At 35.0% G+C, this 144,179-nt stretch overlaps 8 protein-coding genes, 1 long non-coding RNA gene and 2 other non-coding genes across 21 annotated transcripts in view; 5 read left to right on the top strand and 6 right to left on the bottom strand.

The window, feature by feature from the left end:
- The window catches only part of LOC132635890 (K(+) efflux antiporter 6-like), a 12,178-nt gene extending 5,479 nt beyond the window's left edge, over positions 1-6,699 (top strand). For 3 of the 5 annotated variants that reach the window (XM_060352481.1, XM_060352483.1, XM_060352484.1), the window contains 9 exons: positions 357-445; positions 1,650-1,746; positions 2,135-2,188; positions 2,785-2,880; positions 3,127-3,315; positions 3,402-3,479; positions 3,674-3,718; positions 4,867-4,956; positions 5,072-5,625. In XM_060352481.1, the coding sequence (XP_060208464.1) occupies positions 357-445; positions 1,650-1,746; positions 2,135-2,188; positions 2,785-2,880; positions 3,127-3,315; positions 3,402-3,479; positions 3,674-3,718; positions 4,867-4,956; positions 5,072-5,158 (825 nt within the window). In that variant the 3' untranslated portion in view covers positions 5,159-5,625. Of the gene's footprint in view, positions 1-356; positions 446-1,649; positions 1,747-2,134; positions 2,189-2,784; positions 2,881-3,126; positions 3,316-3,401; positions 3,480-3,673; positions 3,719-4,866; positions 4,957-5,071; positions 5,626-6,343 lie in introns of those variants that run through there. The other 2 variants (XR_009580815.1, XR_009580814.1) reach the window with 2 other exon arrangements.
- A 2,216-nt stretch (positions 6,700-8,915) lies between these two features.
- On the bottom strand, positions 8,916-12,647 carry LOC132635891 (transcription factor KUA1-like). Its single transcript, XM_060352485.1, has 3 exons — positions 12,161-12,647; positions 9,907-10,103; positions 8,916-9,494 (listed from the first exon to the last, which is right to left on the bottom strand). The coding sequence occupies exons 1-3, from the start codon at positions 12,471-12,473 to the stop codon at positions 9,135-9,137; spliced, it is 870 nt and encodes a 289-aa protein (XP_060208468.1). The 5' UTR covers positions 12,474-12,647; the 3' UTR covers positions 8,916-9,134.
- Positions 12,648-29,631: 16,984 nt separating this feature from the next.
- Positions 29,632-31,949, bottom strand: LOC132638386 (uncharacterized). The gene is made up of 2 exons (XM_060355289.1): positions 30,203-31,949; positions 29,632-30,088 (listed from the first exon to the last, which is right to left on the bottom strand). Exons 1-2 carry the CDS (start codon positions 30,410-30,412, stop codon positions 29,717-29,719), a joined length of 582 nt encoding a protein of 193 aa, XP_060211272.1. The 5' UTR covers positions 30,413-31,949; the 3' UTR covers positions 29,632-29,716.
- Positions 31,950-45,806: 13,857 nt separating this feature from the next.
- On the bottom strand, positions 45,807-45,940 carry LOC132639027 (small nucleolar RNA snoR74). The gene has a single exon (XR_009582074.1). It is a non-coding gene; the product is annotated as a small nucleolar RNA snoR74 (small nucleolar RNA).
- Positions 45,941-45,970: 30 nt separating this feature from the next.
- On the bottom strand, positions 45,971-46,072 carry LOC132638996 (small nucleolar RNA R24). Its single transcript, XR_009582046.1, has one exon. It is a non-coding gene; the product is annotated as a small nucleolar RNA R24 (small nucleolar RNA).
- Positions 46,073-58,943: 12,871 nt separating this feature from the next.
- LOC132635888 (ferrochelatase-2, chloroplastic) lies at positions 58,944-66,168 on the top strand. 2 transcript variants are annotated; one of them, XM_060352479.1, is made up of 10 exons: positions 58,944-59,008; positions 59,316-59,395; positions 60,145-60,463; positions 60,578-60,721; positions 60,833-60,934; positions 63,198-63,301; positions 63,426-63,552; positions 63,695-63,847; positions 64,538-64,638; positions 65,547-66,168. In XM_060352479.1, exons 2-10 carry the CDS (start codon positions 59,319-59,321, stop codon positions 65,857-65,859), a joined length of 1,440 nt encoding a protein of 479 aa, XP_060208462.1. In that variant the 5' UTR covers positions 58,944-59,008; positions 59,316-59,318; the 3' UTR covers positions 65,860-66,168. The 2 variants fall into 2 exon arrangements, with proteins under 2 accessions (XP_060208462.1, XP_060208461.1); XM_060352478.1 differs by lacking the exon at positions 58,944-59,008 and adding an exon at positions 59,038-59,236.
- A 1,199-nt stretch (positions 66,169-67,367) lies between these two features.
- Positions 67,368-74,545, bottom strand: LOC132635889 (uncharacterized). The gene is made up of 3 exons (XM_060352480.1): positions 74,388-74,545; positions 72,885-73,072; positions 67,368-67,862 (listed from the first exon to the last, which is right to left on the bottom strand). Exons 2-3 carry the CDS (start codon positions 73,064-73,066, stop codon positions 67,676-67,678), a joined length of 369 nt encoding a protein of 122 aa, XP_060208463.1. The 5' UTR covers positions 73,067-73,072; positions 74,388-74,545; the 3' UTR covers positions 67,368-67,675.
- A 3,561-nt stretch (positions 74,546-78,106) lies between these two features.
- LOC132638385 (uncharacterized) lies at positions 78,107-80,206 on the top strand. Its single transcript, XR_009581706.1, has 3 exons — positions 78,107-78,290; positions 79,112-79,168; positions 79,917-80,206. It is a non-coding gene; the product is annotated as an uncharacterized LOC132638385 (long non-coding RNA).
- A 3,893-nt stretch (positions 80,207-84,099) lies between these two features.
- Positions 84,100-85,176, top strand: LOC132637418 (protein NDL2-like). The gene is made up of 5 exons (XM_060354508.1): positions 84,100-84,296; positions 84,573-84,633; positions 84,727-84,813; positions 84,938-85,015; positions 85,102-85,176. The coding sequence occupies exons 1-5, from the start codon at positions 84,100-84,102 to the stop codon at positions 85,174-85,176; spliced, it is 498 nt and encodes a 165-aa protein (XP_060210491.1).
- A 5,060-nt stretch (positions 85,177-90,236) lies between these two features.
- LOC132635886 (uncharacterized) lies at positions 90,237-94,692 on the top strand. Of its 3 annotated transcripts, none has more exons than XM_060352476.1 (6): positions 91,028-91,163; positions 92,066-92,163; positions 92,939-92,991; positions 93,234-93,400; positions 93,485-93,636; positions 94,072-94,692. In XM_060352476.1, the coding sequence occupies exons 2-6, from the start codon at positions 92,157-92,159 to the stop codon at positions 94,428-94,430; spliced, it is 738 nt and encodes a 245-aa protein (XP_060208459.1). In that variant the 5' UTR covers positions 91,028-91,163; positions 92,066-92,156; the 3' UTR covers positions 94,431-94,692. The 3 variants fall into 3 exon arrangements, with proteins under 3 accessions (XP_060208458.1, XP_060208459.1, XP_060208460.1); XM_060352477.1 differs by having other exon boundaries at positions 91,055-91,163; positions 92,051-92,163; XM_060352475.1 differs by lacking the exon at positions 92,066-92,163 and having other exon boundaries at positions 90,237-91,163.
- A 6,725-nt stretch (positions 94,693-101,417) lies between these two features.
- On the bottom strand, positions 101,418-105,130 carry LOC132635885 (uncharacterized). 4 transcript variants are annotated; one of them, XR_009580813.1, is made up of 3 exons: positions 104,798-105,130; positions 103,136-103,210; positions 101,418-102,077 (listed from the first exon to the last, which is right to left on the bottom strand). XR_009580813.1 is itself a non-coding variant. In XM_060352474.1 (2 exons), the coding sequence occupies exon 2, from the start codon at positions 102,069-102,071 to the stop codon at positions 101,652-101,654; it is 420 nt and encodes a 139-aa protein (XP_060208457.1). In that variant the 5' UTR covers positions 102,072-102,077; positions 104,798-105,107; the 3' UTR covers positions 101,418-101,651. The 4 variants fall into 4 exon arrangements, 2 of the variants coding, with proteins under 2 accessions (XP_060208457.1, XP_060208456.1); XR_009580812.1 differs by having other exon boundaries at positions 104,917-105,129; XM_060352474.1 differs by lacking the exon at positions 103,136-103,210 and having other exon boundaries at positions 104,798-105,107.
- Positions 105,131-144,179: the final 39,049 nt, after the last annotated feature.

The following is a 144,179-nucleotide window of genomic DNA, read 5'->3' as shown; positions in this document are numbered from 1 at the left end:
TTCTTTACCATTTGCATGAGTAACCAGTGTCATGGTTTGAGACCTATTTTGGGTTTTTATTGCACTTGATTGATATTTACTATTTGAAGTTCTAGTCGAATATTGTTGAAAAGAAGTCTAAATGGCACGTGGCCAATTCAAGGTCACAAAAAGAAAATATAGTCTCACCACTATTTCATCATCACAAGAATAACACTCACTAAACATCAAACTAGGGGAGCCCGGTGAAGCTATTAATTATTCACCCATAAGATATCACCACATTAGAATAGATCAGAGTTAACTTCATAGATTTCCTTCCCTCAAATGAACAGGAACGTTGTGTCTAAATTCCAGGTACTTTCTCATTCTTTCAGGATTGTGCTGTAGGTCTCCTGTTTGCTTTGCTTCCAATCTTGGGAGGCACGTCCAATGTTCTGCAAGGGTTAATATCCATGACAAAGTCGTAAGTTTGCTTATTTGACTTGGACCACTTCCTATTCCCTCTCTGTACATGCTTTGGTGCAGGTCAGGTATATTTGTAGAAGCTAGTTGATTTCCGTTTGCTTTCCTTCTCTTTAGAATCTTCTTAGTGGAAGGAAAAGAGTGTTCTCAGACATAATTTAGACTCTGTCTCTTGAGAACTATAGATAGACTTTATTGTAACGATAAAAAAGATACTCCCTCCGTCCTAATTTATGTGAGGGTGTTTGACCTGGTACAGAGTTTAAGAATGAAGGAACACTTTAATAATTTAAATTGTGCACAGAGCAATTAAAATGAGAACAAGGCTTTTGTATTTCTGTGTATTTGGTGCTAAATTCTGTAGCTTTGGCATCCTTAATATTTTGTCATGCACTTTTGCTAAGAGGCAATGCTTTTACACTGTTGTTAGTTGTGAAATGAGGAACAACGTCTAAATGCTTAGCATGGTTTTGCAAGGATGACATACTTATTGATCGGTCTCATGTAAAGAGGACTGTTTTTGGTACCCTTGTGAAGGAGAAACTTACTTTGAATGGAATGAGCTTTGAAAAATTTATCTATGCAACTAAATTTTGTAATTCTTTTTGGAGTGATTGCATTTCAGTAGAATTGTCAGTTCCAACGTGCCTCAGTTCTTTATGGTATTGTAGTAGACACCAACATAACTCCATTTGTATCCTATGATGGTGGTTGATTCTATTACGTAGTTAGCATAGACTGTACTTACTGCCTAGTGGTGTATTATATAATATATATTCCCTTTGTTTCAATTTATGTGAACCTAGTTCCTTTTTAGTCCGTGCCAAAATGAATGACCTCTTTCCTAATTTGGAAACAAATTCACTTTATGAAATGATTTACAGCTACACAAATATTCGAGACTTATTTTGAACCACAAGTTTCAAAAGTCTTCACTATTTTTTAAACGTTGTGCCCAGTCAAATGGGTTCACATAAATTGAAACGGAGGGAGTACTATAGTTATACCAATACTGGTGTACCACTGTATTGTTTGTCCTCCATTATTAAACTTGTGGGAAATGTGGAAAGTGGGATTGTGGGAAGTAGGCACTAAGCTAGTACTTCTGGAATTTCGGTTCTTTAAATTGTTTGAAACTCTTCCTTGACGTTATTTGCACCAATCCTACTTATTTGTTGCATTATACTGATTCATCTATCAGCCAGGTTGGTCATGTTGCTCTTATTTTTGGCTTTTTTGTCAATATTATCACGGAAGTGTGTGCCATGGTTCCTGAAGCTGATGATAAGCTTATCGTCACAGGTATGAACTTCCTGACTTAAAAAAGTCCCTTTGTTAGGCAATAGCACTTTCTTAGATCTATTGGGAGAGGAAGAATTAGAGAGAATATTGAATTCTCACAAAATACGCCAAACACCTATTTATAGGTGTGGTTAGACTGTAGAACGTACAGAATCAGTTAAGAACCTACTCTACAAAGTACAGCGCACATTTATTGCATGCTTGACTCATTTATATGGTCGCACATTTATTGTACTGCTTGGCCCATTATTTAGGTTGGACTGAAACTGCTCCATGAACATTGTTTGTCAGTTTTCATGAGATCTTCATGACTACTTGTGGGCATGGTGGTTACTGGTGGTACTTATGATTTTTCTGAGAATTCTAATTATGTCCTTGGTTTTTGCAGACCAATGAACTGTATCAATTGGCTTCAGTGGCATTTTGCCTCCTTGTAGCTTGGGTTGGTTATTCTTCTATCACTCTGCTCTTTTGAACTTGTGTAATAAAATATGCATTTGGATTGTCTTTTCTCTGGTTTCTGGTTATGCATTAATTCTTGCTGACCCAACATCTCTCTACATCCCTGATAGAAAGATTCAGGACTAGGACTTCTGGAATTGGAGTAAATATTTGTTATGGCCTCCTCAACATGTCTGCAATGTTAGATGTGCTTGTTTTTATCATTTTTGAATTGAAACCTTGTTAGAAAGCTCTTCACAAAGATATGTTCATATGGCCAACATATTTCTAGTTCAGAATTTTCTAGCTCTTCACAAATAGCTCCTCAATTGTGCTGCAGTTAAGAAGAGCTCTGAACAGCTTGTTCATGCTTGGTCTGCTAATTTTCCAAAATCAATTTGCTTTTTTATTCCAAATTCTTTGTCATGTTTACTAATCTGTGCTTTAATAACGTGTTCACTATATAGTGCATATTATTTTAATTCTTGAATTTTTTAGTGGTTCATGTTGAATTTGGTTATTTTGGTGCACACGAAGAACCAATTTTTTTACATTTTTCTTATCAATAATTTTTTTCTATTGTTTGTACAATTTCAGTGTAGTGATAAGCTAGGTCTAAGCTTAGAGTTGGGTTCATTTGCTGCTGGAGTGATGATTTCAACAACTGATCTTGCCCAACATACTCTTGAACAAGTAAGACTTCATTATGATATTTGTTTTGCCATTACAAACATAGGGACAAGAAGCAATCATGGTATCGATGGGCATTAGGAAATAAGATCGTGAAGCCTATCTGATATTTGAATAAAAGTTTCTTTTTGGTCCACTTCAAAAAGACCAACTCATTGTCTTGTCGTATAATCTAGTGCAGAGATAGGACTTATTCTCTTTCTGCCTTTCTCTTCTGGGTGCATCTGGTTAAGGTTTATATTGATGCAGGTTGAACCCATACGTAACTTCTTTGCGGCTCTTTTTCTTGCCAGTATTGGGATGCTCATCCATGTACATTTCCTCTGGAACCATGTTGATATCCTACTCGCATCAGTGATATTAGTGGTCATTGTTAAAACTGCTGTGACTTCTGCAGTTGTTAAAGCCTTTGGCTACAACAACAAAACCTCACTGCTAGTATGACTCCACTGCTCTATTTAGTTTTAACTTTTGTTGTATAAGTAACTGACTTTTGTTAACAAAGGTAGATTGACATTTTGTAGGTCGGAATGTCTTTAGCACAAATAGGAGAATTCGCTTTTGTTTTGCTCAGTCGTGCTTCTAATGTTCATCTGGTTGAGGTAATTGATACTACTGTTCTCTATGCGACAGGATTTTCTGATTGCTATCCAACTTTAGAAAGAGCCTGATAGGATAGAAACAGAACTCACACATTATCCTTTCTGCCTGCCATGACTTTCAAAATAAATATCTTCCCCAGCACTTCTATGGAATTCATTTGTTTGATGGATGAATGTATGATTACAACTTTCAGGGTAAATTGTACCTGCTGCTTCTAGGAACAACAGCTCTCAGTCTGGTATGAGCTATTGGCTTTCTTTTTTATCTCCTTATGGTCTCAGTACTGGAAGATGCTGCAAATCTTATTCATGTTAGAGTTATATAGTTATCTTTGACTATTAGGACCCATAATACATTTCTCTTTTCTTTCTCTTATTTACTTCGACGTTCGGATATTGAGTTACTTGTTATTGGTGAAGGCTTCCCCAGTTATGGATCGAGTTACGGGACGATGTAAGACAGAATCAGAGTTAACGTAGAGAGAATTAGGAGAAGATGATTTCTTTTTCCGAACTATGATGCTGGTTTGTTAAGAGAGAACCTGCAATCTGTTGAGTTTAAGTACTCAAAAACTGGATAATTTTCTGCATACCTTCCATTGAATTCAAGTACATTTAAATACAAGTATTAACCACCTACCTAATAATAAGGAAATAAATTCCTACTAAAACTGAAAAGAGAATCTGGAGGAATAACCTCTTTACTGTAATGACTGCTACAAAGAAATAGGAGCATAAATAATAGAAAAATTAAAAAAATCTACTTCCTAATTTGTTTAAACTTTCCATGCGTAAATCGTTGGTACACTAAAGGGGTGCTAACAGCTTATTCTCAGTCTCTCAGTACCAATTACAGAGAGATAATGCTTCTACAATCGAGGATACCTGGGGGAAACTTGCACATTGCAAGGATACTCATGTCCTTTTCTAGCATTTTACATTAACTTAGGAGCCATTTGGCCAACATTTTCGAAAAAAGGTTTTAAAAGAAGTTTGTGTAAGTTGACAATGTGTTTGAGTAGTTTTAATTTTTTTTTAAAAGATTTTTTAGTGGATAGATTTGTGTGAAAATCCAGCTCCTAGCACTTCTTTAAATTCAATTTTTTTTTTCTACTTTTTGCAAAAAAATCTTTTGGAAGTTTTTAAAAACATTGCAATCCAAAAAAATTCACTTTTTGCAAGAAATTTGAACAAACACACGCCTTCCCATAATAGTTTTCGTGTGCGAGTGGAAGCATGTGCGGGCAAGATATAGAGAAATCAAAATAGAAGTACTATCTTAAATAAAAGCGTCTCCATGCTTGCATATGAAGAATAAATCATTTTCTATTCACAGTCAGTCCTTAGTTCTGTTTTTCTAGCTGAATTATGACAAATGTTTTGGCAGGTGACTACGCCATTGCTTTTCAAGCTTATCCCTGCTGTAGTTCACCTTGGAGTGTTGCTTAGGTGGTTCTCACCTGATAGTCCAAGTGAGGTAATTACAACCTTGGTGCTCATACCACGAGGATGAAGATTCACCATTAGCACTAGTTTAGGCTCATGAGTATGTCGTTTTCACTAAATGTTCTCTTGGACTTATTTGTTTGCAGTTTGGATTCAAAAGTGACAACTTCCGTTCTGATAGTGGTAAACAAAGGATTGCACTGATATCCAAGGATCTGATTCATGAAGGTTAATTTGTGAGGAAGGTCTAGATGACCTATTTTACTTGGAAAAGTGTTTCCCAGTTCACAGCCTGAATGGTGCTACAGAGGTTGTGGACTCTGGCTAATTCTTGCCTCTTCCTAATGCGAGGGACTTGATATGTTTTTCTTGTTATTTATCTTGACCAAACTAGAGAAAGGCAAAGCTATACGTGCCTCTAAAGCTGGGAGAGACCTGGATACAGAGGTATTCTAACTGCAACACAACTAACAAGTCGGAGCATCATGTTCACCTAAGGTAATAGATAGTTTTCCAAGTTATTTGATTCTTTCTTATTTGTTCCTTCTCAATGTAAAATAATTTTGGTTTATGATGTAATTGTAACTGCTATGTGAATTCTCACTCCTATTTCATTTATGCTCCACATGTAGTTTCCAGAATGTGACAGTTCATGTTTTTATGTACGACGTCAATTGTATAAAAAAAGTCTTACCTTAAATTTTTTGTTTTGTTAAAATGATGATGTCGTTCTTTACTTCTTTAACATCTTTACCTTGGAAAATTTTCCCTTTCGGGTAGAATAATGTGGTATTGTTTTATTGATGATCACGCCCCATCTTATTGTCATAGTTAGCTCACGAAGGAAAAATCAGAAACTTGTGAGGTTTGCTTGCTTGCCAGTTTATATCATCTTAATCTTCCATTTGCGTTAAATGGTAGTTTGACCGGTTGGTAAATAACTTGGGGAAGTATTGATCAAAATTGTCCAATACTCAAGTTTGTGTGATAAGTGCAGGTCACGCTACTTGCAATCTTGCATTTTCAACACTACAGTCAAGTGCATTTACCTCCTGGTTATCCTACTTCTATCCTTTAGCTTACAGGGTTTTAATGGCGATATATAGAGTAGATCTGTATTCTGCACTGTCGAATGTATATGGAGATGAGACAGTCGGTCTTTAAATCTAGTGGCTGCACTTGCAACCAAAATTTCAGAAAAAAAGTTGTTGAAAGATACTGTCTCACTCACATTTGGTTAGATGCACGTATTACGCAGAGGTCGAGGTCCTTGCTTCATTTATTCCTGTTTTCCCCCTTTTGATAGGTAAATGTTTATCTAATATATTTGAGGCTAAAATGAAGATTTCTCGTTGTTATTTGAACTTCTGTGACTACTTAAATTGTGGTTCTGTCAACTTCACATTGTTTTCTTTCAGACATGTTTTTCCATGTAATTCAGAATCATCAGAACGATGTCACTAAACAAGTAGCCAATCTGTTTTCTAATAGAAGAAGGTGCATCCCCGGTTTAGAGGGGGCTCACCTCTACCGAATGACACTCAGGCAAAGCTGGAATTACTTCCCTGCAATTGGATCATTGTGCTGACCTGTGCACACGCAGTAATTGTGAGTCTAAAAGTCCCAGTAAGATCATCGACTTTCTCTTTTAGCCTACCTCCGGAGAAAGTCTTTAGAAGGCGCTAATGTATACATACACTATGACTATACATGATTTACAAGTAAAACAAACTGATTATGAATATAGGTAATGGAAGTAGACATAATATTATTACATGCTGATGAACTGCTAAAGTTGTGATTCCATGAGTCATCGCTCAAGCTCAAACCCAAATCTGGGGCCATGAATGCGCTCACAGTGAGTCAACCGCTGGCTGACTACACTTGAGAACATACATCGTGCCTACGCTGCGTGTTTTTGCCAACAGTGTGAGAATGCGTCACACAATCAAACAAATATCACAAAGATTAGGTAAACTGTTGAAAGTATCATAGAAGTACCGATACATATGTTAGGGCCCTCACGGTCAGATAAAGCTTCAAAATTAGTTAGACCAAGCTCATGCTCGCGCCCCCCCCCCCCCCCCCCCCCCCAAAACATGAATAAGATAGGTTAAATGCAAACACATATACGTACATTGTGCTTTTAAGAAAAAACGAGCAAATTAAGAGTTAAAAGTTTTACTTGTTTCGAAAATGAAACACTTTTCTTTACTTGGATGAAGTCCACTGAAACGATCTCGGTTGATCTCAAGTCTCAACCAATTTAGAATCACAAATGACAGGGTCCAAATTAGTGTAGGGGAAATAATTTTATAATTGTAGGAGACTTCGAGGTCAAAATCAACTATTGGTTAGCTTAAAATCACCTCTTGCGTCGACGGGTCAAAATACGAAATAAATTACGTGCAGGCATTACCCACTAGCTAAGGCATTCAATTCTGTAACTAATATATGATTTTGATATTAATTGTTATGTTAAAAGTCCAATTTTCTCCTTCTGGGTTTATGTAAAAATCGCGGTTCAATGAAAATTATCGGAAGTCCAACGTAAGAAATCAACCTCAAATATGGGGTTGAAACTCCACCTTTTTGCGATTCAAGATCAAAAGCTGTTGCGCAAAAATCCTTAATTCTTTGTTTAGAACCTGCTAAAATTTCATAGCAGCTTTTGTACTACTACAGTCCATCTTCCATGATCTCGATCACTGCCTACGCAACCTCAATGCAACTGATGTTCAGGCCTTTGGGATCGTGACCGCGACCTTCTCTTCATGGTTCGTGCAAGAGGCTTGACCTGATTTGATCAGGCTATTGTCCCTCATGGTCGCGATCCCTTTTCCTGCGGTTGCAATGACCAAACGTGCTAGACCTTCGCAGTCACAACTCCCTTTCCTTCTATCGCAAAGAAGGAAACTAGGACCAGCAAATATCTGCAACTATCCTAGTTGCTTTAAATGTGCTGAAACACCCCCGATCCCTTGAGTCCCAAAACAAACATACCCACAAATCTAAAAACATAAAATGAACCTATAGGAAGTCTTAAAATCATGCAACGATATGCAAATACTCAAAAAGGGATTTTTTTAATTTTGTTCTCAATGTTTGCTTGAGCTGATTTGCATAATTTGAGTTTCATAAGTTTCATATACGCTGCTTTCAAACCTTATAACAAGTGAGTCAAGGTTTATTTCAGTCTTAAACTAGGTATTTACTTGGAAAAGGATTTGAACATCTCCAAAAGTTGCTCTTACTGGAAAAAAATTTGAGCCGACTTCAAAGTTGTGTGAGCTGACTAAATGTTATATAAAACATCTAAAAATTAAGTGAAACAGACAATTCATCCCCTGATAGAAAATTGCCAATGAAATCGCATTCAATTGCATTTTTAATATTAGCGGGACTTCCAATCCACTCCTCCAACAGAGACACTAGACTACAGGACTCTAATTTGACCACAATCAATCAGTATATTATTCTGAAGTTATATTGCTTCATAAAGTACGTGCCAACATGGAGTTTTCAGTTCAAATGCTTGGACGATTTCAAGGATTGCACACACACTTAGTTGCACTAAAATCAAATGCGAGATTCTCGATGTGTTTTGTTACACATCCCAAGTTTAATTTTAGGAAGAAGTTGCTCAAGTCCTAAGATGTAAATTTTTCATTTTGATGTAAGGAACATTATCACTATGTAAGAGCCTTACTAATAATGGCGGACAAACATGCCTAGAGAAGAAAATACTCGAACAATGGTTAGAAATTTGTCACAAGTTTAATCTACTAAAAAAATGTCGACATCTAATTAAAATACTGTAGTTAGTGATATTATACTTAGTAGGATATGATATGACATGAGAAGTAGTAAAACAGCCTTTGACAAATCATTAGAATTTGTTTGCTCGCAACTTGTGGAACTTAATTCATATATTTTATCATTTATGGAACATTTAAAATCTTAAAAGAATTGAAAAATGTATCTGTGGTAAGCTTGTGGGGGATTTTACCCGGGGGGGGGGGGGGGGGCAAGGGTGATGCTGGTAGGGCATACATTTATGAGGTTACATATCAGCCATATCAGATTGTAATATTTTTATAGACATCTCTATTCTCTACTAATTAATTAATTTCCTAATTAATACGTTATACGCACTAATATGTTGTTTCATTTGGTTTACATGAAATATGAGCAGCACTTATATTTTACTCAAACGACAGTAATTGTACTTCCAGCAAGAAGTCCACCTGGTTTTCTTCTTTGAATATTGAGTGGCCTTGGAGCAGCAAGTGTGAGCTCTAAGTCTGGCTTTGGTGGATCTTGAATTGAAATAGGATCACTTGTAAAAGTACTTGAATTAATAAATGAAAGATCAACTAATGTAGCTGGCATATTGGAATATTGTTGACTGCTGGACTTTGAATCTTTGTTTGATGAAGTAGTACTGAAATTTATCATGGAAATATTTGTTTCATCATCTGGTGTCTTCTCACATGAAATGGATGTGGCTCCATTTGTCTTGACAACCCTTTTATCAAACAGTAAGATAGTTGATTTATCCATCCCAACCTGATCAATATTAGGTTATTATAAATGAGTGAAAAAGAAGCAACTAGCTGAATTTTAAAAAACAAGCAAAAAGTGAAAGAATTTAGGAAATTATAGATTGGAAAATTAGAGCTTTTAAATTTATAAAATCTGAAAATGAAACTGTTGAAAGGTGTAGGCCGTAGGGTATTCAAACTTAGAGTTTTCTTTAGCCACCAAGTATATATTGATTTGAAATCTATTGGCCCGACTAATCCGATTTCGTATCGGATAAGACGGGTAAGGGTACTGAAGCACTTCCTATCAAGAAATTCTTGTTTGAAAATTTGAATCCAAAAACTCTGATTAAAGATGAAGAAATTTTAATCATCCCACCAGACGTTTTGATAATCATTTTTGCACAGTTTTACCAATAAATTTTGAGGGATGTTACCTTGTCAAAGAGACTACGTCTACGCCTCTTTCTATTGAGGGAATTTTGGCGAAGAAAATACTTTTGGGCATGACTTGCGACTTGGGTTGGTGTCCTTGTGGTGACAAAGTTCCTAGAAATGCCCCTCCAGTCTCCTTTACCAAGTTTTTCCAATCCAACTAGAAATATCCCGTGTTCTTCCTCTGTCCATGGAACTCCTATGGAAATTTCCACAAAATCTCTTATTTGAAAAATGTTGAATATATATAAACTAGTAAAAGTAAACGAACCGAATAAAGTTAGAATAATTCAACCATAGTTTTGATAGTAAGAATGAATGGAACTTGATATTGTTTAAAGAAAATTCAGGTAGTATACATGGACAATACAAAAAATATTTACACAATCAATTTACTTATAAATTATTACAACTAAGTTCTATGATAAGCATTATTTTGGTGATCTAATAAACTTGGTACTTCTAAGTTGTAAGTTGTAACTAATATTCTATTATAAATTAAATTATAGTGATAATATAAAAAAAATAATTCATATTATCAATATATATAACTTAAATCCTAATTTCAAAGATTAAACTCTTGACTTTACTCATGAGTATAGTCCTATAACATTGGAGATAATTGCGCACATAACATTCGTTTTTTATGTTCTCTTTGAGGAGCCGCAACTCCCACTGAGGTCGTTTGGCAATTTAAAAAACAAATAGCAATTAATTTATCACGTGTGATTTGATGGTAATTCCTTTGTGTTGATTTTAATATAATTTACACATAATAACAACGACATGCCCTCATAAGTGAGGTTCAGGGGAGGTGGATGTATGTAAATCTTATCTTTACCTTTGATGGGGCAAAAAAGCTTGTTTTTAATAAACCACTACAAGAGAGTACAGAAATGACAATAACGATTTTGGCAACAAAAATAATATGGTTGGCAAAATTCAATATTTGACAACAACTTAATTTTACTGTTGGCATAGATGATGAATCTTTTAAAAATATTTTCTTTTGTTGCCAAATAATTTAATTTTGTTGTCATAGTATTGACTGTTATTGCAAAAAGTACTTTTGGCAACAACAAAAAAGTTGTTGCACGTCGTTGCAATAACAGCCGATGGGAAAAGTTTATACAACAACAAAAAAAATGTTGTTGTGAAAAGTAATTTTTGCAACAATAGTATATCTATGACAATAAAAATATTTTTGTTGGCAAATGTCTTCTTTCTTGTAATGAACCCTCCGCTCAAGCAAAACGTTATTTAAAGCAGGTTTGAATATTATCATTCTACCATTAGTGGTATACTAGTTCTGTTGATATAAACTTCAACTAGAGAAGCCAGAATGTCACATAACCAAGTTTCAACTCTAACTAACGACAATATGAATCGGAATACAAAATTAAAATACAAAATTAACTTCTTTTCTTCTCTTTAATCGGAAGAAAGATTAAGAAATTGCTATTTTCAGATCTATACTTCCAGATTGCAATTTCTTTGACATTTTACTGATAAATTTTCTTATAATAAAACAGAAATTCTAGCAATTATATCAAATTTATTGGACCTAACGAAAAAAAGATCAAGTAATTATAGAAAAGAAATTTCTCACAAAAATTTAACCCATATTTTCCTCCAAAAAGAAGATAAGGGAAAAAGAAAGAACGGAAAAAGAGTCCTTACAAAACAAATCTTTTCTAGATTTTCATAGGACACGTTATACAACAACATACCAGTGAAATCCCACAACGAGAGGTTTTGAGAGGCTAGAGTATACGCAAACCTTACATTTACCTTGAGAAATAGAGAGACTATTTCTGGTAGACCCTCGGCACAAAAACAGGCAATTCAAAGTATAAAAAGTCATGACAAGATACTATAAAAAAACATGAAAAAGCTAACTGAAAAAAAAGAGTCTTAACTACCGCAAAATATTACTATAATCGAAGTATAAGAAACAACAAATAGTAACAGAAATTGAAGGACAAAAAACTACAAGAATAATATTACGATTACTAGTATAAACAGATAAGTAGGACAACACTCAACTACATTCTAACCTAATTAGTGTCCTCCTGCGTGTACATCGAGAGAGAGACCCAAATCATAAAAGCTTTTTTGAAATTAAGTTGAAACTGATATTTTGTAAAAGATCGAATCTTGCAAAAGATATCAAAGCAAGCAGCATCTAACATAACTTACACTTTGAAATAAAGAGAAATCGAAAAAAAAAATCACGATAGTAATTAGAATACTAACCCTTTTTCTTATATGAAGTTCTTCCAACCAATACATCAGAAAGATAGACATTTGACACTTTGTAATCCTGCTTTTCTTCAGTAAACATGTCACAATAATTAGATGCCATAATTCCATCTGTTGACGATGAAATTTTAGATGAATTCGGAAGGCAACCAACACTAAAACTCTTTTTCATGGAAGGAGGAGGTATTTCAAGCTTCACTCCAAAAAGTTTCATACCAATACTTTTTTCATCATTTTTTGTTTTATGAGTTTTACAGGTTCTTGAATTGTGACCTGTTATGCCACAGTGTGAGCATTTCCTCCCCATTAACAAATATGAAAGCTCAAAAGGAGAGAGGACAGAGCTAATTAATTTGTATATGAAAATATTTGGTGCACATGGGGGCTAAAGTTTGAATCATAAATAGAGTATTTAAACGAACTATTCTTAATTTATTGGATATTTTCCGCCATGGTTTTGATTAATGAATTGTTGACCCTCTTTTTTATTGTTGGTCTCTCTATGGTCAAGGATAAAAGTTTGTTTATCTATAGACTATAGTATTAGTACTATACATAATGGGCATCTACCATAGTTACTACTATTAGTTAGTACAACTTTTACTAGGGTTATTTTATGAGACATAGGTACTATACGAAATAGCAAAGAGGTTTTGCGCTACCGCTTTTTAATGAAGTTTGAAATAAAATTCGGGTTTAAAAAAGTAAATATCGGGAAGGGATGATTTTCAAGTTTCAAGTTTTACGCCTTAATAGAATTAGTAAGATAAGGTCTAGCCCCCTATACTTTTCCTTTGCATTTCGCTATTATTATTATATAAATAAAAAAACTAGTCCTAGCCCCTAGGCACCCCCGCCTAGTGAATTTGCAAAAAAAAAAAAAAAAAAGATCATGAGCACCATGTACTTAAAGTGTTTAATTTAGATGTACCAACTGGGTAAAGGTTATCTATGTAATTTGGTCAAGTATAAAGTAATTACAAGTAAATATTAATGATAAACATTAGTAATTGATAACTTGATAAAATTAATACTCCCTCCGTTCATATTTACTTGTCTATTTTGACTTGGCACACCCATTAAAAAGTAATAAATACAATGATAATTTTACTATATTACTCCTAATTATTATAAGTCATCTTGGAAGTAATAATTACTCTTACTTAATAATAAGGGTAAAATAGATATAAAATGATAAATTATCTCTAAGTTTTTCAAACTGGACAAGTAAAAGTGGATGGAGGGAATAACAGACATGCTATAATTGGGGGCGGATCCACCCTTTAGGGTGGGAGTGGCATGGTACTCCCTAGATTGATAAATTTTTTATATACCTATGTTGCAATTTGCTTAAACTAGGTTAAATATTTGATCCTGCCACTCCCCAGTCCCAAATTAGACAAATGTGTCATGGCTGGTAGACACAAGTTTAAATCTATCTTGAACATTCTCGGACTCCCATTTTTCTTTGTGCTTTCTAGTTCCTTTGTACCAGTAATTCCCTTTTCGGCTCTCCCAATTTTCTTCTTTTTATAATTTATATTGTCTTTCCTCTATTCTATTATTTTATCTGTGATCTCTAGCGAGAACACACAAATAGAAACTTCAAAATCTCTTAAATTAAGCATTTCTCTTAATCTCAAATCTGAGAGTATTTAAATCAAAAAACTTGGGTCTCAATGGGAATTTTGGATTGAGATCAAAATTCAATTTTTTTTTTTATAATTTCTTTTGTTTATTACTCCCTCCGTCCATGTTTACTTGCCTATATTTTACTTGGGACACTCTTAATAAGCAATAAATAAAATAAGAAATGAATTGGAGTACTTAATAATAAGGGTAAACAGGTATAAAATGGTAAATTATGTCTTGGTTTTTCAAACTATACTATATACAACTTACAAGTAAAAGTGGACATATATTTTTAGTAGAGCGGACAAATAAAAATAGACAGAGCCACAGAGGGAGTGTATTATAAAAATTTGTGCTATTCTATAATTGTTAAATTCAATTTAAATCACTTTACTACTTAAATTGTGATGGAAATTTCATAAGCATTGCTTAGAAAAAACATGAAATTTATAATTTATTTTTGAGAACTTGTAGTTTATCTAATTCTACATTTACTTATGGGGTGTAATTACCTATTGAAGAGTTTTTCTATTATTTATCTTATTTTGATTAGTGTAATTCCCTTATTGAAGATGTTATTTTACTTGTGCAAGTTCATTTTTTAATATATATAAAAGATGCAAGTCCCCTGGTGAAAATGTTGATTTTGCCTTGTTGTTATTGGGTGTTAATGGGTGTGATTCCTTGTTTAAGATGCTAATTATGTTCGTTTCTTGATTTTTGAGATGTAATTTTCATATTTGTAAATAAAAAAAGGCCTATTAAGTTGACCCGAATAAACTAAAAAGAGATGGACCCGACCCAAATACACGTTCTTAACAAGATGAACATTGAAGAAAATTGTGGCACCCGCCACATTTAAATCCTGGATCCGCTTCTGGCTATAATAGATTATATTGTCGGTTTCAGTATATAAAATTCAAATTCTTAAAGAAAAGAAAAAAGATTTTTGTTGCGGGGAGGGGTGAGGGGGGTTGGGGGTGGGGGGTTGAGGGGTGGCGCATGAACTTTCAAGCGTAGGATATACTTAAAGAGATACAAGGTATCAAAACCATATCTTTTCTTGAATAAAGCTTGGAAGGCTTCTAGAGAGGGTTCAACAAACTACATTGATTAACGTTTGAGCACGTTTAGGTCATGCATGGATTAAGAAAGGTGGTTGGGAAGAGAGATAACTTAGAGATGAAAGGAGCAAGTGTCTGACATTTGGACAATTCAGTGGAGCATGGAATATCTTAGTTTCATATGGAAAAACTATACTTGTGTTTCAATCTATATGCCACTCTTCTTTTTTTTTTAGTATATTCCAAGAAAATGTTTAGTCTATTCCAAGAAAATGACGTCTTTCAATGTTTGATAGCAGTTTGACTTTAAAATTCTCATTTTTTATAAACATACAAATATTTATAATTTATTTTAGATCACAAATTTCAGAAATTTTTCTTTCATTTTTAAATTTACATAAATTGAGACGGGGAATACTATTTTCCATTTCGTTGTTATTTTCAATGGAAAAGGTCCTAAAATGCCCTTGAACTATCGGATTTGGTACAAAAAGCCCTCCGTTTACTATCGGGCTAAAAATGCCCTCGCCGTCAACCTTTTGGCTCGTAAATTCCCTTATCTAACTGTCCCCTTAAAATAAAATACTAATAAATAATTTTCTATGACGTGGCCTAATCTGATTGGCTCAAATTTAAACCCTTCCCAAATTTAAAAAAAATCCACCCATGACCCGTATTTTGACCCGATCCGTCTGAAAAAATCTCTACCACCACCATGTCGAAGATCCAATCCATCTTCTTTTAACATAACATCGGTTCTTCTACTAACTTGAAGCTTCAAGCTTCATTAGTGGCTTTCACGGAGTTTTCAACTTTTTTACTCAGGTTCTAAGCTCCAATTATATGATTATTCATGCTGCCAATTTAAAAAAATATTATCACCCAACTGATTTTAACACCCAAATTCACAAATCTTGAAATTCCGAGGCAAGCTTCGAAAAACTCCTTCAATGGCTACTTTAGTTCACTTCTTCAATGGAGTTTTTTTTCTTCCAAGTATGCTCAATCACACTTGAGCTTAAGAACCAAATTCCAACGACCAGGTTTAAATCTCGAAATCATATTTTCAAATTGAGCTCTATGGTCATCAATGGACGTCTGAATTTTATGGAGATTTCATGAGTTTAAACAAGGAGTATTTTTGTTTAATGTATGTTATTTCTTATTTAAATTTGCTTAAATTATTGACATTTGATGGAGAATACAAAGGGTAGAGATTTTACTGCTAATAACACGGATGGATTTGCGATGCATCAGCGGAGTGAAGTTTTAAAGTAAATCGGTACTGTTGTTCTAGTCTAATTTTTTGGTTATGAGTTTCATCGTTCTGCTTTTTACGGATATGGGTTTCTTTGTACTTTTTTTTTTTTTTTTTGGTTCTTGGAATTTTCCGTTTGATGAGATTAATTCAATAAATTGGTGATGAAGATGATAAACAGTATGAGGAAGATGAAGAACAAGGAAGATTATTGACAATTCATTTTAGTTTAATGAGGCATTTAGGTGGGGCGGGTATGGGTTTTAGGTGGATCCGGGCTTTGGGTTGGGATTTTAATTAATTAGGTTTATTTTAAATTAGCCTATAGAATCCTGCCACGTAATAAATTAATTTTTTAATTATATTTTTAAATAGGACCGTTAGAAATAAGGGCATATGAGTCAAAAGGTTGAGGATGAGGATATTTTTAACCCGATAAATATACAGATACATTTTGGTTCCAAATTCGATAGTTCGGACATTTTAGGTCCTTTTCAGTATTTTCAATTGAAAGTTACAAGATCTCAACCCTCTGCTTCGTAAATGGTCCCACTGACTCATTAGCACCACTAAAATGGATTAAGAACTTGAGATACTTGGCCTCTCAAAAATATTTAAAGGATGTGCTAGTAAATGTTTGTCTAAACAAATTCTATATTATAAAAATAAATGGGAAATGCTGCTGTGGATGGTAAATTTTCTAATGTTGATGAGATGTTGATCAACCAGCGTAATTTAGTTGGAGGCTTGGAAAAAAGTGACTTTGGTTGTTATTACGCACCCTTCCAATCAATAATCTTTGTGAAGTGTAGCGTCACCACTTACCACCTTTCATTATCAAACTTGATTATTTTAGTACCACCTTATAATATTAGAAATAAAAATCCAGTATGAATAGTCAAAATCTGAATCTTTTAGTAATACGATATTCATATATTTCTTCCGATGAACATTATCATTTTCTTTTAATATATCTTTTTGGTAGGTAGATCTGTCCATTCTATTATATGATTATCATTAATTAAGCATAAAACTCTCAGTTAATGTACATATATGGAACTCTTTGGATAGCAAGACCAATTAATTAAGAGCATGGCACAAAACAACAAAATATAACAAATTTAGTAGGACAACTTAAGTACATTGAAATGATTATTACCGCCATACGAGAATATTGCTCACCTAATTTCTTTGCCGTACTTAATTTTTTCCCCTGGAAAATATAAAAAAAGAAAAAAACAAAGCGAATAAACTTATATGTATGCACCCATTGATAATTGTCACGAAGTCGTTATGGCACCGACACTCCAACCTGGTAGGCTTAACAATTCCAGTTTTAACCAATTTTCATTAATAAGTCATAACATGTCTTGAATATCATAAGTGCAAAAGTAATACATAAACCCCCAAAATCTGACGATATGAGATCATGAAGAAATACAATTATCATTATAAATACATTGTCTACGACAGCAGGGGATTTGCCTTCTGGGCCGAGCTCGTCGCACGGGGCTTGCCTAGTGCGGGTTATCTCTCATGTGTTGTTTGCGAGCTATTGCACAAGAGCTGGGTTTACCCTATGCACACCCAAAGAGTAGCGGCTGCGGGTTCCCATGTCATCAAAAAAAAAAAAGTACATTGTCTGAAGAGAAAAGACGGGAAGATAAAGGTAGAGAAGGAATCTAGTGATGTGCATCAGTCAAGCTGCTCATCTTGATTCTTCGAGTACAAATCTCTAAACATGGCCTCAGACTCTGCTAGTGCCAAAATATCTGCATCTGCAAATAAATAAATAAATAAATAAATGTAGTATGAGTATAATTATCAATCGATACTCAGCAAGTATCATTGACCAAACCCAACAAGGTAGTTGCAGGGGTTGACCTTTAATTAGAAATACTTGCTTTCAACCTGTACAATTTATATAGTCTCAACAGTTAAAGGATAATCAATAGTACAAGTACTCTACCAAGCCAGCTTAGTAGTTAAGCACATATACAACAAGTAATATACACAAATAGCAGTCAATGGATCAACGATGCAATACTGACTCTATCAACACAATTTAACACAACCTGCCTGCATACTGACTCAGCCGGGGGAACCAGGAATACTGACGTATGTGGGACAACCACGTTGCTCACACGTAATCATACACCTCATGGATAATCTCCACGTACAATATATATGATCTCCACGTACATATCAACACTTAGCACAAGAGATATCAATGTGCCTAACATATACCCAACACAGATGATCACAAGCATATAATAATAAAATCAAAATCACATATGCAAGTGTATGGCATATCAATAAAGCATGATTATCAGCTAAACACGTAATCTACATAAGCATAACTCAAAATATGATTGACATAGAAATATCAGCCATGATATCCTTTCTAGCATGAAATTGTACTCAGTTAATCAATCAATTAGTCATCAATTAAATAAGGCATAATAGATAATTAACCCTAACATGTCACCCGATGGTTGCATAAGAACTTGTCACCTCACCTATACGCCCTTTAATCTGAGATCACTTCATTTATCATCTAATTAGGGAAACTCCCCATCAAAGTCAAAATCTTAACTTACCTCAAACCGAAGAGAAAGCTAAACACCCCAAATGATCTTGCCTTTTCTTAGAGACTGAATAATCCTAATCTATTCAAAAGTGCACTCTACAGAATTAAACGAGTCTAACGTTACCAATATTGCAATATAAATGGCCGAACTAAAAAGTCAACAAAAAGTCAAATCAAGCCCCGGGGTCAAAATCGTAACTTTGATACCATTTCTCGATGCTCATACAACCACCAGTTCGAATTTGTAATCAATTTCTAAATCTGTCGAAATTGATTCAACTTTTCGATTTCATAATTAATCATCTCGTAAGCCTTAGTAAAAAAACCCCAATACTTTCAAATCAAGTTCGCAAAACAAGGCGTTAAATTAATGGAAAATCATGCATGTTAATAACTCAAAATCAAGTGAAAATCACTGATCCAATAATCCAAGATGAAAATCACTCTTTGGGTCTCCCCAAAACTGATTCTCTAACTCCTAAATGTGTTTTGAACAAATGCACCCCGATCTGAAATTTAAAACACTGTATTTCCTTGACAAATGTGATGGGGCCCCTCGCGATCATAAAGTACAATCCAGGAAGGACCACACGACCGTGACCTCCCTCATGGGACCGCATACTTGGACCAACCAACTCTCCGACCACGGACCTCCAACAGCCTCGTGAAGGCCAAAAATGCTACACCAAAGAAATATCTAGTGCAACTGAAGTGATATTTTTGCATTCGAAACTCACCTGAACCCTGTGGTTACAATCCAAACATACATACAAGTCCAAAATTGTTATACAAACCTATAGGAACCTCCAAATCACGAATTTGAACCTTTTTAGTTTTATATTTGACTTTGGTCAAATCTTAACTTTCCAAGTTTCTAGTTTAGGTTCAAGCGTTCTAAAATGCACCTGATTGAACCCCTCGGGACCCATGCCACCCATACCCTCAAGAGGAGCCAACATTGTGTTATGGGTGGCAAGACCCAGTTGCTTAGGCTCAAATCATGTATTTGTATTAAAAATTCATTTAATATGTGTAGATAATCTATGCAGAATCTAGTAAATAAAAACAATTGTGATTCAGAACCTATAAACTAAAAATCTTGGCTCCGTCTCTACACCTATGTTGGATGGAGCTCCTCTCCATTTCCACTCTCTCCATTTTCCCCAAGTTTCTACTTAGATGAGAGACACATGTCATAGTTAAGAGCTAAAGGTTAGGATTTAATTGTACAAAGCAAAATCTTAATCATGGTTAGAATAATAATTATTTCCTTTATTTACTCTAAAAAAAATTGGCAATCCCACAATTTAAGCTAAAATATTTATTTGATTCATACATATATTTAATTTTTTTCTCACTTTTCCTTCTTTATTACGAGTTCCTTTTTTTTTAACAGGTTTTTTTTTTATTTTTGTACAGGTACTAATCTACAATTTCTATATTCTTTTCCCTAATTCATCTTTACATTCCTATCAAATATAAGAGAAATAGGCATCATTCGTTTAGTGGGAAGTGGGAACAGTAAGATCAAATTAAATCAACATTTAATATTTTAATTTTAAATTAAAAAGAATCTGTATGATGTTAATTTTCTTTATTTTTGATATAACTCATAGTTACAGATAATTTTTAGCAATAAAATTGCTATAAAAATGAATAGAATAAGAATCATAAGTGCTGCCATGTCTTAAACGTCCTACGAAAAAAATGTAATTATAAATGAGTTATTACACAATTTGACCAAATGTAGATATTCATGATACGTGTAATTAAGAAAAAAAGGAACTCGTAATAAAGAAGGAAAAGTGAGAAAAAATTAAATATATATTTATGAATAAGATAATATTTTTGTTAGAATTGTGGGATTGCCAATTTTTTTTAGAATAAATAAAGAAAATAATTATTATTCTAACTATGATTAAGATTTTGTTTGGACGAATTAAATCCTAACCTTTAATTCTTAACTATGACACGTGTCTCTCATCTAAGTAGAAACTTGGGGAAAATGGAGAGAGTGAAATTGGAGAGGAGCCCCATCCACCTGTGTTTGTACCAAATCAAATCATGTTACCATGATTAAGTGATTTATGAAGTGAATACATACATTAGTTAATCATAATTAATAGCCTGTTTGGCCAAGCTTATAAAATCAGCTTATTTTAAAAAGTATTTTTTTTAAAAGAACTTTTCAAAAAAGTACTTTTGGCTAAAAACAGTTTGTGTTTGGCCAATTAATTTAAAAGACATTTTTGAGCAATAATTAGTGTTTGGTCAAGCTTTTAAATAGTGTTTCTATGTGTATTTTTCTCAAAAGTACTTTTCAAAAAAAGTGCTTTTGAGCAAAAGCTATTTTTTTAGCTTCTGAAAAACTGATTTTGCTACTCCATAGAAGCACTTATTTTCTCCCAAAAGCTTGGTCAAACACCTCACTTTTTTTCAAATAAGCACTTATTGAAAAAATAAGTACTTTTAGGGAAAAAATAAGTTTGGCCAAACAGGCTATAAGTGTAATTAATGTATGTTCAACATGTCATGTATCCATTGATTTGGTTTAAAAACGGCAAGCAAATCCTTATCCTATAGGGTATGGGGAGAGGGCGGAGGATTTGTAGAGTTGATACAAATCTATATATATAATAAAGCTAGGCATAGACAAGGCGATGTGACACCTCTCTATGACCATCATTCATATTTATCTTTTTTCTCATTTTTTTAACTTTTTTAATTCATTTTTATGCATAATCTATTAACTAAATAGATTAAACAAATTCTCACAAAATAAATATATCACTTAATTAGCCCACGTAGCAATAACCAATGATGATCTTTGTGACCTTCTCATTTAATTATAATAAACGTGCTATGTTTCAAAAGAAAAAAAACTGAAAAGTCTTTTCTTTAACTTTGTTAACCAATGGAAAAATAAGAACAACCCATTTATCTTCCATTAGTAATCCCAAAAGTCATTAGTCAACCTACTTTTTTTTTTTTGACCTGCTAAATGAATTAAATGGATAAAGAACGTGGATGAATGCGATACTTATTTGATTGAATTCAATATATAATAAATGTGATATTCATTATAATGTAAATGATCCATAATTTAATTGGGAAAAAATGAAATGTCATCGTCTACTATATAAGTCATTCAACAGGATTAAGCCAATCAAACAAATTTCGCTACAAAAAAATATGGCACCACTCCCAAATATTTAGAACTATTCTCTTCTATATAATGCTAATGGTGGTGTGAGGAAGAAGATAGGGAGGAAAGAAAAAAGGAAGAAGGAGTGATAGCACTAATAATATTAGGAATATATTAGCACTGGGTGATATAGTTCAAGTTGTGACAGTCGGATGTTAAACAATACTGAAAAATCTACTGCAGATTCTAGGAAACAGAGATATGAAGGCAAGAAGGAAGAAGGATGCAAAATTCATGCATCATTTACCTACGGAATTAATGGATTGGGTTTGATTTATTTTTTTTCCTTTTCATCCCTTTTCCACCTTCCCTAGAGGAGTGAAGAAGTATAGAGCACTTTATTTGATTGTTGACCAACGGAAAACATAGGAGGAAAAAATGCAGAGTTTACACAATTATTTTTCTAAGTTGTACTTTTAACTTCTTTTCTTCTTTCCATATGAAAAACTAATTTAAGCTCTTTGATAAGAATGACAAATAATTGAACTGAGTGAATAACACAATAGCTATTTAGAGTTGGTATAATGTGAAAAAAAAAAGTTCTGTGGATTACTTCATTTAAATTATATTAGTAATGAAAAAAAAATCATCGGAAATGTTAGTAATTTGTTACTATTCACTGTGTAAGTAGATTTCATGCTTTTTATTTTAGGTGTAAGTATGAATATATTCGTGCTGATGTCTTTTCAGTTCTAAACTTCACAACTCATGTGATGTGGTCGTAAGAAAAGTGATGTGGCATGTCTGATAGAGTAGGAAAATTATGTATCTTTTTTCTCATTTTTTTTTAAATTTTCATCCTAATCTTTCCGTTTATTTTATCTTATAGAGTTCATAACTCACACCTTTATCTCCGTAATTTTTATTCTTAATGATATTCATAACTCTCAATTCCTTTAATTTCATGTCCTTAACCTCCAAGAAATTGATGTATAAATTTGTGATTAATATTGAGAGAAAAGAGCATACTCAGAAAATGACTCAATTTGATTCGGTCTAAAATCACTTATTCTTCGTAAGACACTTTTTTCTCACATGAACTTCAACCTAACAAATGTCAAATCTTACACAAAGTTGCTGATTTTAGTATTTTTTTTATTTTCTGATTATATTGTGAATCTTTTTGGGTAAATGTTGAAGAAGCATATCTGATGGAAGATAAAAAATTATCCAAGATATAAGTCAAACGGAAGCAAGATATATGCTATTTAAACTACATTCCATTTCATTAATCAAGATTGTTCGATTTGAAGCTATAAGTTCATGCACCTATTTAGTTTCTCACATATCGAATGCAATGGAGATTTTATAGTAAAAATAATTACTACATAAATACCAATTCACCATTTAGAGATATGAATATGTTTTGAAGTAGCTAAACTATATATTGGTTACGTCTTAAAAGTTGCTTCCCAGTTCAATATTAAGACTTAGAGGTGCTTATCTACATGTTGCATTTATTTTTATTTAAAAAAAAAAAGGGAATTGTTCTCCTTCATTGCAGAGAAGTAAGAAACATTTTTGTTTGCGCTTACAAAGTTTAAAATACGTAATCAATAAGCAATTATGGGATAATAAAAAAAGTTTGATGCCATAAAAGATCAAAAATAATTTTTTAGTATCTAATAAATATATTATAGCGGAAGAGGAAAATTTGAATAGCTATGTTTAAAGACTTTTGAATTCTTTAAAATAAGGCACATACAAAAATTAATGTTCATAAAAAATAGGATTATTAATTACTTATAGTAAATGATATTTATAATTAATAACGGTAAATAATACTCCGTTATAATAATAAACACCATAACTTTTACGGTGGAATAGGAAAAGTAAGTAGGTGTATTGGAATAACTATAGTGCAAGAGGAAAAGTTAAGTAGGTATATTTAAAGACTTTGTGTTATTTAGAATAAGGTAATGCAAAACATATTGGGCAAATATTAATTATTGCACTATGTATTTGTGGTTGTGTATTTAGAGACTTTTCGAATTATAATCTAAACAGAAATTGATGTCGCAAACAAATTTAAACTATCAAAAGTGGGAGACTTTTATTTAGATATATTCTTCTGGTTGTGGAGCTTTTTCATATATGTGTATGTGTGTGTAGGTTTTTGAGAGTATTAAATTTTATCTTTTATATCTAGACTAAATTTAAAAGTAAACAGTTTCGTGATTTCTTTAATCTCTAACCGCGCGAAGCGTGAATAAGTTGACTAGTTAGATTATATCCAACGTGTGATATTCGAAATACTAATTATTAGTGTGTCTTTTAACCTTAATGCTCGTTGCATTACCAAGTGACATGCAAGCGTGTAAAACATGGGATAAAATAATGGGTTCAGATCTTTTAATTACCCTTTTAAAGCTATCGAAGCAATCCCTGATGTACCAAAACGAATTAATTTAAAGCATAAAGATGTAAATATACGCCTTAACTTTGCGATTTAGAGTAAATATAACCCTCGTTACAAAAGTGGTGTATATATACCCCTGTCGTTACAAAATGGCGCAAATATATCCCTGTCGTTACAAAATGGCGCAAATATAACCTTTTCGCTGACGGGGTTTTTTTAAAAAAAATAATTTAGGTTATTTTTTAATTAAAAAAATGCCACGTGACTTTAAAAAAAAATCTACCCATTTTTTTTAGTAGACATACTTTTCTAAAGCCACATAGTAATTTTTTTTTCTAATGGATCGGGTCTGGTTCATTTGAAAAAATGGGTAGACTTATTTTGTTTAAAGTCACGGAGATATTTTTTTAAACGAACCATACCCGACACACCAGAAAAAAAAATTACCATGGTTTTAGAAAAATATGTCTACTAAAAATAATAGGTAGACTTTTTTTAAAGTTACGTGACATTTTTTTAAATTAAAAATAACCTAAATGATTTTTAAAAAAACTCCCGTCAGTGAAAAGGGTAATTTTGCTCCATTTTGCAACGGCACGGATATATTTGCACTATTTTGTAATGACAGGGGTATATATACACCACTTTTGTAATGAGAAGTATATCAATTCTAAATCGCAAAGTTAAGGGGTATATTTGCACCTTTATCCTAAATTAAATAATGATTAAAACAAATTAAGAGCACATGCCATACTAGAAATTTCACAGTTGGCCAGCACAGTATAATGATGTACTTATTTTTGTGTCACTAAGCGATATGATGAAAATGGCCAGCTTTTCTGTTACGACTGCTTTTGCTTGCTTTCATATTCTTTTTTAAGCTATAAATTTTTAAATTGGTGAAACCCATGTTATGTTAATCATGTTAAAGGGCAAAATACATCAAAACACCCTTAAATTATACCTAAAATGTCGATATCACACCTAAACTATACGAGCGATCTATTACACACCTTAACTCTTAAAAGTGAATTAAATTACCCCTCCACAGACCAAAACCCCCAATTAGTGAATGGTGTGGGCGACACTCGCCCTTGGGTGAAGCCACGTATTAAATGAAATGATTTATTTTATAATCACGTCATTATAATATATTTAACATAATAAACTCATTTTAATACCCAAACCCATTTTTAACACCCATACCCATTTTAACACCCCAAACCCGTTTCAAATCACCCAAACCCACATCAGACGCCCAAATCCTAATTCAAGAAAACCAAAGGACACCACAAACAACAAATCGTTCAATATTGGTCCTAAATCATATATTTTTTTAGTTTACCTGCTCAATATTGTCGGATTTCATAGAGTTTTTTAGTTTTTCTTCATCTTAAACCTATAATCGAAGTGTTGGTGATTTTTTGAACTTGGACGATTCAAAGTTGGCTTTTTTGTTGACGTTTGGAGGACAAACATCGACTGTGTTACTAAAAGGTTAGTCCCTTGTCTCATTTTGTTTCTGTGTTGTGCGATTAGAACTAGGGTTTTTTTGCGTCTTTAATTTTTCTACAAATTTACAGTGTAAATGACTGGGTAAATGCTTGAATATGTAAATGTCGATTTGGTTGTTGTGTATTTCATTGACTATGAGATTGAAGTATTTATACTGTTTTCAGGTCGAAATATGTCTTATGAACTGATTACTTTGCGATTTTACCATGGTGGGAATTTAACGACTGCAAAAATCCGTACGTTGGTGGACAAGTAGCTGAATTTACACGTATGGATTTAGATAGGTTTTGTTACTTTGAATTGCTTGATTGTGTGAAAGAATTAGGATATGACCCTGGTAAATGCACCATTTATGTTAAATTTGTCGATAGTGTGGTATTGGTAGAAATCAAATGTGATAGGGATACAACCCGAGTTGCTGCATGTTTGGGGGATGGGGATATTTTGGAGGCTTTTGTGTGTCACATGGTTGAAGAGCCCCTAGTGGTCCCAGCCTTATTAGAATATGTAACCCATGTGGAGAGGGAAAGTGATGTTTCTTTTGATAAAGTGACTGGTCAAGACATTGGGGGTAGTGGTGTTCCATCTTTTGATGCCTTTGATGCTGGTTTAGAGCCACTCAATGAACCTCCTTTTGAACCAACTCAAAATACTGCCCCTCTCCAACCTAACTGTCCAAGTTCTGTCCCTTGTACTCCTCCAACTGTTGACAATACTGAATCAAATCTTCCTTCTAATACTATTGCTGATGCATCAAATCCTGCCCCTAATATTACCACTGAACCAAATCATGCCCCTAGCACTACTGCTGCTGCATCAAATCCTGCCCCTACTACTACTAATGAATCTATTCCTGCCCCTCATACCACTGCTGAATCAAATTATGCCCCTCATACTACTAATGAATCTTCACAAACTAGGGTTGTCCTTGATTTTTCTGAAACTGGTAGTGATTTAGATTCATACCTAAATGGATTGTTTGATGAAGGAGAAGTATATAGTGAGAGTGATGTAGATGAGGAGCTAACGGGTTTTAGGGAGGAAAAGAGAGCTGGAAAAAGAAAAAGAAGGAAGAAGGGTGAAAGAGCTCCTGTCCCTGAACATGTTAAGTTAGGTTCAGGACCAAAAGGGCCAAATGTGGGGTATGATGAATCTGAAGGTGCTAATAGAAATACCATGGAAGGTAAGTTGGCTGGTGATGAGCCTTATTACCCCTCAGATGAAACTTCCAGTTTTGAGACTGATCCAGATGACATATTTGATGATGATGAGTAGTTGAACAGAGAGTAAAAGCAAAAAGAAGGAAGGTGACAAACAGAGTTGTGTTTGATAAAACCTCCAAGAAAATAGTGTGGCAAACAGGCCTCCAATTTGAAAGTGTTAATGAATTTGGAATTGCAGTTACCAAGTATGCAGTCCATGAGCATGTTGCCATTGAAAAATGTATTAATGAACCTACAAGGGTAAGGGTTAGGTGTGCAGAGGGTTGTCCTTGGAATTTATTTGCTAGTCTTGACTCTAGGACTAACAACTTTGTGGTGAAGAACTATAATCCAATTCACAAGTGTGACCCTACCAATAGCAACAAGCTTTGCAATACCAAATTCTTATCTAGTCACTATAATGAGAGAATAAAGGAACAACCAAACATTAGGATTTTTGAGTTTCAGCAGCTCATTAAGAAGGAGTTGGATCTTTATGTTGGTAGAACTGTGTGTAGAAGAGCAAGAAACAAGGTTTTAGCTGAGTTGATGGGTGACCATGTTTTGGAGTTTGGGAGGATTTTAGATTATAGGGATGAGTTGTTAAGATCAAATCCAGGTAGTACATGTGTAGTTAGGCTTAGTGATGAGACATTTGAAGGTGAAAAAAAAATGTTTAGAGGATTCTACATATGTTTTGATGCAATGAAGAAGTCATACTTAGCTGGTTGTAGGAAGTGCATTGGTTTGGATGGTTGCTTTTTAAAGGGAATCTCAAAAGGTCAATTACTTGTTGTTTGTAAAGATGGAAACAATCAGATGATGCCACTAGCCTGGGCAGTAGTTGAGGTTGAGAAAAACACAATTGGACTTAGTTTATTAGAATTTTAAAGGAAGATCTTCAGCTGGGAGATGGGACAGACATTGTTGTTATAACAGATATGCATAAGGTAAGATTTAAGTGTTGAATTCACTCCATTTCATAACTCTTTACCCTAGTGTTCTTTTACTTTACTAATTGCCTGTTTTTTATTCCTCACAGGGTCTTGAAAGTGCCACAAAAGAGCAGCTGCCCAATGTTGAATATAGAATGTGTGTTAGGCATGTTTTAGCCTATTGGTCCTAAAAATACAGAGGCCTTGAGAGGAAGAATTGCTTCTGGAGGTGTGCAAAGTCAACTTTTGAGTCTCAGCTGAATGAGAACTTAGACTACATGAAACTTTTGGGAGAAGAATGTCTTGATAAGTTGATGCACTACAACCCTGAAAGGTGGAGCAAGGTTTACATGAAATATACCACAAAGTGTGACATTATAGACAACAATATGGCTGAATGTTTCAACTCTTGGATACTGGCTGCAAGGCACAAGACTGTAATAACTATGCTTGAAGAAATAAGAGTCAAAATGATGAAGAGAGTAGGACAGATGAGGGAGTTTTGTGACAGTTGGATTCATGACTTTTCTCCAATGGCATTGAAAGTTCTGACAGAGCATACTGCAAGGTCTATGAAATGCAGTATTGAATGGAATTCTGATACAGGGTATGAGGTTCTTGAAGGTCATTTTAGACATGTTGTGGATCTACCTAGACAAACTTGTTCTTGTAGAGCATGGATGTTGAAAGGCATCCCATGTCCTCATGCAATTGCTGCTCTTCACCACAAGAGGTTGAACCCAATGGATTACATTTCTCAGTGGTTTGGTAGATATGACTGCATTTAAGTTTGTTTTGGGCAGTTGTGACTGCACTTGAATTGGCAGTTGTGACTGCATTTAACGTTAGTTCTAATCTGTTTTGCAATGTCTAATAAGTTTTGAATTTATGTCCAACCTTGTATCTTTATGGCAATTTTGTTAGATTTTATTGTTGGCAGTTTTGTTAGCCTTTATTGTTGGGTTGAATGGCACTAATTTTGTCCAATTTTGGTCAAGTCTTGGTACACTTTTTGAAGTCATTGTAATCTATTTTCCGAATTCATTTCTGGTCAAGTTTTTGACCACTTCCTTTGGCTTCTTTAAGTGAGGTGGTTGGTGATTAATGTTTCACCCAATTCTTATTAAATCATAGTTCTTTCACTACTTCTCATTGCAACCCCTCAAACCAAAAATGACTACCATCCTAACAACATTTGAGAAGAAGTTAACAAAATCATACGTTGACAAGGATGACTTCATATTTCCTTCCCATACTTTCCAATTCCTTCCAAACCATGACCGTGAAGGGATTGTTCTTCACAATGCTCACGCCTACTATATGCAATATAAAGTGGGAGCACATAAGCGTCTTTTCCAAGGATGGAAGGCGTTTGTTGATGACAACGGACTGCAAAGAGGAAATGTTTTGGAATTTCAAGCTTGCGAGGTCAGCGGGCGCATATGCTTCTTCGTTAATAAGAAGGCACCGGAGATCGTAATTATAGAATAGGTCTCTTTATTTCTTTTCATGTTTTATGCCTTCAATTAATGAAAGTTCTTTCAATGTTAAATGAAATTTTGTTACTGTTTTATGCCTTATACTTACTAATTTTGCAAAGCAATTGCACAAGACTAAGAATTGCAAAACAACAACATTACCAATTCATTCCACAAAATGCCAACACTAACAAGATGTTTACAACACTAACAAGTGCAACCCCGCTAACAATATGCCAAAAGCACCAAAACTTACTACTACAAAATAACCCCTAACGACATGCCAAACTACAACAAGAGCTTAGGGAAACTTCATTGAAACACCTCTAAAAAAGATTTTTGAAATAGAAAACTTACTACTACAATACAAATACATAATAACGAAATCAAAAGAACTTTCTCCCTTTTCTTGGACTTAGCCAACTTTCTCTTCCAGTTCTTATCTTTTTCCTTCATCTTCTTAATGTCTTCTCCAAAATTTTCTAGTTGAATTTCTATGTTGTTCATATCAATTTTGCTTTCCACGGAGTTTGTTGACGGAGAAGACTTGTAATCATCTTTTCCAAAAGCCTCCAATGATGCTTTAAGTTCACCAATTCTTTCCACCAATTTAGGAATAACAAATTTGGATCTTGGATCAATGTCAGCATCTTTCCAAAGATAAAAATCACATGATCTAGCACCCTAAAATGTAATAAAATCAATAAAAAAAATCAGTCTTTCAACTCTTCAAAGTTCAATATTTGAAAGGCAAATTCACTTCTTCAAAGTTCAATTTTTGAAATAAATTTCACTTACACCATAATATGGACAACTCCAATATTTTCTACTAGGGTTCCTTGGGGTCCAAGAAGTCAACAATGGCAAAAGAAATCCATGTTTGCATCGCACATCCTTCAACTCATGATCATCCTCTTGCTTACAAAACTTACTTAAGCCTATTTTAGCCATTGTATAACAATCTTTACTAGAAAAGAGAAAACAAAAACAAATTAAGCAGTGCTCCATACGAAATGAAAGATTATATACAAACGCAACAAAAAAAAAGGTGAATCCGAGCGATTTTTACAGCTGCGAAATACAACAATACTTGAGCTTATATAGTAGAACAAGCTAAATAAAGTTGAATTTAGTTACCTTTGATTCAAAAACAACTGGGGTTGAGCTCCGATTTGGGCGTGTTCTTCAGCAATTTAGGGGAGTTAGGGTTCTAAATGTTTAGGACGGGTATGGGTAAATGTGGGTGGGTGAAAATTTGAACTTAACCGTTAGGATTATTAATTAGGATTGTTTAATTGATTTTTCATTTTTTTTAAAATTATAATGGCCCTTTTTACAGCTCCAACGCGCTAAAAAATGTGGACAAATACGTGCCTGAGTTTGGGTCTCTGGAGGGGTAATTTAATTCACTTTTAAGATGTTAAGGTGTGTAATAGGTCGCTCATATAGTTTAGGTGTGATATTGACATTTTGGATATAGTTTAGGGGTGTTTTGATGTATTTTGCCTTAACAAAGCTTAATTTACTCACTGTTTGAAGATATTTAAAGTAAGAAAGACACGTCACCTCTGATATTCTTCCACGTTTGGCATTATCATAGTGGGGTATCTTTATATAAGCCAAACACCATCAAAGTTCCATGTGGGTAAATTGTGGCAGAGAGCATTAATAATGCAAAAAAACCAAAATTGTTATAAACCATTTGTCAAGTTATAATTTGGATGTATTATTAATGATTATACAACTAAGTGTATATTGTACCATTTGACTCCAAGTGATAAATACAACTTGTACTTGCAAGTTGTATCTTAGTTGTGTCTTAGTTGTAACTGTTACGTCCCGTATTTTTTATACATTGGGACAACCCGGATTAACTATGATAATTCAAGGCCAAGACTATTCCGGGATTTGAAGTCGGGACTTTCGACCTTTGATTTTATTTTGAGACATAAGTTGAATATGAAATTGATGGCATGAATACTTAGGAAAAATTGGAATTTAAAAATCTTGCCCAAAAATGGCCTTGTAGCCGTGTGGCCCACAAAAAGGTCCCACACATTGTGTGGCCAATTTTAATTGGTCCAACACATTGTGTGGGCCAAAGGCAATAGAGATATTTTGGGGACTTAAAAGATGACCCTTAAGTCATCTTTTCTCATTTCCACTTCAACACTAGAGAGAGAGAAAAATCAAGACCTTGGAGAGCAATACTCCCTCTAGCTCACGACTTGGACCATGGAAATTCAAGTCCAAATTTTGCCTCTCCAAAAATTAATTCTTTGGTACAAACCCACTAATTAGAGGTCCCTAAGTAACGTGGAAGTGTCGTTGGAGCGAGCAAGCCATCAAATTTGTGGATTTCAAACCCTAGCCTAATGGTGGAGTAAAGAAGAAAGGTAAGAATTTCTCTTGCTTTATGAGTTGTGAATGTTTTGTGCACAATGTGGTATGTTAATATGGATGGAAATCATGAAATATAGCATGTTGGAAGTGGGTTGTGTGATGGGTGTTCTAGCCGTGTGTATGGGTGTGGTTATGTAAATGGGTGTTGTGACAAAATTGATGAATTAAATTCCTTGTAGCATGTTTGATTGTCGTAGAGCGAAGAAATAAATTAGAACCATCTATATGTATATATGTGGGTGTGGCCGTGCATGGTCCCAAATGTTTGGCAAAGAACTCATTAATATCGCTTAGCGTCGAAATGGTTATTGTGATGACTTCTATGTTGGAAATGAGAGTTAATGTCCTGAATTGATATAGTAAGCGTTGCGGACTGATTTGGAGAACTTGGTGCACTTAATGCAATCCTTATAAATAAGAACCATTAACATATGTATATGTGTAGTGTGGACGAATGTGAGTCTTATAATGTGTCGAAGATCGCATTACTATCGCTTAGTATTTTAGTTGTCGTCGCTACGAATTCTAGTTGGAAATAAGTGTTTAAGTGACTCAAGAATGATGTTGAGATTTGTGGGCTGAATTGAGGATCATTGCGCGTTTGATGTAATTCGTATATCTATGAAAAGTATATCGATATATTGTGGATCGTGATACAAAATATGACTTGAAAATGAGGAAAGAAAATAGGGGGCTGCTCTCGGCTAAGGGGACTGTTTTCGGCCACTTGGAGAAAAAAATTATTTGATTGTTGGAAAAATTATGTGAATTGTTTAGAATGTTCTTGAATGTTGTTAGTATGGATTTGGGTGAATAATCGAATGTACGAACGATAATGTGGCTTGAAAGTAAGCCATTGAGTTGAATAATTGGAAATTTGTCGAATGATGAAAAAGAGAGCTATTAATGTTATTTTGCCTTCCGAATTTATTATTGATGTTGCTAGGTTGGTTATTGTGGTTGTTGTTGTTGATTTTGAGCGAGATAAATTCTCGGGATGGCCTATTTACAAGGGAAATGCTGCCGAATTTTCTGTAGAATTTAACGATTAGTTGGAATGAATGGCTTAAGTGCCCTTAGCTAATGTTTGGTATTCATTTGGCGTATTTGTAGACCTTGGGGAGCCCGAGGCGTAGATCGGAAATTACTTTAGATTGGCCATCTTGGAGTGTGTACGAGGTATGTGAAGCAACCTTCTTTCTTTTGGCATGCCTTAGTTTACATAGGCTAAATTAGAGCCTTAAGGAAACTCCAAATCCGAAATCCGAGCATGTTATGATCCGTATATGTTCCTTGGCACTCTTATGTATGACTGATGAACTATGAACCCTTATGTCTTTGAAATAACCGCTTTCCGAATTTTGCATAAAAAGGGTTCCCTTTAAAGAAGTTCGAAATTTTTGGAATGCCATATCTTGCACAAATATGCTCGGATTACTCCAAAATTTTTGTAGAAGTCTATATGACATATGATAGGTATGTTTTCCATAGGCGGGCCCGACTCGGGTAAATAACCACCCGTGGGTCCCGCGACTTTCTTTTATGTAATTCGGAGAACTTTTGAAAGAATTTGATATGACTATTACTTCGATTTGCAAGTATGATCATTTTACTTATGTTTGAGGTTATGATAATGATTTTATGCATATGACTACTCACGACTCTACTCGTGCATTCTGTTATTCATTTCGCCGAGTCCCGGGCCGGTTCTGTTGTCGTGCGCACTTTGTTATACTCCGGAGTTATGCTGTGTTTATGGTTCACCGAGCTACTCGAAAAAGAGGGTCGGGTTCCACTTATATTTGGAGTTATGCGGTGATGTGATATGTGACGGGGATACGGAGATTTGAAACTTTCTGGTGTTATGTTGTGTTATGGCGCCATCGACGGGCGGGCGACCATATTCTTCTGTACCCTATGCATGACTTACATGTTTGAAACTAAACATTTTGATATGATTGGATTTGCACTTATGTTCGGCACTTCTGTTTCGTTTATGTCTCAGGTTTGATTTCTGTATATTCTGCTTTGCATACTCAGTACACATTTCGTACTGACCCCCGTTCTTCGGGGGCTGCGTTTCATGCCCGCAGGTACAGACGCACAGTTTGGTGATTCACCAGTTTAGGACATCCCCTTCTGCTGGTTGGAGTGCTCTTCCCATTTCAGAGCATATATGTTGGTATATATTTGTTCGCTGAGTATGTACATATTGGTTCAGGGGTACGGCGGGGCCCTGTCCCGCCATATGTTTTGATCAGTCTGTTTAGAGGTCTGTAGACGTATTTGTGGGTGTGTGTGCCTACTTCTGTACAGTTGTGTTTATATGATTCTATTCGTTATGGCAGCCTTGTCGGCGTGCATTTGTATATGTGTTCTGGGCCGTTGTGCCATTTGATAGCCTTGTCGGCTTTTGACATATTTGATAGCCTTACCGGCTTTTTGAGATATGTGTATGTTCGGCGATGTATATTCTGCCGCCTCTTCTGATTCTGATATGATGTTTTGTACGCGCAATCGCGCAAGATAATATTCGTTCTCAACTTTGTTTTAAAATGATGAATATGAAATCCGTGTTAAGCTTTGATATGATGATTTAGTTTGTATGTCCATTTGGGTGCCCAAGTAGGGCACCAGTCGCGGCCCACGGGGCTGGGTCGTGACAGTAACAAGTTGTATCCATCAACTTGCACAAGTTGTATATTGTAGATTGAGAGGCAAAATTCTTCTATAAATAAGAAGTTGTGTCTTCTCATTTGTAACACTAAGAAAAGTGATAATAAAATATCTCCCTCCTCTCTACAAAGTTATTTTAGTTTGCTTCTCTTATTTATTTCCAATTATATATAATTTTATAACACGTTATCAGCACGAGACTCCACCACTGAGTTGGATTCCAGTAATTCATAATTGACAAGTTGTTTGGGGTATTCTATTGATCGATACTCTCTCTCGAAAACCTTTGTTGGGAGAAGGTTTGAACTTTGGATTTATAATTTAGTTGCTCACCTTGAAGGTAAGTATTTTTCTATCGCCTAAATTTATTTTTGTACACCTCAAATAAGTCTAGTAGAGATTATTTTTTTGGTAAGTCCTATCTCATATCGCTAATGTTGTTTGGTTACTACGTATATGTTATAAGTGTAGAATTTATTCTACAATAATCTCATAAATTGGATATCTCCCGTTGGGGGATATACTTGAACTCTTGTAGAGTTAACAAGCAATATATGGCCACCAGTAGTTGCAATATTTCATAACTAAGTTTTGTTCTGGCTAAATTATATTTACACCTATAACCACCAGAAGTGGTAATATTTTCATACACTTATTGCGATTACAATTCAAGATAAATTAGAGAAAAATTCTCTACATTATATGTATGCCTCAATTTGCTCCTAAAGTAGCAATATCTCAAAAGAGGTTTTAAGCTATCATATTTTGATATGCTTAAGGCACATTCAAATATGTTTCATTCCTGAAGAATGAGAACTTTTGATAAATATTACAAATGCAGCTCCATTCTCTGAAGTGAATGTGACAATAAGTAGTAAAACTATGAGATCTACTCCTGAAGTAGTAGAACTATGATATCTATTCCCGAAGTAGTAACTATTTTTAAATCTACTCCCGAAAGAGGTAAGCTCTGGAATATACTCCCGAAGTATTAGAACTTTAAAATTTTCTCTTGAAGTACTAAGACCTTGAGATTTACTCTCGAAGTAGTAAACCTTTAAATTTACTCCCGAAGTGGTAAAACATTAAACTTTACTCTTGGCGCAGAAAGAATTGGTAAAATATTTGAGAAATTTTCTAAAGCAATGACTTCTTGTGCTTGAGCAAAATAATGAGCTAAAGATGAACATCGTTTATCAAGCGCAATAATTTAGTTTCATTTCCTGAAGCTAATGAAGATATACTACATCTACCTCCTGTAGAGATAAAATAACAAAGAAAATACATGTGGTATAAAAGTCATCGCAACACATACATATCGTACGTAGAACATCACAAATAATTTTACTAAGTATCATTCTAAGACAAAAGAAATTAGATCAGTATAAAGTTTCTGCTATAACCACATCGATACATTATGGTCAGTTGTTATTGATATCCTCGAAGGATATAACGATTAATGTATCTTTTCCTGAAGGATGTGATTACTATGTGGTTGCCGATTTGATGCAAAATATTCAGATGTTAGTGGCTAATCTCCTTGAAGGAGATATTTGCAATACTGGAGTTTAGAACTTAATGATTACTTTTTGTACTTTATAAATTAAAATTGTCTTTAAATTTTCATTTGATTGTTGTTTTCTTTCATGACACCAGTGGTATCTAACCAAATTTTCTTTCATGATACAAGCCGTATCTAAGAAATATTTCGCAATACAAATATATCTTCCAAGGGCTCCAGAAGCGCTAATTATTTGTTTACAAGAATCATGACATGACCAATAGTGTCCAAATAATATCTGATTATGATATAAATTAAAGTCACCTGAAGAGATTATAAATGATAGCACCATTCATCCTAGATTATAATTGGTACGATCGAAACACAAATTGAAGTAAACCTGAAGTTTATTGACAATAAAAATGATTATCATATTGAGACTACAAATGATTGGAAGATTATATATCTCCAGATAACGGGTAAGAAATATGTATGTGAAATGTTACCTGAGCATAATAATATCATATGCCACAATAAACCAAAAGTTTATTGATATTAAATCTTATGCAATAGTAAATCAAAAGTTTACAAAACAAATAGCACATGTGTAAACATGAAGTTTACTAGTATAAATAATTCTATCAGTTGGCATAAGCAATTTTACCATCCAATTTAAATATGATGTGCATATTGAGTATTACACATATATTGAAGAACTAGAAGATTCTTTAATAATTTGTTTGTGTTGCTTGTTCTTATGATAAGTTGATTATACAGGCTAATTTGGGATTGAATCCCCTAAATTCTTAAACATATCCATCTAATCAATTTTGATGTGTGGTATGTGATTAATGGATCTACCACGATCCACACAGATGGTTCTCCGAATAACGTGGGGATATATGTTAGTTTTTTCTAACAGGAGGGGGAGATATATAAGCAGCTAAGAAATATGTTGTGAATTATCTTCAGTATGATCTTCATTCAAAAGATAATTCAGGTCAAATGTCGAAAGCATTTCCTAACCCAAAGTTAATCTCATATTTCTGCTGCAAATGCTCCTATTGAATGTCCCTGAAGGACAAGTCTACAACATGCATGAAGCATGATAGACAAATCGGTTCCAACTACAATAACCTTGAAAAAGTTGAGGAGCAAATGATCTAAAGGATCATAATAAGAAGGCAATGTACTCTTGAAAAGCCTATGACATAACACTTCATGAAACCCCATGAGAGGTTCAGGTACCTGAAAATAATTAAGTGATGATATCTCAGTAAGTTATGTCGAATTGTGAACCGATATAAATGGTATCTCGTCGACGATATCTCTAATACAATATAGCGCAATGTTGTAAAAATTGTGAGGATCTAAGTTCTACGTCTATTAAAGCATGCTGACGTAGAAATAATTACCAAGTGAAATGATGTATCTTGGTAAGCATAAAGCTTATTAAACCTACAAGCCAGGCATCAGAAGATGTCATGTCATTTATATACTAAATGAAAATTGTCTCAGCCTATATGGCATACTTGACAAAATTTATATGAAAATTTCTAAGGGATTCAAAATGCCTAAAAGCATATACAAGCTCTTGAAAAATTTATTATAATCCTTAAATGGGTTAAATGAATCAAGGCTGATGTTTAATCTTCATAATGAATTATTCATTGACGAAGGGTACAAAGATGACTCTGTATACCCTTGTCTCTTTATAATAATCAAAATATTTCATATTGTTCTGCATGTTGATGACTTGAATATTATTGAGCTTTTGAAGAGTTTCTAAATGCAGTAGATTATTTGCTAAAAGAACTGAGAAAATTGAATTGGTCCTGAAGTATCATATCTTTGTGCAATTAATGCATTTAGATATCTTGCTATAACTATGAACATGATATAGTTTGTACTTCTACATGGAGATATTGAAGTAAAGATCAATTGCATCTTGCAATGAAAGTCCAAACATGAATGTGTTTATCCTAACACATATTGTCAAGCTTGTATACGGGTTATTCATATGATCGACGTAAATGTTTGATTCAAACATGTTATTTATGCCCATGAGATGTTACTGTCATATCATGTTTCATGATGACAAGATAACAACAGTTTATAAAGCAAGTCAGGAATAGTCTTGATGTGGTTCCAACAATATTATATGACAACGATGCAACTCTATCAAGAGGTGGCATGGGTGATCAACCAGTTCGTTCAAATGATGATTTTGACAGATATAAAGGCATTGCCAACCTCAACATACAATAAGTTGATTTTCAAGATCGGAGTACATCATCTTCAAGGATTAAACGAATGCTTTAATCAGGAGGAGTAAAATACGCGCTGCACTCTTTTTCCCTTAATCAAGGTTTTGTCCCATTGGGTTTTCCTGGTAAGGTTTTTAATGAGGCGGCAAGAAATGCGTATTGCCAGATATGTGTACTCTTTTTTCTTCACTAGAATTTTTTCCACTAGCTGTTTTCTAGTAAGGTTTTAACGAGACACATCATTTATTAATAAACATCCAAAGGGGAGTGTTATAAACTACCATTTGTCAAGTTGTAATTTGGATGTATTATTAATGATAATACAACTAAGTGTATATTGTACCACTTGACTTAAAGTGATAAATACAACTTACACTTGAAGTTGTATCTTAGTTGTACCAAGTTGTATCCATCAACTTGCACAAATTGTATATTGTAGACTGAGAGGCAAAATTCTTCTAAAAATAAGAAGCTTTGCCTTGTCATTTCTAACACCAAGAAAAGTGATAATACAATATCTCCCTCCTCTCTACAAAGTTATTTTAGTTTGTTTCTCTTATTTATTTCCAATTATATAAAATTTTATAACAAAAATGATTTTTTTGTTGTTATTGGATAAAAGATGACCTTTTTTCTAATTAAGTGCGTTAAACGGATGGTTTATCCAAATTAAGTACTTAAATTATGAACTTTTTCCGGAAGGCATATGATTGAGAATATTGTTTTACTAATAAACTAGTTTTTCACCACAAAGGGTGTGGTGGGATAGATGAGATTCCTTCATCAATAACAACGGTCATGGGTTTGATCCATGGAATAAAGGAACTCCTGTTAGGGAACATTTCCCTTACTGAGTCAAATACGGTGAGGATCCGGACTAGTCAAGTCATTGACTTTTGAATACCAAATGATTAGACAATGCTAATGCGAAAACAATAAAAAAACAATAAGTAACGGGGTTCGGATCGTTGAGATCCTACATCCACAAAGCACGGTCATCACTTTACAATCAAAGGAGAAAAGAAGTTACTAGATGGAATACCTCAGGAAAATAATAGAACTAGCCAACATGTTATACTACTACATTAAAGGTCTCTCCTAGAAAAATCTAAACCCCAATAACACCCTAAGGCCCGCAAGAGCTTCGGTACTTTCCCTTTAGAGTGGGGTTTGGTTGAAACTTCTTCTCAATTTCACATAAAATATAACTAGTTTTTCTTTCACTAGCATATATTAACAGAATGGACTAGTCTGAGTAGTCAAATGTGAGAAAAATGATAAAAATGGCCCCTTATGTCGGGGGTTAGGTCAAACTAATAATCACTTAGATATACTTCAAACCAATTTTGGCTCTTTAAGTTTTTCAAAAATAAGCATTTTTTATTTCCGTCAAATATTCTACTAACAAACTCTGCATTTTAGATTTGAGGGGTGACCGCAAAAAAAAAAAAAAAATCTAACTAGAAGCCCAAGAAAAGACCTATAAAATCCTAGAAACCGCATTACAAAAAACTACACTAGACACTAAAAATAGCAGAAGTTGCACCTCAAACAGTTGCAACATGCTCTAGAAAATAGACTAAAAGTAGTAGAAACTGTAAAAATCGAACCTGAGTTCTTGCTAAATCCTTTTCTTCACAGTTTTTATCAAATCTAACAATAAATTGTTAAATATTCGATGGGGACCACTACTTATATTTAATAGACTACTTTGAAGTCACCCAAACATAAAAGAGTAAGAAACTATTTTTATTATTCTCTCAAATGTGAGATTTACACCGGCTTGACATTATACTAACACCTAAGGGTGTACATGGATCGAGTTGATTCGGTTCTTTTAAATACCAAACTAAATCAATTGTGTCGGGTTTTAAATTTATACATCAAATCAAATCAATAAAATTTGAGTTTTTCAACTTCTGGTTTTCTCGGGTTATTCGGTTTTCTTGGATTTTTCGGATTTTTTTCGAAATAGCCTTGATACAAAACAAATAACTTTTACTTCAACTATTTTTTTAGTCCTAGTAAGATACAACAATATAATTAAGGTGTTTCTTAAGAAAATAACACAAAATGTGAAAAGAGTGATAACATTATATTAAAATATATTCAATAAAAGCTAATATAATCAGTTAAAATAAATATTGTTAATTAACAAGCCATAAAAGAAAATAACCATAATCTAAAAATACTAAGTGATGCTAAAATAAGTATAAATTACATGACAAAGAAAAATAACTTAAGTTATGTATTTTTACTCTCTAAATCAATTATGCAAAACTAAAGGTTGAATTGGTAGTGGTAAATTGAATTTCTTTTGTTGCATTAAGGTTGAATTGGTCTTGGTTTAGACTTTATTTGAGTTACCAACATCCATAGGATAATTGACATTCAAAATTCTAAATTCAAACTTGAATAAATAAAAAAAAAAAACTACGAAAAAATTTAAGAAATTTACAAATTACATTACAAATAAATATTTTTATGTATAAAATATTTTAAAATTGAATATATGTAATGTCAGGTTAATTTAGTTCGGTTTGACTTTTTTTTAATTAAAACTAAACCAAACCAATTATGGTCGAGTTTTTTTCAACACCAAGCCAAGTCAAACTAAACCTATTGAATCGAACAAAGAAGAAAGATCAGGGGTCAAAGTGTAAATTCTGGAAATCAGGAAGTTAGTTATTAACACTTCCTAAAGTTAGTTAAGGAGGCAGTTAGGTTCACAAATTAGTGAACTGATTATAGGTTAGATTAGAGGGATTAGTTAGTGATTTAATCTTCTATATATATACATCAACATGTATTGTAAAAGATCACTTCATCATATTTATATCAATGAAAGAAGATAAAATCCTCTCTTTAAAACTACCTTCTTCCTTCTATTCTTGTGTTCTTCAATATTGAATATTATTCTTCTCTTCATTCTTCCTAAATCACAAACTTCTTCATGGTATCAAAGCAGTGAGCAATAACTCAGTTATTCGATCAAGAATATTGTGTATATCAAGTTTTTCAAATTTGTTAACTCAATATGACTGGTGCGAAAGGAATTGGTTCAACACCAGAACAAGTAAATGGAATCCCTCAAACTGAAAATGTGAACAACAATGACAGTCAGTAGCTACTGGAACTGGTGGTGTTCTTGATCATAACCATCCCTTGTATCTTCAATCTTCAGATGTAAGTGGTATATCTCTAATCTCACTACAATTGACTGGTGACAATTATTCTCTGTGGAGTAGGTCACTGAGGTTAGCATTGTTAGGTCGAAACAAATTTGTGTTTGTGAATGGATCTTGTAAAAGGGAAAATTATGGAGTGGAACTATGGGATCAATGGGATAGGGTGAATACCATTGTGCAATCTTGGATAATGAACACTGTATCTAGTAGTATTCTTAGTGGTATGGTATATGCTGAAACTGCTTATGAGGTTTGGGAGATGGATCTAAAAGAAAGGTTTGCCAAGATTGGTGGGTCAAGAACCTACAATTTACACAGAGAGATAGCAACCCTTAGTCAAGGAACTTCTACAGTTTCTGAATACTATACAAGACTCAAGAACTTATGGGTAGATTATCAGGCTTTAGTTCCTCCACCAGGGTGCAACTGTGATAAATCTAAAGACGTTGTAGAATATCTGCAGAGGCAAAAGTTATATCAATTCTTGATGGGATTAAATGAAAACAATATGCAAGCAAGAAGTCAGATACTTCTGATGTCACCACTGCCTTCTGTGAACAAAGCATATGCTATGATCTCTGGGGATGAGAACCAAAAATCTGTATCTGCTAAGTCTGCAGGGTTGTTAGGTGCTATGCCAACTAGTTTTGGCCACAATGCTGGGTCTAGTCATGATCCTACAGCAATGTACTCAAGGGCAGGTCCTCAGAAATTCAAAAGAAACTATAATAATCTGTACTGTGAGGTCTGTAAATTGAAAGGGCATACCAAAGAAAACCGCTATAAGGTGGTTAGATATCCACCTGGTTTTAAGTCCAAAAGAAAGGAGCACTCTACTTATAATGTGTATGTTGATGTTGCACATCAAGAGTACGAACCTACAAAATTGGATAAGCAAAATGAAGTGCATCACAAGGCTGCAGGAATGAATGCCAGACAAGGTGCAGAAATGGTGAACCAGATGCAAGTTAGAAGAGCACCTATGTTCTCAAGGTGTCAATATGAACAAATAGTAAAGCTGATGAATCAAAATGTGAATTAACTTCAGTCCTTAGATGCTGCTCATGCTCAATCTTCTGCAAATGCAGTAGGTATTAGTAGTAATAAATCTTTACTAGTTTCTAGCATTTTGAAACAATGGATCATAGACACTGGGGCAACAAATCATATGGTGTCTGATGTGGAGTTAGATAAAGCCTCAGTGATCAAAAGCACTAACAAGAAAGTACATCTACCTAATGGAGAGATGTTGAGTGTCACCCATACTGGTTCAAGCACAATATCAGAAAGAAGTACCTTGAATAATGTGTTTTACTTACCTCAATTTAGGTACAACTTAATGTCACTTGCCAAGTTGACTAGAGAACTAGGTTGTGCAGCCACTTTCTACCCTGATTTCTACTTGTTTCAGGATCTTTACAATGGGAAGGTGAAGGAGATTGGTAAAATCCAAGAGGTCTGTACATATTGCTGAATAAGTCAACTGCTGAACTTGCTGATGGATAGTTGAAGTTGGGACTGACTGCTAGAGAAACTACTACAATTCCTGAAGAAGAAATAAAGTTGTGGCATTTAAGATTTGGACACACATCTAGTAATATTTTGAGAAAATTGATTACTGCACAAGCTGATGTATAACTACTCTAAAAAAAATGTAATGTGTGTCCTTGTGCCAAACAATGTAGACTTCCTTTTCCTACTAGCTGTTTCAGAAGTACATATAGTTTTGATCTCATCCATTTGGATGTGTGGGGTCCTTATAAGGTTCAAACATTTGATGGAAACAAATATTTCTTGACTATAGTGGATGACTTTACCAGAATGACTTGGATTTATTTGCTTAAGATGAAATCAGATGTGTGTTGTGCTGCATTATTTCTTAAAGTTTGTCAAAACTCAATTCAACAATCTCAACAATCTCAGTATTGGCTTATGAAGATGATATGTTAATCACTGGTGATCATGTGGAACAAATAGATGAAACAAAACTGGCACTACAACAAGCCTTCAAAATGAAAGACTTAGGAGAGTTAAAGTACTTTCTAGGAATAGAATTTGCAAGATCAAGTAAAGGAATACTAATGCATCAAAGGAAATATGCATTGGAACTTATATCTGAGCTTGGTCTATCAGAAGCAAAGCCTATAAATACTCCTATTGACTGCAGTACAAAGCTCACAACAAAAGAATATGATGATCATGTACTGGAAACACCAAAAACAGATGATCCAGTGATACAAGACACCAGTTCCTATCAAAGACTAATAGGGAAGATACTCTACCGTACTGTTACTAGACTTGACATATCCTATAGTGTACAAAACCCTTAATCAATTCCTACAACAGCCCAAGAAATCTCATTTTGATACTGCACTCAGGATAGCTAGGTACATCAAGATTCAACCAGGCCAAGGTGTACTAATATCTAGCAACTCACAAGAAACAATATCAGCCTATTGTGATGCAGATTGGGCTGGCATGTCCACAAACTAGAAAATCAGTCACAGGTTATCTAGTTAAATTTGGAGAATCCTTGATCTCATGGAAGTCAAAGAAGCAGTCTACTATCCCAAGAAGCTCTGCCAAGTCTGAATATAGGAGCCTAGCAGAAACAGTAGCAAAACTAACCTGGATACTTGTTTACTTAAAGAGATTGGGATCAAAATCAACCTACCAGTAACAGCATATTCAGACAGCAAATCTGCCATTCAAATAGCAGCAAATCCAGTTTTCAATGAAAGAACAAAACACATTGAGATAGACCTTCATTTCATTAGGGAAAGAATTCAACAAGGACTTGTGAGAACTGAGTACATCAATACAACAAACCAACCAGCAGATATACTTACCAAGGGCTTAAACAGACTACAAAATCAACACTTATGTTCCAAGCTAGGACTCCTCAATATATTCACAGTTCCTAACTTGAGGGGGTGTGCTGAACAGAACAAAGAAGAAAGATCAAGGGTCAAAGTGTAAATTTTGGAAATCAGGAAGTTTGTTGTTAACACTTCCTAAAGTTAGTTAAGGAGGCAGTTAGGTTCACAGATTAGTGAATTGATTATAGGTTAGATTAGAGGGATTAGTTAGTGATTTAATCTTCTATATATATATATATATACACCAACATGTATTGTAAAGGATCCACTTCATCATATTATATTAATGAAAGAAGATAAAATCCTCTAAAACTACCTTCTTCCTTCTATTTTTCTGTTCTTCAATTTTGAATATTATTCTTCTCTTCATTCTTCCTAAATCACAAACTTCTTCAAAATCACTAATCAGATTTTTTTTCTCAATTTGATTTAATTCGATTTATCGATTTGGTGCGATTTGTATGTATGGAAGGAGTACTTAATTGTTTTACAGCTATATGTAATTCCAGTTAAATGTACCAGTTTCGCATTAATTGAAATGTAATCCAGCTCAACTTATTTGAGTTCAGAAACAGGTACACGAATTTATGCCGCTTTCGTTATTTGCATTTCCATATCGCTTTGAATTCCTTCATTATCCTGTTTTACTGTGTCGCTTGCATTATTTCATTACAATATCGTTTTGAATCTTTTAACCTTATCTGACTACCTTTTATATGCTTCTATTGAGCCAAGGGTCTCTCGGAAACAGTCATCCTACCTTGGTCAGAGTAAGGTCTGCGTACGTTCTACCCTCCCCAGACCCCAAGATCCTTTTATATGCTTCTATTGAGCCGAGGGTCTCTCGGAAACAGTCATCCTACCTTGGTCAGAGTAAGATCTGCGTACGTTATACCCTCCCCAGACCCCAAGACGTAGGATTTCACTGAGTTGTTGTTGTTGTAAACAGGTACACGAAACTTAATAATTAAAGAACTATCACTGCTATTGTCCAAGCGAACTCCGATATTATTTTTTTGGTGTTACCTATTATTTACTACTACAACAACAATGGGTATTGTTACAGTAGCTATAAACAAGATTACACAAAAATACTGCTCCATTGTCCTTGGAAGCAGGGGCAGATTTAAAGGGGCTGAGGGTGATAGGGTGAACACCATATGTAAGGGAAATTTGCTATATTTATATACATATATTAATTTTTGAACAACCTGAACAAACGTAAAAGATTAGCTCAAGCGATCCAGGTGTTCAAGATTGCCTCTAGCGTCTTAGGTTTGATTCACATTGACAACATTATTATTTATATTTAGCTTTGTTATTTTTTTTGAACCCCAAAAATAAAAATCATGAATCCGCCAAGTAGGTGACCCTGCAGATATTACCTCACTTGTCCCTGAGGCAAATCTTAAAAAATTACAAGTTGTTAAATATAATGTTGTAACAACACTAACACAACATTGTGATCCTAAAATTATAGTTCAAAGAGTATGTATCATCATTTACTGAACCATTCCATCATAGATAAGTCAAGTGGTTCACCCAATAACAATGCAATTATGATGTCCCTGAATTTAACGAGAGACCCATTCACAATAATGGCAATAGATCCCTGCTTTTTTCATCAGGTTTTTAAAATAACATAACATATGAAAGCTCAGAAGCCAAGCGTAAAACGCAAATTTCATTGAAGATCCAAGCTGATCCAAGCTTTAAATAGATCTTCTTACATGTTAGCTTCTCATCATCGCAAAAACAGAGTAAATGAAAAAATAGAATAATAATTTGTAAAAATGTGGCTACTATTAATTTGAAGGAAAGCTTAGGAAAAAATAACATCCTCCAATCGTGATAAGTAGCAATTGTATAGGCACCGTGCAAAAGGCTGTTTTTCATTGAAACCAAAAAAACACCTGTTGTCTGAAAATGCCTCATACAACAAACCAAATTGAAGACAAATATATAAATAAATATATCCAAAATATTGTATCAAAAGAGTAAAATTAACTCTGATGGATCTTCATTTTGGATAACGATTTATTTAGGCTTCATGCGGCAGTCGGGTTACCATTAAGCAGGCACCTGCTGCAGACTCTTTTTTGAAGCCAAAATTAAGGAACCAAATGACATGAATTAAATCTATAAGAAAACAAAGAAAGAGATGGAGTTGTTACCAACAAGAAAGGAGCCTTGTATTGCTGAGCTGATGATTATTTCAGGGTGGAGTTCCTAATGTATATATAGTGTTGTTTACAGAAACCCTAATACGAAAAAAGTTTTAATTGCAATGAAGGACAAAACTTTTGCAGGTCTTACACATTGCTACAGCTCTTTCATTGGTTCTGCGGTTCCAAGGCCCAACCGTGTCATGTATGAAACAAGAATTTGAACAAATGGCCCTCCCTTCCAGATTTGCTAAAACCCTTTTTTTTTCCACCCGGTATCCGATATACGCGTTTGAGCCGGACTATATCCCGATTTAAGTGGTCGTTTGAATATAAAATTTGTGAAATTTGAAAAGAAAAATTAGTATGTATTTAATTTCAAGTTGAAAATGGTATTTAGAAATTGAAGTTGTGTTTGAACATGAATATAACCTGGAGTTGTTTTTGAATTTTTATAGTGATAATTGTGAAATAGTTTTTTGAAGTTTTTCAAATTTCGAAATTCAACTGGAAAATTGTAACAATTTTATGACCAAACAATTTTCTGAAATAAAATTTCAAAAATTTGTTTTTATGAGCTAACGAAAAATTATCATATCTTCGTTCACATCCATTCTCCTTTTTGTACAAGATGTTACTTGAGAAGTGTTCACCGTTCGGTAACAAATCGACCCAATCTGATTGTATTTGTCTTGGTTTGGTTTGATGTTAAACCTTCAAAGAAAAAAGAATGGTTTGCTTTGGTTAATTTAAAAACGAAGAGAAAACCAATTCAAATGAATAATTATATACATAATTTTTATACTTAAGTTTATAAAATATAATTTTAAATATTTTGTATAGTTTTCATCAAAATTTTGTATTTATTGTCAATTTTCTGCAAGAAAGTGCACGAATACCCTATTTTGGTCGCTCCACTTAAGTTTTTTATTATATAACAAGTCATCACCTTTAGGTTGTGAGCTTAAGATGTGGAGGGTTTGGTTTGACCTCTACGATGTTATATTATAAGTGAATAACTTACAATGACTAGAGGGGAACATGAAACCTTGCCGTCTACAAAAAGGATTGACAAAGCAACCTAAAGGAAGGATTAGCCAACAAATCAGTATCCTTCCATACTATACAAAGCAAATCAACTAACAAAGAAATTAAATATTTCCAATCTACTCCCAATGGCAGGTAGTCGCCACTAATCAAGTTGAATTAGCCCCTTAGCTTCTCTTGGCAAATTCCTTTGAGAGAAAATAATGTCCTTCTTCCACTTGTTGATGCCAACTTAGCAATGTAGTCTGCTACTTTATTAGCTTTTCTAAAGCAGTGTGAAATCTGGACTTCAGTCCTATTGTAAATATGAGCAGTTCTCTAAATAATCTACTAAAGTTTCAGGTTATCAGTGTCCTTTTTTAGCAGCATGTTAGTGATGATTTCAGAGTCTAATTCCAATTGAAAGTTGTTGAAACCACTTTGTATGCACCAACTAACACCATATTCTGCAGCCATTGCCTCTGCGCAGTTGTAACTATCACATTCCATAGGAACATAAAATGTCATAATAACATCACATTTACTATCTCTCAAAAGACCTCCAATGCCTGCTCCATTTGTTTCTTTAACAAAGCTTCCATCAGTGTTCAGTTTTACCTTGCCATTGACAGGTTTAGCCCAACACACAGCAATGTATGTAAGAACTGGACTGAGTCTTTCTATTATATCACAGATACTAAGCCAGTTGCCATCACAAGTAACTGTAGGAAATGCTACACTAATTGCAGCTTTGGTGTTCTAAATGATTTGCAGCTCCATTTATAAATTGAATTTCTTCTGCTCTTCTAATCTGCAAGCACTCCAAGCTTTCCATAATTCCCATAATATCATTATTGGAGCAGTTTGCATCACAAACTTATGCACTTTGTTGCTGGTTTTCTTAGTCCACCATTCTTCAGGTATCCTTTTAAAAGGGATATGATGATGAATCATGTATAATGATGCTCCAAAGGTTTTCCACAAATGAGTTGTTTCCCTTCCTTCAATAAACATATACTGAGAAGCTTCATTTTGTGAGGTGGGACAGCAAATGCAAGTAGTAAAACCCTGTTTACCAAATTTTGCTACATCTTCAAAAGGGAGTTTGTCGTGATAGAGTCTCCATGTGAGAAAGGATGTCTTGGAAGGAATGGCCATATGCCAATATTACTGATGAAAAGATCTTTCTGTCTGTGTTCTCTAACAATATCCTAAGCTGAGGTATTAGTATTGTCCTTTTTCAGTAGCCTTCCAGTAAGCATAATCTCTGCCAACACCATTGCCAGCGTCAATTGAGCTTATAGACAATGCAACACACAAAATCACTCAAGAAAGTTTTTTTTTTTTTAAAAAAAGCAAAGTTTAAGAATTACGTACAACTTTTCATCATTAATGGCAGGGCTTCAATACTACTTCTTCCCTATTGATTTCTACTATCCAAGGCCACCAAAGATTTATACTGATGATGTGACGACAAAGACGGTGGTTGGTGGCAGCGTTCTTGAAAATTCGGCGAGACCGTGGTCCACCGCGACATGTTACAAGACAAGATTCTTAAAGTATCAACTCCATTGTCAATGAATTTGGTTAGGTATCAGCCAGTATTAGTCTCCAAGAATGAAGGAGCTTGGAGGAGGACAGCACATTACTAGAAGAGCTAGCTTTAATGCAACAGTTTTTCATTTACTAATGTATTAATTCTTTATTATACATCATTATTAACTCTTGTATAACTAAAAAAAAAACATTTCCTAGCAAGGTATTGTATAACGTTTGCATATTCCAATTGTAAATGGTCCAGAAATTCTTGACCATGATCTTTTGCCAGTTTCCCGACATATACTCAGCATAAGTATTGGCAAGAGGCCCTCTTCCTGACCAATCATCCCACCAAAAGTTGTAGTTTCCACTATTAATTTTCCATCCAATGAAGTTTTCAGACTTATCTCTGGCCCGGAGGAGCTGTTTCCAAGATTGAGAATTGCCAGATGTCCACCTCATGCTTTCTGATGCGGTATTTAATTCTAAAGAAATCAGTCCATAAAGAATTCATGGTTCTAATCTCCACCATCTCTTGATTGCAAGAGTATTAGCAATATCAAACATACTTCTAATACTAATTCCTGCTTCTTCGTTTGGAAAACATAATTTATGTCAAGCACACTAATGATATTTCTTCTTGCCATTCTCAGAAACCTAGAAAAATTGCTATGTTTCTCAATGAGCTCAAAAGTCCTCTTTGGAGGGTTTATGGCACTGACGATATATGTTGGAAGGGCTTGAATCACACTCTTGATAAGCACTTGTCTATCCCCATAAGACAACATATTTCCTTGCCATCCATTCAATTTCTTGAAGATCTTAGAAACCATACAATCAAAGTAATTGATTCCCTTTTTGCCAACACCCCAAATAGAAAAAAGGAAACTGTTTTTCCATGAAATATGTGCAAGTTCTCAGCGCAATTTAAGTAATACTCGTCTTATGTTTCTTTTTGCACGAGTACCCACTTCGCGCCTAAAGCTTGGCAACTTCAGATATTCGCGTCAGAAAGTGTGGCCTTGTGAAGGGCAAATATCAGACGTTTCCGCCTGATGTTTAGTATGGCTTGTCAAGGCAAAGTTCGGACATTTTTTATTGAGGTGCGTGTAAAAATTGGTTCAAATTTCAGTCATGTATGTTTGACCTTCTGTCGTACATGACTGAAGTACATGTAAAAATAGGCTAGAATTTCAGTCATTGGTGTCTAAATATTTTTTATCAATTTTTTTTTTTTTGTATGTCTTCACCTAAGTCATACATGATTGAAATACATGTAAACATGGGCTGAAATTTCAATCATGTGCACCTAAACAAAACATAACTTATTCATCGAATTTAAACAATCCAACACGCGATTCAACACCCAAATCTACTCTAAATAAGCACAAATTTGAAACATATGTTTCATATATCATAAAGACAAACTCCAATCATCAATTTGTCAAAAACATAACAAATCTAACAAACTCATTTAACACACTTTTTTCAAGTCATGAATATATACATGAACTACATGTAAAAATGGGCTGAAATTTCAGATATGTGCGCTTGAGCAAGAAGAGCAAAACGAAGCAGTGGGTACTCGTGCAAAAAAAAAAAAAAAACACAAAGCGGGTATTACTTAAATAACGCACCCAAAATAGGGTATCCCATGAAATTTTTTACCAATTTTCTGTAGTAGATTAATGAACTTTGACCTTAAGCATATTTCTTAAAAGAAAGGCATTAATCCAAATTCAAGAAACAACAAAATTGTTAACCTCACACAAAAAAACACATCTAGCTTTTGACTCTTTATGATGATCGCACATCTCCTTCAGTCATTGCAGTTCGGGAATGAATTTAAACGGTAAAATTTTAGTTGAAATTTCTCAATTTGTTATTACTTGGTCTTTATCTAATTTATCTTCGTAATTTATTTGTTTATCACTATATCGAACAGTGCTTCATATGGTTGCCAGCAACTTATCGTATTCAGTTAGAACGGAGAGGATATTGATCACAATGTGATGCTTGAGACGTTCTTGGAGAAATGTTCTCTTAAACTACAACAGTAAAAAGCAAGTATATCGCACCACATAAGGTTTTTACCTTGACTAATTATGTATTTTTGACTAATTTATTCACCTGATTAAAGCTTATAGATTTCAAGACAATTTCTTCGTACTCCAAGAAAATTATAGCCATAACAATAAAAAGGATAATAAAGGATTATATGTTAGCAAAGGCAACCAATTATTTGCCAAATCGACAAAAAATATATTTAGTTTGATTTGGTTTTATTTTAATAATTGAATAACCGATTAAATTGATTTGATTTTGATTGTAACCAAACATCGATCCAAAACTGTAAAAACCCACAAATTTTAGGGGAAGTTACACATTCAGCTGGCCTGCCAAAAATAATTACACTCACTAGCCAAATATGAAAAAAATATACACTATTATGTATCAAGAATATATATTTTGTGTATATTATACACTTATATACAAAAAGATATACATTTGCTGGCTATTATTTTGGTAGGCGCTAGTTTGTCAATTTCTCTAAATTTTATGATTAATTTAATGTTACATCTCGTCCTTTGGGAGATATGTTCGTGGTATATTCGTCAACATACGCTCGTAGAATAAGGGTATTCTCGAACTCGCAAGTTATATGTATTGTAACTAGTAATATTCAAGAAGCCAAGGTTATGTTTGATGAGTATTAGGAAGAATAGAAGTTGAACGAATCGAAGAAATACGTTTCAATGAAGTTGGAAAAACTGCCCAATTTTTACGGTCTCATATACGGTCTGTAATTATTTATACAGAACACATAAATAGAGGAGGGCAACCACATAGTTGGAACAGAATGTTAATTTTTGGGGTGCATTTTTACGGTCCAATTTTATGGATCGTATAAATTTTTACGGTCCGTATATTGGACCGTAGAATTTGAGGTGGTGGCCGACCTCCTCAAATATAAATACCACACTTTCACTTATTTCATCATTTTCTCCAACACTTATCTGTTCCTAAGCCATCCATATACACCTCTATAAACCTTTCACCTATTTACTCAAGTTTACACAAGATTTCAATGTAAATTAGCTCGAGAAAGTTCGTGATAGCTTCATAGGCTTCGTATTCTTCCCTACATCAAGTTAAGGAAGTGGAATTTTGAGGATTAAGCTAAATCAAGGTCCATTAAACTCAATCAAGGTAAGTTTCTCCCTCTTTGTGATAGGATTAAGCTTCATCAACATGGTAGTTACGAGAATAACGCGTATTATGCCAAAGTGAGATGAGGGTGATGTATAATTGTATTATTGTTGTTGTAGAGATGAATTGGGTGTTAAACTAAGTCAACTTATGTTGAAGACCGTTATTGGTTGTTGTTATGAACTCGGAAACATATTAGAAGCAGAGGAGATGTTGCCTGAATTCTTACAACTCGATTCATCATTCAATATACCTAGTATATACATGATATACAAGTGTATCTTGGCCTAACAAAAGATGTACTTTCAAATATAAGTCCACACGTTGGCCAACCATCGAGTTAAGGATTACTGCGAAGCCACCTCTCGATATACAAGGTATGTAAGGTTTTCCTCTTTCCTTTTCTCTTGGAACGAATCCAACTAAAACTCGCTGACGGACGTTCCATAATGAATTCACTCTATTCTAATTATCCGTACTTCATATATAATGATCTTAGCCACATTGGTTGACTCTTATCCATGATGATTGGCTTCAATAAATAATATTGTGATATTGGCATGAGTTTTTCTGAATAAAAAGAAAAGAACGTGAAATAAAGATACCAGTCAATAGAGAACCTAAGACCAATTCATTCTTTTTCTAATCAATCAAGAGTTTTTTGCTCCCCGAGTTATTCTCTACCTACCCACCTGTGTCGGTTTCCATAACGATATTCGGAGGCTACCGACCTTACGTCACTCCTACAGACCCAGATGTTACTTCTACGAGTTCTTCATGTATATATATATATATATATACCAGTCAATAGATAACCTAAGACCAAGTCATTCCTTTTCTAATCAATCAAGATTTCTCTCGCGCCCCGAGTTATTCTCTACCTACCCACATGTGTCGGTTTCCATAATGATATTCGGAGGCTACCGACCTTACGTCACTCCGACAGACCCAGATGTATATGTATATATACATATATACATATATATTATTACACTGAGCCGTGCTATAGTCGGTCGGGTACGACACCTATTGTGCAACCACTAATCAGTTGGGTATTACCATCGAGCCTCACATGGCTGGGCACGATTCCGCCGAGCCCTACTATGGCCGGGTACGTTATGATAATGATGATTCTACTTGTATATTTATGCATATTTATGTTTTTCAAAGTTACAACATGCATATCATATGCCCTTCGTGGCAAGTTCAGGTTTCAGGTGGTTCCTCTTCTACTTATACTTGTTTCACTACTTTATATTACTACATTTCTGCCTTACATACTCAGTACTTTATCTGTACTAACGTCCCACTACTTGGGATCGTGCTGTAGGCCCTGATAGTCAGCTTGGAAAACCTTCTCAGTAGGCTCGCGCAGTTCAGCGGATAGTCAGTAAGCCCCACTTGTTTCGGACTTGCTCAGTTTTGGGTATGCTATTATTTACATATTGTTTATTTATCTTTTGGGTATGGCGGGGCCCTGTCCCGGCCGTTATGCACTCCTAGAGGCTCATAAATATATATATATATATATATATATAAACAAGGCTGCCACCAAGGTCTACATATGACAACGCGACCGCCAAGGCCACAACAACAGTACCAGTACCAAACTAAAGCTGACAAGGCCCCCCCACCCCCACCCCCATATACACACACACACACACACACACACACACACACATATATATATATATATATATATATATATATATATATATATATATATATATATATATACATGTGTATATTTCTGTGTTGGGCCTTTTTTGCGTGCAGGTGATTCTTATACTTTACACGTAGGTTACACGGTTATCCGTAATTATACTAGGTTGATATGGATTGAATGAACGTCAAGTGGTGCTCAGCCGAAAAAGCTGGGTGCCCGTCGTGCCCCCTAGTTTGGGGTGTGACATTTAGCTAATGGAAAGCTTAAGAGAGTAATAGTAATACTATTGGCCTAAAAGTATGTGTGAGTTCACACTATGGTGAAGACTTGTGATATTCGGCTAATGTTACATATTATAATATATTATGGCCTCATATCTTATGAATAATTGTGTGGTTCACTTTGTTATGGGAATGTTTTGAGCTCACTTCGTGTATTGTATGTGTAGGAAGATCGTTGGATGAAGCGTACTAAAAAGAATTAATCTGATATAACTTCAGGAAGAAAACAAAAATCGGAGAATGGTCGAGCTTGCCTCCCATCCTCGCCTCTGAGGCTACTATGTGAGCCAAGAAAGCTGCCCAAAATCAAGACAGTGAAGTAAGAGCAAGGTGAGCTCCATCACGAGACAATGCCCAAATTTCACTTGGAAGGTGTTCACCTACCCTCCTCATGCCGCGTGACCATATGAGATCTAGTCAGTTCTTTCTCAGACGGTTTTGGATTGGTTTGAATGACCTCCTACACAATTTAGGTCATATATATACCCCAAGAAACATCTTTTGGATAGGGACACACTACTTTTGGAGGCAAGAACACGCAAAGAGCAGGAGCAAATGAAATTTGTCTTAGAGTTTTTATTTCTTCATTCTTTCTTGTTCGTTGTGAGATTTCATGCTATGTTTTTTACTAATATATTATTAGCAGTAGCTAAGTTTTTACTCCAAGGTTTTGATGGAATAAATTGTTGGATGAATTCTTGATTGAGCTTTGTTTTAATTGAGCTTATCTCTCTATCCTTGTTCAACTACATCTCTCTCATTGTAAATTGAATGAACATCAATTAACTTTGTTGTTATATCTTGTATTGCTTGAGAAATATTACTGGATTAGGTTTTGTTGAACTACATAATTTGGAGTAGTTAAGAGATTAATTGCTTGAATTTAAAAGTGGGATTAGAGATAACGAAGCTTTGATGCGATCTTGTGAGTTGTCTAAATAGCTAGCTAAAGTTAGATCGATAGTATAATTCTATAAAATTAATGGTGTTGATCGACAGATAATTGCGGTAAGTAGAAAACTTGCAAAATTAGTAGAGAATAGTTCGGCGAGATTATAGTGAACAAATTGAAAATTCACTCCGATAATTAAGGAAGTCACAGTCCTAATTTTTTATCCTTGAATATATTTTATCTCTTAATTGATAATTCTATTGCTTTAGTATTTTCTAGTTAAGTAGTTTAAAACGAAAATCTTAATCGTTATGACTCAAACATTATAAAAACTTAATTTCTTAATGATATTGAATAGTTACAGCTAAGCTTTAGTTCTCCTTGGGATTAGACACCGAACTCTTTATCCAATTCTATTTGCAGCAGCCGCTTATCTTTTTTAGGACTAGATTTGGGTGTGACCAATATATAAACATGCCTAGAAACCTATTAGAAGAGGCCCAGTTTGAATCAGACCGACCAAAGAACTGAAAGTTGAAAACTACTAGGTGTTTCCCCTTTTTAATAGGGGGAATTTGGACACTTAAGTTTGTAATAAAAAAAAGGAATACAATAAGGTATTTCCTCGCTGCATCCTTATCACATTGCTAGACATCAAAATACATTGATTTCTCTACGAATGTTTTACGAACCAAATTCATGTGACTGACACCCAACATACTATTTGACCTAAGCGAACCATCCAATATGATTCACCCTGACCATATGAATGAAATCTCATTAACTACGAAAGCCTTTTGAAATTTGTATACATTTTCAAATCAAATTATAAACCGTTTCAAATTCAAAATCATACATAAAGCATTTCATATAAATGATGAAACTGAAATGAATTAGAGGAGGATAAATGAATTCGGACATATGGAGCAGAGATCCACGATTGTTTGACAACCCAAATACAATTCTAAATATGTTCAAGGACAAACTTTTGCTTAAGAGAGGAAGAACGTAATACCTGACACTTAATTTAAGTTTTAACACCTTGTTTTAAGATTTTGTACAAGTAATTACTGTCATTTGGACTTATCTGATGGTTTCAGGTTGGGACCCGATGAGCTCGGGTCAATTTTGAAACCAAAAACTCCCCATTTCAACAGTGCATGGCTTTTTTTTTGATGCAGTTGTAGTACTTCGCAATCGTGAGGCAATGGATTGCTATCACACAGGTGTGGGGTCGCGTTCGCGAAGGAGTCCTCGGATTGCTCTTTGCAGTCACGAGATCTCCTATCATGATCGTGAAGGGGAAAAAGCCGAATTTCAGGATTTTACCTATTCTAACACTAATTTTAGGGATTTTGAGCTTCGCATAACATGTTTTTGGGGAATTCATCCATTCAGCTGGGTAAGTGAGCTAAACTCGATTTTTGGTTATATATCTTGAATATCCCATTAGATTTGAACCTTTGAACATGAAATTTAAAGTGTAGAATATAGAATTGAAGTCATGAACCCTAGAATCAACATATTTGGGATTTGAACTAGTAAATGGACTTGAAATGAGAATTTAAGCATAAATTCAAAATCCTTAGCTTATGGGTAACCTGATTTCCAATTTTAGAAACCATAGGTTTAATTTTTCTCAACTCCTAGAGTTCATAATCAATCTAGGTTTTGTAGTAGTCCATAATTATAACCATGTTACTTTATTTATCTATTTATTGTGTCATAGAGGCACCATAGATGAAATGTAATATTCTTTTACGTTATGGATACTTATATGGCGTCATTTTAAATTCAAATGATGTTCACTTTACTTGTTTTTTTTTTCAATATATTAACCAATTAAATGAAACTGAGATACATGAGAATGACTTGGATATCTAATAGGTCATATAGGTTCGCTTGGTCAAGTTGGTCGGTATCAGATGCGAACCACATCCTATCCCCATTTTGGGTGTGACGTCGGAGGAGAGAGAAGAAAGGATGGAGACATGGAAGAAATAAAGAGAAAGTGAGCTTACTTAGAGATTTTACATTGGAAGAAGGGAGAGGATTGGTGGGTGCGGGGTGGGGTGGGGGTGCACAATGAAGGGAGAAGAAATATATAAGAGCAACGGTGGTGGAGAAAAATTTAGGGGGAGATAGAGAGCGGAGGGAAAAGGCCCACAATTAGAATTATCAATTTGGGAATTAGGATGAGAAAAGAGGGATTAGGCATATATGCGTAAATTATCCTATTTTGCGTGCACCTCAACTGTATATCACATGTTTCGCTAAATTAGGAGCGCGCAAAAGATACATTTATAACATGTAAGGTGTCTAACTGGTCACATGATTAGTTCAAATGTCTAATTAGCAGTTTCTGCCAACTTATGATGTCTATGATATATTACATCCAAAATAATATACATAGATACTACTACATGACTATGAATATATTATTTGTTATTATGTGACCATTAATTTGACAACAAAACGATGGATTTTAATACTAATTTTTAATACAAATATCCAAATGGTAATAAAAAGCTACATAGCTACTGCTAACTTTTATGCTAAGTACTTTACAGGGGAAAGGGTCAAATATACCCTCTAGTTTAGTTTATTAGTCAACTTTGTCCAACGTTAGCTAAAGTGGTCAAATATACCTCTGCCGTCTACAAACTTTAACACTTATACCCCTATTTTGATGAAAACCCCAAATCCTGAATTGTATATATAATTATATACCTCGGTAACTGGCGATTGTTGTGGGGATGTTTTTAATAGCTGGGTCGGGGCGAGTCAAGGAATTGAGTATTTTTTTCCAAACCGGGTAATTCAAGAGGATTTGAGATTTTCCATCCAAATAGGGTATAAGTGTTAAGTTTGTAGACGGCAGGGGTATATTTGACTACTTTAACTAACGAAGGACAAAGTTGATTAATAAACTAAGTTAGAGGGGCTTTTCCCTACTTTATAACAGTGTTTTAAAAGACAGTTCTGGGACTCGTCTCGGGGCTCGCTCGGGGGCGGGGCACTGGCAAAACGCCTCGAGGCTTACGTGTGGGGCTTACGCCCTAAGCGCCCGACTGTATGCCCTAAATACGCCTAACGCTCAACGCTCGAGGCTCGCCTAAGAGTTCTTTCACAAATTATGTGTCAAATTCCTCAGTTAACATTATTAACCCTTATAATTCTTTATTAAATGAATAATGCTTAATGATTTTCTTCATATATAGAAATAACACAATTGAGAGTAACTCAAATAACAAACTGTAGTATTGCATATTTCCTATTTGAGAAAACTGTGAGGGTGAATCTCACTTAACATTTATTTTAAAAATACATAGCCGAATTTTACATTTTCATTTGTCATTGGTCTTCATGTTTTTGTCCTATGTCTCAAAATTATCATAGTTTATTATTTAGCCATTTGAAAATTATTTTATTTCATTCATGAAAGAATGGTGTTTTAATTATAATATGATAAAGTTTATTGATTATTTTCTTTTTGGAGGTAAATTGCATATATTATAGTAGTATGCTTTAAGAAATTGTGATTCTTTCATTGTTTGAAAGTTAAGATGTTAGAGTTAGTTTGCATTTCATAATAGTTTTTAAATCATTGCATTATTTATATTTGTAAAATCATGTTAAAAGTTTTGTTTCATATGAGTTTCGTTAACATGTTTTTCATTTTTTTTGAAAACTATTAATATACTTTTTTTTTTATATAATTTTTTATGTTATTATACTATTTTAATACATGATAAATTAAAAATTTAAAGATTGTGCGCCCCATGCCTCAAGCTTATCCCGTCATGCCCCCGCCTGCTTTATAATTCTAGTAAGTCTTTATAGCCCCCAAAAGAGAAAAGAAATAGTCCACCCTTGTAACAACTACTTGAAGAAGAAGAAAAATGTGTTAGGTGCACTTGCTTCTTCATTAGCAATGAACACGTCTTCATTATTGCTTTCCCTTTGACTCTCCGCTTTATTTAATACACCCAACCGCCTTTTCCAACCAATTATTTCCCATAAACCCTACATTTCTCTGACTCTTCCAATATTTTATATAGTATATTAACAACCCCCTTCCCCCCCTCCCCCCATACACTACACATTTTTCTTTGCATTTAATATTACTTTATTGAAAGGTTTGGCAAATCTTCCTAACTTTTCAGACCCATAACAAAAACTACACTTTGATCATTTTTTTTTTAATACTTGTTATAGATCATGGAAGCAGGGACGATCTCTAGACTTGTTCAACCAATTAAACTTCCAACTTACAATTTCAGTTCTAACTCTTCCATGTAAGCTTTCATTATTTTTGTTTCTTGGAATTTCTTTTTTATTTTAATATGGTCTTATATGGGTTGGTGTCTAAATTTGGATACCTAGAAGCTGATATTGTCAATTCTATGGCTTTGATCCTAGGTTTTATCAGAGAAATGGCTTTTTCTTTTTCATGTGTGGCTAACATTTTGTGCAATTTCACCCTTTTTAATTATGATGCAGTTGCTTTTTATTTGCTGTAATGTTTGATTTGATCAGCTATATGTCAACTGTTTGAAATATCAGAATCTTGCTGACAGGGTTCTCTAATGATTTGGGTTTTGGTAATCTGGTATGCAGAAATGTTGGTTCTTCTCTAATCAAATTACTAAGTAGCTTATAATATGGGGAAAATGCTTTGCTTAGGAAATGTAGGAAGTTACTCTTTACATAAATAACTTTGTAATGACAATCTAGTAAAAGGAGCAGTGACGAGTGACGACTGGCGGAGCCGGGGGTTCAAAATATAAAGAAATAAGCACTCGATGAAGCCAATCGTACATAAAGAATAATTTTGATCTTGAATATACTCATGTAATTTTCCGCCCCTTTCTCCCACTTGGCTCTTCCCTTGAAAGGGAGTGTGTATCAAGTGTGAATCGGTAGACATTCTTGTGGGGATGAAGAACCCTTTTAATGAAGAGATTTTTTTTGAGATAGATTTTTCATTGCCATGCTAATTTGAACGCCAAAATGAAGTGCTGAAAGTGAATCTTTGTCTTGGCAGGTGCTGCCCCCAGACAAGGTTAATGCCTGCTTTCCATTCCTCAAAATATGATGAGCGAGAGATTACAGTTTTATCTTCTGAACCCACTATTAAAAAAAGCAGTGTACTTGGGGGATTGTCTTTACATCGTCCCGTGCACAAGAGAGATATAGTCGGAAAAACATTCTGCTCTGTTGGACTGTATACACATCCAGGGAGCACTGTTGAATCTTCTTCACAGACAGCTGAAGAAAAGATCGGAGTGCTACTTTTGAATCTTGGAGGACCAGACACGCTTCATGATGTCCAGCCTTTTCTGTTCAACTTATTTGCTGACCCTGTATGCTACCAATCAGTCTTAACTCCTTTTTTTTTTTTCTCCTAAGCTGAAGATTTTGGACAATTTAGTTCCATTTTTTGTGTTTCTGCTAATGTTATGAATTTTGCGTGGCAGGATATTATACGTCTACCCAGATTATTCCGATTTCTCCAGCGCCCATTGGCACAACTCATTTCTGTTCTCCGAGCTCGGAAAAGTAAGGAAGGGTATGCTGCAATTGGAGGCGGTTCCCCTTTACGAAAAATAACAGATGAGCAGGTATAGAAGACCCTCTGTTTTATTTATGTGCTCCGTGCTAACAAGTTCTTTTTATTTCATTACGGCAGTGCCATTTTCAGCTTGATAACCCTCTTAAGCTCATCATTACAGGCTAATGCATTGAAGATGGCATTAGAAACAAAGGAAGTTCCAGCAAACGTCTATGTTGCGATGAGGTACTGGTACCCGTTCACTGAGGAAGCTGCTCACCAGGTAGGCTTAAGATGCATCCTTTTGTTCCTTTTGGCAGTTAACATTTGTTTTTGTCTTGATCTATTCTTTGATTTTGTCTGCGTCTTCCTTCATGTGCTTAAGATAATCTCAATAAGTCATTCAAACACTAGTTTCATTTATACTTTCATATAAGTCTATTTTGTTTTGAGAGCTTGAACACGGGCAGAGTTCACAGAAGTACTGACCGGCAAGCACAAATTAGAGATCTTAGTGCTAAATAAGCATGAATCAGTAAAAATAGAGGAATAATTCTGGAAGGTAGAATAGAAAATGGTAGAACCATAAGATCCTACACATCTACAACTATTTTGGTATATAGTAATTCCTGATTTCAGTTATTTTGTGTGACCTTATGACAGAAAATATGTTTTCCGTAGCTCATATGCCACAAATCCGCGTTTGTATTTTACTGTATAATGAGTATAAATAATGGTATACCGTATGCTTTTTCTTTCTACATTTATGTTTATATATAACTTCTATTACATGTTCGGTGCAATTGTTCTATGTTCTGAGTTGTATTCTCTTATTTAGACATCGAGCTTTATATAGAGACTGGATTCAACCATCTCTACTATTCTTGCAGTTTCTCAGGTGTATATAAATAAGATTTTCGTTTTCTGATTCTTACAAGGTTCTTGTGATTTTACACTTTGTCTTACCCTAAACAATCTTATCTAGGATTATGATTGTAGAAATCTTCCTTTTTCACAAGTAGTTCTAGAAAACTTTTTATTGGGAAAAGTTGCAGATTAATAATAATGCGATCAAATTAGCCTCAATCCTGAGCTAGTGGGGATTATATGAACCCTTACTATCCATTTCATTCCATTTAGCCCCAATCTTCAATAAATTAGGTTCTCTAAGCCGAGAATTTTTCCACATTTTTTATGACATATAAATCCGCAACAAGATTAAAAAGACTCTTTCCAAATTGGAGACGTACCAAGAAAGACTAAGCCTTAATATCAACTAGGTTGGTATTTCTAATGGGTCTTTTTCTTTCATTGCGCTCTATTTTTGGATAAATTGCATGGACTCAAGCAGATCGCTGGTATTTTGAGACAGCTTCCTATAATCATTATGGTTTCACACCAATGACCCATTGCATCTAAAGGTTACATATGACATATCCAAACTGTTTCTAGCAAACTCTCATTTTATTATGGGTGTGTGCTACTTGCACCTTTTATTGAAGAGTAAGGCACTGTTCAACTAAAAGAACTGTTTTATAAAGTACTAATCAACTTATCATTACTAATAAACAGATAGTTCCTACTCAACTCAAACAGAAAGACTGCTTGATAAGTACTATTGAACTAAAATTGGAGGACTAGAAAGCTGTTATAAGTAAAATCTGGACCAAAGTAGTGAAATGTGAAGAAGTCTCCTAAAGAATTTCTTTTTTTCAGGTCGCAATATGTTGAAGTCTCCTAAAGAATTTCTTTTTTTCAGGTCGCAATATGTTAAAAGATATCTTCTTATTTTTTTTTTCCGGGTTTTCAAGTGCGCATAATGCCCGTTTTAGCTCACGTCCAGAATATTTCACATTATAAGTCAACTTGTCTGTCAATATCCATTCATGAGGTGTAATGTTTTGTTGTGGCATTTGTTCAATCAATTCTGCTTAGAATATTCGGTGATCTAATCTGTAGACCTTCTCAGACAAAAACATTCAGTGATCTATACTATTCTTTACTGATTTTTCAATTGGAAAATAAACCCATTCGTTGAAGCCTGGTCAAGAGTATGTCACATTTTGAAGATAGATCATGGCCATTTTTCATTAGTAAGAAGCTAAATTAGTAGTTCAGCAATATTACCTGAAGAAAATTCAGTATGCTTTTTGGTCATACTTTATCTGGCTTTGATAGTTCTGGTTTGTGGTTAGCAAGGTCTTGTTAATCTGCTTTGTTTTTTCTTAGCAAGCTTGTAATACGACCTCACTGCTTAATATAGATATAGTGCAAATATTTATATGCTGATAATTTCGATAAACTACCAGCTGTTTATTTGAGATCCTTTATTTTCTTTTTACTTGGAAAGATCTCATGTGCTGAAATTCTTGGGTGGAACATGTTTTCTACACTTACTTGGTCCCAGCCAGCAGTTATCCATTTTTAAGGACACGCAATTGAATGGTTGGGGATTAAATGGGACTGAAGAATCATTTGTCTCCTGTGAGCTTGAAATTTCGAAGTGTTAAGTTTGACCTGAATTTGAGTACCCTGTTGTGCTGCAGATAAAAAGAGACGGGATTACAAAGCTTGTAGTACTGCCTTTGTATCCTCAATACTCTATCTCTACAACTGGTTCGAGCGTCCGTGCCCTTCAGAATATTTTCAAGTAACTTTTTTTTTTCTTTTTCAATTTGGTTACTGCATGTATGGAATATCATGTTCTTAACTTGAAGTGCATTCATATACTTGTTCCTGACTCTAAGTAATATCTTAACTTTGTGTACTCTCAGGGATGACTCTTATCTGTCCAGCCTGCCAGTTGCCGTCATTGAATCCTGGTACCAACGACAAGGTTACATCAAGTCCATGGCAGACTTGATTGAGAAGGAGTTACATAATTTCTCTAAGCCTGAGGAGGTAGCTTTTCTTATTCCTTTATTTGTATGGCCTCAGTTTCTGATCATCATGGTTATGTTTTTAGTTTGGTGATGAACCTTTCGTTATTATCACTAGGACTTTTTTACTGTTAACTCAATCCTAAGTCTCTGGATGTTTTTAGGTCATGGTTTTCTTTAGTGCCCATGGAGTGCCAGTTAGTTATGTTGAAGATGCTGGTGACCCATATAGAGATCAAATGGAGGAGTGCATTTTCTTGATAATGAAAGAGCTGAAAGCTAGAGGAATCAACAATGATCATACCTTGGCTTACCAGGTTTGTCCTAAAGCCTAAGTCCGCCAGATCACTTTTTCTGTTGCCCATAGTTCTTCACATCCTGTAACACCATGTCAATAGCTTTCCCTAATGTCGCCCTCTAAGTAATTTATTATAGATGGGAAATAAATGTAGCTTTCCTCGCTGCAACGGCTTAAAGTTCAGTTTTGCCAGACTCAGTGTGCTTATACTGATCAGTTCACGTGAAAGCTGAAATGTTCCATATTTTTCTCCTCTTTTTCCTACCGTTTTTTAAACAATCTTTTCTTGTGAGGAGGTTGGAGGGGAGGGAGGGGGTTGAGACAGTATATCTCTCCCTTTTTATTTTTCCTCTACTTTGGTCTGTTCCATAAATATGACTTTCCAAAAATTGCAATAGTATTATCCCTAAACAGTTCAGACTAATATTAATTGTACTTGTATTATTTCAAATTTGCTGTGACATCTTGTCAACCAACTTTATGCTTTATCACATTTCAGATTTTCTAACTTCTTCTGCTCCGAACTCGGTACAATAATCCTTCATAACATTTTACTCTTATACTATGTAAAATGAGGAAAAGTAATTTCAATAATGTGGGAAAGTTCCTGTATACAAGAAGTATACCAAAAACTAAATATAGTAGGATAAAGGTGCTTTTCCCTCTATTTGGTGGTGAATTAAATCAATATCATCCTTTTTCATTCCAGAGCCGAGTTGGTCCTGTACAATGGTTGAAACCATACACTGATGATGTTCTTGTTGAGCTTGGACAGAAAGGTGTAAAGTCTCTGTTGGCTGTTCCAGTAAGGTATGCATTCTAGCTCCTGATTTCTCTCTTCTCAATGAGTTGTTATGGTGTCATGGGATCAAACTCAGTGCTATCAATTTGTTGGGCGATTTTTTTTTAGATTAGTGACCGGTGGTAGACTTTCTATGAGCTATCATGCAAGTTTAACATGACTACATTTTGTTGAAAACCATTTCACGTCTACTATAGTCTCTCTAGCCAGACCTGGTTTGCTGGAGAAGGTAGCAGTAAGATCACATGACTCATGTGTCCCATTGCTCCAAATAGATAGCTTGAATATATTGAAAAGATTGTCAGTTCTGGATGCTTCTATCATGTGCATGAGAGGTTGGAAAATATAAGCTAATTCAACTATTGACATCGAGAACTCTCTTTGATTAGTCAGAAGAAAAGTAAAAATAGGGGTGAGATGCTTACCTTACTTGGAGTGTCTTGAATTTCTTGAGTTAATTGTATTATTTAATGGTTTTAAGTCTTCTGGATATTCATAAAACGGCAGTCGGTTTGTGGAGCGACAATAGCCAACTGTCTCTGAGATACATTTTAGTTGTGGGATTTTGGAGCGTCAATGCTTTTATTGACTTGGTAGGAAGTGACGCTCTTGTGGTTGTATGTGTTGGATCCCTCTGCAATCAGGCATCCTGAAGTAGAAATTGGAAATGTTTCAATGGTCCTTTGGAGGGGAATGAGAGAAAACCGAATGAAAAACTCAAATTGTCACGAATGAAGAACTCAAATTGTCACCACCAATTCAAGAGTATTAGGCCTTTCTTGTTGAAATGGCAACTAAGATACTCTTCTCATATGAATGTTTGTTGCCTTAATTTTTACTTGCCTGCAAGATGATATAATCTCTTGATTTATTCTTGATATCTCACCATAATGTATGCACGCTATTGGACTTTCAGCTTTGTGAGCGAGCATATAGAGACTCTTGAAGAGATTGATATGGAATACAAAGAATTAGCACTTGAATCGGGAATTGAAAATTGGGGTCGTGTTCCTGCTCTGAATTGCACCTCCTCTTTCATAACTGATCTGGCAGATGCAGTTATTGAAGCATTGCCTTCGACAATGGCAATGTCTGCGTCCACTGGTACAGAGGAAGCAGTTGACGATCCGATGCAATATTTTATAAAAATGCTTTTCGGATCACTATTAGCATTTGTTTTTCTGTTTTCACCAAAGATGGTATCGGCTTTTAAGAAGAACATCCTTTAGGGAGGACAAAAGATCCTTTTCAGTAATAGTACAGAGATCAAGAAGCAATATTTATGGTGCCACCTTAAAATTTCTTAATTTTGTATTCACAAGTTTTTTTCTTACTACTAATATACGAGTTATCACTTTTGTTAAGAGAGACTGGATACGACAGTTTTGAAAGTGCCAGTATTCTGTTTTGGGGGCAGGCACAGGACGAAAACAAATCAGAGATACAAGTCTCTTTGTGGCATTGGTTTTAGACTCATACAAGTGTCTTGTATTACATCTATAAACTTCAATTATACAATGAATTCTTTTGGTCAAGCATTCGTAGAAACAACAAGGACATTAATTTGTGCAGTAAAGTATCTTGACAAGGTACATCTAATAGGTCATGGGTGCAAGCCATGAACACCTTTGTAGAATACTTACTCCATCCATTTTTACTTGTCCGGTTTGAAAAATTAAGAGATAATTTATCATTTTGTTCCTGTTATATCTTTATTATTAATTATTGGGTGAAAAACTTCAAGAAATTGTTAGTGGCTGTATAACTTTTAAAGTATGATTGATTTCAATCACTGAATGACTTGGTAATAATTAAGTAGTAAAATTGTCATTCTATTTATGGCTCATTAAAGAGTGTGTCAAGTCAATCAAGAACAAGAAAAAATAGATGGAGGGAGTACGGGGTAAGCTTCATGTGGTGTGGTCTTTCTTTAACCTGTGCATGCGCTTGGTGGAAGCTTAGTGTTGTGAGCAACCTTTTGTAAAGCATCTCTGTGATCCGCAAATGAGTAAAGTAGTTCCAATCGGACTTACTTTAAGGGGAACACTGAATTAGACGGATCTTGCTTTGATACTATGACAAAGATAATAGACCTTAAACCTAATTCGAACACAAAAGCTAGCTCAAACCTAATTCGAACACAAAAGCTAGCTCAAAAGGTAAAGGACTCAAAAGTTTCTAACTCCCTCAATCAAGCCTTCACTCCTTTGTTAGGGACAATCAAGTTGCAAGAGAAATACTAAGAAAACTAAATTAGCGATTATATCATCCGTCAACCCAAACAATTTGGCAATATCTTTCTCAGGATACAAGATCTAGTTCAATATGCAAGAAACTTCTCTTTTCAATTAAACAGCGTTAAGACTTCCAACAACTACAGTGACTGCACTCATCGTGCTGCTTTGGCATGTATGACCCATGGTCCCTGAAAGGGATGAACAGGAACAAACAATAAAAGATAAACCAAAGCAGACATTGGGAAACAGAATCACCCATCGGGTATCGGAAATTCGCTAGTTCGACTAATTTGGATTCATGTCAGAGAAACACACTAAGTGAGGCAAAATGCTCCCTCCTCTTAGATTAACCATGCCTAAAGCTCAACTTGAGACCTATTAGTTGAGGGAAGTGCAATCCCTTCCATCGCACACACCCCTCGAAGGTATAAGAATGTTATAGTGATAATGTTATTGAAGGAGTAAACTTATACTGGTAATAGCGCTTTTCCACTTGTAGATTCATCTACCAAGTCTCGCAGGACTGATTTTGATTCCATCCAAGGAAATAAATATGTAACAAGAAACAGTAATCATGAATACAACATGCTCGAAGCTACCTTATTGAAGCAAATATATGGATCCTACCTCAGCCTTTGACATCTATAGCAGAAAGGCTCATCCTCTACGTAAATTGTACTTGCCAAACATGAAATTTGAAAATCTGTATCTCATGGGTGCGTGTTATCCCGCACAAGTTAGAGATTGACAACGATCTTTTATCGACAGTGATATAAGTCATTCCTTTGAAACCTAATATTTGGGAGACTTAGACATAATAACCAGTAATCGTGAACCCTCGTCCCACAATCTCCCCGGCACAAAACCAAGCAAAACATTCTAGCCCAAAAAGAGCGGCAATGCCAGCATCCTCAATTTTCAGCTCCTGTCTGTGCTTCCACAAGTTCTTGACATCATCAAGTTCCTTCCAGAATGCTTGATAACGACCAGGAATACTGTCCCAAGAACAGAGATCATTAGTACAAGATATATGAAAGGTAAAAATGGAACAGGTTTTCTATCAGGTAACAGAAAGGAGCTCAAGTTCTAACCTTTCTGCTCTGATATCATTCAACAACGTGCCAATAACATAAAGAGAAACATAACACTTTTGGAACGAATAAACATGGAAATTGGAAGCAGAATTGCTCTTTGCTCCCAGCAAACCAGAAAAAAGAATCTCGTATCAGATAGTATATTCCAATTGCTCCAATTTTTTTTTGGTGATCAGGAGAAGTTCAGTACTCCAGTTTTCTTAGCAATGATAAATTCAAAAGACATAGTCACTTTATCTTATTTTAATTACATACTTTACATATGGATTATCACAAAATGTTTGGGCCACATATAAATACTCAATTGCCACATCAAGAATAAAAAGTATCAAACGAATGAAATTTTAAACTATCCTGTGACGTATCCCCTAGGCCCTATCAAACCAAGCCCATAAACAGAGCTCCAACAAGTATCATCTTTCGTTTTTATCAGTCTCCAACAAGTATCATCTTCTGGAATAGAATTCTATTACGCAAGAAAGACTTAAAGTCCAATCAACATGTCACAGAAAACAGGACAGTGAGAGCATAACTGTAGTAGACTCTGTTCAACGTTGACAAATGATTATGACTATGACACAACCTTCTTTAAGATATGTAAATCAAGTTACAACCGGTAGGATGGCGCTAAACCATCAAACAGTAATACTCCATTGATAACTCACCTTGCTAAGCTAAATCATCAACAACTATGTTGCTCAGATTCTCCAAAGATGATAGAGAACTCGAACAACATAGATCAACATTGAAAGCAAGTTGGAGTAGAGCCAAGATAGAACATTTTGACAGAAACAAGTGGGGAGCTAAATCTAAATATATCTCATCAGGACATATAAAAGACTTATTCTTTCTCTGCATACATTAATTCAGTCTGAATCTATTTGACGTCATAAACACATAATCAAACATGACTAGCTTACCTAGGAGCTAACAAGAAAAAAACACTGACCTCATAATAATCATTCAAAAGGAGATGTTCAGAAAAAAAAAACAAATTTAAGTAGTTCTCTTTTTTGTTGAGTAAATTTTAGTATGCATACTTCTCGAAGCAATCACGGCAGGTCAAGAGACCTTTTTTTTGCAGTAGTTGGAATCAAGATGCTTATCCATGGCATCTAAAGATTTTCAAGAATTGCCTTCTCTTGATAAACTGTACACAAAATGCATTGTTGCCAAAGTTCTTGGATGTTTCTCCACGATAATGCCTCTATTATATAGAAGACCTAGGTCACTTCAAGTCGATACAGCTGACCCTGCCTGAATAATGGCCTATACAAACTACGCCCTCTGTTTCATTTTATTTGAAGATGTTTACCCAGACACAAAGTTTAAGAAATAAAGGAATTTTTTGACACATAAGCTAAATATATGTAAAAATACCAAAATTGACCTTATTAACAGTAATAAATGTGTTGGTGAGAGTTCCGCATCTCTTTACATTTTCTCTTTCCTAATAGAACAATGAACTTATATATCAAGTGCGTCCAAACAAGTAGGTCATTGAGGGTAAAATTGAGATGCTAATTTTAAATAGTTTCAAACAAAGATAGGTGTCATGCTTTTTCGGACATGCTAAAAAGGAAAGCGTGTCACATGAAATGAGGCAGAGGGAGTACTAATTAATGTGTAATAACCAGTACTTCCCATATCTTATCACTTTGTTTGCATCGGTTCCACAGACTTAAAATCATCACACCCATATGGTTAGCCTAGTATTTAGGCAATTTAAATCCATGATTAGTCTAGGTTATTAGCAATTGTACAAAAATAACCTAAATAACTTTTGGGGAGAGCGAGTTGAGGGAAGCCTTCCTAAAATATATCGTGTTTCATGCCAAAGAGAGATGACAATCCAACAAAATTGTAGGTCTCATAAGGGGGTTATTCATTGGGACTTACAGATTCAGAAGAAACCTTCAGGATTGAGAGATGGAAGAATTTTACAATTTGAGTGAGTTATTGTAAGGACTAGTCACACCTAACAACTTATCAGATGTATGGAGCTGGCGGGAGAGTGGAGATGGTTTATTCACTGTTAGCTCTTTTTATAAGAGACTATTAGTGAGAGAGGAGTGTATTTTCCCTCATGATTCGATTTGGATACCTACAGCACCGAGGAAGGTATGTGTTTTTGTTTGGGTGGAGGCAAGAAGTGCGATCTCAACAGTGGAGAATCTGAGGAAGAGAAGGATCACCTATGTTAGTTGGTGTTTTATGTGTAAGAGTATTGGCGAAAGTGTAGATCATCTCCTATTGCACTGCAAGGTGGAGAACAATCAGAAATCTATGGCCTTTAGTCCTAAACAGATCCAGTTTCAAAGTTGGCAATGGCCTGAAAGTTTCCTTCTGGGATGACAAGTGGATTGGTCATGAACCTCTAAAGCAACTCTATCCAGATCTATACACATTATGCCTTCAACAACAAGCTACAGTTGCTGAATTATGGACAAGACAAGGTTGGAATTTACACCTCAGAAGACATTTAAATGACTGGGAAATGGAAAGAATAGCGGCCTTCTACTCCACAGTTGATCAATTCAATAATTTAACAGGAGAAAGAGATACTATGGTTTGGAAGATAGACAACAAAGGTTTGTTCACTGTAAATTCTGCTTACAGAGACCTGAACACATCAAACAACCAGGAGGTAGGATGGCCATGGAAGATGATATGGAAAACTAAAATACCTTAGAAGGTAAATTGTTTTTCCTGGCTATTGGCAAAGGAAGTAGTGTTGACTCATGAGAATTTAAACAAGAGGGGGTTCCAGTTGTGCTCTAGATGCTATTTATGTGGGGAACAAGCAGAGACAATCAACCATCTTTTTTTACACTGCAAATGGGCAGATCAGTTATGGAAGATATTCATCAGTCTGAGGAAGATCAGGTGGGTGAAACCAGGGAGCATTAAAGGAGTTCTTAGCTACTAGAACAGAGATGGCAATGCTGCAAGCTAAGTTGCTCGGACTCTCCAGAAATGTTGCCGCACCCGTGTCGGATCCTCCAAAAATACACTATTTTTGGAGGATCCGACACACACCCGTTGATATTTTTGAAGAGTCCGAGTAACATAGGCTGCAAGACAGGAAGAGAGATGGAAAATTGTCCCAACATGTATTTGGTGGACAGTATGGAAAGAAAGAAATCAGAGATGTTTTGAGGGCAAACAAAGTGACCTACAGAAGTTTAAAATGAATTGTTTAGCTCTATACTATTTTTGGTGTAAACAGGAAGTTTTAGGTCAAACTGAAGATATTTTTGATGTTTTAGATACTTGTAAGGAAGAATATAGATAGGAGATCAAGGTGTAAGGTGTAACATTTTGAAAGGGGGACTACATTCTTTTTGATGTAGTATACCTGTGGATATATAGTTTACTGTTACCATTATCGAAAAAAAAAAGGTGGCTAGTCGGTTACGGAGGGTTGCTCTTAATTTGTTTGGGATGCAATGGGTGATGCCAGGCACAGTGAAGGAGGCTTTGCAAAGTTGGTCTCATAAGAGAGGGAAGAGAAGCAGAAGGGCATGGAGGGTTGCCCCATTAACAATCATGTTGGTCATTTGGAAAAAGAGAAATAGGAGGGCTTTTGAAGGGGTGGAACAAGATATTGTAAAGATGCAAAGTAGTGTTTTGTCTCTAGTTTCTTTTTGGTGTACTTTCGAGGTCCCGATTTGTATAGAGGATTGGATCTCTTTTGTTGAGAACCATATTTGATGAAGGTTCTCTTCTTATGGTATACGGCTTGTATACGGGGTTTCCCCAATTGTTAATAAAATTATTTACCTTATCACAAAAAAAAAAAACTCCTATACTTCTCTTAATAAACGCGCCTTCTCCAAAATAGACGTGAACTACACGACACTTCAATATCTTATGCATATTGGGATTTTCCCCCTTTTGTGCAGTGAAATTTAGCATGCCAAATACAAAATAATTAATAACTTATGCAACTATAATAGTAAACGAAGCAAGTGTAGCTTCAAATCCTCAATAGGTTTACATATCCTGAATAGAAGCAGGCTTTATTTCATACATGACAACTATATAAACAGGAGGCATTATACATTTTTGGCTTCATTAGAGAAACAAAAGGCAACTTAACCACAGTCCTCCGTGACCCGCTCGAAGTCAAGAATTGTTCTTTCCATATAAGACATCTTCCTCTCCAATCTTTCAAACACATTTTTTTTTCTCCTTCTTATCTTGTCAGTTCCATTTTGGAAATATACCAAGTGCAATACTTCAATTTTTTTGTTTTATCACTTCCTTTGATTCCCAAACATATCTATCTCTTGGTTTATCCGGGAACCATTTGTTGTAGTTCATCAGTTGTACTAGACTATTTACTCCCTAACATTCAGTAGTTGACGTTGATTTTTGTTCATTACCTCATCATGGCCTGCTCTTATAGTTCTAGTGAGCTCTTAGTGAAATCTCAAGTATACAAGAGTTCACAAAAATTTAACAAGTGGTTGCCTTAAATCAACCAGTATGTTGACAACATTACCAAATTATAAACCAATCAACCATACTTCCCTATTCGAGGACTAAAAGTTCAGGTATCATGAAGTTGACTAAATGTTGTTTAACTTTTATGAACAAGGAACTTACTCAAAGGTAAGGTCCTGGAGGTTTTTTCAGTAAAGACGTGATTTTGGGATCACTAAGGTCCAGAAATGAGATGATAAAACAAGAAAAATATTACAACCACAAGATGCTGAGCAGTTTGCAGTCTAACCCATACAGCCCTAAGCTAACCTAGCTACGGCCAACTTATGAATAACATGAATCCATCCGTTTTCCCTACAGATAATCAACTGAATACTTTCAAGACTTCTGGCAAGTCGAAGCAAAATCACTAGTTACCTCAAAAGACTAAGTAATTTTGTAGATTTGAAAGGATACAAGTGATGAATAACAAACCTAGCTAAGCGAGTGTAGAACACTTGTTTCGCCAAATGCTGACATTTCTCCACAGTAGGTGGCTCTTGAATGTATTGCTTGTTCTTCTCCATCATCTGCTTGTAGTATGCACATGCATTCTTGGTCAAGATATTTGAAGCTTCAACAGCCTTTGCTTTCACTATCGGTAGTTTTGATGCCATAGTTCCCTAACCAAAAAATATCATGCACCATGAAAAACATCATCACGTGTTGCCAAAGGAGAAAAGTATAGTAAAGTGCTTTTTATCAAAAAAGTACAGTGAAGTGCTAAACTCTGCTAGGGCTTAAGTGCAAAATGCAATTCAAGAGTGCACTTTATCGAAGAAAAGCTCCGATAAATATAAAAGTGATCAATCAAATTCAACCCCATTCTAAGTTTAAGATACACATGCAAAGATTTTATAGTAACTATTTTTCAAACACTAATTTCAAAGTCTATACACCTAATCATGACATTTTTTTGTAGAGATGTTTACAGTTCAATGCCGTCCTCTTCATGATAGAGATAATTTAGTGTCGTGGTGCCTGCATTGAATGGCTGTTTAAGCAAGGCCAAGTGCACTAGCTTCAAACCTTAAGCGTGTTTCAAGGTTTCCATTTACTTCTTTTTTATAACTGAGAAATCCCCGAGGGCCAGTAGCACATGATTCTAAACTCGGTGGATAATGAGCCCCGCACATCTACCATTCACCACTACTCGTTGAAGCGACCAGCGATTTAATGGCACATACCTTCCTTTTATAATAAGGTACATCATACAAAATCCAAAATAGTTCATTCCGTTTTTCTCAACATTGGCAAGAAGCTTCAGCAACCCATGTTTGGATTACACAAGAACCCTTTTTAATCATGGGCAAGGCATTTACTCCCTCCGTCCATTTTTAATTGACATGGCATGCCTCTTAAGGAGCCAAAAATACAATGACAATTTTACTATATCACCCCTAAATATTGCTAATTCATCTAATAATTAAAATCAATCAGAATACTTTAAAGAAGTTTCAAACCCAATAATTAATAGTAAGGGTAAAACAGGAATGAAATGGTAAATTATCTATTGATTTTCCAAACAGGACATCTATTTTTTTTTAGTATAGAGGACAAGTAAAAATGGACCGAGGGAGTAACTATTGAAGACCCAACCCCAACACATTTAATTATGAAAACTACAATCACTCTACAATATCTCCATGGAGCAGCTCACAAGTTTTAATTTTTTTTTGGTTTACCCTTTTTTAGAATTTTACATAATCTGAAAATTTCTTTAAAAATACAGTCTTTTAACCCCAACACAAACACAAACATATTTTTTAAAGAAAAGATTCCATTTTGGAGAATTAACCTAACCAAACCATTTGATCAAATTTATTCTTCAGACAATTAGCCTCTTTTCTAATGAAATTTTTAGCACTAAAATGGAATGAGGAAGTTAGTTTAAAGTTGGAAAGAAATATGAATCGAAATCAGAGAATAGTGGAGTACCAGAATATGCAGAGCGAATCACACTAAAATTGAATGCCAATTTGTGTGTGAGAGTGAGAGTGAGAGATAGGGTTTTGAAGCTCAATTACTACTCATTGTACCAATTTATGCAACTCCTTATTTTATGTGACATCATTATTCTGATTTATAATATTTTTTATAGTAATTTTTAATATAAATTTTATTTAAAAACTTTTATGTCTGAAATTTACTATTGAAGTTTATAAGTTTGAATCTCAAAATTATAATCGCGCTACATAATTTGAGACAGAGAAAATATATAACTAGTGAATCCATTAGACTTTCTACTATATTAAATTTTTTATTTTTTTTTTCAGTTCTCAAAGTCAAATGTTTTAAGTTTTAACCAATTAAGCTGCTAGCACTTAGTTTATATACTACTAGTTAACTTATCCGCGCTTCGCGCGGTGAACATCATTTTTTAAAATTTAATTGATAGAAAGAGAATAAAGAATTATATCCAAAAATAAAAATTAACGATATGGGTCAAAACATTAAAACGAATATATATAAAAATAAGTCATAAAAACAGATCAAAGAAAAGTTTAACATGAGTTCTTTTTTGTAGATTTATAATGACAACTCTCATCCATGAATAAATATGTCTCAACTAATTAACTTGTTTATTCCCCTTTATTAATAGAGTTTCACATTTTACAAATCCTAATCTTTCAAATTCAATCATCCTAGTGCTATCCAACCATCCTTTTAGACTGTAAAAAATGTTTTAAGAATTATATGGATGTTGGGAGTAACATCAACTGGGAAATAAAGTGTTGCAATATTTAATTTGATGTTCACATATTTTTTCTTTACACCATGTAGCTCGTGTGAGAAAATTAATGAGAAAATTAACTTTTGCACACATGGTACATTGGACCCTCAAACCGCAGTCATCAACATCAAATCTGAAGTAACCTCAAATTGCAAGAAGATCTATTTCTTCAGTTTCCATTAGTCAAGATTTTTTATTATATTTAACCGCAGCATTGAGTGAGAGTTAAAGGGGATATTACCATTATTTTTTCCTTAATTTAATTCTCAGAGTTCTAAAAGTCATGCTTTGTAACCTTTTCTGTTCCAAGCTAATTACTTGAATGCCTTCACGTTCAACAAATCAATTCGGATACTTATTATAACACCGAAAGTTAACTTTCAATCTTGTGATATTCCCTATGCACGACCATCTTTTCCTAAAGGAAATATGTCCTCCTCATTTTTTTTTTTTTTGCTCCTTTCTCTTTTTTGGTTTGGTTTACTCGACATCTATGATCATTTTTTGAAAACTCTACTAACAATTTTAAAGGGACACAATTGTTATCAGATATAGAAGAACACCTTAGACCGGAGGTAACTCGAGCCGACAAACATTTATGTAATCTGCTCTGTAATTGTGTAATTGCATCAAAAGCTTGTTAGGCGCGAGAACGATTAGGAAATTTCAAAATCTCTAAGTAAAATTTTGAAATAAAATATTGATAATTTTGTATCTATAATTCCTATAAAAAAAATAGCAAAATAAATATCTAATATGAATGAAGGATATATAGTCTAACCATACAAGATCTGAAAATTAGAATTAAGAAACCATATTATAAGCTCCACTTTTAAGCACCAGATGAGAATACAAATTTAAATCACTTGCAACAATTTAGTTTTAGCATGTTGTGATCACCATGATATCAGAGTTATTTCTCAAATAGTCATTCAACTAATAGTTATTATCTCAGAAATTCACTTTTTTTTATTTCAATTTTTTTCAACAACAAAAGTAACTTTCTGAGATAATAATTATTCGTTGAGTGAGAAATCAATCCCTATGATATCATAGTTTATTTTAAGTAATTAGAAAAGTCAAAAGTTTAAGAAATACAAAAACCAAGTCGGCCATATAGGATTATAATCAGTGAATGGATCAAATTTGCAATTTCTTCCACTTCTTATCATTTTCTTCTTTCCCATTCCTTACATTTTCCTTCGTTTCCCTTTCTCTTTTTCGTTTTTTTTTTCTCTTTCCATTTTCTTTCCCCTCGTTCCTTTCTTTTCCTCCTAATTTGTAAGCAAGAACTGATCAACGCTTTGTGAACACTTATACAACTAATTTATTTCATAAACAACGTAGGAGTAAGCATTCCGCAAAGATTCATTCAGTGTTTGATAAAAAAATAATTACGTTTCACTACTTCGTATTGAATGGACATAAGCTTTAAACGTTAAGAAGGAAAAAGGAACTTACAGATCGAAAAGAAATTAACAGTGAAGAGGTTGCTGCAAAAATAACCTTCAATTGGCCATATCCTGAAACTGCCACCCAGAAAATTTGAGATTGTCACTTAATCTCCACAACACACGAGTAATATATACAAAATTTGTGACCAATGAATGAATATACACAGAGAAAGATGAGAGACCATTTTTTCCCCATTAATAAGGTCATAAGGAATGATTGAAGGGTTGCAACCGTAGTAATGGGCATGAATATTTACCAGTTATGGGAAATGAATGTTTACTGTTATGGTTTTCCCAGAATCTCAAAGGTTGCAACGGTAATGATAGGTAAACATTATGTTAAATACGTAGACACTTTAAACTGACGAGAGAGAAAAAGGATGGGGAAAAGAGTTACTAATATCCTTAGATGTCTTCCCTTTTAATAATTAAGAGGCTTACATGAGTGACTTTTAAAATAGCTCCATACACCGCCACCTCAATTATCATCTTTAATTTTGCCATTACTCTCATTTCAACCCACTAAATCCAATAATTAAGATATATATAATTAGAGTTTTTCATTTTAAAATTAGAGAAAAGGCCAAAAAAATGAGAAAAAAGATAAATAGGAATGGTGGCCATAGAGAGGTGCCACATCACCTTGTCTATGCCTAGCTTTATATTATATATAGATTCAATGATTTTACATCGGTTAGGAATTTTCAATATTCTATAAATACTTGTGTAATTTTACGTATAAGTGAAACATTTTTTGTTTTAGTTTTCTTTAAAGAACGTACAGAAGTCATTCATCCGTGGAGGAGCTCAGACGTTAGAGGTGTACATGTGGCGTACACCAGGGCGATTAAGGCGATGGAGCCAAGACCCGGGTAAGGACAGTGGAAGGAGACTCGGAGCACTTTCTAGTGATAATGGGGTTGCACCAGGGATTAGCTCTTAGCCCATTTTTGTTTGTCTTGGTGATGGATGGACTGACACGGCAAATCCAAGGTGAGTTATTGTTATATCCCGTATTTTCGTACGATGAATTATTCATAAACTGAGGTGGGGTCCACATGTCGAGATTTTTTTTTTAGAACATATGACAAGTTATATGAATAATATATGCGAAGTTAAACACAACCCAAGAAGGACCCTTGAGCCAAATCAAAGTGAAAGCCCTCCAAAATAATATTTTTAAGATACGTTTTCGGGTGATTTGATTTCGGGAGGTCATAACCTTATCGTCCTTTGGGAATTTGGGAAAACTCCCAGAATGAAAGTTGTAGATAATTGAAATAGATTTCCAACCATAGGTCGTGGGTCTTCATGTGACATCGGGATAAGGATATATGGACATTTTAAGGCAGAAAGGTCAAGCTGGGCAATGAATTCGGCCCAACCCGATTCCAAGTCGGGTCAGCCCGTTTTCTTTGCCATTTAATGAAAAAATTCGGCCTTCTCTTTCATTTTCAGACCTCAAAAAAACCCAGAAATTTCAGAGGTAGAGAGAGAGAGGAGAGATAGAGAAAGAAACCAAATTTTGACCACAATCTAAGCCCCGAATCGCGAAGCTCCTGAAGAGAAAAGTGTTGTACGTCGCGTTGCCTTCAATTTGAGCTAAAAATCAGCCAAGAAAGAGAGGGTGGAAGTGGTTGCTGCATAATTAAGGTAAGATTAAGGTCCATTTTTCATTGTTAACAAGTTTATTTAGAGTTTTAACGGATTAGAACGGAGAAGATAGCATTATAAACTCGTTTGTTGTTTTGTTGGGATTTATGGATTAAGGGGCTGTTTTAGGTGGATTAAATGGATGAAATTAGCTGAGTTATGATGTATAATAATTGTTGACATTGTTGTTGAAGTTGTTGATAAGTTGTTGTTCTTGAATTTGGGAGAATAAAGCGTATAAAGATATTGTATACAAAGCGTATACCGGGCTGTTTTGTGCCGATATTTGGGGCTGTTTTATGTAATTTTCGTGACTGTTTATTGACAATATTTTGGGGTTGTTTTATATAATTTTCGTGGCTGTTTTATGACAAAATTTTGGGGCTGTTTTATGTAATTTTTGTGGCTGTTTTGTGACTATATTTTGGAGCTGTTTGGTATAATATTTGTGGCTGTTTTGCGATGATATTTTGGGGACTGTTTTATGGTCGTTATGGACTGTTTTGTAGGCTGGAATATCGGGGGATTGACTGTAGTTGTTGTTGTTATATTATGGATATACGGAAATAAAGAAGTGTATACAAGCATTGGCATCCGAATGTATATTGGGCTGTTTTGGGAGTAATTTAAGAATGGATTTAAGTCTAGTTTGATATGAAATTGTTGGTATTGTTGTTGTTGGTATTTTGATTGATGTTTGGCTAAGTTGGAATTTCGAGGATTGTTAAGTTTACAGGGGAAATGCTGCCCAATTTTCTCTAGAATTTACGACGCGTCCTTATAATCTATTAACTAATGTTAATATGAATTCTCCCGTGAAGGTAACGACGTGACATTGGAGGAGAGCAAGTGAACGATAACATAGCTAAACGACAAAGGTATGTGAGGCTAGTCCTTTCTTTCAAATGGCATGAATCCTATAGCATAAGTTCTTTTCCTCTTCATGAGTTCCTATTTTCCGGAAAGCTAGAAGCCTAAGTCCATAAATGTCTATATAAGATAAGAGATATGATATGATGATGCCATATTGATAATGATGTTATTTATTGCTTACACTCACCTTATGTACTAATTCCTTCAAGGTGAGGCAGAATGTCAATAATTGCTCCATAATGAAATCGGGGGATCACGACCTTACGTCACCCCGATAGAGTATAGTTGATCTTGAGTCTTATGCATGTACTATGATAAGCATATTATTACAAGTATTTTTTTATGAGCATGTCATGATCATATTACACCGCGCCTAGTTGGCCGGGCAGTCACCGCCAAGGCGGGCAGCTATACGGATACACCATGACCTTTTGGCATGGGCAGACACCACTAGTGGGCGGCATGAGATGGTACCCCGGACGCGGGAGGCCTGGACGCGGGCTAATGTTATTGATTATTACACCGTTCCGATATGGACGGGCAGCTTGCATATTATGCATATATGAGATTATGATGAGTATGAGTAAGACAGCATGCATTACTTCTTTTATGATTGTCATTCAGATTCAGATGTTTCATATTGATGTTCACATTATATTATCACTGTCTTTCTTCATTGTTTATGCCTCTCATACTCAGTACAAGGTTCGTACTGACGTCCGTTTTCTTTGGACGCTGTGTTCATGCCCACAGGTAGACAGGAAGGTGAGCTTGGTCCAGACCCTTAGTAGCTGTCAACTGATCGAGAGCACTCCATTGTCCGGAGGTGCTTATGGTTCTTCTTTTGGTATATATGCATATTTTGGGCATGACGGAGTCTTGTTCCGTCTATATGTTTAGTATGTCAGTAGAGGCTCGTAGATACGCAGTGTGGGTCAGATGGTCTCGCAAGATGTTATTATTATGTATATGTTATTTTGATGGCCGAGAGGCAAATGTATATAAGTATTTATGTTTTTATATAAAATATGATTTTCCTACAATTCGTGTATAAAATTGGTAAAAAGGCATTAAATGAGTAAGATGAGTATTAGAACGAGTGGTGCTCGGTGGCTAGTCCCGGGTACCCGTCACGGCCCCTAGCTGGGTCGTGACAGTTATCATGGTGTATATTATTCGTTGACGACATAGTCTTGATTGACGAGACTCGCAGCGGAGTTAACGCTAAGCTGGAGATTTGGAGAAAGACTCTGGAGCCTAAAGGGTTCAGGTTGAGTAGGACCAAGACAGAATACTTGGAGTGCAAATTCAATAGCAGGACGCAGGAAGTGGATGTAGAAGTGAAGCTGGATACTCAGGCCAATCAAAAAAAAGGAAGTTTTAAGTATCTTGGGTCTATTATTCAAGGAAATAGAGAGATTGACGATGTTGTCACACACCGTATTGGGGCGGGGTGGATGAAATAGAGGATTGTATGCGGAGCCTTTTGTGTACTAAGAAGGTGCCACCTAAATTTAAAGGCAAGTTTTACATAGTGTCTCTTGTCCTTTGATTTATGCTACTAAATGTTGTTTCTTGTACTTTGATTATCTTATTTATCTGTGGTAGCTACCACTCCTTTCTTCAGATTGTTTTGTCATGCTTTTTTTGCTTTCGTTATTTTCATTTCCATACTGCTTGTCCTTATCTGACATTTTCTCTGCCATGCTTTCTCTTAAGCCGAGTGTCTTTCAGAAACAACCTTCATACCTTCCAAGGTAGGGGTAAGGTCTGCGTACACTTTACCCTCCCCAGACCCACATTGTGGGATTTCACTGGGTATGTTGTTGTTCATGAAAAAACATAAAATAAAATAAAAAAATTGCAACAAGAATCGATCTCTACTATATATATAAAACTAAAATATTTCTTTGTACATAAAATATATGTACATAAGTATCTAATGGTATGGATCTCTTCTCCAGTTTTTGTATTATATTGTCCTTTTCTTTTCCCTCTTTTAACCTTTTTAACTTTTTTCTTTTTTATTCTTTTCCTTTTCTTGTTTTTTTTACTTTCATACACAGTTTGTTTTGTTTTGAAAAAATATCAATTTTTTTTCTTTCGCCTTTAACTTCCTAAATAGTAAATATAATTAACCAAAAATAATAATCTCAAGTTTGAATATTATTATAAAATATGAGAGAATATATTGAAGAAATAGTGTATAAAAATATATTATAGAATATAAAGAAGCATATATAGATACTATTACACAATAATTATTCAATTTAATAAGAGAATATGAAAACAATCAATAATATAATTAGAAACGGGAAGAAAACAAGTAATTCACTTTAAAACAAATCATTAGAAATAAGAAAAGAACCAACAAAACATTACAAATTAATTTAACAATTTTTTCTTTTTTGATCGTTAAATATTTAAACTTAACAATCTTTTTTTAAATATCTAATATGAATTCGAAGTTCGCCTCCTTCGTGTTGGTAGCTACTTCCTTCTTTTTCAATTTTCATTTTTATCATATGCTTTTACTGCTACGCATGTTGTGAATTATGTTTGGTTGATGATTGTACAATGATGAAAATAAATCATTTATGAAATTCAGTCATTGCTGGTGGCATTTTCTACCTACTTTACCATCCTCAATGACCCCTATTCTCAGTTTCCGCAGTCAGATTTCAAATTTCAATCTCAATACCACTGCTAACGACACTACCTTTCTCAATGCAAAATTGAACATCACATTCTCAACCAAAAACCCAGATAAGAGGAAGAGGAGGAAATGCACAATTATGTACATCCCAATACGATTGTTGCTCAGCCGAAGAAATAAAAAAAGAACATGTGAGACATGGAAAATAGGATCATGAGTTTCAAAAAAAAAAAAAAAAGAGAAATGAAGATCGGCCATGGCATTCAAAGAATAAAGGGAAAATGGTAGAAAAAAAAAGAGGTGACGATTTCGTCATCGTCACTATTCAAAAGAAGTTGTAGAATTAAAAGCAGACAACAAGAAGAAAAAGAGAATAACGAAAAAAAAATTGAAATCACAATTAGTGAAATATTATGACCAGAGACATGAAAATTCGAAGTAACTGCAAAAAGAGAATCTAATACAAAATAGAAGCAAAAAAGATGATGATTGAAAAACCTATCTCGGGAAAAACCACCATGCAAACCCAGAAAGAAAAATCTTCTGAAAACATAGAGAGAAGAATCAGGGGATCGAAGAAGTAGGTTAGCAAAGTTTGGCCTGTACAGAAGGCAATTACACGTGTTGTACTATTAGGTCAAACATTAATATTTCTGCAAATGACTTGAAAAGAAGAGGATCCACTTGTCCCATTCAAATATAAAAAGTTAAAGACGTGTCATTGAAAATACGACACAAAGATGAAAGCTGGTTGGTTCTTTCAATGCAGCAAAAAGCACAATCCATCTATGTTGCTCGGACCCTTCACTTTTGCCGCCGTACCCGTGTCCGACACGACACAACACGGGTTTGGGTACGGAATTCGTGTCGGATCCGGTCAATAGAGATCGGATACTTTGACCGAAATTCATGACCAAATTAAAGAAAAATTTTGAGATTATGATTTCTCAAGATAACAAAAAGTAGAGATTTGAAGACATGAGATGGCATACCTTCAATATTATGTAGAAAATTTAACTAGTTTCTCGGAGCACGCAGTCTAGCACCTAGTAGAATGGAAGATTGAATCACATGTCTGGTACAAAACTACATGTAGGTGCTTCCACAAAAAGCTCTCATAATCTAGGCATATTCTTGTAGCTATATTATTAGAATTTTGAATTATTTTTGCCGAATCCCCGCACCCGTATCCGTACCCGGATCCGTACCCACGAATCTTAAAATTTAGATCATGCCGAGTCCGACCTCTAGATCCATACCCGTATCCGACACCCGCACCCGAGTCCGAGCAACATAGCAATCCATTACAACAGTAAAATAAAGTGTTAACATATGCATACACACACTAATTGCAATTTTTCCGTCATCAACATCTATATATTATTCTCCTCCTTGCAGCCATGTTGGTGGCATTTTCTATCTACGTTACCATCCTCAACACCCCCTATTCTCAGTTTCCGTAGTCAAAATCTCAAATTTCAATCTCACTGCCACTGTCGATGACACCACCCTCCTCACTGAACGTCACATTCTCAATCAAAAATTCAAATAAGAAATTGATATACAACTATAGGATCATCTCTATAGCTGCACTGTCAAACTAAATTGTTATAGCAAATGGGTCATTTCCAGAGTTCAGTAGTAGTCTGAGTGACATGGAATGTACGTGCGGCTCACGAAATGCACATGCGACACACGTTATGATTCTTGCACCTTTAAATGGCCTGAAATTATCGTGTCTTGCATCATATGGTGCATTATGACAGGTGATGACAAATCTGCTTTACTTTTGTGGCATGTGTAGTTTGGAGAAGGAGTTAGTGTTGTTGCGGTACTTTGACAAGGTTGTTTCCTTCTCTTTCCCACCACTTTTATACTCATTTTCTTGTAATTAGTGGAGAGGTAACTAGATGCTTAATGATGTAGTAGGAAGTTCGCGGCAATGTTGAAGTTCCAGAATCAGATGTTGTTCAAGAATGCTGAAGAGTTATTGTTTAGTTGTTTAGAGTCACATATTTCCTATATGATATTTTTCAATAAAGAAGCTTGAATATGGCACTACCCTGTTGACAATATTAGTCATTTGTCTGATTGCACAAAATGTATTAGTCATTTGTCTGATTCTTCATGACAAAATCAGTGATAAAAAATTAGACAAGGTTGTAGTTCATCTTGGAATAGATATGTACGGTTTTCAAGAAGTATTATTTTGTCTAAAAGCATTTCCATTGCTATTCCATAACTTCTGTATTTACCCTATAAGTCCTCTTGGTCATGATTATGACTTGGACTCTCGTTAATCGCCGCTACAGTAGCACGTGGATTGTTTGGTTAGTGCTTCTATTCACAATGTTTCTAACCTTGTATATCCGTCAAGAGTTTTTGCAGTTAGAACCTGCTGTCATGAGTCTTGTTGATCCAGTCTTATCGGTTAATGATTCAGCAGACCAGATTGTTGAAGTGCTCGATTACTTCAGGTAATTGTAATGAGCTTGTATTTTTGGCATTTGCTTACTGTTATAAACTTATAATACGCTACCTCTTCGGCACAACCATTATGAAGCACTGTCAATTTTGTAATTATATATCTTGTGCTTTTGCTGTACAATTAAGCGGTTGGCAAAACGATTATGCATGACCCTTACTTCAATATGACATTAAGAGCTTTCGTGTGTTTTGTAGAATATTCCTGATAGATTCAGCTTATTTTAATAAGAAGTTGAAACTGATTTCCCCTTATCTTCCCTCTTCAGGCATGGTAAAGTAATGTGTATGAGAGTAACAACTGGAGCATATATTCTTACCTTATCTGCCGTAAGTGTTTGCATTGTTTCTCTCTAGCTGATTTATTTAAATTTTCCTGATATAGTCATTAGACAAGGATATTTTTACTTTTTTCCCCTCTAGATAAAACATACACAAAGGGTTGTGGGTTTAATACTCATTTCTTCCTTGTGCAAAGCATCCTCTTGGACAGAATGGATGTGTAATAAGGTGTCTTTTCAATGTTTTCTCCTATAGCTCAAGATATTTTAGGATGAATTTGTAAATTCTGACTCCTACTCCTTTAAATGACCTAAAATTGGGTTGTCTTGCATCATATGGTGCAATATGGCAGGTGATGACAAATCTGCTTTACTTTTGTGGCATGTGTAATTTGGTGAAGGAGCTACTGATGTTGCACTACTTTAGCAAGGTTATTTTATGCTATTTTCCCCCATTTTTATACTCGTTTTCTTATCATTAGTGGAGAGTTGAACTGGATGCTTAATGATGTGGCAGGAAGTTCGGGGCCGTGTTGAAGTTCTAGAATCAGATGTAGTTCAAGCATGCCGCAGAGTTAGTGTTTATTTTTAGAGTCTCGTATTTTCTGTATGATGCTTTGCAATAAAGAAGCTTGGATACGACATTACCCCATTGACAATATTAATCATTTGTCTGATTCCGCAACATGTATTAGTCATTTGACTTATTATTTTTGGTCCATCATCAGTACTGACATGGACGTAGTGCGCACGAGAAGCACGTGAGGCATGCGAGATGCACGCGTGACGCACGTGGAAGCTAGTTTTCTTCAATATATTCTGAATTGAATTTGAAGAAAAATATGTTGGTTAGACGAGATTTGAGTAGTGAACTCGTATCAACCAGATAAGCAATGAAACTTTGGGTTTTAAGTTTTTCGTGGGTTGGATGTGTCGGATGACGAGTCAAAAAGGTTTAAATGGGTGAGTAGATTTAATTGGAAAAAAAAGTGCTACGTAGGTAATATTTTGTGGGGAGATGGGGATTCAACGGATGAAGGGTAAATATAGCTTGGAAGTTGGATGACAATGACAAATATGGCCTGAAAGTTGGATGACAAGGGCAAATATGTTGAAAAAGTATAACAAAGGAAAAATATACCGTTTCCCGTTTATAAAATCTATTTCAACACTAAAGTGTTCCGTTTATCAATGCTGGTGACAGACCAAAAAGAGCATAAACAAAAACATCACTAGCAGCTGCAACAGCTGGCGATGTTTTTATCGATGTTGTGTTTGGTCTATTATCATTTTTCTCCTCCTTGCAGTCATTGCTAGTGACATTTTGTACCTACTTTACCATTCTCAACGCCTCTTATTCTCAGTTTCTACAGTCAAAATGTCAAATTTTAAACTCACTACCACCACCGACGACCCATCCTTTTCACTGCAAAATTGAACATCACATTCTCAACCAAAAATCTAAATAAGAAATTGATATACAACTATAAGACCATCGCTATAACTGCACTGTCAAACCAAATTGTTATAACAAATGGGTCACTTTCGCAGTTCACTAGCAGTCTGGGTGACATAGAATGCATGTGTGACACACATTATGATTCTTGCACTTCTAAGGGGTCGTTTTGTAGCGGGATAAGTTATCCCATATGGATGAGATTGGGTGGGATATCAGAGGAGTTATCCACCAACCAAACATGGAATAATTTGAATCCCATCCCATCCTATCCCTCATACCAAACAACCTTAAAATGACCTGAAATTACGGTGTCTTGCATCATATGGTGCATTATGGCAGGTGATGACAAATCTGGTTTCCATACCTATTTTACCCTTGCTATTTCATTAACTATTAGGTTGGAAATTGTAACAACTCGTTTGGTCGTTACGGACTTTCCTTCTCTTTCCCCAAGATACTCTTTGTTCAAGTTCGCACCGATAGCTATTACACGTGGGACTTACGGGTAATGGTGAAGAATTTCTCTAACTTAGAATATCTCAGAACTAGGTTATCCACTTCTGCGTTTGGAGGGCCGCTTCAGCAAGCCCGCATCGGCAAAGGTTGGTCCGCGTGGGCGGAACTTCGGATATGTTAGTAACTTGCGTCTGCGGGACATGTTCCGCAGAAGCGAAATAGCGTGGGCAAGTGGTTTCCCGCATAAGCGAAAATCGCTGAATCAAACCTAGCTTTTATTTCCCCATTTCGAGATTGGACCCCATTTTCACCCAATATCATATTTTCAAGAGCTGGTTTGGGAGTGGATGTCAAAGAACTCAAGAGTCCTTGGAGAGGGTAAGATCTAAACCCTATTCCATTACTTCCTTCTTGCCATTATCATTCCATTAATAAGTTCTATGTTAAGGTTCTTGGGTTGGGGAGAATTTCTTATTTGTAAAACCCTGGGTGAGTAAATGGTGTCTTTTAAGTGAAATCTTGGTAATTAAAGATTAATAGCTTATTGTTTGCTCGGGGAAACTTCTTCCAAACTCCAATCTCTAATTTTAACTAGGGTTTCTCAAATGGGTTAAGTGTAAGGTTATTAGAAATTAGGGATTTTTGATATTTAAGGGATTTGGAAGCCATTGGGGTTATATGATTATGAATTTTAGGTTGTTGAATATTGGAGGTTCTAGTAGTTGAGTTTTAAAGAAAAGTTTCGATTTTGCCCTTGCGGGTTCGGGTTCTTTCTCTTTAGGGTCTTAGAAACTCTTTTAAGGTCACAGTAGTTTGAATACTCTCAGAGCGTTACTTATATGAGTTGCTACCTTGTTAGACCTTACCATATTCGGACGCTCTCCAGAGAAGAAAGATAAAGCTCGGGATAGATGTTCGCGACATCTGTTCGGCCTCAAGGTAGGTGACAGCTTACTTGAGTTAGACTTCGATTAGAAATTCTTATGGAATTAGTGGATGTGGACGGAGAAAACATGTTTAGGTCTTCGGACATGGCGTTGGGATGGATTCAAATTAGGTTGATAATTGCTTATTTTATGACATTGACTTGTTGCCTTATTTGTGATGACTGGGCTTGTCGCCATGTTAGTGATAATAAGGCTTGCCGCCACATTTATTTATGATTGGAGGTTATGTGTACTTGAGGTTGTCTTGTTTAGCGTGTTGTTTGTCTCATCGTATGCTACTCACCCATTCCATATCATTGCATAGTACTATAAGCTTGACTTGTGAACCTTCGTAAATAATTGTGGGCGATGACCAAGATGAAGTTAGTGACCTAGTTGGCTTGGGATTATAAGTTCCATCTAAAATTGTACTTGAGTAGTGAGTTCCATGGTATTATGTTGCACTTGATTTTATATATTTCCATTGATATCGGGACATTTATAGTGTTACTTGGACCCTTAGGTGTATCATCTGCTGTGTGTTTCCTCACATTATGTTGAGATTCATGCATGACACTTCATATGCATTTCTCATGGTAACATGGTGTGATTTGGAACGGGTTGACAAAGAGACATGGTACTACTTCTAGAAAACATAAGGTAGTATCAATGAAGGAAATGAGAATCTGTGATCTGAGGTTGATACCGGAGCGGAATGTGTTGTACTCGCTGCTCGAGGTTTCTTACCGGGATGAAGGTGTACATGGACTTTGTAGGTCCCCCATGGGTCATGACTATCGAGACGTGTAGATTTCTGTCCATAGTATGTGTGTACAGGTTTGAGGTATTGGCTATTGCATTCCATTCACACTCTATTCATCCACATTGTACTTCGCATCATTGTTGTTTTCCTTTATGTTATCTATTCCTTGGTTCTGGACTGCTTGAACGATTATTTGGTAGTGTGAGATTTACTTGGTGAGATGAAAGATGATTAGAAGTATGACTTTAGGTTACTATCTGAATATGGGGAGACTTCTTATATCACGAGTTGTGAACTGTTGTGTTGATGTGTTTAATTCTGAGTTTGAATTCTTATCATCCTTATATGTTGATTTCCGCTTGTTATATATGCTTTTCTAATTTTTGTCGGCCTATGATGCTTACTAGTATGTGTGTTGTACTGATACTACTCTTGCTACACCCTTTTTGGGGTGTAAAGTTGTTACAGGTTGATGTTCGAGATTCCGTTAGCTTCCGAGGATCTCACAGAGTTCACACTAACCTTTCTTTTTACAGTTTATTCCAAAACAGAGGTTGATGTATTCAGTTGTGGTTGTAATCTATTTCAATTAGTGTATATTAGAAGCTCTTGTACGAGTCCAGACCTGATTTTGGAAAAACGGTTTAATCAAAGAAAGTATCCTACTGTCGATCTTTTCTTTTAAAATTGTGTTTGAAATTGGCTAGTTTATTGTTCTCTTCAAATTGTGTAAATTGAGTATTTGGTGTGGAAAGGGTTCGCCCACCCGGAGGGTTAGTGTGGGTGCCCGCATGACCCATGATTTTGGTCGTGACAGAAAGTTCAATGAATTTTAGTAACTGCATAACTTTTAAAGTATGTTTGATTGATTTTAATGATTAGATGACTTAGTAATTATTAGAGGAGACATGGTAGAATTATCATTCTATTTATGACTCCTTAAGGGATGTGTCAAGTCAATATAAGACAAGTAAAAATGGATGGTGGGAGTAATTTATTAGTTGATTAAGAGATCGAGCCTCTTTAATGCTACATTCTTTTCTCTTAATAGTTAGAAATAATAATAGAGTTTCCAAGTTAGTACTCCCTTCGGATTAAAGAAAAAAGTGTCCACTTAGCTTTTTTTTTTTTGTTAAAAAAAATGTTCACTTATTAAATCAAGAAATAATTAACCTTATCTTTCCAGGTTTGCTCCTATTAAGTGTTATGTGATCAAATCCCAATGCCTATTTAATTAGGGGTAGTTTAGTCAATTTACATATTTTTATCTTAGAGTGAATAGTTTCTTAAGGAGTGTGCAAATGACTAAGTAGACTCTTTTTTTTTTATCCGGAGGGAGTAATATATAATAAATTAGTACATTATATACTCCCTTCATATCAAAAAGAGTGTTCATTTACCTCCTTTTTATTTTTGTTCAAAAAAAGTGTCCACTTACCAAATCAAGAAATAATTAACCTTATTCTTCCAAAATTGCCCCTATTAAATGTTACTCCCTCCGAATGAAAAAAAAGAGTCCACTCAGCCATTTGCACACTCCTTAAGAAACTACTCACTCTAAGAAAAAAAAAATATGTAAATTGACTAAACTACCCCTAATTAAATAGACATTGAGATTTGATCACATAACACTTAATAGGGACAAATCTGAAAAGATAAGGTTAATTGTTTATTGATTTAATAAGTGGACACCTTTTTTTGACACAAGTAAAAAAAGGCTAAGTTGACACTTTTTTTTATTCGGAGGGAGTAAGTGATCAAATCTCAATAACTATTTAATTAGGGATAATTTAGTCAAATTACATATTTTTGCCTAAGAGTTAATATTTTCTTAAGAGATGTGTAAATGGCTAAATGAATACTCTTTTTATCTGAAGGGAGTACTATTTACTCGAAAATATATATATTGCTCCAGTAAGAAAATTTAAGAAAAGAAATATGGAGTTGGTGCTATTTAATTTCTTTTTTTTTTTTCCCGCTAATCCATTCATCAATATCAATAATAAAATACGTGTCCCAATAATTATTTATTTAATCCAATCAAAGCGGTCCAAAACCAAATTCAAAAAAAAACATGTCCGTTACAAAATAGGCCCCAAAAATTGCCTCAGCCCCAATTTCCCATTTATGTAGGGTTTTGAGTTACTGTTAAACCCTTAACTCATCCAATTTCAAACCTAAACCCCACCAAATTATTCCAAAATCAACCTTAATTAAGCCATTTAAGATGTGTTTAGCAGCAAATGGCTTTGAGCCTATGTTGAAAGAATCAATCAATCACTTTTTAACCTCATATCGAAATGGAAGTTCTGATTTCTCTGTTTTCGAGTCGATTTTCTTTCGTTTAATCCAAACAATGCCTGACCCACCACTTGAAATTACATGGTTTTACTCTGCTGTTACTTTTCACACCTCAAAAAAATCAGCTGTTTTTAGCAATACCATTGTTGCTAAAGACCTTTTTCAGTTGCTTATTTCGTGTTCTTGTTCGTGTAACGGGACGAAAAAGATTGCTTTACTTGCCCCGTTAGTGTACGTGTTGTATGATGTCGTTTGTGAGTTTAAGCGAAATGGGGTGTGTTTGAATAGTGAAATTAGGGACTTGGTAGAGAAAGTTAGTGATTATGTATGTGTATGTTTGGGTGATCGCATAAACGGGAACGGGGTTGATGAGGATATTGTTTGTTTTGAGGAATTGGTTGGGGTTTGGATGGTTGATCGGGTTGGGAAGTGTGCGAAATTTGAGGAGAATTTAGGGATTTTCTTTCCGATTGGGAGTGTTGTTGAGGTTTCCAAGGGTCGAAATACGAGGTGTGGGATAAGGGATTTAGCTGGGATCGTAATGTGTGAGGTGTTCTTGCTTAATTTGTCTTTGAAGTTTAATAGTGTGAGGTTTGTAAATGAGGAGTTCCAAAACGATGCACGAAATTGGGCAATTCAGACTCTCAAGCAGTTCCAAAATATTGAATTTTTAGGTGAGTTCTTGAAAAAGGTCAAATTTCATTACCTGATTATGTATCATAGCTCATTGTTTTTTGTTTCATTACTGTTAATATGTAATTTATGTACAGTAACATCACCTTGCCAGTTGTGGAGCCAGGATTTTCATTAAAGGGGTTCAAAATATAAAAAGTAAACATACGAAGAGGCTAAAGGGGGTTCGACGACGTCTACTATATATACGTAAAAAGTTATTATAACCATGTATAAATTGTCTATTTTTCCACCGAAGGATGAACCCCCTCGGCCCTATGTGGCTCCACCCCTACACCTTGCTATCCCGACCAGTCAATAAAGAGATAAAGAAATTCATATCAAGTTCTGTAACAAGATGGCCTAGCATACTTTTTAGGGGGATTTATGAGGAAACCTGTATCGTTGGCTCTCTAAAATTGATCCACCTAATATGCTTATTTTTTCTAATAACGAGAACCAAATAATACTAATGTTATAATCTTTTTCTAATGTCTTTCAAAGTTTCTAAATGTATAGGTCTTACGATATTACGCCATGTTGTCTGCATAACAACAACAACAAAATCCTTGTATTTCTTGGCTGTTCCATACTAAATTCCTATTTTTACCAATCAATTGAAGACTTTCATCTTCAACTATGAAGCTCATAGGAGTTAACTAGCCGTGGGGTCCAGTGTATGGAGATCAATGTGTTCTTCTTGCATGTAGTTCGACTTATATTTCTTTTGCTGGTCACAACTGGAATTTATGGATATAAATATCGATGTGCTTTTAGTTTGCGAGTTAATTTGGTTGTTTATCACTAAAGTTGGAGGAACCTTTCATATATATTCTTGTGCTTGTGAAGTTGTGACTTGGCTGAGGTTGTTCAGTATTATTTCCATCAGTTTTCTTTTCTTTAGGCTTTTTTGGAGTTTGGTCGATGGTTTGTGAAAAGAAGCTGCTGCATGTGAAGTAAGGCTGTTCAGCTACTCTTGGAATTCTTTTTGATGTATGCTAGGTATTATTTGTAGAGTTCATTTCACGGAACTCCATTTCCTTTGAAGTGCAATTTGTTTTTGAGAAATGCATTCTCTATTTAAATCTTCCATATCCAAAATGATGTTTTTGTAATAAGCCCCCACAATCTGAATGCTTCACTTCCGTGCAGTAGTCCAATTTTCTTTATTTGTGGCTGCATATGGATAAGGTTTCTTATCCATGGATACTTTACTTGATAAAAAAAAGGTTTTCTATCCATGAAGTCCCAATAGTTGCATTTGCTGTGGAATTGCTACTCTTAGTTGTGTATTAAGCACTACACATCATCATAATGGGGTGCACATTCAGAGGGACTTCGTAATTGAGTTAGAAATAATAATGTTTGGAACCTACATGAAGAAAGGCAGTTGTCTCCAGAAAACTAATCTTAATGAATTATTCTTGTGTATTAAGCAGTACACATCATCATTTAGCCCACATATACCATGAATAAACAACTACTTGGGAGAAAAAGTGAGGGAGGGAGAGTATTTGAACCACCAGTTACTAGAATCTTTAGCTTTTCTTAGGTTATTTATTTTGAGTTTTTACTTCATTGCATGATATAACCTTAGTAAACTGAATTAGCTGCACTTTTTGCTTGCTCTATTTAAGCCGAGACATGTATTTTTTGCTATACTTTAAAAACTGGGTTGTTAGTGTTAGAAGTGGGATTTGAAAGCGGGGACATGTATTCAAGCTTTATATTGACAATATTTCGCTTGATTCTTGATGGCTTTGAGTTTTATTTGTAGATCTGCTTCTCAGAATTCTTTTGGAAAAAGGGCTTGTGGTCACTGCCTTATTGGTACGTATTCATGACAACCTTCATTATCGCAAAGATTTAAGGGTGGATGATGGCCCAACAACTTCCATGTTCCATGATCTGCTGTGCTCCCCACTTTTTTCGTATGTGTGCATTTGATATTTTATAATGGTTTTAAGGATAAGTCCACTCCCTGCAAATGCAAATATTATATGCAGATCAAGATTGATTTCTGTAAGGCTGACAAGTTCTTTTCTTTTCCTTTTCAATATTTGTTGTTGCAGAGTGCTGAAGATGCAGTTGTTCTACAGAAACTATTGTATGATGCTGTGATAACAGTTGATCATTCATTTCTAAGTTCTGGCAGTTGGTTTCAACTACCCGAATCCTACTTCAGGAACTTGGCTCTACTATGGTCCTTAGTAGCTGATAACGCCATACAGTTTGCTAGGTAGGGGAAAATTGCTGCATTAAAATTTTTGTAAAGATTGGTAACTTTTTCTCTGCTAATAAATCTGGGAATTGTTGGCTCTAGGGAAATATGTGATCAAGATAGGCTGATTGCTTATGTAAATGCTTTCTCTGAGTCTCAGCTACCCAGTGAGTTACTTAAATGGGTCTCTATCCAGGCTGGCACAGAAGAGAACCTGAGTAATCCTAAACTCACGACACCTAAAGCTCTCATAAGTATGTCTTTTCTCTGGTTTTGTTATATATTTGAGTACATTGGATCGTTTTGATTTTGCTTTAATTACTGGCTCAGTTGCATATTTTCTCCTTCCTATGAAACTGAGGTTTTAGATAATTGCAGACCATAGTAATCCTCTTCAAAATTAATAGCAAACGTACCTTGTGAATAAATTAGAGAAATTGACATAAATAACTGCACACCAAAATAATAGCCAACAACTGTATATTTGTTGTATATTAACGTATAATATACGTCATATATTTTTTTTGATATACATTTTTGATACAGAATAGTGTATATTTTTTATATTTGGTCAGCGAATGTAACTATTTTTGGCCGACCGGCCAAATGTGTAACTTGCCCAATAATATATTATACTTTTCTCCATTTTCATGCTCGTGTCTTCTAAAATAAGTTGCATGTATCCACAGAGAGCCTTTTTGTCTTGGAAGACCAAGGTCTCTGGGTGTTTGATCATGACAGACTGAAGTTCCATGCCAAGGCAGCAATTTGCAATTCAAGGCCGGACTGCTTTCTCCCTGAAGTTCAGCCTGAAGTCAAATGCTTTGGGGATGAGGAAATGGGCGATTCGTTGGACAAAACATTCTCTGCTAATTACTTTTGTGCAGATAAATTGCCTATTGATGGTGGTAGAAAGCGCAAGGATCGAGTGAAGGACACAGATATAAGAGGAACAGCAGTCAAGCTTGTTAAGTACAATGTTCATGAAAGCCCCAATAGAGAGAAGTTTCTTCCTTTCTCTGATGAAGATATGGAAGTGATGGGGTGATATACCCAAAGCATAAATCATGTATATTTAGCAGTGCTTGGTCGCTAGTTGGCACAGTGCATAATGTATTACTAACTAACTCGACTGTTCTTTCCTTCATTTTGTGCTCCTCTTGGGGAGCTAATGTTTTAAAATGGCATATGTTCTCACATACCTAGAGCCCGTTTGGATTAGCTGAAAAAAAGTGGCTTTTAAGTGCTTAAAGTACTTTGTAAGTGTTGAAAGTTATTTTATAAATAAGCAGTTACGGGTTTGGATAAAAGTGCTTAAATGGTTTTTAGAGGTAAGGGCAGTATTGGAATTAACAGAAAATATAAGAGATAAAAGGGTAAAGTTGTTGGTCAAGTCAAAATGACTTTTAAGCAAAAAAAAAAAAAAAAAGTTAGGGTTGAGCAACTTCTTAGTTTTGGTTTATTTTAAGCACTTTTTAATTTAATTTAAGCTGTTTTTTATTTTACCAAATACTCAAATAAGTTAAAAAATAGCTTATAAACTTATAAGCCAATCCAAACAGGCTCCTATACTTGTTTCACTATGTTGTATTACTATCAGGTCATGGCCAAATAATTTTACTGAACTTGATTACTGCTGAGGACTTGAAAAGTTTATGATGTGAAAAGTTGCACGTTGGTAGTGGTTACATACCTCGAGGTTTTGGGTTCGAATCTCGGCTTTTGTAAGGTAGAGTTTCGTAGCAAAATTAGGTCTATTCGGGCAAAAGTTAGGCCTTAAGGCTTAACTTTTATAGAATTCCAGCAAAGTATAAAAAAAAAAAAAAAAAAAAAAAAAAAGAAGCAAGGCAAACCTTTGCCAAAATTCTGCCTTATTAAGGCTTTGCCTTAAAGCAGACTTTTAAGGCAAATTCTGCCTTATACGGCAGAATTTTCACGAAGTCTTGTCTTGCAATTTTTTTTAACTTAGCAGAGTTCGAACTCAGAATTTCGAAATATTTTCTGCCATTTTTTTAAGCGAACGACAAAAATTAAAAATCAGCAATTTGAGTAACAAAAATTAAAGACCAGCGCCTTTGAAGAACAATCCGTGCAACAAAAAATGTACAGAATCCAATTGGACTAGAAGGTGGGCCTGAAAGTATTTTTGGTTTAGGGTGTAAGAAAAGCAGAATAAATCCTCTAATTTTTGTTTGGTTTACTAATTTTATCAAAATAGTTGTCCACAGAAATAAATCTTTCCATAGTTTTTGTTTGGTTTTACTGTAATCAAAATAGTTGTCGGCTTGCCCTCTTTTCATTTTGGATTAATTAAAATAGTATGTACCTGATGAATCGTTGCATTTAACTAATTTTTACCGTGACATTAACTAAAAAGAACATATGAGTGGTGTAATAATTGGCATTGTTGAGTCCTATACATAATATGATGGATCGGTTAAAATTGATCCTAACCGAAGAATGATTAATTACTTTCAATTTAATAGGATATTTAATTTGAAGATAAATCAAATGAGTGTGGTGAAATGGTTGAAGTCCCTTCATCCTTATATAGAAGATTCAAGTTTGACCTTTGCAATGCAGGACTTTTCGATAGGAACTAGGAAGCATTTTCACCCTCTTTAGTAGGCATATTCGACGCGAATTCGGATTAGTTGGGCCAGTAAATTTCAGATACCGAGACATCAAGGTAAAAGATTGACACAAAAAAATCACTTTTCCCTTATTGGCACATTAACCCAGTATGTCTTAAAATTGACAGATTATAGCCAGCTCATTCACCTGTCATTTCTATCTTCTTCAATTGCCAACACTAGGGTTGTTCACGGTTTTGATTAAAACTAAAATCAAATCGAAAATTTAACAAAATCGAATAAAAAACCCGACATTTGGTTTGGTTTGATTTGGTTTTAAATTTTAAAAACTGATAATATTTTGTTTGGTTATAGTTCTATTAAAAATAACCGAATCAAACCGATAAATTATATACATAAATTTTATAATTATTTATATGTATAATATTAGTTTTTCTTAAATAATTATAAATATTTTATACCCTTTAATCATTAATTTTTTTGGTCTACTTATTTCACATGAATGCTTAAGGCCCATGTTTTTAAGAATATGTCCAAGCCCATGTCTTTAAGTCTTTTTACTCTTTAAGTGTTAAGTGTAAATCTACTGACAGAAGCTCATATTTGAGTCTAATGTCTTTAACTTAAATTTTTAGCCTTTCTTTGTCAGCCATTTGATTTTAGGTTGTTTCTCCTTTTTTTTTTTTTTTTCGAATTTATACCTTTCTTTTTTCTTGTCTGAATGGGTCCTAAACTTCTAATATTTTTCATATGAAAAGGACAGAGGTTGTAGATTTGGAGGTTCCTATAGATGAATTTCAGTAACATCAGCATTTGCTGCAACTCAAGCACATGGTAATGCCCTAATACTTCTTCCGTGGGTAATCCTCCTAAAAAGCAGAAAAGAACAACTCCTTGTAATCGAGACCCTAGCCTTGGGGATAATGATAGAAAAACATCTGAAGTTTGGGATCATTACACAAAGTTTTTTTAATAAAATGGGAGAATTGAGGGCAAAATGCAAGTACTGCCCCAAAGTTTGGGATCATTATACAAAGTTTTTTTATTTCATATATTTTCATTTTAATTTTAGGTAGTCTTTATGTTTAATTAATATGTATGTTTATAACAACAACTAAAAGCTCCTATACTCTACTTTATTTCCAGGTATGTGTATTAAGATGACAAAAATGGTGCAGCCACTACTAAGTTAGTTTTTTGCTCTATATGTAATAGTTTACCAACTTTGGGTAACTTTGAGTACTACACTATCACTAATAGTGAAAATGTTTCTACGATGTACGTTCCACCTTAAACTATAAATAAAAGTTATCGTTTGAACAAAAAAAAAAAGACATGTCTTTTTCAACTTTTTAATGTTTTATTGATAAGTCTCATGGCTGCTAGTCATAAACCGAAAAATCGAACCAAACCGACAATAATCAAATCAGTGGTTATTATTTTATTTGGTTTGATTATGGTTTTAGACGTTTAAAAACCGACTAAATTGGTTTGGTTATGGTTTTAATCAATAACCGACCCAAACCGAACCATGAACACCCCTAGCCAACACTGCATCGAACTCTTCCTTCAAAAGCAGTGGAACTATGGATGTGAAATTTGGAACTTAAAAACGTGAATATACATTGTTTGAGATTGAAGAAGGATATTGAAACACCATTGACTCTTGATTTGATTTGAATTTTTTGATCTGCGTAATTGGGATTTATTTTGACTGTGTGATATGAGCTAAATTTAACTTTGGAGTTTTTTGAAGATGATTTGAGGCGGATTTGAGTTAATTTTCATATTAAAAGCTCGAGGTTAAATACGATTCCATCTTGCATATCTTGTTGTATATCTCTCTGTATCTCGCGTATATCTTGTATATTAGTGAATATCCATGATAATATGTGTTTGACGGAAGAATGTACATCATTTGATCTGTGTATATCCATGAAAATATGTGTATTGCAAATGGAAGGATCACTCCACGAAAATTGTCAGCGATCTTACCTTTTAGTTGCGTAAGTCATGGTGAATTGGTAGGATCACTCACAAACTCTACAGAGACTGTCATGATACTCACCTTTATGATTTTAATGCTACAAAAGAAAATAAAGTACATTTTGAAAACGGTGGTATGCAAATTATAACATAGCTCACAAACTCTAACAAATGATCATAATTTTAAGTTTTCATTCACGATATCTCTCTTGTATTGTGATATTATTTTGTTAAATTTGAGGCCGAAAAAACTAATTTCTTTTGAACATCGCAGGTGCAACTGTAGTCTTGAATTAATCAACAAATACTAGTCATACCTCAACAATGATAGATCCATACCCAACTTTCTCTAGTTAATCTGATCCTAAAGCTCATGTAACATTGTAACATCCGGAATAGCGTGATACCTTCTTGTGAGGGAAAATCTAATGCTGTTTGTTCGGTATTGACAGACTTTGCGCTTGTTTAATTATTCATACTTCTTTGGTATTTGCACGATTTTTGCCTGTATTATTCAATAAGGTATTTTTTAATTTTGCAATTTCATTTTCGATCAAATCAGCCAAATCTGTTCCTACTGATCTCAAATATGAAACGAAACTTTCAAACATCAACACTAAGGAACCTCAATCACCAATTTAGTCTAATAACATATCAAATCAAGAAGACTTGTCTTCTTCAACACTTTTTAAGGACCAACACTTCTAAATGTTTAGATAGTATTTTGTCAAATGCTTCAATTTTGCCTATATATTACCTTCGCATCTATTTTTGTCTTCTCCTCGTTAAACAATAGTATGATCTTTCAACTTTACTTCTGACAATCGGTGCTTCATCTACAGTAGGATATCCAGTATGAAAATACGCACGATAAAAGATTCAAGGCAAATGTACAATTTGAACAGTGAATGCAACTATACTTTTTTATGTGTCTAAATAGTCAGGAACTTTATAGTCTTTACAGGAAATTAAAAGGGTTATAGCAATCTTTTTCCCTATTGGTGGTTAGTAGCGGTTATGGTTGTTAGAGGGATTAAATACTCAATCAAATTGGTCAATCGTATTCCTATATTCATTTGTAATTGAAACTTTTTTATTTTGTATCTCACACAACTGATATTAGTTATGCAACTTTTTTTTGTCTCACAAGTTAATGGACTCAAAGTTTATGAATCCGAAAGTGTAAGATTTGGGTATACCAACTTATTAGATAAAAAAAAACGCACACTATTAATATCAATCATATGAGACACAAAATAATTTTTTTTGTTATTCGCAATACGATCATCTTCCTTCTTCTCCTACAATACTCTTTTTTTTTTTCATCACTCTCTTTTGTTTGATAGGGCAAACTCTGTTCTCCTTAGGACTGCACGGGTGAACTCTTCAATGAGCTTGTTAATTACTTGTTTATAATCAACTCCAACTATACAACCATATAAAAAATAAATACAGGGTGCAGTAAATTTTCCTGCCATCAAACTAATATTTTAGACCCACCTTATTATTAAATGAATGCATGAATAGTGCAATTTTTCACATCATAACGTTCTCAGATTGATTCAGCTGCTTATCGGAAAAATCATTTAGTACTATAAGCATAAAAGTAAGGGAAGACGTGCGACTTATTACAAAGTAAATATTGTTGTCAAGTGAAGAAACACGCTCAGTGTCTGAACTTATTGTTTTGATGAATTCTTTTCTGAACTTATTGTTTTGATGAATTCTTTTTCTTTCTTCTTTCTGATAATAAAATAATGTATATTTTGAAAATGTTTATATCTCTTCCAATTATTGGCACCATGAAAGCAAAATCTCTCCTCCCTATCCAGAAGCGGATTCAGAATTTAAATTTTATAGGTTCAATCTTAAGATTTTTAGCATTGAACACATTATATTTTTAAAATTAGGAATTTATATCTACTATTTATTGTAATTTTAATAATTTTTATACATAAATTTAAGCTCCGCGTTGAAAATTTGGGGTTCAATTGAACCCCAAACTCATAGGCTAGATACGCCTCTGTGACCCTATCTAGTCATGGTCCTCATGGCTCTGCATCATTGTGACATGACTTTTTAATGTGAACATTATTAATTTCATACACGAATACTTTGTCACATTCATCACTTTCTTTAAAGCCCAATTTTTAGGGTCGGGCTGACAAACCATGCTGTACATTTTTCCTTGCAAACCTCGAGGGAAAGGACTAAATTTTTTAAATGATAGAGAGATCATATATACTAGTGTCTTATTTATCAAGGAAAGGGAAATGGCAGAAGCCTAGACGAATTAAGAATTTAAATTTTCTGTATTCAGAACTCTAACTCACTACAAGAAAATGATAAATTTGTGACGGACAAATCTGTCACAAATCATTGATTGTGACGAATTTGTGGCAAAAAATCGGACGTCCCAAAACCTCTAGTCATAAATTCTTTTTTTAAGGATTTTTATTGGTTAAAGTTATTGTTTTTTTAATTATTCAAGTGTAAAAAAAAAATCCGAGTTAATTGAAAGCTGCAAAATTGCGATTAGCGAGTATTTATTGGTTTAAGTGCACATTTATAGTCTCATGTACATGCGTTTGCCTTATTTTTGCATTTTAAAAAAAATATTTTGTGATATATTTAGGGCTTGTTTGGCCATGAAAATTGTGAGTGTTTGAAAAATATAGTTTTTGTTTTCAAAACAACTGAAAAACTTGAAAAATACACTTTGAGTAAGTTTAAGTGTCTATCTGGTCACCTTATAAGTTTATATGCTTATCTTACAAAACATGCCAAGTTTAAGGGTCCATCTGGGTATTAAGCCTATTTATCAAGGAAAGGGAAATGGCAGAAGCCTAGACGAATTAAGAATTTAAATTTTCTGTATTCAGAACTCTAACTCACTACAAGAAAATGATAAATTTGTGACGGACAAGTCTGTCACAAATCATTGATTGTGACGAATTTGTGGCAAAAAATCGGACGTCCCAAAACCTCTAGTCATAAATTCATTGTGACTGATTAAAGTTCCGTCACAAATTTTTGTGACAGCTTTGTGACAGAGCTGTCCGTTACAATATAGAGCCTTGTATTTGGCTAAAATCCGTCACAAAATAGAGACAAATTTTTGATGGATTGTTCCGTGACAAAATAGTGACAAAATTGGTTCCGTGATAAAGTTTTAAATTTAGTCACCGCATTTGTGACGGAATATTTTGTCACAAATTAATTGTGACACAATATTTTGTCACAAATTTACTCTTGCAGCCATATTAGTGACAGATTTAGGATAAGTTATGACAAACTAAATCCGTCACAAATTTAATTTGAACTTTTAGATTTAATTAATAATAATTACACAATATTTGTGAGTTTTATAATGTTGTTCAATATATACAGTAAATTCGCTAAAAGCATAAAATTTAATCCCCAAAACATAATATTAAATTAATAATACAAAAGCATGAAGATAAAATATGCTAAAACCCAACTTCAATAAGCAAAAGTCTACAAATATTTAAAAACTTACGAAGCATCCAATTAAGGAAAGTCTAACAACACTAAAAACAACACTTAAGCATTTGGTAAGTCTAACAACATTAAAAACAACACTTAAAGAATCCAAGTAATTAAAGTATGAAAATATTAAACATTTGAGCATTTGGTGAGTCCCTGTTAGGGAGAGTAGGATCACCAGATCATGAGCGAGAAGATAACGCCATCTCGCTCATCATACGGGTCCATCGCTCCTCCATAGACTTAAACCGATCATCACTTTGTTGCTTCAAAAGCGAGACCTCCCGCGCTACGCGTTGTTGCACCTCTGCCTCTACACGCCCTTGAAGAATCCTCTCTTGATTTTCTCTCATACGCAACATCTCTCCCTCAAGCAGTTTGATGCGCTCTTGAGGAATACGATCAGTCACCGCAGATAAATTGCGTGAAGTGGCAGAATTTTGGTCTTCATACATAGTCAAACCTTGAGATCCCAATCCATACACACGTCGTTTTTTCTCTCCACCCACAACATCCAAGTATAGGCGAATTATATCGAGTTTTAGGACTTCTTGCGAACCATCTGATGAGCTCGAAATAGCAGCAGCCACCACAGCCTCCATTTTATCCTGAAAATCCCCAAATAATCAGTCACTAGAGACCCAAGCTTTCCACAAATATATACAGTTAATACAACTCGTTTGTAACAGTAGAAATCCTTAATAAGCAACTAAAGATTTTTTCCTGCTCAATTATGAAAGATACAACCTCCACAATGCCGGAAAACAAAAGCCTTCAACAGGTAATTACTATTTACAAATTAAACGCATCACGATTCTCATTATCAATCAACACGACCAACAACAAACAAATCCTCAGTCCCAAACAAGTTGGGGTCGGTTAATGTTTCTCAATAAACATTACCTTGTAGTTTCCTAACCTAAGTGAGTTTTGAACTTCAATACTACCGTATTGCTAGAACCATAAATCATTCCCAAAAGACCAATCAATGTGAATATAGATTCTCACTGCAATATCCCTTTTGTTACACTAAGAGAATTGTCAACCACGACTTGTAAGTTGACCCAGCCTAATCTCACTAACAAAATCTTAAAAGTTGGCAGTCTTAGTTGGTTGCACATGATCACCAATAATTCTATCATCAGAGCAAAAAAGCACTAGCCAAGGAGCAGGAACAAAATGACTTAAGAGTTTTATTATGAGCCCATATTACCTTCTTCTCTGAATTTGTCTTATAGTTATAGACAAAAGATACCAGGTAAACTGAGACCCCTTGACTTTCACTAGACAGTGCACCAACTGTGTACACGATTCTAAGACTTGAAATTCAACAGTCCTGCTATACCAAGGCAGAAAAATTATTGACTCCTAACTGCCCAGTATCACCAGCAGCAAGTTTGGCATTAATCACATTGATACGATTCACTAAATGAAGAACAAAAAATACAAAGAAATCGAGTCACCTAAAGAGTAAATGATTTGAAGTGAAGTGAGGAGTTAGTTATAACTAACTTTCGGAATATAGTTACAGCTAACACTTTACTTGTGCACATCACATGACCTTCTAACAGAATTTCTAAAACTGAAATTAAATGAAATTGGAAATCTAAACCCACTTGGAAGAGATCTATCAGACTATAATTTTTTTAATTACAAAGAAACTTACATTAATGCTCTTAGACTTGGTGTCAACAAAGCTGCCATCCTTTCTTTTGTGCAGCTTCTGAAATACATCCTATTCCTAGAGCACACAAAAGAATCCTTCAATCAACAACAACGAAGTTTTGCATAGGAGAAAGATGGATTTCATACCTAGGTGAGCTCACAAGAGAAACAATGAAGCAGGCGGAAGAGTTGGAGTAGCAAATAGCACAGTCCAACAAGTTTGAAGAAGTAATTAAAAGAAAATAGAAATGAATAAATCAATCCTGTATTAAATTCATAATAATTTTTCATAAGTTCGGATAAAATTGGTCATCAAAGTACACTAAGTCCAGAATAGTCAAGGATCTTCATATCTTAGCTATTATTATCCAACTACACATCCAATCCTCGGTCGTTACACAACATTATAACAAAGAAAAAACTAAATTACGTCTAAGTTAACTGTATCCAAACTAAAATCTAGGATGAATGCAATAGGAGACCCTAAACACCTTAACCTTCTTTAGTGATAAAAGGGAAGAACAACTTGATCTTCAAGAATAGATTGGAGAAAAAAACTTTGGGGATGATAAGAGAGAAAAAGGACAACCAGTTCCTCTCTTCGGCTATAAACCTTGGTTCCTTGCAATCCAAAAAACCTTAAATTAACGTAGAGCGTCACCATAGCTATGGCTAGGACACAATCTCAACCCAACATTACTCCCTCTAATGGATTCTCCCCCCAACACGTTGTAAATCCCTAGAAGTTGAACACATTCGCTTAGGAAAATCCCAAAACTACAAAACCAACTTTACACGAAATGAGGTATCCAATTCTAGTTTAAGGTTTGAGTTGTTAAGTAAATATCAGCAGGCACCCAAATACTAAAATGGACAACACATTTCTAACATCTCGAACTACTAATAGCCTCATTCCTCTTAATTAACACCACTTAGAAGCTATGTTAATAAGACTATACCAAAAGAGACCCACAAAATCCACCAAATACTTACAGAGTCATATAGTTCAACTAATAAATCAAAACCTACGCCAAAAAAGACAACCAAAAGACAAGCTCATACGAGATGAATCCTATTCAAGATACAATTTCATCATATCTGATGAACTTAAACAACAGAACATGTGCACACTAGCACTACAAATATTATTAACGCAAACTTTAACAAAAATATCATTCAGAAATAGCATAACATACCACTCTTAACATTTGAAAACATCAAAGAAATGTAAAAAAGGCACAAAACAGATCATGAACCTAGCAGTTAGCAAAATAATATAACACCAATTTCTATCACTTAATATAGCTCCAATAAGATTTATAAGGTTCACTTATCAAACTAAAATTAAAAAAAAAATCAACAAAATCATATAAACAACTTATTAGAGCTGCTAATATATATTAATACTCTTCAATTCGATCAAGATAAATAACTTTTAGCCTATTATTTACCAATTTTTAGCCAAAATTTGCCTAAAATGAACCAAAAAACTAAAATAAACAACATGCATCAGTTTTTTAGCCTAAATTTAGCAGAAAACAACATCAGAACCAACAAGGAGCTAGGATTTAGGTCAATACGAACCAATTTACACACGTATGCAACAGTGAACTCATATGTTGTGCTTAAAGAAGATCAATATACGTAATTAAAGAGCACTCACTGATTTCAAATCTCAGATTTTGAAATTGTAGCATCAAGCAAAACAAAGACCTAATAACAAGCATTAAAAGAGGAGCAAAAATGGCAGAACCCTAAAATGAACCAGCTCGGATCACTCACTAATTTCAAATCTCAGATTTAGAAAACTTAGTCATTGTTATGTTGAAATCGCCATCGTTTATTTGAAATCGCCATCATTATGTTGAAATCGCCATTGTTATGTTGAAAGAGAAAGATGTAGATTTTTGGGGAAGTGAGAGTTTTGGGCCTTGGGGTGGGAAAATTAAAAGTGTTAGAAATATTTGGAGGCAAAACTAATAAGTTGTCTAATTTTGTTATTGTGACGGAAATGAATCTGTCACAAATTAATATATTTATTATTAGTTATCTTTATATTATATTTGTGACGCAATGTTCAATCTGTCACAATTTTTGTAACGGATTTGTGACAAATAGTTGTCATTTTTTCTCATCAGCCTTAGTTTTGTGATGGAAATAGGTCCGTTACAAAAAATATATTTAAAATCTGTCACAAATTTGTCACAAATCCGTTACTCTCAGAATTTTTATGAGAAAAAAAAGACTTATAAATTTTTTTATTTAAGAAAGGTTGATCCGTTACAAACCCGTCAAAATTCTGTCACAATTTGTGACGGAATTACTCCGTGTCAAACATTCCGTCACAATTTTGACATTTTCTTGTAGTGACTTTTTTTTTTTTGAGCCATTGGGTTAAATTTAGGTAAAGGCTATTGAGTTTGACCGTATCCATTATCAGAACTTTACATTCTCCTCTTGGTAGAAAGGGGTAATCTTGGGCATGTAAAGAGTGGTAACATCAGTTAATAATTGACTAGTTGACCAACTCAATTACCATATACTCCATTCTTGTCATACGAAGTTGAACATAACCTATTTGTAGGGAGTGTCAATTTACACACACATATGTATAGTTGCGCAACTCTATATAAATATCTATTAAATGCATAAATATACAAGAATTTCTTTCGGTTCATTACCACTGCATATTCAAGTAATTGATTACCTATTTATACACTTTACGATGCATCGGATCATGAACCAAATGCAATTTAGATTAGTTTATTCCATCTATAAGATACATGCTTCGATTGTTACCCTATCAAGGAGGCAAGTTTATGAATTTTGATAAATGCTTGAATCCCAGATTTGCTTAAACCAAGTCATAGTATCACGTGTACATCATTAATTGCTGCTCAGGTCAACTAATTTTCAATTGTTTTTTTAATGTTGTGATAATGGAAACGAAGCTACCACATATATATATATATATATATATATATATATATATATATATATATATATATATATATATATATATATATAGGAATACGAGGTAAATTAACTTAGACTAGCTAGGTTATTATTATTCTTGTTGATTTTTCTTTCTTTTTGGTTGCTGTAGATTTAAGTTTTTTGTTAACTATCAACCAAATCTCCTCGAAGCAAATATGGTTTGGTGTAATTCAGGGAAAATGTTACGAGAAGATATCAAGTTACTTTAAGTCATGTTAATCCATAATAATTACTTGAATAATTTGCATGCAATTATTTTCATCATATACGACGTACGTGTTAATTAGTATATACGCCCTCCATCTCAAATTATTTGTTGTGGTTACTAAAAATAGTTGTCTCAAATTATTTATCGTTTTAGAAGTTCAAGAAAAAATTGATTATTTTACCCATTTACCCTTAGTAAAATTTTGTCATTAATAGAAATGATCACATAAATAGAGTAAGCATTTAATGGGAGAGAGGTTATAACTTACACATGAATAAGGGTAAAGTTAGTCAAATACTCCTCTTAATTAATATTTAGAGGCGTGTAAAACAAAACAAAAAATGTCAAATAATTTGAGACGGAGGAAGTATTGAAATAGTTACGATTCATAAGCAAATTAAGATCTTGAATCTGGCTCTGCAAAGGGCCTTACTAATTAATGGCCGTATCCCATGCGACTCATATACCGATTTCTATAACCAAATTTTGGAAATGATTAAATAGTAATGAAAGTAAAAGCGTGAAAGAATCACATCATTACATCCTAATCATCACAATATTACGTTAACTCTTTTGAAATCCTTTTTCTTTTTCTCTTTAATTAGGAATCAAAATTATGAGTTTGATCGCTTTTGATCCGTTAGCTTTATAAAGAACCATCTTAGGATGCTATATGCAAGTTTCAATTACGTTTTGTACGTATGATTTTATTTTAATATATACACCCCACATGCAGGTCGATTTAAAATTAAATATATCGAATGAAAAATGTTGTTCATTTCCATTTTTCTTGTTTTTACTCCTTGTTAAATGAAATATAGTTGGAAGCAAGATGGAATAATATTGCTAAAACTTTTGAAGGAGTTTTCTTTTCTCTTTCATAAAAGTTGTGCTTTCTTGCCTTTGCGTATACATACAATCAATGGCTTGTCATTATTATCTATTGGCCATCAAGACAAGATAACTTTATCTCAATATTTTCACTTTAATGTACCAAACACATCTAATGAAATTATAATTGTATATGACTAAAATTAGGATGCGTTGAATGGAGTTTGTTGGTTGATAGGATGTACTCCTCTACTACGTACTTATTAGTCCTAGATAAAGTTAACGAGAAAACTACGTACAGTACAAAACTGTGATTGTAACATCAAGTGAATAGTCTAATGAAATTTTTTGTATATATTATTACGTTCTTCAAATAATTGTGGAATTAATGATACTAAAACATTGGGACAAACAGATAAAATTTACGAATAAAGGTAAATGCTTATTTGGACGGACGGCTTCTTCATCATTTTTAGCCTGCAGACATTACTCCCATATTTGGAGTATTACGTAACTGACGTACAATGTCGTCTTCGGAGGTTTTGTTTAAAAAAATTTAATCCTGACTTTGAATGATTTCAGATAATTATATTCTACAAAATAGGAAAAGAAGTCAAATTGAAAGAACATTAATATATTCAAAGAGTCATCTAGAGATCTGATATCCTTCTACATTAAAATCGACGGTTTTATTTTGTTCAAATATCTTTCACTTTTGTGTGAGGCAAAACCTCGTCATATATTTTACACTATGTTTTGACACAAGAGCAGAGAACCGGACGCTTTGTATCGATACTATATTGATATTATGCTTTATGTCCCACTTAGATATAGAGAAGTTGGGAATAAGAATATCATAATAAAATGATAAGATTAAAGAACGTGATGACATTATAAACTAAAGTATTGATTGTGATTTGATATGGCATAATGAAAACTTTCCACCAATTCATGAGCTGGTGTTTAATTCTGTCTTTTCTTTATGTAACGATTTATGTGTAAGTAATTCCAGAAGTATGATAGTCAAACGCAAATTTTGTGTATGCTTATCTTCTTGCACTATGTTTGGTTCTTTTGTGCGAGTGTGTGAGTGTGTCTGTTTGTTTGAATATACCCAAAAAAAAAAAAAAAAAAAAAGCGTTCTTGTGTCTGCTTGTATATCGAGTAGAATATTATATTCGACGGCGTATATAGTCCTCCAATTGTTTTGTAAAAGTAGAATTAAATTAAAAAATACACACACACACTTCTAAGAAATTGAAAAAGTTGACATAGAAGAATAAGTTTGATCGAATTCCTTGAGCCTTGGTCGAGTTCTATTTGTGTTATACTAGCTAGTTGAGGTGTTTTGCTAAAATGCCACTCTCAACACTTATTTAGGTAAAAGGCCATAAGTCTCAAAGAATTGGCTAAAGGCCACTATTTATGGCATCATCAAATGAAGTCTCCCAAGTTGTCAACCTTAGACCCACAGTTTAAAAAAATACAAAACAGTCCCCCAACCACCAACATTTAATTACCCCAATTGGAGCAGCCGAAATTATTTTTGTTCCCCCCAAAAACTCGAAAGTCAAAGCTCCCCATTTTTTGCACTTTTCCGATCCCGTTCTGGCTTTTCATCTGAAAATCAGTCCCAAACGATGGATTTCTTCCCTACTTTAGTCATTGTAACTTATACCTCTTAGAAATCATTGAAAAGAAGCTCGAACTATTTTCACCATTGTTGTCAAAGCTCTATTATCAGGTGCAAATTTTGTCCGCGTCTACTGGTAGTGGAGTTCGTTTTGGGTTCTAAATCCTCTTGTGGAGTCAATTCTCCATTAAAAGAGCTGTATCCCTGCTGTTTTTTTTGTCTGGATCTGGTACTGTTGTAAGTCTAGTCATCGACCAATTATAGCCCATAGCAATAGTCTATTATATCTTTAGTATGTCGTCGATTGGAGAATATGTTATAGTAGATGGTGATTACATGGGTGAATGGGTGGAGACCCCAAAATGTTGGAATTGAAATTATGCGAGCAATGTGACAGTGCCGATCGCCGTGCGTCGCAATGGTACGTATAATCATTTGGTTGAGAGCGTAAAGGAAAGCGGGGAGTTAGATTGTGAGCCCAGCGGCTTGCGCATTAGTTATATGATTAATGGTCTGCCTGCTAGGGGAAAAGCTCACCCTTCTTTCATAAGGAATCATAGGCATGCGGTATTGTATATGCTTGATGTTGCTGCTGATGGTTGTAGACCTGTTTTGAGAATAAATGTTGTTGAGAGGTCTCAAGCAGCGACAACATCAACGGCACCAACCCTACCCCTACAGCAACCAATCGATGCAAATTCAATGCAAAATGAGAGCTTGGGTGATCATTCAATGGATACGGATGATCATGATATTGATGTCGAAGAGTGTGATGGGCAGCCTAGTGGATCACAAACCAACCATGTCTTCAATGATGGAACTGATTTTTACATCGGGCAAACATTCGATAGCAAGGAACATTTAAAAATTTTGTTGAAGAAAGCTGCAATAAAGAGGTCGTTCAGTTTTCTAACGATCAAGAGTAATATAAATTACTATAAGGTGGAATGCACATCTCTTAACTGTGGCTGGATGTTGCGGTGTAGTAAGTACGAGAGCTCGGATAGGGTTCGCATTTACAAGTACGTTGGGGAGAACACTTGTGGTGTTGAACATGTTAGGAGCCTTCATAAGCATGCCCTGTCACATGTCATTGCATCAGTCTTGATGAATGACTATATTGAAAACAAAGGGCCATCAACAAAGGAAATCCGGAGGACGGTTTTCAGGGAGTTTCATTGTAAACTGAGCTACTGGAAGTGTTAGAAGGCTGGTATAATTGCTAAGAACTGGGTTAGAGGGACACCGGAGCACGGGTATGGTTGCTTACCAGTTTATTCTTACATGGTTGAGAGTCTAAATCCGAGTTCCAAAATTTGCATCAGGCTTTCGGATGACAACAAGTTTTTATATTACTTCGTGTCTTACGCAACTTGCATTCGAGGATATACCCACATGAGAAAGGTTATTGTCGTTGATGGTACACATTTATACGGCAAGTATGAGGGTGTTTTGTTGTCTGCCGTCGCACAGGATACTGAGAACCATGTCTATCCTATTGCATTTTGCGTTGTGGACAAGGAGTGTGATGATTCTTGGACCTACTTCTTCCAGCAGCTCAAGTTTATAATCGCCAATGAACCATACTTGTGCATCATCTTTGATAGACACAAGAGTATAGCCAATGGTATTTCCAGGACATATGGGCATACTCACCATGGACTTTGGATGAAGCATCTTGCTGAAAACCTCCGAAAGAATTTCCAATGTGGAGATTCTCTTCGTGCATATTTTAATGAAAAAGTTCACCATTATTAAGTGGTAGAACTGCCAAAGTCAATCTACTGAACAAAACATATTCTTGTAGAGAGTATGACTTGGTGAAATTACCGTACGCTCACACCATGGCAGCCTTGAGATTGAAGTATGAAAATGGATATGGTTCAAGCATCTACAAGTATTCTTCACCGATGTATAAAGTTAAATCTTACATCCTTGCATTTGCTGAAACTATCAATGTAGTCCCTCTAGAGTCTGAATGGGTTGTGCCCGAGGAGTATGCAAAGATGTACATTGCTCCACCTCCTTATGAGCCCAAACTTAAAAGGAAGAGAATAAAGCATATCCCTGGCATCACGGAATCTTTTAAGCCCAAAGGACGTGTAAAAGGGAGGAGAAACAAGTGCTCAATTTGCAAGGGAAACGGCCACAAGAGAACAGCGTGCTGAAATAGAGAGGGATGAACTTGATGTATTTTTCAATGTATTTCATTGTATTTTTCTTGCACTTTGCAATTTTTGGTTCTTCAAATAAATATTTCAGAGAATTAATTGTCAGTTCAATATTAATCAACTGTATAATGGTTTATAATAAACCACTATTGTGTTCTATATATCTACTAGGTATAGTACACAAATAACTTAGAAGCTAGTCTACAATAGACCATGTATATGATCTATAATCGCTTTAAAAGCCTAGCGACTGCCGAAGCGCCAAAAGTCACGAATAAAAATTCGAAAAGCCTGCGGTTATGTCTAATCAAACCCATATTTAAACTCCACCTCCATGCGTATTTACACGCGTCACTCATCCATTGGTCGACGGTTCACTAAACCGAGGCGATGAGTCTATAAATCGCCTGAGCCTATTTGAAAAGTTCATCTCCTCACTCTTCATCAAAAACACTCCCAAAAGTTGATCAAAAATGCCAAGAAGGATAAGAAATAGAGATGCAAACCATCACCCCTAGTACCGAGCACCACATCCTGAGGTACTACTCCTCAGGAACGATTTTCAGAGGCTCTTTAGGGGCCTCGGTGAGGATCGTGAGCGGTTGGAAGCTGCCATCCGCAGAATTATACGCATGCTGCGTGTGCTTCTAGAGCTCGAGCGTGTTGACCCGGATGCTCTGATCACCCCCCCCCCCCCCTACCATCCCCCTAGTTTAGTAGTTTTTTTGTTTATTTTTGTTGGGTAGTGTTTGGGGGGGGGGGGGGCTTTTTTTTTGGGAAATCCGCCTATATTAATGAAATCAGCCTTTGTTATGATTTTTGTGTTCTTTATATTTTCTGCTTTCTGTTGAGTGGAGTAATAACCAAACAAATACTATATCTATAATAACCACGATTTATGGTCTATTATAGACCTCCATGTTGATGATCGATTATAGACCACATAAATAAAGGGAACTGTTTTGGAATGAGACGCCTGGTGAATGGGCAAAAGTGTAAAGCTCGTAAAAATAATTAAAAATAAAAAATAAAAAAAAGGTCAAACCCCAAACTCAAAAAGGGAAAAAAATAATCCCAAACTGTGTAAATCTAAGGGAAAGTGGACGGGTCTATCATAGACCGTCAGTTTACAATAGCCAAAGGGAATAGTATATTGTAAATTACATAGTTGGTTTATACTCTACTGGTAGTGATATATAAATCAGGACCACTATTTGCCAAAAAAGGCTATAATTGAATAAAATAAAATAAACAAAAAGACTTGATGCTATTTACACAATGTAGTAACACTTTAATACATCATATGATAGTCCCCATATATTATACACTAATTCCAAAGAGCTTTAGAGCAAGTAATGGTCCTTAATCATCAAATATTTGCCTAAAAAGGCTATAATTAAATTAAATTAAATAAATAAAAATACTTGATGCTATTTTAACACTATATTAACACTTGATTATTGTTATTAGAGTCTCCATCCATTACATACATGATCCAAAGAGCTTTTAGAACAACTAATGGTAATCATAACACTACTATCAATAAGTCTGACAATAAGCTAATGTTCTCAAAGCACAACCTTGTTCCAAGGACAACCATTAGTTGTTCTAAAGCTCTTTGGATCATGTGTGTAATGGATGGGGACTCTAATAATAATAATCAATTGTTAATATAGTGTTAAAATATCATCAAGTAGTTTTATTTATTTTATTTAATTTAATTATAGCCTTTTTAGGCAAATATTTGATGATTAAGGACCATTACTTGCTCTAAAGCTCTTTGGAATTAGTGTATAATGGATGAGGACTCTCATATGATGTATTAAAATGTTACTACATTGTGTAAATAGCATCAAGTCTTTTTGTTTATTTTATTTTATTCAATTATAGCCTTTTGTTTTTGGAAAATAGTGGTTCTGGTTTATATATCACTACCAGTAGAGTATAGACCAACTATGTAATCTACAATATACTATACCCTTTGGCTATTGTAAACTGACGGTCTATGATAGACCCATCTACTTTCCCTTAGATTTACGCAGTTTGGGATTATTTTTTTTCCCTTTTTGAGTTTGGGATTTGACATTTTTTTTATTTTTTATTATTTTTACGAGATTTACACTTGTGCCCATTCACCAGGCGTCTCATTCCAAAATAGTCCCCTTTATTTATGTGGTCTATAATCGATCATCAACATGGAGGTCTATAATAGACCATAAATCGTGGTTATTATAGATATGGTATTTGTTGGGTTATTACTCCACTCAACAAACATCATTAAATCATGTGTATAAGGGATGTGGACTCTCATATGATGTATTAAAGTGTTACTATATTGTTTAATTACCATCAATTTTTTTTTTATTAATTTATGTTAATATCACTACCAGTAGAGTATTGACCAACGATGCAATCCATAATATACTTTATAGATCAGGTATTTATTTGGTGATTAATCTACCAACTTGATCTATCATAGACCAAAGCTTGTGGATATTTCGACTGACGGATTTTTTTACAACGGTAATAAAATCAGAATTTTAAACTTACAACGGTAACATTTAGCTTCATCCACGTATCAAACAGACCCAAAATGCCAAAACTCCTCCATTGTCTCTTCTTTTCATCAAATTCTTTCATCAAATCACAAAATGTCTCAGCTATCGGAAACATCTCACCCAAATAAACCCGACAAATGTTTCTGTGGTGACGACGCTATCTTGAGGACATCACGCACCCCAAAGAATCCAGGTCGCAAATTCTTTACTTGTGCAGTTGGAACTGTGAGTTTCTAGTTCCTAAGGCATTTTTTTTACGTGGTTTCACTAAAAAGGCCTCTAATTGATTGGCATTTTGTTTATGAAGATGGTAGCTGTGACTATTTTAGGTTTATTGTACCCCATCCCGATAGAGTAGCAAAGAAATCTCAAAAGAGCCAGGAGGATCTAACTCACACAATCTAGATTTTTACCCAAGTTTGAAATGCAGCAAAGGCTCAGCGAAGCTGAAAAACAGAGAGATCACTTGATAGTTCAGTTGAGGGACACCGAAATAGAGAGGGATGAACTAAAACAGAAGTTGATGGTGGCTGAAGAACAGAGGGATCAATTGTTGTGTGCTTCATTAGCAATGTTATGTTTGCTATTTGGAAATGTGTAATGGGTATGTAATGGGATTGGGTCTTTCATTTTGGGGCTATGTATGAAGTATTATTAAGAATATGAAGCAAATTTTATGTATATGAGTTTGCGTATAAATCTTATTTATTGTCTATACTAATAATCATTGACTCACAGTCGATAATCATAAACATTAACTCAAGTCTATAATAAACAAAAGTACATTCAAATCCACAGAGCAACAACACAGTTAGATACAAATGTTGCAATGCTCCAACCTTGTCATAAATTACCACTTACAAAAAATTTCCCATCCAAATTCACAAGGCAACAATACAATTGTCATAAATTGTTTGTTAAAACTTAAAAGTAAGCAATAAAATTGTTTGTTAACATCCACCACACACAAATTAATTGTTTGTCGGAACCCAAATATCAAATTACTCATTCGTGGAGCCATTAATTTCCTCGACAACAGTCGACACAACTTTTCAGCGTCAAACACAACATCAGCTTCACTCGCCACACTAGGGACTTCTTTTTCATTCGCAGCTTCAACAACAGGGAGTTCTTTTTCCTTCTCAACTTTGGCAGCATGGACTTCTTGAGCAGTTGGCACATGGACATCTTCAGTAATTGGCACATGGAGATCTTGAGCTTCTTGCTGATCCACATCAACCTCATCAGCAGCTTCATTGACAGTCTCCTTCTTCTTCTTCGCCTTCTCGCTCTTTCTAATTCTTTCCCCCTCAACATAAGCGACAAGAACCTTCAAAGACTCCTTAATCTTCTCCGCACGCTGCTTCAGTTACTCATGCTCCACTTGCACTGATGGCCCCCCACTTGGTGCATCACAATCCGTAGATGTCCCAATACCAACATTATCTTTTGCAGCTGAATTACCACCAACATCTTCCGAATGATTATCCTCGGCCTCTTGAGTGTAGTCCTCATCAAAATGCTCCACGGACTCCTTCTGCGACCTACTAAAAGCCTTCGAGGAACGTTTTGGTTTAATCAAAACAGTCATGCCTTCAAGTTCAAGCTTCAACTCATCAATGATTGGATTATTAGTATCATCATGATATGGCACCAAATTTGTCATGTAGTCCTGCTCCGACTCACAGACTGTAGGGATGAGGTAAGGGTGCACCATCTACAAATAAACAAAATATTAACATTAAGCTTATCTTTTTACGAAAAAATTAATAATAGACTCCAAATTTGTACCTCAGCAACTCCAGCTCTATTCTTAAATGGATCTCCTTCGGCGAATCGCTCTATTTTCTTGGTGTGCCACCTAAGAATCCTAGGAATAGGGAAAGGAACCTCCTCTGATTTCCCATCATTCCTTCCAAGTGCAGGAAAAGCTTCATATGCCCAGACCTGTAATCACAGAATTAAAAGCTGAGTGAAAAATAAACAAGATGTGTCTATGCTCTACTGCACCAGTGGTTTATAATATTTACCATAAATGCCCAGGGGAAGCCATAGAGCGCATATGATGCAACCCTTTTCTCCGCGTGCACTTGGTGGTCCTTGGGAATGTCTATCTTGTTCTTCAAGTAGTCCAGAGTGAGTTCAAATGATTCCTTTCCCGAAGGATAGCTCTTGAAGAACTCCAAATCGTCTGCCATTTTTATCAGGTCATGCTTCACACCCTTTGACACATCTTTGGCAAGCAATATTGTGTGCACAAACCATACAAGACAACATTTCAGCTCTTCCTCTTTGGTCAGCCTAGGCCCTCTTACCACTGCCAATAGCTTTTCTGCAGAAATCTTTTTATTGCGACAAACTTTTGTGCAGAATCCTGCCCCTTTCTTAAGTACCCTTTCTTCTCTAGTTCGGCTGGGATATGATCCACAGTTTAGACCAGTGATCAAAGCAAACTCATTCAAGCCAAAACACACAGGCTTGTCATTCACCAAGAACCACATCTCACGCTTCTTCTTCTCAACCACATGACGAAGAACCATATAGTGCACCAACATTTCATTCAATCTATTGAAGTGTTCTAATATTTTTCTAAAGTGACCAAAACAGGAATGCCTGAACATTTGCCTAAGTTTATGATCTTTAGGGTTTTTTTAAAATCATCAAGCAATGTCAGCCTACTCCTAACCGAAACTTTTGTTGGAAACGATTCGTAATCATCTAGCTAATTGATCAGACCATACTTGTCGATGTTAATTATCTTTGCACAATATGGCAATGACAAGGGATCATCATTTTCATCACCACCAGACCCCTCAGAAACATGGGGATCATCTCTTTCACCTTCCTCGACACTATACTCATCATTATTCTCCTCTGAGTACACGTCATTTTCAGGTTGTACAATTTTTCTTCTTTTACCTTCTCGACTAACTTCCTTACCTTTTCTTTTTCTATCGTCAGATGTGGCCCTAGAACAGGTTTGAATTATTTCCCCTCCCCTACCTTTACATCTAGCCATTTTTATAATCTATATACAAACAATACAGTGACGTTGATCAGCCCTAACAAAAAAAAAAGAATACTCGACCAAAAGTCTAATAATAGACCATGATATGTTTGCAAAAATAGAAAAACAAAGATTGAAACAAGAAAAATAAGTAGAAATAACACAAATTTCTAGTAAAAAACAGGCGAAACTTCCAAAATTTTGAAAAACAAATCTCAACTTTATGAACACTAGGGTTCTATCGAGTTCGTCAAATAGTAACAACTTTCATGGCAAAATGGAGCTCTAAATGCTCTGGACGAGTTGCTAAATTAAAGAAAATACCTGGAATGGATGGCAAGAACGTTACCAAGACTGGGGGAGAGGGAGAATTCCGATGTGCACTTCAATTTTGTTATAGCGGGAGTTGGAGAATTCCTATACCCAAAGTTTTAAAAAATACAAAACAGCCCCCAACAACCAACATTTAATTACCCCAATTTAGCAGCCCAATTTTTTTTGTTCCTCCCCCCCCCCCCCCCCCTCCAAAAGCTCATTGCTCCCCATTTCTGCACTTTTTCGATCCCATTTCTGGATTTTCATCTGAAAATCAGTCCCAAACGACGGATTACTTCCCCACTTCAATCGTTGTAACTTAAATCTCTTAGAAATCATTGAAAAGAAGCTCGAATTATTTTCACCATTGTTGTCAAAGCTCAATTATCATGTGTAAATTCCGTCAGCGTCTACTGGTAGTGGAGTTCATTTTTTGTTCTAATCCTCTTGTGCAGTCAATTCTCCATTAAAAGAGCCGTATCTTTGCTGTTTTTTTGTATGAATCTAGTACTGTTCTAAGTCTAGGCATAGGCAAATTATAGACCGTAGCAATAGTCTATTATATCTTTAGTATGGCGTCTATCAGAGAATATGTTATAGTAGGTGGTGATTACATGGGTGAATGGGTGGAGACCCCAAAATGTTGGATTTGGAATTCTGCGAGCAAGGTGACAGTGCCGATCGCCGTGCGTCGCAATGGTACGTATAACGATTTGGTTGAGAGCGTAAAGGAAAGCGGGTAGCTAGATTGTGACCCCAGCGACTTGCGCATTAGTTATATGATTAATGTTCTGCCCACTAGGGGAAAATCTCACCCTTCTTTCATAACGAATGATAGGCATGTGGTGTTGTATATGCTTGATGTTGCTGCTGATGTTTGTAGGCCTGTTTTGAGAATAAATTTTTTTGAGAAGTCTCAAGCAGCGACAACATCAGCAACACCACCCCCACCCCCACAACAACCAGTGGATGCAAATTCAATGAAAAATGAGAGCATGGGTGATCATTCAATGGATACGGATGATCATGATGTTGATGTCGAAGAGTGTGATGGGCAACAAAACCAACTTGGAAGGAAGAGAATAAAGTGTATCCCTGGCATCGTAAAATCTTTTAAGCCCAAAGGACGTGTAAAGGGGAGGAGAAACAAGTGCTCAATTTGCAAGGGAAGCGGCCACAAGAGAACAACGTACCGAAATAGAGAGGGATGAACTTGATGTATTTTTCAATGTATTTAATTGTGCTTTTCTTGTACTTTCCAGTTTTGGTTCTTCAATTAAATATGCTTTTCTTGTACTTTGCAGTTTTTGGTTCTTCACTTAAATATTTCAGTGACTGTATTTCATTGTGTTTTTCTTGAATGTCAGTTCAATATTAATCAACTGTATAATTATATATAATAAACCAAGAGTTCCATATATCTACTAGGTATAATAAATAATAAACTTAATATTTACAATACCTAGTAGATATATAGATATATCATATACGTTATCTAGTATAGACTAGATATTAAGTTTAATATTTACAATACCTAGTAGATATATAGATTAGGTATAATAAATAATAAACTCAATATCTAGTCTATAATAGATAACGTATATGATATATATTCGCCTTTAAAGCCCATCGATTGTTGAACCGCCAAACACCACCAATTAAAAGTCAAAAAGCCTGCGATTATGTCTAATCAAACCCAATATTAAACGCTACCTCCATGCGCATTGACACATGGCGCTCACACATTATCCGTCGATTCACTAAACCGAGGTCATCAGTCTATAAATCGCCTAAGCCTATTTCAAATACACCATCTCATCTCTCTCATCACAAAAAACTCCAAAAAACTTTCAGATCAACAATGGCGAGAGGGATTAGGAGCAGAGCAAACCGTCACCCTAATTTTAGAGCACCATATCCTGAGTTCCTCCTCCTCAGGAACGACTTCCAAAGGCTCTTCAGGGGCCTCGGAGAGGATAGGGAGCGGATGGAAACTTCCATCCACAGAATTACACGCATCCTGCGTGTGCTTCTTGAGCTGGACGGTGTGGACCCCAATGCTCTGATAACCCCCCACCATCCCCCTAGAATATTAGTTTTTAGTATATTTTTGTATAAGCTTTCTGTGCTGAAAGTGGTAGATGGAAGTTTTTGGACTTTCATCGCTGAAAGCTTTGGGTGGTGTTTGGGGTTTTATTTTGTTATGTAAAAATCCACCATATTAATGAAAATAGTTTATGTAATGATCTTTGTGTTCTTACTTTATTTTCTGCATACTGTTGATTTAATGTTGTTCAACGAGTCAATTAATAACCAAAAAACTACCATATCTATAATAACCACAAGCTAAGTTGATTAATAACCAATACAATATCTATAATAATCACAAGCTATAGCATCGTATAGACCATCGGTATATTATAGACCAAGTAACTAAAGGGGACTGTTTTGGAATGAGAAGTCTGGTGAATGTAAAGCTCATAAAAATAATTTTAAAAAAAAGAAGTCAAACCCCAAACCCCAAACTGCGTAAATCTAAGGGACCGTGGATAGGTTTATAATATACCAAAAGTGTATAATCTCCAACGAGCATAGTATATTATAGACTAAGTAAACAAAGGGAACTGTTTTGGAATGAGAAGCCTGGTGAATGTAAAGCTCATAAAAATAAATAAACAAAAGTCAAACCCTAAACTACGTAAATCTAAGGTGTGGATAGGTCTATAATATACCAAAAGTGTTGTCACGACCCAAGCCGATGAGTCATGACGAGTGACTGACCCCTAATAACCAGACACCCCTACACTTGCTTAACTATCACATAACAATAGGGTGGCCCATATCTGACTCATATCCGACTGTATATATATATGCAAAATACTAAAGTAACACTGCAAATCGACTAGGCTGCTTTATATGCTGTATGCAAAGGAATAAAAGCTGACAAGGCCACATCATGTACCAACTACATACAACTGTCTACAGACCTCTAATAGAACAGAAAGTTGTAGAAAGGACAGGACAAGGCCCCGCCATACCCATATACATGTATATACATCTCCAAATAGCCTACAAAAATGGACCGCAACTCCAGATCAAGTGGAGCGCACCAACCAACTAAGGGGAAGTCCTACTGAGCTGGATCGTCTCTCTGTCTACCTGAACCTGCGGGCATGAACGCAGCCCCCCCCCCCCCCCCCCAATAATAGGGGAATCAGTACGGATAATGTACCGAGTATGTAAGGCACAAGAATAACAAGTACATAGAAGTCATAAGAGACATCTGAAGCATGAAAGCTAATCTCAATATCTGAATGCATCTGTAGCTAACATCCGAGAATATCTACATACTTTGTATAACTAAAACTACCTCTAAGGGCATATGATATGCATAGGTCATAATATAACTAGTAGTGTTGTGGAACGTACAGCCCGATCCATATATCATATAATAGTGCCGAGGAACGTACGACCCGATCCATATATATAATATAATAGTAGTGCCGAGGAACGTACGACCCGATCCATATATATAATAATATAATAGTAGTGCCGAGGAATGTACGACCCGATCCATATATAATAATATAATAGTAGTGCCGAGGAACGTACGGTGCGATCCATATATAATAATATAATAGTAGTGCTGAGGAACGTACGGCCCGATCCATATATAATAATATAATAGTGCGTATATAACGCCTTCTGGTCACGGGCCAATGTGTATATGAATATGGATGCAATGCATAAATGAAATGAATACATAGAACTCTCGGAGTAACATGAGGTCGTACTATCTCCGATGAACATTCTTTGAGCTAACATCATCAATATAAGAAATCTCAAGACCTATGAACAGAAGGAGCAATCATAGACGGGGCATAGGAACATCAAAGACTGAATTACTCCTAGTGCTTCTAAGAGTAGAGTAATATGAAAGCTCGTTTACTTGCTTATTGGTTCATATCATAAGATCATGCCAAAAAGAAAGAAATGATAGCCTTAACATACCTTAGAGTCTACCTAATGTCCGATGCTTATTTCCCGAGCTTGTAACACTACAACCAAGATAACACGAATTACAATTAGGCCATATACATCCCTTACTACCCATTTCAAGTACATATGAAACTTAACGGAATTCGCGCAGCATTTCTCCTATAATTCCTACTCCAATCCAACTCCCAAACGGTGCACAACATACAAAACATCATCAACAGCAACAGTAACAATATACAACAACATAAACAAGTAGAAATCTCTCCAAAAATCCAATTGAAACAGCCTTCAAGGCAACCACATCATCAAGCTAGTTTAGGTCTTTCATATCATGTTTTCCTTCACTTTAAACTAAGGGATTCCTCCACAAACAACTTATGTCAATACTTTAATATCAAAATATAATCAAATCCATGCCAAAACATCTCCCAAAACAGCCCCTAATCTTGGTTTGACTCAATTAACTCACCGCTTCCATAACTATATTTCCTTCACTTTAAATCACTAAAACTCTTGGTAATCAACTTAATAGCAAAGATAAGAATAGTATACATATCTTAAAGGGCCTGGAATTCCAAGAACCAAACTTCAAATCCAACTCCTAAGCTCAACAACTTCAATAGAAACCCTAGGAACAACTTTCCTTTCACTAACTTGGGTTTTGGGGGCTCGGATCTTACTTGGATGATAAAGAAAGGTTTGGAGAGGATAGATGAGTATTAGGGAGATTTTAGGGTCTGTTAGTGTGAGTTGAAATGAAAAAAATCACGAAATAGATGCATTTATACATCAGCTGCACTGCCTGAAAATTGACAGGTCGTCGATGTGCATCGACAGATCGTCGACACTTCGACGGTCCATAACTCCCGGCTTTGATGTGCGAATTCAGATCTGCCAATTGCGTTGGAAAGTAGACTCGCTGAACCTATGAATGCATACGTTATGGGTTCCGTAACTCCTTGTATTCTAGGAGATATGCCTCCCCAAATTTGACCCAAAATTTTTGTCCGGAATTCTGCCAAATTTTCCCAAAGTTTCAACAAACTTAATTTCTTCGATTTGCTTAACATCCAACCTTCCTGATACTTACTAAACATGATACCAAGCTCTCATGTATGAAGAATGAGCATGTATAATTCCTTATGACCTTGACGACAACCTTGCCTTGTAAATCTTCGTCAACTTACTTACGACGAAACTTTACATACAAAAGTACGGGGTGTAACAAGTGTATAATCGCCAACGAGCATAGTACATTATAGATTAGTAGTTTGTCTATACTCTACTGCAGTTGATATATAAACCAGGTCACTATTTGCCTAAAAAAGATATAATTAAATAAAAATAAAATAAATAAAAAGACTTGATGCTATTTTAACACTATGGGTGTGTTCGTTATAGAAAATATTTTTCAATTTTCCCATGTTCGTTTGGTCAAAAATTTTGGAAAACATTTTCCTCAAAAATGGGGAAAATGACTTCCCTAATAAAAGTAGGGAAAACAAGTTCAAAAGTTCATTCCACCAACCACCCTACCACCACCCAGCCCAATCCCAACCACTCCCAACCCACCCCACCACCCCACCCCTACCCACCACCCCCTCCCCCCCCGGGGCCAAAAATAATTTTTTTTTGGAAAAAAAATTTTGACATTATTTTTGATTTTTTACACCCCCCCCCCTCACGCAAAAACCCGTACTCTACCCAACCTCCCGTCTCCCCCCCCCCCCCCCCCCGCCCCGCAAAAAAATAGTTGACTTTTTTTTTTGCACCCCGCACCCTACCCCCTCCCCCACCCCCACCCCCTGCAAAAAAAAATTTGAAAAAAAAAATTTTGACTATTTTTTTGCACCCCACCCCACCCCACCCCGCACCCTACCCCTCCCCGAACCCCTACCCCCTCACCTCCCTAACCCCCCCCCCCCCTTCCCCTCCCTCACGCCCGCACCCCTACTCCAGTCACCCCCTCCCCCCGCCCCCCTCCCCCGCAAAAAAAATTAATATTTTTGAAAAACGGTTTTGACATTTTTTTGGATTTTTTGCACCCCCAACCCGTACCCTACCCCCCCCCCCCCCACCACAAAAAATATTTTTTTTGAAAAAAAAAATTGACACCCAATCCAAAAAAAAATTGAAAAAAAGTTGACAATTATAAAAATTGAATGTTTGCGTGGTTAAAAATTAAAACTTTTGGAAGGGGTGATGTGGTTTTTTGGGTGGGGGCGTGGGAGTGTGTGGTGAAAAGATTTTTTTTGGGGTAGGGGTGTCTGGGGGTGTAGAAACCCGCAAAAGACAATAAAAAACTTCAAAAAAAAATGTTGGGGTTCGGAAAGGGGGGTGTTGGTGTGGTATGGGTTCCACACAAGGGGGGAGGGGGTGATGGGGGATGTGGTCGTGTAGAAAATTTAGAAAAAAAAGTAAAAACTTCAAAAAAATATTGTGGGATGGGGTGGGTGGATGGGGGGTAGGGTGCAGGGGGAAGAGTGGTGTATGGGTTAAGGGAATGGTTGGGGGTGGGGGTGCAAAAAATAAAAAAATAAAAAATGAAGGGGGGTGAGGGGTGGGGGCGTAGGGGTGGGTGAGTGGGAGTGGGGTGTGGGTGGGGTGGGGGTATGGGGTTGGGTTGGAGTTGGTGGGGGTTGGGGTGGGGGTGCAAAAAACAAAAAAAAAATTGAAAGAAATTTTTTTTGGAGGGGGTGGGGGTGGGTGGGTGGGAGTGGGGTGTGGGTGGGGTTAGGGGTATGGGGTTGGTTTGGAGTTAGTAAGGCTTGGATGAGTATTTTCAGGAAAACGTTTTCTATCAACCAAACGAACATGAGAAAATAAGTAAGAAATTCACTTATTTTCCACTACCCAAACGAATATGAGAAAATAAGTGGAAATTCACTTATTTTTTAGGAAAACATTTTCCTTGGAGTCTCCATCCATTATACACATGATCCAAAGAGCTTTAGAACAAGCAATGTTCCTTAATCATCCTTAATCAAGGTTGTGCTTTGAGAACATTAGCTTATTGTATGACTTATTGGATAGTAGTGTTATGATTACTATTACTTGTTCTAAAGCTCTTTAGATCATGTGTATAATGGATGGGACTCTAATATGATGTAATCAAGTGTTAATATAGTGTTAAAATAGCATCAAGTCTTTTTATTTATTTAATTTAATTTAATTATAGCCTGTTTAGGCAAATATTTGATGATTAAGGACCATTACTTGTTCTAAAGCTCTTTGGATCATGTGTATAATGGATGGAGACTCTAATATGATGTAATCAAGTGTTAATATAGTGTTAAAATAGCATCAAGTCTTTTTATTTATTTTATTTTATTTAATTTAATTATAGCCTTTTTAGGCAAATATTTGATGATTAAGGACCATTACTTGTTCTAAAGCTCATTGGATCATGTGTATAATAGATGGGGACTCTAATATGATGTAATCAAGTGTTAATATAATGTTAAAATAGCATCAAGTCTTTTTATTTATTTTATTTAATTTAATTATAGCCTTTTTAGGCAAATAGTGGCCTTGTTTATATATCAACTGCTATTTGGACTTAGGATGTATGATGAATTATTAAGAATGTGAAGCAAATTTTATTTGTATGAGTTTGTGCATAAATCCTAGTCATAGTCTATAATAATAATCACGTCTATAATAAACATTCAATACATACTCACAGTCGATAATCATAAAGATTAACTCAAGTCTATAATAAACAAAAGCACATTCAAATCCACAAAGCAACAACACAATTAAATAACCTTGTCATAAATTACCACTTACAAAAATTTGCCCGTCCAAATTCACAAGGCAACAACACAGTTGTCATAAATTGTTTGTTAAAGTAAAAAACAGTTAAAACTAAGAAATAAAATTGTTTGTTATCATCCACCACACACAAATTAATTGTTATCATCCACCATACCCAAATTAATTTCCTCGACAACAGTCGACACAACTTTATCAGCGTCAAACTCAATATTAGCTTTATCATTAGGGATTTCTTTTTCATTCTCAACTTCATCATTGGGACTTCTTTTTCTACCTAAACTTCAGCAGCAAGGATTTCTTTATCCTTCTCTCCTTCAGCAGCAGGGATCTCGACTTCAGCAGTAGGGACTTCTTTTTATTCACAACTCCAGCAACAGACTCCTTCTCGACTTCAATAGCAGACACAACAGCAGGGAGATCTTGAGTATTTAACACATCGACATGTCGAGCAATTGGTTGATCAACATCAAACGCAACCTCACCAGCAGCTTCATTCAGAGTCTCCTTCTTTTTCTTCGCCTTCTCGCTCTTTCTAATTCTTCCCCCCTCAACATAAGCGACAAGAACCTTCAAAGACTCCTCAATCATCTCCACACGCTGCTTCAGTTGCTCATGCTCCACCTGCCCACTTGGTGCAGCACGACCCATAGATGTCCCAAAACCAACATTATCTTTTGCAGCTGAATTACCACAGAGACCTTCCAAATGATTATGCTCGGCCTCTTGAGTATAGTCCTCATCAAAATGCTCCATGGGCTTCCCCTTCCTACTAGAAGCCTTCGAGGAATTTTTTGGTGTAATCAAAACAATCACGCCTTCAAGTTCACGGTCCAACTCATCAATGATTGGGTCATTATTTTCATCATCATATGGCAACCGATTTTTCATGTAATACTGCTCCAACTCACGCGCTGTAGGGATGAGGTAAGGGTGCAACAAATAAAGAAAACATTAACATTAAGCTTATCTTTTTGCCAAAAAATTAATAATAGGCCCCAAATTTATACCTCGATAACTCTAGCTCTCTTAAATGGACCTCCTTCACCGAATCGCTCCATTTTCTTCATGTGCCACCTAAGAATCCTACGAATAGGGAAAGGCACCTCCTCTAATTTTCCAGACCTGTAATCACATAAATAAAAACTGAGTGAAAAGTAAACAAGACACAATCTATACTCTACTGAACCAGTGGTCTATAATATTTACCATGAATGCCCAGGGGAAGCCATAGAGAGCATATGATGCAACCCTTTTCTCCGCGTGCACTTGGTGGTGCTTGCGTTCTTCAAGTAGTCCAGAGTGAGTTCAAATGATTCCTTTCCCTAAGGATAGCTACTGAAGAACTCCAAATCGTCTGCCATTTTTATTGTGTCATGATCCACACCCCTCGACACATCTTTGGCAAGCAATATTGTTTGCAGAAACCACACTAGACAACATTTGAGCTTTTCCTCTTTGGTCAGCCTAGGCCCTCTGATCACCGCCAACAGCTTTTCTGCAGAAATCTTTCTATCGCGATAAACTTTTGTGCAGAATGTTGCCCCTTTCTTAAGTGCCCTTTCCTCTCTAGTGCGGGTGGGATATGATCCACAGTTTAGACTAGTGATCAAAGCAAATTCATTCAAGCCAAAACACACGGGATTGTCATTCACCAAGAACCACATCTCGTGCTTCTTCTTATGAACCACATGACGAAGAACCGTATAGTGCACCAACATTCCATTGAATCTATTGAAGTGTTCTGATATTTTTCTTAAGTGCCCAAAATAGGAATACCTGAACATTTTCCTAAGTTTATGATCTTTTATCAATGTTTTAAAATCAGCAAGCAATGTCAGCCTACTCCTAACCAAAACTTTTGCTGGAAACGATTCGTAATCATCCAGCCAATTGATCATATCATACTTGTCGACGTCAATTGTCCTTGCACAATATGGCACCGACAAGGGATCAACATTTTCATCACCACTGGACTCCTCAGAAACATGGGGATCATCTCTTTCACCATCCTCGACACTATACACATCATTATTCTCCTTTGAGTACGCTTCATTGTCAGGTCCTACAGTTTTTGTTTTTTTACCTTCTTGGCTGACTTCTCTACCTTTTCTTTTTCTATCGTCAGATGTGGCCCTAGAACGAGTTTGAATTATGTGCCCTCCTCTTCCTCTAGTTCTAACCATTTTTTATAATCTATATACAAACAACACAGTGACGTTGATCAGCCACGACAAAAAAATAAGAATAATCGATCAAAAGTCTATTAATAAACCATACTTTACAAAAAGAAAAAACAGAAAAACAAAGATCGAAACAAGCGAAATAAGTAGAAATAACACATATTTCTAGCAAAAAGCAGGCGAACCTTCCAAAATTTTGAAAAACAAATCTCAACTTTATGAACACTAGGGTTCTTTCGAGTTCGTAAAATAATAACAACTTTCATGACAAAATGGAGCTCTAAATGCTCTGGAGGAGTTGCTAAATTAAAGAAAATGCCTGGATGGACGGCAGGAACGTTACCAAGATTGGGGGAGAGGGAGAATTCTGATGGAAACGTCATTTTTTTTTTTTAGCAGGAGTTGGAAGAAGTGGGGAGATAGAAGGGGATTTTGTATATTTTAATAATAAGTGAAAGGGGACTTAAGTGTATAAGTTATAAATTTCAAAGTTTTTAAAATTATAAAGTGATCTTGGAGCCACAACCCTTTACCCTAAAATGAAAAAATACAGGAAAAAAAAAATGAGTGACCCTTTTGCAAATTAACTAAGGGAGTGACTTCTTTGTCAAATACTCTCAACTTAGTGTGTAGGTCTCCATACATTTGCATTGGATGAATACATTATTTAAATTATTTAGGAAAGCAATATAATTCACTTATCGGTTGTATTAATTTTTTTGAAAGACAAGATGATGTGACATAATTTACTGATTACGACTATCGTTTGTTGTTATTTTAAACCACCTAACGTGCCAAAGAAAACTCAAGAACAAGCTTTGACTACCGCCTACCTCTTCAGCAATATTATGAATGAGATCAGACTTGATTAGGGATCTTGACCAACCATATGAGCTAGGAATGACAAATTGTTATTGTGATATCGATTTTAAGGTATGTACATTAACAATATAATTTTTTTTTTAACATTATTAGCATAGTTTAATATATTATAATAATTTAATTATTATTTTTGTCAAATTCCGTCTTAGTACTCATAACAGAGCAATTGTTTTATAAGTGATTTAATTATAAAGAATATTAATACTGTCGATGCATAGAACTTAGACTAGGTATGATATAGGATGAATCAGAAGCTATGAAAAGTGATATTAATTGTTACTAATATCAGGGAAGGCAGCTTGTTAATTGATCCAACTGTACATTTCGAATTACACGAATGAGAATAGGGACAAAATTAATCCATTGGAGTGCTTTTTAATATTTTTTTTCCTGCCTCTAGTTTAAGGTCCGAACTTTAGTACTTTCTTCATTGTCAAGAGAACTAAAAGAGCCGGTTAGGGTTTCGGGTTTTATCATAGTTTTATATAGATATATAATATACTTTTAGAAATAATATATTATTTGAAGTTGTTTATAAGAGTCGCTCTAGATTATCACGAATATAAGAAAATTGTATTATCACGGAAAATCTTATCACGATCCGACAGTCATATCAAACTAATGAATGTAATATAAGTATTTTGCATACTCTAAATTCTAACTACTTATTCATTGTTGAGTGATAATCCAGATTCACGTCAAGTAAAAATCATTTAAGGGGGAAATGTTCCCTAGTAAGATTTTTTCTTTCTGAATTTGAGATCTCCAGTTAAGAGTGCAGTCCTGAAGGGATCTTCTATTTCACCACATCTTTTAATGGTAGACACAAATTAATATTTCCTTTAATCTCATTTCCCCGTACCAACGTCAATGGGCATGGACTAGTATTTTCTCATTACATCATGGATTAAAAAAATTATAAAGCTAGAATAAGTATACAAAGATCGGCCTTTTAAACCTCTAAAAGAGTGTATGAGGAGAGTTGAGAGTTGAAGATGCGTAGGGATCTAGTAGCTCAATTGGTTGGCTACCCGAACTTTCACCTTATTGGTGAGGGTTCGAATCCCCACGTTATAATCCCCTTCCCCTACTCCTATGTAATAAAGAAAAAAAAATTTAAAAAAAAAAAGAAAAGAGTCGAAGATGCATACAAACTACAATATGTAGGTTCCCTTAAGCTATTTATATAATCAGGTTGGGGGGTGGGGGTGAAGGAATAATCCCCGTCCTCGCTTACAATATTTGAATAGAAGAAAATGTTTTATCTCTTGTATTAGCTTTTAAGATCTCCTATGTTAATTTTAGGTTCCCTTAAACTATTTAGGCAAAAGGTGCAAATATACCCTCAACTTTTTGATTTAGAGCAGATATACCCTCGTTAAAAAAGTGGTGCATATATACTCTTCCCATCACACAAATGGTGCAAATATACCCTTTTCACTCACATAATTTAAAAAAAAAAATTGATTTAACTTGTTTTTTAATTTAAAAAATATCACGTGGCTTTAAAAAAATAAGTTTACCTATTTTTTTAGTAGATTTATTTTTTTAAAGCCACATGGTAAAATAATTTTCTAATGGTTGGGTTTGTTCATGTAAAACATTGGCTAAACTTATTTTTTTTAAAGCCGAGGGGATATTTTTTTTTAAAATAAACGAGACATCCCACTAGAAAAAAAAATTGCCTCGTGGCTTTAAACAAATAAGTGTACTAAAAAAAATGGGTAGACTTATTTTTTTTTAAAGCCATGTGACATTTTATAAGCAAAATGATTTTCTTAAAAAAATTCTGACAGCGAAAAGGGTATATTTGCACTATTTGTGTAACGGCAGGTGTATATTTGCACCATTGTGTAACGGCAGGTGTAGATTTGCACCATTTGTGCAATGACATGAGTATATATGCACCACTTTTTTAACGAGGGGTATAGCTGCTCTAAATCACAAAATTAAGGAGTATATTTACACCTTTGCCCAACTATTTCTAACATCAGGGCAGAATAATCTCCCATGCTCACTTACAATATTTGAATAAAAGGAAATGTTTATCTCTTGTGTTAGCTTTTAAGATCTCCTGTGTTATTTTTACTAATCTCTTGTGAAAAATGTTACGCAACTAAGATAATAGTTGTAATGAACTACAAAATTAAATCTCCCCGTGAAATAATATTAAATTTTGTGTCAAATGCGAACTTCAAATTAATAAAGGATCATGAGATGAGATATTGTTTACATCATTGAAGTGAATATCAAGAAAGCACAAATCATCAAGTTTCCAGAAATTTGATAGAGAAGTGCTTTCATGGAAGTAACATGTCAAAAACACTTGCCAATATTAAGCTAGCAACTTCTTACCAAAAAACAGGTTTAAAATCTGTTAGCGCTGAAAAATGATTATTTTAACTCATGAGAAGGACATGTGTGAAAAGTGGTGGATTTTCTGGAAGACAATGAAGCTGATGGGGGAGTACACATACCAAACATATATACATGGAGTTGACCTTCCATGATAATGTCCCAAATTGAATGGCTACAATCTCATCAATTCTCGAAGTTCAATATTCACCCTTGTTTCATATATGTAGTCGGTCAGTTCCATACTTCCCGTTTATGTAACATCATAGTCTTATTAATTCGTTCAGAAAATAATATACACATTTATATATTTAAAAATATTTACTTTAAATTAAAATATTTTATTTTTAATAAATAATTTTATAAGCACACAAATATTATGATACGTTCAAAATCACAAGTTTCAAAAGTCTTACTACCTTTTTTTTCTAAAAAAACTCTATCGAATTAAACTACATCATATAAATTGAAACGAGAAGAGTACTCATCAAATCTTGAGGTATTGTCCAACTCGGACGAGCTAGCCTAACATCAGGATTTGGTTTTTATACTGTTAAAAAGTTCTCAGAAAATTAGTTTGAAAACTCTGTGTTTTGATTAATTTTTGAGAAAATCTTTTTGGAGGTTATTCAGGCTAGTTTTTGGAAAGCATTTTTTTTTTCCGTTCTCAAAAGTATTTTCATCTGATTTCTGAACTTTGTTTGTGGAACAATTTTTCCAAACTAAATAGTGATAATATCTCTTCTATTTCTTCTTCTTTATTTCTTTTTAACAAAATTAATAACCAAAAAAAAAATTGTAACAGTAACTTTGAATTCGTAACCCTAGCCAATAAGCTATCTCCGTGGGATGAATGGTCATAGATTTGGTCGACCAAGAGATGGTCAGAGACTTATGTAATTAAAATAATTTAATATAATATAATTCTGTAAACCATAAAATCAAACATATTTGTTGGAATTTTGGTCACATGTCATTTTTGGTTAAGTAGCAGTAACTTTTTTCTCAACAGCAGGAGTCAACAACTGATTGCCAAGTATACGGAAAGTATATAAACAATTCAACATATGAATTTATTAAATTACCTTGTTAAGTTGAAAAACAATTACTATAATTTATTATACTTTCACGTAAAGTAAGAATGAATCTTTACGACATCAATATAATGTAACCTCTATAAAAGGTTGTTTTCTTTTTTACATAATCATTTTTTTTAATGTAATTGAATAGTATTTTAATTAAGATATTACTTTCTGATTATGTAATTTCATTCGAACTTTTAATCCCGAAGATAAGTCAAACTATAAACATCAGAGTGATCGTGTAAAAATTAAGTCATTAAATTGACTCTGCTTTCTTAGGAATAATTTTTAGTCACGATCAATTGCAAAGGAGGAAATCTTCTCACCATTTCTTGTGAGAGTTCTCATTATTTTTTCTACTAATTAAACATTTTCCAAGTGAAAATTAAACCATAAAATTTACTATTTTGAGGTCTCAGAATTTTAGAGTCTAAATCAAAAGTGTATACGGGTAAAACCAAGGACATGGATATCCTTGGTTTTCCGACATGGAAGTTATGCTCGGTCGGGATCAGACCGATCTTATCAGATCCCGGGTTCCAAGCTCAGATTGGGACGAGACACTGAGACAAGATGAGGAGGCGATTAATCACCATAATGAGGAGACCGAAATATCCGCCACCAGCCGAAAATTTCGGCACCAATCTCGCAAACAGATATTGAGGGATTCTATTCCTTATTTAGGGTTGTACTAGGGTTAGGACTCCTCTACTATATAAAGAGGAGGCCCTCATTTATTTTTTGCCAGTTTGGAAAAAAGGCACACTCGTGTATTAAGCAAGTAATATAATCATCAGTGTTCATTCATCTTTTAAGTCTTTCACCATTGTTCAGTATTCGTTACTTGGCCATCATACATAGACCTCGGTCCCCGGTCTTCAAGGTTAATCGGTATTCATCACGGTTAGATCTGTTATCTTTGCTTCATCTTATTGTCTGCCACATGGTCCGATATTGTGTTAAATCAAAAAGCATATCCTTAACACCGCATACAAATTTAATTGTTATCCATTTTCGGGGTAAACAGTTTGGCGCCTACCGTGGGGCCTAGGATAATAGTGGTGGTTTAATACAAGTTTGATAACACTCGAGACCGATGACAAAAGTCCTCGATCACTCGAGGTATAGGGAGAAAGAACCCGATGGCAAAGGGATAGGTGTAGACCATCGAGTAACCAACGACGTGGTGATTCATCTTCACCCCATTCTCAACGAGGCGAACATCGACATCCGCACCAAAGTTACAATCTTCCCTGACTACGGGAATGGTAACGTCATCAATGCAGGGCTCAAACCTCTCCACAGAGTTGAGATGATGAGAGATCTTGCAGTCATTCACGTATTTGAAATCCGATGGAAGGATATCAGCAGCAAGAAACTCTAACTCCTCGCGGGGACCGGCGGCCCCCGTTGGCAACAAAGGCGGCGAATGAGAAGAGGCGTAGAATGGCCTTCACCTTGGGTTAACAACGGAAGAGAAGCCATGGCCGTGCTTGACATGTAAAGCTAAACAATGAAAAATCACGCCCTAGCAGAAGAAGGTTCAAAACTTGGAAAATGGTACAAACTTGGTATGGGCACAGAGTAGGATTTTTGGAAAAATAAGGTTTAGGTTTAGAGAATAAAGATGCATGGAAAAGGTGATACATAGGCTTTATATAGAGAAGAGTACAAAATGCTTTGTAGTGGATCAAGAACCCTGACAAGGGGCGGTTTTCCAAGAAATATTTGGCGGCTGAGGTAATAATGAGCTGACATCGGGCAGAGTGCGAAGAGTTGACAAGAATGTCTTATCCTAGGCAGGTTGGTACGGCCCTCTCGGCTCTGTCTAGATCCATTTCCCGCAGTCAATATTTGTCCTCGGGAAATGGGGGACTATCTGTATACGGGTAAAACCGAGGACATGGATATCCTCGATTTTCCAACATGGAAGTTATGCTCGGTCGGGATTAGATCTTGTCAGATCCCGAGTTCCAAGCTCGGATTGGGACGAGACATTGAGACAAGATAAGGAGGCGGTTAATCACCATAATGAGGATACCGAAATATCCGCCACCAGCCGCAAATTTCGGCACCAATCTCGCCAACAGATATTGAGGGATTCTGTTGCTTATTTACGGTTGTACTAGAGTTAGGACTCCTCTACTATATAAAGAGGAGGCCCTCATTTATTTTTCGACGGTTTGGAAAAAAGGGCACACTCGTGTATTAAGCAAGTAATATAATCATTAGTGTTCATTCATCTTTTAAGTCTTTCACCATTGTTCAGTATTCGTTACTCGGCCATCATACATAGACCTCGGTCCCCGGTACTCGAGGTTAATCGGTATTCATCACGGTTAGATCCGTTATCTTTGCTTCATCTTATTGTCTGCCACATAATTCGATATTGTGTTAAATCAAACCGCATATCCTTAACATCGCATACAAATTTAATTGTTATCTATTTTCGGGGTAAACAAAAAGTTTTACTAATATTCCGTTTGAGCTACCCGTGCGATGCTCATGGTTTGCATTCGGCATGCTAATCGACAATCGTTTTGCATATATTTATTTTATAGAAAAGCAACTGTAGTACTAGCAGATAATCTACCAAGTGTGAAAATAATAGTAGTAGCGATTAGTGAAAACTCAAATAAGACAGTCATTCCATGATTTAAGAGAAAGTGAGGACTTTCTTTTAGTTACTGGCTCAAACAAAGAAGCTGATTAGCCTATTAATCGATCGGATGAGTCCGGAACCAAAATGCCCCAAAAAACACATTTTGAACCAAAATAGCCCAACAAAAAAAATATTACCAAACTATCTTTAGCGCAGTAATTTACTGCGCTAAAGCAGTTAACGGGGACGGCTCCGTTAACTATTATAGCGCAGTAATTTACTGTGCTAAGTGTCCCTCCTTTTTTTCCGACTCTTTTGGTTAACCCTTCTTCCATTACACTTTTTAACGTATTTTGATCATAGATCAATCATGCTTCGGGACCCCGAAACTTCAATATTTTATTTAGAACCCTACTTATTTTTGTGTGATTAATAAGGTATGATCAATACATCAAAGATACACAAAAGTTCGGATGGCCGTTTTAGTGGTTGAAAAGTGCTCGAACGCCATTTTCGTTTGAAGGCTCGGTGACATTAGCTTGAAGTTCTTTACGAATACTTAAACTTATTCATTAATAATTAATTAAAAGTTAGTCAAAATGGCAGCATTCATACAACAAAAAAAAAACTTAATCAAATTGCATCATTCATAACCTTGAGTAGATGAAAATACTTAAACTTGTTCATTAATAAGAAACCCAAACTTTTTAAAATACAATCATAAAAGTAAGAAAAAAACTTAAAAAACATTCATCAATTAATGCCCTTGAGTTGATCTTCCACCACCACCGTGAGAAGTGTCACCACCACTAGAGGTACTTCCACCACGAAAGTTTCCTCCACCACGAGAGGTACTTCCACCGCGAGATGTAGTTTGACCACCATGCCATAAGGGACACTTGCGCTTATCATGACCAACATAATTGCAAAATGAGCATTTTCGAGTGTATCTCCCCGGTGGAACATCCATTTCATTATGAATACGCGAGTTGCATTCTTTCTGAATTTACGGATAAATGTTTTATTTGCAACCATTGAAAATGGATCCGGTGGCTAATAACTCTCACTACCAAGTGGGTAGAACCTTCCAGCATACGTTCTTGCATAATTTTCAACTGTATATTCCTCAGCCATGTACGGGGAGGCGTTCTTTCCCATTGCGATAAAACACTTGAAGGCATGAGAACATGGCATGTGATATGATTGTCACTTGCCGCATGTGCATGTTCTTGGAATCTCACAAATTGTGTGGACGTTACCTCCTTTACCTTGGTGCACACTTGTTGTGAGTTCAAATATGCGCTCTGTAGAGTTGTACTCCATCCGGTCATGTTTCTGAGCCTTATATTTGTGGTACTCGAACAGTTTTGACGGTTTTGGCATCCATCTTAGACCTGCTGTTGCATGTGCTTTGTCCTCTTTTGATCTACTGACGAACCGCTCCATAACCTGCTTAAATGTCATTCTCACCATTGCGGTGACGGGTAGTCCCAGTGCAGATTTCAATAAGCCATTGAATGGCTCAGAGCTGTTTGTTGTCAACATACCCCATCGCCTACCTTCATCCTGGTGTAATGTCCATTTGTCTTTATCAATTGCATTCAACCAGTGGAAGGCTTCCTCATTCGCCCGCCTAATAATGTCCATCTGCAGGTTAAACTTCTTCTCTTGATGCTCTGTTGCAGCCGCCCACATCCAATTGCAAAGTGCTGGGATTCGATATGCCTTTTGGAAGTTTGCCTTCAAATGCCTTAAACAATAACGATGGTAGGCAAAAGGTGACTGCCACCCCTGCAAATTGAACATATTGTGCAATATGCCAGCATGTCTGTCTGATATCACACGTATTCCCATGCGATCCTTAATAACGTGTTGCCTTAAGTAGTCCAAAAACATACCCCACGTACTAATGCTCTCATTAGCTGCAATTGCAAAAGCTAGAGGGAATATAACTCTATTTGCATCCATTCCAACTGCTATTAGCAGCTTTATGTCATACTTCCCCTACACATGTGTTCCATCTATTGATATTACAGGCCGACAATGAGCAAAACCATTAACGCATGGTTTGAAGGCCCAAAACACAAAATCAAAAATATTACCGGGCACACCAGGCTTCGATTTGAGCTTCCATTCAACAACAGTACCATGATTGAAGTGTTGTAGAGCTGCCATGTATCTCGGCAACGTCTTGAAAGAGCCCTCCCAATTGCCGAAGACTATCTTATGTGCACGTCTACGCCCAAGATACACCTTCCTCCTAGTAATAGTTTTGCTATATACTTTCAGGACGGCTCTAATACAATCTTTAATAGGGAACCTGAAAAAGTTGAAATATCAGCATATAACAACGAGGAACATTATATTAACACCAAAAATAAAATAAACTTAGGCGAAGGGGATACCTTGGGTTTTCTCTAATGTCGTCAACTAATACACGCGCAATCAAATTAGTATCTAGATTGCAATGATCATCTGGGAGGTCACCCATATCACAAATGTGCTTTATGTAGAACTTTGAAATAGTCCACATCTTTTCAGCAGTTTCCTTACCATGAAGCATCCATTCGCAGCCTTGATATTTTTGCTTGCAGACCAATCGCCAAAGTTTTCGTGTGGAATCGTCAACTTTAAACTCCCTCATCCCCTGGATGCAATAAATCTTAACAGCCCTTCGCAATGATTTTTTCGAGCTGAAAATCATCCCTTTTTCAATATAAGCCTTTTGTTTTAAAAGATCCACTGGCTCTTTCCACAAACTTCACCGAATATGATCATCATCCCTAGTAAAGACAAAGGCATCTGGGCGATCTTGAAGATGATCAAGATAGGGGATCTCATCAAAATGCCACTGAATCGGGGTCAACTCTTGCTGTTGAAATTGGCTTTGCAGCTGAACCGGAGTCGACTCTTGTTGTTCAAATGGTTGCTATGAATTCAGTTCCTCCTCGTGTGCCGAACTGTTCATCATGTCTTGCAACAGTTCTACTTGATGTTGAGGATTAGTTCCAACCTCAATCTCATCGTTACTTTGCTCATCGTCACTTTCCTCCGCATTAGGTATTTCCTCACTATCGCTGGATGATGTCACTATATAATTCGGATAATCCGGACCATCCATAGCAGGCCTTTACCTATAATTTGGTGCAACCACCACATTCTCCCTACATAAGAAATTAGAGTGTTTTAACTACTACACATCAAATAACACTATTGATGTTAAAAAAAAAAAAAAAAAACGTACCAATAGTAATCAACTGCACTGAAACTTGAGAAAGGACCATCGCTTTGAGTTGTTGGATAGGCTGAGGATGTTCCAACCTGATTCATCCATCCCGATTGAGGAGACCGTCCGATATGATCCATATCAGGTGTATAACCCCTAAATAATATAATCGACATCATTAGTAGCATTCAAGTGCCACTATCAGATGTATAACCCCTAAATGCTTTCATAGGTACTCATGTCAGGGTAATTGTGTTGATAAGTAGGTTCCGCTTGAGTGACTTCGGCCTGAATTATAGACGGAGCTTCCCGACGAGGTCTATTTCGGGCTTCCCGAGGAGCCCTAGCTATGAATTCAAGTCGATTAATGGGGACCTTCTCTATATACATTTCAAGGACGTTTAAAGTTATGCATTGCCTATAATCATAAGGCTCCTTCAAATAATCAGTCAAAGAATCATCGTCTTGAATGTACCACTGTCCATAACTAGTTACACATTGCGGTGTAAATGACATTGGATATTTTCCAATTATATTTAGATCAAAATCACTTCTACTAACTTGTAGTCTATTATACAAGGCTTGGAGTAGTTTTGAGAATTTTAAGTCAAGTGGAAACTTAACATGGTATTTTGGGGAAGAATCATAGCGCAAATTATTTTCCTCGAATATAATTTGTCCGTCCCAGAATAAAGAAACTCTAATTCTTGGAACATCTGCCATATTTTGAATAATTTAGGAGGAATACAAAATGCAAAAACTAGATGAAACTTCGATTTTTTTGCTTTTTTTGCCTTATACGAACTCGGTATTAATATGATCTGAAGTTTGAATATAGAACCAACACATGCATGCAATTACAGTGTCTTGCAGTGTTACGTCAAATCAAATTAAGAACGGAGTGTTGCATAACGCATGAAATAACTGCGTTATGTCAGAATAGCGCAGTAAATTATTGCGTTATTCTGTCACAACGTAGTAAAATACCGCGTTACGACAGTATAACGCAGTAATTTAATGCGTTATACTAGTATAACGCACTATTTTACTGCGCTATACCCCTGCAGCATATCGTCATCTCAACTGTCAAACAGAAAAACGTCATGATTCGAATCAAACTTTATATAACGTAATTTGATGAATAGTTGTTGCCAACCACACAACATTCCACACAAAATTGAGTTACTATGTCATTTTTTGACCAATTTAGAGATATTAGTCGTGTTATATCGTTCACTCCAGCAAACATATTTGAAGCAATGGGTAGGACCTAGGAACTAGATGATGATGATTTTCATTATTCAAATAAACCTAACGATAGATTCAATCGAGAATACAATAATAAAATGAGAGAGGAGTGGGATTGGCGTGTTAGGGAGGCTGCAGCACTAAAGCACAAGTTAGCGTCAGTAGGGATTAAACGCCCAAAAAAACGTGTTATGTCAATGCCTCGCGGAACTCCACAAGAGTTTAATTTGGCTCTTCATCGTTTTCGCGAAGAGAACAATCAGATGCAAATACATTACCATAGGATAGAATATGGTATACATGGTAGCACAAGATTTAGATCCAAGTGGGATTCAGACTGTGAAATTTCCGATGAAGATTAATATTTTTCTTACAATAAGGTAAGTAGGTAGGGCCATAAAACCCTCCCCTTCCCCCCCCCCCCCCCTCCGAGGGTACTTGGGGGTTTGCAACTATATAAGTAGCCCTTTCTTTTATTATTAGACTACACCATATTCAATGTCGAGTAGTAGAAACTCAGCTTGGTCTTTTACTCCTTCCAAAAGAACCAAATAGCAGTGATGATGAAAGTTCAAATCATAGCAGTTTTTCGAGCGATACCAGTGATTTCAAACTAGATGAGCTAAATCTCCACCTTCTTATAGAGCGTAATGATGATTTCTGCAATGTGAAATATTCAGATCCGCGGAAATATTATTGCGGTTTACGCCGAGAATGGTCACATCGGCTTGTCGAATCAGAACGTCTTGTTCGTGACTTGGAAAATCTCAACGCTCCAATTCCAACAAGGTACTCCTTAACCATGCCTCAAGTAGGTCTAGAAACTTGCGAGCTTTCCGTGCAAAGGATTAGAAAAGAAAACAATAGAATGCTGGCAAGACGATGTAGATTTTAAATGCTAAAGTTGGCCGAAGAACAAGCATCATCAACCGGTAGAGAACTAACTGCTACTGAAAAAATATGTGTCTTAAAAAACTGCCAACATTTTTCTGAGGACGATATTGAGGACTTGTACTCTGATGATGATTAAGAATGTTGTAATTTTAGTTTTAAGTTTAATTTATAATTATGCTGTTATTTTGAAGAATATTAGTATGTTAAGTATTTTCATCTACTCAAGGTTATGAATGATGCAATTTAATTAAGTTTTTTTTTGTATGAATGCTGCCATTTTGACTAACTTTTAATTAATTATTAATGAACAGTTTAAGTATTCGTAAAGAACTTCAAGCTAATGTCACCGAGCCTTCAAACGAAAATGGCGTTCGAGCACTTTTGTGTATCCTTGATGTATTGATTCTACCTTATTAATCGCACAAAAATAAGTAGGGTTCTATATAAAATATTGAAGTTTCGGGGTCCCGAAGCATGATTAATCTATGGTCAAAGTACGTTAAAAAGTGTAATGGAAGAAGGGTTAACCAAAAGGACCGAAAAAAAAAAGGACACTATAGCGCAGTAAATTACTGCGCTAAAGGTAGTTTGGTAACATTTTTTTTTTGTTGGGGTATTTTAGTTCAAAATATTTTTTTGGGGGGCATTTTGGTTCCGAACTCTCGTATTGAAGTACGAATGAGTTGATTGAAGTTTGACATCTGCACATGACTAGGGTCGAACATCCAGTAGACTGTCTGCTGGTTTATCTAATCTGTCTAAAAAAATGATACATTTTTATATTTTAAAATAATTTAATTTAAAACTTCTCATTTTATCTTAATGAAATGATTTATAGCCACACAAATATCTATGACTTATTTTAGATCACAAATGTTAAAAAATTTCCTTTCTTTTTTAAATTCTGTGCCTAATTAAATTATATCACATAATTGAGACGGGGAGTATATATTATCTTTTGAAAGGTAAAAAAATAATACTTCCTCCGTTTTAATTTATATGAACTCATTTGACTGGGCACGACATTTAAGAAAGGGGGAAAACTTTTGAAACTTGTGGTTCAAAATAAGCCTTGAAAATTTGTGTGGCTGTAAATCATTCATAAAGTAAATTTATTTTCAAATTAGGAAAAATGTCATTCATTTTGATACAGACTAAAAAGAAAATAGATTCAAATAAATTGAAATAGAGGGAGTAATGAAAGTAGAAAAAAGAAATAGATCCTTTACTCAAAACACAGGCTTGGAGCAAATTAAGGGGAAAAGAGAGCGTAAACAAGGCGTTGGAGAAATGGGAATCTGGTGAAGGAATCAATAATTGGGGCTCCACAATCCAAGCTGGGATATGGACCCCACTCAAAAGTCTATGACTGTACGTTTGTTTAGCTTAGTAATAAGTAATAACACAAAACCAACCTTTTTCCTTCTTCTATTTGTTTACTATTTCTAAATACAGTAAACGGCTTATGCCCGTGTTGCGCACGGGCCTAACACTTTAGATTATAGTGCATTTATGTATATGTAATTGTCTTTGAATAGTGATTATATATATAGTATATATTATGTTCAAAACACGATTAATATAACATTGTAGTTTGTGCTCCGTATCTAAAATTTTATTATATTAATGTTTGCTACGAATACAAAATCGGCAAATTTATTAATATTTTTTAAAAGAGAAGACTTGTTTAAAACGAAACTATTTTTTTCTTTTTGAGATAAAACAATAGCAATATTTAAGCATCAGTTGATACTTTCAATTTTAATTCGATTAATTTAAAGGTGTAAAATACTTATTATTTTTATCAAATTTTGATTTGGATAATTCTAATTATTAAATTAATTTTACATGTTTAAATCGAAACAAAGTAGAAATTGATTTTCTATTTAAATGAAGAAATACTATTTTTTAATTTTTGGTAAATATTCTCGGTTTAGCTCATAAATTACATGAATATTGTTTGATTTTTTAATATGGAGCGCACTTTTTTTTTTTGACATTATTAATTTGCACTATTTTTATGCATATATATATATATATATATATATAATGATAAGGGATGATGTTGGCCGTGGTAACCAAGGTGTGGTTAAAGAAGACGGATATTAAGAATCGAGATTAAGAGAAAGAGATGAACAGTGTAATAGGATTCATAACTAAATAGATTTATTAAAAAAAAAAGATGTTATTATAAAATTATTTTATGTTTAATTAAAATGTTATGTTAATAATGTTTGAGTAATTACTTACCTGTTATTATGAATCTATTACTCTTAGTATATGGTTATTCTCTTAATTTCTTAAAATACTCGATGGATTAACCTGTAAATTCCTAGGTGTTTGAAAGGCCGTTTTAATGTCCAAATAATAAGGGACGATGTTGGCCGTGGTAACCAAGGTGTGGTTAAAGAAGACGGATATTAAGAATCGAGATTAAGATAAAGAGATGAACAGTGTAATAGGATTCATAACTAAACAAATTTATTAAAAAAAAAAACGAAAATTATAAAAATTGGGAGAATAGGCAGAAAATAAGAAATACACCTACATGATAAGAGGAATCAAGGGGTGAGGGAGTACCGAGTAGGATTGTTTAAAATATTAGTAAAAAACCACATAATATTGTTATCCTTATTTCTATTGAAAAAATATAACCCCCCTATCACTTTGGTAGAAGAAGACCAAAGTTTGAGTAATTACTTACTCTAAACAAAAATAATTTATGTGGTTTTTACTAATATTTTAAACAATCCTACTCGGTACTCCCTCACCCCTTGATTCCTCTTATCATGTAGGTGTATTTCTTATTTTCTGCCTATTCTCCCAATTTTTATATATATATTTTTTTTTAATAAATCTGTTTAGTTATGAATCCTATTACACTATTCATCTCTTTCTCTTAATCTCGATTCTTAATATCCGTCTTCTTTAACCACACCTTGGTTACCACGGCCAACATCGTCCCTTATCATTTGGACATTAAAATGGCCTTTCAAACACCTAGGAATTTACAGGTTAATCCATCGAGTATATTAAGAAATTAAGAGAATAACCATATAATAAGAGTAATAGATTCATAATAACAGGTAAGTAATTACTCAAACATTATTAACATAACATTTTAATTAAACATAAAATAATTTACATAGTAGGGAGATTAGTACAGAAAACCTTAGATAAAAACTTACATGACTTGAAGATGGAGAGAGGTTTCTCTTTCGGGGAACCCGAAAACTACTTCACACTAATAGAGAATTACTTGAAGGCTTAATATTATTTTACAAGGAAATTATATTACAAAAGGTTCTACTGGGAATATGAGTTGGGGCATTTGTGAAAGGGAAGAGGAATATGGAGTGGTTTGTTGTGAGAGAAGTGTTAGAAACTTTTTTCGTGCTTGATGATTTTTTCTTGGTTACTTTTCTTCGTTATCTGCTCTTTCACGAACACTGATATTTATAGGAGTCTGGCAAACTTCAACTGCGGACTTCAAATTTGTGAAGAATCTTTTGAGTTCAGCCGGGTGCTCTTGGGGCCCCATCGTCACGTGAAACTTTTCAAAAGATACTTTATAATTTTATCCGTTTACTGAGCTGTCCCATTACTTTATGAAGCTACTAATTTATTAAAGCTACTTTAATAAAATCTGGTCTTCTTTTTCTAAATTATCCTTCTCAACTTTTCACCAAAAGTCTACAAAAAGTCTTCTATCTTTAATGTCATCGTCTCATCTTCTTTTATCTTTCTGAGAAATGATGCCAAAATGTCTTCAAATGTCATTGTCTCTTCTTTAATGTCATTGTCTTCTTTCCTCTTTTCACTGAATGAAGCCACTAAAGTCTTTCTTCAAATGTCTTTTTCAATGCTTTTTCCTTTCATCTTTCCTGAAATGTCTTTCTTTGTTTTCTGTAGCACTTTTATTTTTTGTCTTCTTGTAACCAATGTTTTAAATCGTCTTCTTTCACTTAGGCTCACTAATCTAAGTGTCTAAATTGTGTAGAGCAATTAAATCAAAACTCATGCCTGAGTCTACATCATTTGGATCTTGCGAGTCTTGAAATGCACTGTCTTGAAAATTAATATCATCTCCTTCGAAATCTGAACTATGGACGGGTGACATCCCTTGATTTGAAGATAATTCCGGACTAGGATTTTTCACTATATTTTATCTTGTTCTTTTGTCTGGAATTTTTTTTCTAGTGTCTCTTTTACTATATTTTCTATTTTTTCATTTTTCTTCTTTTTTGCAAATGTGCTTTTCTTTGTAGAAGTTGCTCCTTGCGTAAGTGTCTTTGGTAGTCTCCGTCTTGTTTGGAGAGATGAACATCCCTCATCTTCACTTTTTGGCAAAGTGACAGCCATCAACGGATTTGATAAGTCTTTACCGGCTACCGTTTGAACCGGACTAGCTGTATCCTTACCCGATACAATGGGTCTGACTGCATTCATTGGGGAATGCACACCCGTCTCATCCATTTTTGTCTGAGATGGAGAACTCTGAGATTGCATCAATTCGAACGTAACCGCTTGTAGTCTTTGTTCTAATGTCTTTACTTGATCCAAGAGTTTCATTTTTTCTTGAACCAATGTCTCTTTCTGCTGGTTTAATCTTTTGATCACGTCAGTCATAGTAGAGCAGTGATCACAAAAAATTATCTTGTCTGTGTCTTTTTGTACATTGTACTGAGGGATTTTGTCTGAGAGCTGGAGAAATATAGTAGTTTGGACTCAATACTCCTCTAGCATAGTCTAACGCTTCAGTGAAATCATTAAATCCTTTAAAAAGAGGTTTTCTTATGTCTTTAATAGAGTCTAAAACTTCTATCTAAGTTTGAAAATACCATCAGTTTTACCGTGAATTACAACATAAAATTTAAATTTTTTGTCTAAATTTCGATCTGTAAAATGCTGACAAAGAGAATTTATAGTAGCTACAAAATGTTTAGGATCTTATCTATTATGCGAAATCCATAAATTATCCACTAAGCATCTTTGTTGTCTGTCTATTACGTATTCTGGTTATACTTTAAAAGTCCAATTTGATGGCTGGAAAGCCACTAAGTTATTGGCTCCGAATTGT

Source organism: Lycium barbarum, chromosome 4 (assembly GCF_019175385.1).
Source record: "Lycium barbarum isolate Lr01 chromosome 4, ASM1917538v2, whole genome shotgun sequence".
Taxonomy (NCBI): domain Eukaryota; kingdom Viridiplantae; phylum Streptophyta; class Magnoliopsida; order Solanales; family Solanaceae; genus Lycium; species Lycium barbarum.
The sequence above is the reverse complement of the archived record's forward strand: the minus strand, read 5'-3'. Positions and strand labels throughout refer to the sequence as shown.

Coding starts and splice junctions, on each gene's coding strand:
- LOC132635886 (XM_060352475.1), top strand. CDS start 90,416: ATGTGTTTAGCAGCAAATGGCTTTGAGCCTATGTTGAAAGAATCAATC. Junction 93,401..93,484: donor AACGCCATACAGTTTGCTAG/GTAGGGGAAAAT, acceptor TGTTGGCTCTAG/GGAAATATGTGATCAAGATA. Junction 93,637..94,071: donor GACACCTAAAGCTCTCATAA/GTATGTCTTTTC, acceptor ATGTATCCACAG/AGAGCCTTTTTGTCTTGGAA.
- LOC132635891 (XM_060352485.1), bottom strand. CDS start 12,473: ATGGGGAGGAAATGCTCACACTGTGGCATAACAGGTCACAATTCAAGA. Junction 10,104..12,160: donor AACTTCATATAAGAAAAAGG/GTTAGTATTCTA, acceptor AAATTTCCATAG/GAGTTCCATGGACAGAGGAA. Junction 9,495..9,906: donor GACGTAGTCTCTTTGACAAG/GTAACATCCCTC, acceptor AATATTGATCAG/GTTGGGATGGATAAATCAAC.
- LOC132635888 (XM_060352479.1), top strand. CDS start 59,319: ATGGAAGCAGGGACGATCTCTAGACTTGTTCAACCAATTAAACTTCCA. Junction 63,302..63,425: donor GCCCTTCAGAATATTTTCAA/GTAACTTTTTTT, acceptor GTGTACTCTCAG/GGATGACTCTTATCTGTCCA. Junction 63,553..63,694: donor ATTTCTCTAAGCCTGAGGAG/GTAGCTTTTCTT, acceptor GGATGTTTTTAG/GTCATGGTTTTCTTTAGTGC.
- LOC132638386 (XM_060355289.1), bottom strand. CDS start 30,412: ATGGAGCACTGCTTAATTTGTTTTTGTTTTCTCTTTTCTAGTAAAGAT. Junction 30,089..30,202: donor GGAGTTGTCCATATTATGGT/GTAAGTGAAATT, acceptor ATTACATTTTAG/GGTGCTAGATCATGTGATTT.
- LOC132635885 (XM_060352474.1), bottom strand. CDS start 102,071: ATGGAGGCTGTGGTGGCTGCTGCTATTTCGAGCTCATCAGATGGTTCG.
- LOC132637418 (XM_060354508.1), top strand. CDS start 84,100: ATGACTTGGACTCTCGTTAATCGCCGCTACAGTAGCACGTGGATTGTT. Junction 84,814..84,937: donor CAGAATGGATGTGTAATAAG/GTGTCTTTTCAA, acceptor GCAATATGGCAG/GTGATGACAAATCTGCTTTA. Junction 85,016..85,101: donor TGTTGCACTACTTTAGCAAG/GTTATTTTATGC, acceptor ATGATGTGGCAG/GAAGTTCGGGGCCGTGTTGA.
- LOC132635889 (XM_060352480.1), bottom strand. CDS start 73,066: ATGGCATCAAAACTACCGATAGTGAAAGCAAAGGCTGTTGAAGCTTCA. Junction 67,863..72,884: donor TTCTACACTCGCTTAGCTAG/GTTTGTTATTCA, acceptor TTCTTGGGACAG/TATTCCTGGTCGTTATCAAG.